Source organism: Adiantum capillus-veneris, chromosome 19 (genome assembly GCF_014529385.1).
Source record: "Adiantum capillus-veneris isolate H3 chromosome 19, ASM1452938v2, whole genome shotgun sequence".
In the NCBI taxonomy this organism is placed as follows: domain Eukaryota; kingdom Viridiplantae; phylum Streptophyta; class Polypodiopsida; order Polypodiales; family Pteridaceae; genus Adiantum; species Adiantum capillus-veneris.
This window is the reverse complement of record NC_140949.1, coordinates 143387708-143531886: the sequence shown is the minus strand read 5'-3', so window position 1 is coordinate 143531886 and position 144179 is coordinate 143387708. Positions and strand designations below refer to the sequence as shown.

The window sequence follows — 144179 nt, the reverse complement described above, 5'->3', positions numbered from 1 at the left end:
AACAAAAAGGTGAAATGTTACAAATGCTTTCAGCTTGTTCATTATGCATATAAGTGTCCAAACAACCTTGTTAAGAGCAATGATAATTCCAATGGCCAACCTACTGGAGTCGCACGCAACCACAACCAAAAACCATTCTATTGCAACCGCCCAAATGGTGCACACATTAACCTCATCGAATATGCTAATTTCGATGACAATGAAGTTAAGGTCAACTATGGTGAGGGCTATGGTCCCGAGTATGATGCCAATGATGATCCTTCTCCAGGTATTCCTATATCTCCATACACTCTTCTCAAAGTGAAAGGCACATTTAAAGGTGAAGATATCACCATTCTTTTAGATGATGGTAGTAGCCATGATTTCATCTCTACATGATTGGCACAAAAACTCTCTCTTTCACAACTCTCTTCACCTCACAAAGTGAAAATTGGTTTTAATAATCAACATTTTAATTGTAAAACTCAAGTCACTATTAGAATTTTCTCATACACGTAGATTTATAGTCGCACCTTTGCATGGTATTGATATGATTTTGGGGATGCCTTTTTTACATGAATCAAAGCACACAATAGAGAGTGTATTACTTAGTGTGCAATGGAAAGATAGATAGCCCTAGAGTAATGGCCGTATATACAATGCACGGGGGAAAAACCTCCTAAAGAGGGAAAAAATGCCCCGACGGTCCTAGTGTGTTCACAGACATCACTACCACATGTATATGGTAACAAATCCCCCCTGGAGTGATGCGGTGAACGAGAGCTGACACATGAGTAAAGGGAAGTGCCATGCCCTGAGGACATGATCAATCCACAAAGGGGAGTAAGCCCAAAGCTTTGCGGAAAGCTTCGAGCTTCTCACAAGATAATGCCTTTGTGAAAAGGTCTGTAAGGTTGTCGTGTGCTGGCACATAAGCCAAGTTGATCTCTCCTGCGGTAATGCACCTTAATGTGATTTGTGTGAGCATGAAAAACCAGGTTCCTCGCAACTGCCAGTTCACTCTGACTATCAGTGTAGATAGTGTTGGCAGTGTCCTGTCCAACACCCAAATCAGCGATAAGGCATCTAAGCCATACACACTCAACCGTAGCTGTGAAGACTGCCCTGTACTCAGCCTCACAACTCAAAGTGGCCACATTAGGTTGCTTCTTGCTCAACCATGATATACATGAACTGACAAGCATGAAACAAAAACCACTTGTGGACACTCGCGTATCAAAACAACCAGCCCAATCTGAGTCCGAAAAAGCATGTAAGTTTGGCGGCAATGATCCCCCCTTGGGATAAAACAAGCCAAGATGTAAAGTGCCACTAAGGTAGCAGAAAATCTTCTTGACAGCCTGCCAATGCTTAGACCCTGGGCTATGCATAAATCTGCTTACCTGTGAGACTACAAACTGAATATCCGGCCTCGTGTTGCATACATAAATGAGGCATTCAACAGCAGCTTGGTAAAGAGTGACATCTGCAGGATCACCAACATCATGAAGACTCAATTTCAAACCTGTTTCCATGGGAGTGGCAATTGGGTTGCAATCCTCAAGTCCAAACTTACATAGCAATGTCTCTATGTAACTTTTCAGACACAAGGCAATACCACCATCACACTGCTTAAACTGTATACCCAAGTAATGATGCAATAGCCCCAAATTTTTCATCTTGAAAGTAGCATTCAAATCAGCCTTAAATTCAGCAATATGTCTCTCATTTGGTCCAATGATCAGCAAAAACCATCTACATAAAGAACCACAATGAGAAGTATATCACCCCTCACGCTTTACATACAATGTGCTTTCTGTTGGACTATTACAAAAGCTTGCTTTGACCAAATGAGTGTCAGCTTTCTCATACCAAGCACGAGGAGATTGCTTCAACCCATACAAAACCTTCTTACATCTGCACACTTTGTCCTCTTGTCCTTTTATGACAAAACCACGAGGCTGCATTACATAAACTTCCTCAAATATGTCACCATTCAAGAAAGCAGTAACAATGTCTGATTGATGTACATCCCAACCAAAATGAGCTCCCAATGCACATATAAAATGCACAGTAGTCATACGACAAGTGGGAGAAAAGGTCTCTTCATAATCTATGTCTTTTTGTTGTGCATAACCCTTTGCAACAAGTCGAGCCTTATGGCGATCGACATACGGCTTGCGGTTCAACTTGTAAACCCACTTCGTACCAGTGGCCTTTTTGCTAGGAGGAAAATCACATAAAGTCCATGTGTCTTTTTGTATAAGTGAATCATATTCTGATTGCATGGCAGCCATCCAATTTTCTGAATTCTGTGCTTCATCAAAAGACAGAGGCTCCTCAACATCATGTAAGCTAGACACAACCAAAGCATAACCATTAGGGCCAAAAACGACTCAAAAAGGGCTGTGTAAGGACTTGGTTAAATTACTAATTAGCAGAGCCGTTTGTGGTCTAAACGGCTCCAAATTTGTCCGTTTTGGTCATTTAAAGCATATCTACGCAATCTAAAGCGTATCTAGGTACATATCTCTAAATATTCAAAAAGATATCGTTTTCTTCACATTCCTTTGTGGCTCACCTCGAAATTTGTTTTCATTTACTTCACTTGGAGGCAAATAGTTGTTTCCACTTTTGAATCTCTCTTTTTTCTCTCACCTTTCGCGAGCTTTATCTCTTCTTCTCTTATGTACCTTGTTTTGCTGCTACGTTATTTCCATTTTACTTTCTGCTCCTTCATTACTTACAATGACTAATACATCTTCCATTAGTGATAACCGCAAGTTTCACTTGAACATTAAGCTAAGCCAGGAATATGCTACTATGCGGAGTGTCTATCAAAGACCAGTTACAACTGCAAATGAAGCACAACAACTTCGCAACGAGGGAAAGAAACACATTGATATATGGACAGATGGGAGCTTGTATCCACTGGATCCTAGCACTGGAAGGTATCCATCTTTTCACACACCTCATGATTTGATGAGATTTGTTGGTGATGGGGTTGATGGCTTACTAGGATATAGTTCTAGGTTATCTCATTTACACATTGATCATACACAATACATTCAATATTTCAAAACTGTTTTGTCTTCAAATGCAACAAGAATTTTAGAACTTGAAAACCAAATAGCATCTCTAAAACAAGAAAATCACCAGCTTTGGACTTTAAAAGAAACTCCAATAGGATTAAGAGAACGAGTAAAATGAATGAGAGATGTAGTAAACTTAACAGAAGGTTCTGGACAAAGAAAAAAAAGATTAAAGATTACTAGAGAACATGTGACTAGTCTTTTAGGATTTGATATGTCCAATGCTTAAGAAAGGGTGAGATTTTTGAATGAGGTAATGAACAAAATTAATATTCTTAAACTTTTGAAACTTCCTGAAAATCAAACTCAGAAAAAATTGGTATTTCAAAGTTTACTGAAAGATATGGGTTTACTGGTCCAACCTTCTCAAATGCAAGAAGTTTGTGACACAGTGGGGGTGAGTAGAAGGGGTTACAGGGCCATCTAAAACCTGGTTTCAGGTTTTAAAGTATTACAAGATTAAAGCTTTTGGGTTGCCTAGGCCTCACAATGTTGGGAAAGTTAGGACTCTATTAAACGAAGAAATACCCGAACATTTTGGAGAGTACTATCATATAGAAGGAACGATGCCATATGAAAAACAAAAAAAAAATCTTCTTTTGAGTATAATGTTTTTAATAACATTTGGATGAGTATAAAAAATTTTCAATCTGCTATGGTTAGATACTATAATATGCAAGAAGTAGATTGTGAAGGAAAACTTATATTGTTTCTGAAATTGCTCAAATTCAAAAATGTCAAAAAATGGAAAGAGTAGCCATATCCCTTATGAATAGAGCATTGGACTATAGCCAGGGTAAGCTTGATTCCCCATACCACAAAACTCAATCAGAAATGGAACTTTGATGGATCGGAGTAGCTCAAATACCAATTGAAAATCACGATACATTGAAATGCCTATTTTGCAGACCGATATCCCTTCTGTTATTCAGGACCAAAATGCAGGTGAAAAACTCTGTGTAGATGGCATGGGTGACTTTTTTGTAGAATGGCACTTGAGTTCCGACCTAAAAGCATTAAAGTGCATGTTTGGTGTATGTGGAGGTGCCAATACCAACTATATTGCATGGCAAGCACTGGAACAAAAGGATGGCTTGCAGAACACGAGGTTGGAAAAGCACCATCGAGGAATAGTGTTAATGTCATCGACAACCCATTGTCTTCTATGATTTGGGATCCAATTCTAACAATAGAATTTAAAAATGTACATATATGCACAATGCATGCAGAGATTAGAATCTTGGACAAATTGCTTCGATTCCATCTTGACTATGCATATTCTATTAAGCCAACTAATCTTGCAGACGAGTGCATAGAAAAATGCGAGGCTTTGCTCTCTCAAATGGGTTTTCATGGTGGTCAAGTGCATCTAAAAAAAGATCCCACTCTTTCAAAAGGAACCGGTGATGTTTTGCAAGATGTTTCAATGGGTGGAGCAAAAGCCAGAAGATTTTTGAGTAACATGACAACAAACAAGTTGATGCTATGTGGAACTGTTGGAAGGATCTTTGTGTTATAACAACCAATGTCAAAAGTAGACCAGATGTAGCCAACAAACGCATGGAAGTGTGGAAGAAGCTCGACAATTTTTTGAAAGTTTTGAGACAACAAGTTAGCTATGCTACTTATGCAGATGACTTTAAAAAGACAATAAAGCTTTTAATAACTGTTATTACAGATGTTTGGGGAGCAAAAGACATCACATATTACTTGGTGAGTATTCAATTACTTTCTAAAGTCTGGATAGTATTTTACTTTGCATCCTATTGAGTTCAACTAACTTTTTTTTTATTTTTAGCATATTCTGTACTTGCATGGACCATATTTTGCAAAACAAGGACCCCTTGCAACATGGAATACTCAGGGAATGGAAAAATCTCACTATCAAGCGAGGACTTCTTTTTTCAAATGTACGAGAAAGGGAGGTGGACAAAGAAGGAGCAATGCAGTGAAGGAATTATTCAATTGGTTCTATAGGAGGCAATTACAACGGATGAGATCAAACAACCATGCTGCTCAACCACAGATGGGGATTAATGCTTCACTTTGAAACTTTGTACTGAATCTTTCTAAACAGATCCAAATTCAAAAAAGATATTTTGGTGCAAAAAATTATCAAATTTACATCAGTTTTTTATTTTTTTTATATCTCTAGGCATGTCACCCCTATATCTCAAAAAATTTCTTCTTTTATAGCCCCCAAGAAGGTTGACATTTGTCTCCTCAGCTGCTGCTGCATAGCTAGAGTAGCAAAGAAAGTATCCTGCTCTTGAGGCATTGAATCCTGCAGCATATCCAAACATTCAAAGTGCTGCTGCTCTCTCAAGTAGCATGATCTTGTTTGCATTGATTTGAAGGGGAGTGTACCCTAAAAACCATGACAATATCTTCATTGCAAACATTGGCAACTTAGGATCTTCAGAATACTGCATGTGGAAAGCATAGAAGGTGGCACTATCCAATGTAGGCATGTAGTGCATGAGAGAGGAGGAATCCCTTCTTGAAGAGCCCTCTATTGCTTTCCCTCTCGAGCCTTTAGCTCTCCCAAGAAAATTGTCTTTGTCAAGGAGTTCAATCTGCAAAACAAGACAATGAGTAATTAAAACAAACTTGAGAAAAAAGAAAGATTTCAGAAGGGAGATCACCTTTTGCAACTCATCTTCGGCAATGACTTTTTCTTGAAGGAGATTGCATGATCCGGTCATCTGTCTCATATCAACTTCCTTTCCAATTTTTTTCAGCTTAAAGTCTCTACCAAAAGATTGGATGCCAAGCTCAACAAGCCTCTTCTCAAAATCCTCATCTTTGAGGGAAGGTTCTTCCTCTTCCACTCTTCTCATGCATAGAGAAAGTGCATCAGCAGAGGCAAAAAATCTTTATTGGATGTCTGAAGATCAAGTGCCAAAAACTCCTCTTTTGACTCTTCTTCTGTGTTAATAAAATCTTTGGACACCTCAGAAGCTTCAGAAATGGTTGCAATACAGTAGTCCTCCCTCATATTAAGCAGACACTGGATATGATGGAGAGGGATATACTCTTTCCCATTGATATAGAAGTAGGGAAGGTTTGGAATAGTAAGGGAAGCTTCAGATACCTCTACCTCATCTGTTGGCTCATCAATGATAGTACTAGCTCTAAATTGAGCCACATCAAAATTTGCACTCTCTTGCTCCTCAGCTGCAACATCAACTTCCTCCTCTTCTAGAATTTCACTTTTCTCAAGCTGCAAAACTGTGGAAACATTTTTATTTGTTGCCTCATCTGTCTCTTTCACTTCATCAGCTTTGCCTTACATGTCAACTTTAAGGAACAAAAAGAAAAGAAAAGCAACTTCTTTTGGAACAAGGTTACAAGGCTTTAAATGTAATTGACAAGAAATGGTAGGTGGACAAACAAAGGAAGTCTTCTTAGAAAATCTTCCAAACCTCCTTGTTACTTTGCTTTTCTCAATTGAGTTTGTAGTATATTCCGTTAGATGACAATAAGTCTTGCCATCTAAAACCAAACACTTGCCTTCAACTGCCTCTTCAAACTCTTTGAATTCTTCTTCCAAGAAGTCCTTCAAATGGTCTAACAAAGCTGCAAGATCAAACACAGGGTTGAATATTTCATATGCTTTGGTGTACACCTCCATGTCACCACCATCCATCATAGCCACCAATAGTTTCTCACTTGGACTCTCCTCCAAAATCTCCTCCCGGCCTTCGTTCATGGTAGAGGAAAAGTCGATAGGCGAAGCTAGGTACAAGGTCTGGAAATACGCCCAAAGCGATATAGAGCGATGAGGGGGAGGGCTAATCTGAGAACAGAGCGCCTGACATTGGGTCACTAGCACGAAGCGATAGCGGTGGGTTCCAAGACTAGCAACTTGCTCATATCGCGTCGTGTCGGTGCCAATGAGTACCAGTGCCAATGAAAAACCCGAACCACGCGATATGCGCTGGACCCAGACTGTGCAACTGCCTACCTGCACGTCGTGCGGGATGAGCCACACCAAAGCAGACAACAAGAACCCCGAACGACGCGATAGAGGACGGACCACCGGTGTGCAAATGCAAATAGGCGCGTCGTGCGGGATGAGAGGGGATTAGTACACAAAAACTAGTTATAACTCGCGTCGTATGGGACAAGTAAACGTGCAACATTAAGAACATTCGAGACCAAGCTTTATATAGGATCCGAAATATGACCGTTATTGACATGTGTCAGCCATGCATACGTGGCACATGGCTTGCGTACAACGGTCGTCGTACGGACGGTCGTATGTATATAAAGCCTTATCACGTGCTCATTTTTTTATTTCTCCCATACTCCACATTCGCGTCGTATTGAACTCAACTACCCGCACTTCGACTCATCCGCACTTTTCGCATTCTTCCACGCTGTGCGTAAACGTCTACTAAGCCAAGCTAAGTTGTGCGTTTGTCCACTAAGCCAAGCTTCTTCTCAAACGACGTGACCCGGATGTGTCCAAGCTTGTGGGTGGTGCTTCTATCGCTTCGTGAAGGTCTTCTTTTTTGATTTATTGAAAAAGTCTAAGCATCCCATACGACGCGATACGGGCATGTTGCAAAGTCTGGGTGAGCCCCTTATCGCGTCGTACAGGTCTTTTTGCTCGGCTTACTAAAAATTTCCAAAGCTCGCATACGACGCGATACGGTGATGTTCTAGGGTGTGGGTGTGCCCTCTTTCGCGTTGTACAGGACATTTTGTTTGTTTTCTTTGGAAGTTCCGGTGCTCACATACGACGCGATAAGGACATACTCCAGAGTGTGGGTCACCCTTCTATCGCTTCGTGTTGGTGTCTCTCCCCAATACCATTCTCCTCACACACGGTGCGATAGGGGCTGTGATTTTTTACCCAAATGGCGAGGACTAAGTAGACTGCAAGGAAGGTCTACCAAGCCCCAACTAAACCAGAAATAGATGATGTTGAGAAAGATGAAGAGAAAGCACCCCCTCCACTACCTCGTCAGAGGCCCAATGCTAGAAAAAGATTGAATTATTAGGTGAAATCCCTAAGAGAAATAAGAAAAGCACCGAAGTCTACTTGTCTACTGATTCCAAAGCTCTCTTTCATGAGAGTTGTCGAAGAGATATCAGATAGACTTGTAAGCATGATGAATATCAAAACTTTTGTCTCAGTAAGGTGGCAATCTCAAGCTGTGATGTGGATTCAGGAAGCTGCTGAGGATTTTCTCATAGACTTTATGAATGATAGCTACATTGCAGCTGCATTTGCTCACAAGGTCACACTTATGAGCAAAGATTTTGTGCTTGTGTCAAGGCTAAGGTACAAGTTTGATAAGGCTCTTGAGCTCATTCCTAGTGAGGATCTTAGAGCCTTCCAAATTTTAAACATCCCTCCTTCCGGGTAGTAGAAAGATTCTAGGGTTGTCATTGAGGATGTTACACATGAGTACGAGACAAGAAAGGCCCAGGATATCAAAGCAGGAAAGGAAGTTGAGAGGGAGCAAGACATGATATCAGAGGATGCTATCCTTAAAGAGCAAGCTGAAATTTTAAGAGCATCCAACTCTCTTCTTTATGAAAAAGTCACATGCCAAATGGTGGTGGATGTCTCCTTGTTTGGAGATACTGAGGCGTATTTGGACATATTCCCTCAAGACACAAGTATGTTTGTAAATCCCAACATTGAGCTTGGTGACACTGTGCTCTATATCTGTCTCAGGTATGTGTTGCTCCTTTGCTAATTATTAGTGCATGTGCAAGGCGTCTAGGCACAAGGGGCTCATTGGGGCTTGTGTTTTCTTTTCCAGGTGTCTTATGAGGGATCTTCCAGAGGCTCTAGCTATGCAAATTTCCATGCTTGACCCTCTAGTGACACAGTGCCTTTTGAACAAGCAAGGAACCCTTTCAAGTTTTTTTGATGATTTTAACATGCTGACCTGCAATTACATATTATACCCCTATGTTGAAGGATAAATCTTAACTCCTTACATGTTATTTTTAACATTTTGTGGTATTCTTAGCTAATTGTTTCTTATTTTGTAGAGGACATTGGAGTCTTATTATCTTCATTCTTTTGGAGAAAGATATTATATTTATGAATTCATTGTCAAGTATCCATGGGAAAAGTAAACTGTAAGTATGAAGCATAATCTATGCTTGATGATGGCCCATTGTTTTCTATTAGTATCTTTTTGATTCAATGTCTTCTTGCAGTGCTGCCAAACTTATTGTTGGTCACCTGAGTACCACAAATAAGGATTACAATATAGAAGCTTTCAAGTACTACAATCAAAAAGTGCCTTTACAGACAGACTCAACATCTTGTGGATGGAGGGTGCTTTCAAATGCATGGAGATATCTTGAGTCAAGGTGCCGGATGACTACACTCACTGTAAGTGTGGCTCATGTATTTATTTTGATATTTTATGTATGTATGTACTCATGTCCTTTAGTTCCTTTTTCTATTTTTTTCAGTTGCATGACTATCCAGAGTCTTGGGTCACGTGGGTGAGAGAGAAGGTTGTTTCTATAGTTTTGGAAAGATCAATAAATCCAAATGATCCAGAATCTCCTTTGCCACCAAAGGTTTGGATGCAAAGAAAATGGATCAGAAGAAGAAAAGTCCTGCAAAGAAGATCCATACAAAGAGAAAGGATCACAAGAAGAGTCCTGCCAAGGGGAAGAGTCCCACGAAGAAGAAGATCCCTGCCAAGGGGAAGAGTCCCACCAAGAAGACTGCCAAGGGGAAGAGTCCCACTAAGAGCCATGCAAAAAAAAGAGAAGATACAAAGGGCCATCCATTCCACTCACCATTGAAATTCAAGGTTCAAACGCGTCGTACAATTAAGAACAGTAAGGGGGAGGCACCTAACTCACCTTTCAAGCTACCATTCATATTGCCAAAGAAGGTTGCCAAATCACCCAAGCCAGTCCTCAGGACAAAGCACCAACCCCTACCAAGTCACCTGTGCCAAGCCTTGAGGGGCCCAAAGCACCAACCCCTGCCAAGTCACCACCACCACCCACTCTTGAACTTTCACCCCCTTCTGAACACAAAAGGAAAAGGGTCTCTGAGGATGCAGAATCCTCTCAGGAAAAAAGAAAAGTGGAATTTCATGATTGATTAGTTCACAAAAGCTATGTACACTTTTGTTCATTTTGTCCATATGAACATATATATATATACCCTTTGGTGATTCATAATTTTGTACTTCAAATACTTAATACCAACTGTCGATTCTTAAATGTGTATCATGATGTCATGTAAGTTTAAAACAACATAAGTAATGTTCAAAATAAGGTAGAGAAAAGATAAATATATTTGCAAATTGATTACACTTGTTTTTTCAAGTCCTTGCAAGTGGCTCAAATACAACTCTTTTTGGGGGAAGGCATGTGATGCAAGAGGTTGAATTCTCCATCCTTGTGCTCACCACAATTTTATCCACTTTGAATCTATACTCGGGAGATGTTTCATCAAGAAACTCAAGAGATTCTCTAACATCATTTAGTCTCCAATTTGTTGTTACTATCAGGCTTCTATACTCGGTGTGTGGATGGACTGTGACCTTTAGTTCAAACTCTGGACAATTTTCCTCAGAGTCGAGAGGAACCCAGCTACCTAATTTGCTTCTCCATCTCCTATAGTCGTAGCCCAGAACTAATGATTGACGACATAGTTGATATGAGATAGACATAGAATTTGGGCTTACTCTACAACTAATATTGTCACCAATATGGAAAGTTTCTTTGGTGCTCCATCCGTCTCCAAGAACAGTTCAGTCATAGAAAGTCTTCTATTAAGCCACATCGTCTTTGTCCTCTGCAAGTCCATTGTTTTGAAACATGCCACAAAGACATGTATAGGCAAGAACCATTGAACTTTAATCCTTCTTGATATCCTGCCCAGAGACATAGCTTTAAGGATGTCTTCTTTGATCTTGGATTTGAAGCTTGATAAAGTACATGCATCAGGAGCTTCCCAGTCAAGTGAACTTATGGTGGGAACGGGTAACTGATGTAGTTCTCCATATGCACCTTCTCGTGATGGAACTTTGTATTCTGCAAAATAGACAAAAAAATCCATTGTTTTGTAAAAGGAAGGTGGCTTGTCAGCATACATAGCATCTGCAATCCCTTTATGCATTGCTTTGAACGTCCCACTTAGACTCTCCATAGGCTGCCATTCCACAGCTGTTGAAGGAAATATATCTGGAATGGAATCAAAAAATGAGAAAAACAATGGGATAATGAAAAAAATTCACTGTATCAAATCGTTCTTTTTGTACTTACAGTAAGAATGCAGTTTGGGATGTTCTTCCAAGTCTAACACCATATCCTTGGCCATGTACACATGTTGAACCTTAGCTAGCCAGCCATTGTCGGTCACTTTGAAAGCAAGAACACGACCTTTCCAATGGTTTTTTACTTTATCGCGTTTAGTTCTCTTCACTCTGTGTACACGTTTGCATGAAGGAAGCATTGTTACCCAGTCATTCACACAAAAAGATATGGGCTTCCAAAGACCATCCTCTCTAACGTTATGAAAGTCACAAGAAGTTATGTTATGTGAAGGGTGACGTGCAAAAGACGCCATGGAAACTCAGAGATTAGAGAAGAAGAAAGAAAGTATAGACGGAAAGACTTAAAACCTCTCACAAACTAGAGAGCGAGAAAGGTATACGTTTGAAAAAAGTAGGTGATTTGTCATTAATGCCCTTGTTTTGAGAACCTTCTGACATAGATTTCGTATCTTTTGACAACGCTTTTGTGAAATATAAAATAGAATAAAAGACGAGACTTCATTACTTTGAGCTGCAAATTTAATGAGCTCTCTCGCCGAAAGCACCCAAATATAGTAGTTTCAGCCTTATGATCAAGACATTTAGCGGTTCGCCATCAAAATAGGACCACCAAAACCCACAATAGAGGAGACAAGAGTGCCATACTTTTGAATACGTGTCAAATAACTATTGGACTATTCCTTAATCCTTAGATTAACAAACAGCCCTTTTTGAGTCGTTTTTGGCCCTGATGAATATGATGCATAAGATGCATGGCAAGAGCCTGAACGAGTACGACTAGACAAAGGTGCATCCAATTTACTGTTACGCAATGTATGCACTAGCCATTTTGGCATACCTCTAGCCTGCTCATTTTCAAACCTTTCCTCATCAAGTACATCATGTACATCTGCATCAGTAATAGGCTGATCTGTAACATTTTTGAAAACCCCCATAGGTTGTACATTTGCCTCATTGTAATTTACATTCAAACTTCCACCACTGAAAAGAGGCAACAAAGTGTCATAAATATCCAGTGAGCTTACATTACTGTCTCTAGTACATGATAGAAAGGGCTGAACATAATCTTCCACAAACACTACATCCCGTGAAACCAAAATATGCTTTGTTTGCGGATGATACAACATGTAACCTTTGCTTTAAGCACTATAATCAACAAAAATTCATTTGCCAGCCTTATCATCCAATTTTTTGCGCTGCACTTGTGGCACTAAGCTATAAGCCAAACAGCCAAAAACACACCAGGGGATCAATAGATGGCTTTCTATCATGCCATGCTTCATATGGAGTCATAGACTGCAACGCTTTTGTAGGACACCTGTTGAGTACATACGTGGCACACACGACAGCCTCGAGCCAAAATGAATGTGCTAAAGCTTGACTCTTGGCCATACATCTTGCCATTTCCGTAAGAGACCTATTCTTTTTCTCAGCAACACCATTTTGCTGAGGCGTATACGGCACTGTACATTGGTATTTTATCCCACAACTAGCCAGAAATGCATTAAATTCATGAGACATATACTCCCCCCCTCGATCGGAACGGAGGGTGCCCATAATAGATTCCGATACATTTTCAGTCATAGCCAGAAATTGTTTAAAGCACATAAAAACTTCGGACTTCGCATTAAGAGGAAATACCCATTAATGCCTGGAGTAATCATCAATGAAAGTCACAAAGTACAGGTAATTGCCCAAGGGCAGAGTTTGCATGGGCCCACAAACATCACTATGCACAAGCTGCAACCTGCATGTGGCCCTAACTAAACCATCCTTTGGAAACTTAGAACGCTACATTTTACCCAAAATACGGCCTTCACAAACATGTTTGACAGGTGCTTCAAGAGGCAGAAAAGAAGCAACCATATCAGATTTCTGCAAACGCAGCAAACTGGAAAAATTCAGATGCCCAAAACGTGCATGCCAAAGTTTTGCATCTAAAATAGCCCTTGAATCTGCAATTGCATTTGCAAAATTTTTTCCACACTTGTCATACAAAGTGAGCTTATACAGCCCACGGCACAAAAGACCAGATGCAACAATTTTATCACCAAAACTGAGATCATGAACTGTACATCTGTCATCCACAAATTTGACTACAAGTCCAAGTCTAGCAAGTGCAGATACATACAAAAGATTCTTCTTGATCCCAAGTACATAAAGTGCATCAACAAGTGTGAAAGAACTGCCATTTGTAGCAGTAAGCACAATCTTTGCAACTCCCTGAACTGGATAAGAGGCATTGTTGGCACAAGTGATTGAATCCCCAAAAGGGACAGACTTGAGAGAAGTGGACAATTCACGATGTGAGGTAATGTTCTTTGTAGCACCACTGTCGAAATACCACACATGTGAATCTTCAACAACTGACAAGCATGCATTATGGACAACAGGATTGTTAGTGCACTTTGCGCTAAAAGCCCATTCTGCATCAACATCAACATATTCACAGTCTCCTTTCACAGAAGACTCAACAATGGCTACATTTGTAGTGGAACCAACATTTGCAGTGGAACCACCCTCTTTCTTCTTAGCCTCTTTGGCCTTCAATTTAGGACACTGCTTGATCAAGTGATCATTTGCTTTACAATAATGGCGCCTCATCTTCTTTTCGCCCTTATCACCAAAATTTCCAGACGAATTGCTGACAGCAGAAGCATTAGGAACAGAATTTTTTCCACTCGCAGCAAAACCATAAGAAGTGGTTGCATTGATGTTACCACCCTTTCTTTGAGAAGCAATAAAAGCCTATTCAATTGCACGCTGCCTAGTCCTGTTTTTTTTGGAAAGTGACTCTTGCAATAGCAATGTGCATAATGCATCAAACTTGACAACTTCAGAATTTCCTTGGGTCATAAGTCTCCAAGTACTAGCAAAAGTCTGGTAAGAATCTAGTAGAGCATTAAGAACAGTCTGCACAAGGGAACTCTCTGAAATGACTTCACCTGCATAAATAAGTTGCTCATTGATATCCTTGACACCAGCAAGGAAAGTGTCCATGTCATCTTCCTCATGCATAATCTTCGATTCCAGCTCTTTATGCAGCAAAGCAATTTTAACCTTATTGCGGCTTGCATAAAGACCTGTTAGAATATCCCAAGCCTGTTTTGCAGATTTTGCTGAACGAATGTGAGGAACAATGGTGCGCTTCATAGACAACACAATCAATGCATGAGCCTGTGCATCCTTTGCATCCCAACGAGCTTGTTCTGCTGTAGGGAAAACAACTCCAATAGCAGCGATCCTTGCAGCAAGACCTGCAACATCCTCAACATCGCCTACATCCTTAGAACCAGGACGTACATCAATGCCCTGCACAATGTTCCAGACGCCCTTTGACACAAGAAAATGTTGCATCATATAAGCCCACATAGGGTAATTGTCCCCATCCAACCTGTCCTCAACAACAAACATCTTGAACACATTTGTGTTGTTGTCAGCCATGTTAAATGAAGCACCTGATGTGAAAACCGCCCAAAAATAGGAGCAACGAAGCGGGAACAACACGTGCTATATAGCACAAACCGTAGAAGACTGTAAGGCACCTACTTTGCAAAAAATGGCACTAACAAAAATTTTGCACAAAATGACGAAATAGCCTGTGCAGTACTGCCTGTAGTGGAAATGGAGGCCGAAACGAGCCCGAATCAGAAATCTGAGTAGACTAGGCTCTATGAGCTCTTTCAAAAAATTTATTGACCTAAAAACGCTCGCGAAAGCTCACTAAAATCAGAGAAAGTGAGTAGGCGTGTGCTGGAGATGCTGGCGAGTAAGCTCGGGAGGACGCAACCTGCTCTGATACCAATGGTTGGAATTAGGGTTGCAGAGAAACGCGCATAGCTTGGAGAAGACAAAGGAAGCTCAAGGCACACAATAGAGAGTGTATTACTTAATGTGCAATGAAAAGATAGATAACCCTAGAGTGATGGGCGTATATACAATGCACGGGGAAAAAACCTCCTAAAGAGGGAAAAAATGCCCCGGTGGTCCTAGTGTGTTCACACACATCACTCCCACATGTATATGGTAACAAAGACTCTTAACATGATGAATTTATCCCACAATTTAGACATTGTTTCATGCATGATTTGCCTCTTGGAATACCATCATCACGTCTTGATATTATCACAGGTAGTGAGCCTCCCTGTAGAGCACCATACGATGTAAACCCAATCGCACACAGGGAAATACAAAACCAAATCACTGACTTACTTGATTGAGGCCTTATTAGACCTAGTAGTTCATCATATGGAGCTCCAATACTTCTTGTCAAAAAGAAAAATGGAACTTTTCATATGTGTATTGACTACAGGGCTCTAAACAATATCACTATTAAGAATAGATTTCGTATTCATAGAGTGGATGATCTACTGGACAAACTCAAAGAGGCAAACATCTTTAGCAAAATAGACTTTAAATCCGGGTAACACCAAGTTAAAATGTTTGAAGAAACGATGAACTGAATTTTCATTGACCATCAAGACTTTGTCATTGTATTTTTTTATGATATTCAGGTAGTTAGTAAATCTGTGCAAGAACATAAGGAGCACTTAACACGTGTCTTTGACCTTCTTTCACAAAACCAACTATACTTGAATCCTAAAAAGAGTTCCTTTTTCCAATCTAAAATAGAGTATTTGGGACATATTGTATTGCGGGAGGGAATACATGTAGACCCCAAGAAAATTGAAGATATACAATCATGTCCTAGACCCAAAAACCTGCGTTCTTTCATTGGTCTATGTAGTTATTATAGGAAGTTTGTTCGTAATTTTGCCAACAAGAAAACCAACTCAAAGCACATTATGTATGAACAAAAGTTATCTTATATATGACGGCTACGCTCTCCTAAACAAGACCTAACGTTATCGAATCATCACAAAACTCAAGGGATGGCCTCTACACACCTAAGGGACACTACCCTAAAGTCTCTAACCCAACTCACTACCTGTAAACTCTTGGTGCAAAAATTGTGTATGAAGACAGGCCAAAAACTACAGGTCACTTGTTCTAGACGTGTTTAGGCCTAATGTGTAGTTCTACTTGTCGTGAACCCATTAACATATAGCAATCTCTAATCTGATGCAAGGTTAGAGAGAAAACTCACCTAAAAGCTCGTGGAAGAGCTCTTTGCAAAGAGACCAAAATTGTGAAAGCTTGGCACTGGCGCGTAGCTCTTTCCATTGCTAACACGATGGTGCAGACGCCTTCGCAATGTAGCATTCGTAGCGCATGTAGAGAGTAGAAGAAGATCACTCCCTCTCTCACACAAGACTCACGACACACTTAGTTGAACTCAAAAGTTGTTTAATTCAAAGTTTGTTCTTATAAAAATTGGCTTTTATACCTTAGCCTTGGAGGTTCTAACTTATCAGGGTCATCTTCTACTTTCTACCATGGGTGTGGCTAATTCGCATATTTAGTATGTTACAATCTGGAAACTCAATCGAGTCCCAAAAAATAACTACATTGAGTTTGACAAAATAAATAATACAAAATTGGGCTTTTCCCGTGTTCAGTGGTTAACACTCCTCCCCTCCGCGATCATGTCATCCCTGGCATTTCGGGTCTTTGTCGCTTTGGATCGTGTGTTCAGTTGTTGTAGCAGTCTTTTGAGGCGTTGGTGTCAATGGAACCCTTGAGGATTTAACAACTTTAAGTATGACTCATACCTTCTGTTGTCCAAGGCGACAGTAGGGCCGACGATCTTGCTGTCATACGTGAAAAAGCCGGTGTAGAAGGCTTCCTAAAAGGCTTGCATATGATAGCTCGGCAAGAACATTAGACTTTGGTAAAACAAGTGTAGAACCTCCGAGGATGGCTGCTTTGACAAATCATATGTCATTTTGGTGAGAGTGTCGCCCGTTGATAGTAGTGTGGAGTCCGTTTCTTTGACGGTGCACACACTTCGAGGCAGGCCATGAGGGTTTTACATATTTTCTTGATCATTACACACGTCAAATTAGGAGAGCCAGTGAGCATCTTAATGGTGCCCTTTAGTGTTTTCACCATATAAAATACACTTATTCTCTCTCCTTCCCTGGGTGGTAGCATTGACGGGTAGTTAAGCCAGGTGGGATGCTTCTTCAGGAGTCTGGAGTGGTTTTCCCATGTGCGCACATGAGGTACTGAACAATACAAAGTGTCATCCCTTATGCCTTTTGGGGCTTCCACCAAGAACTTCAAAAATACGGGGTACTTGACAAGCCACCCTTTTCTCCACTTTGGTTGGGAATCCACAATCCTCTTTGTAGTTTTTGAGTCATTGACATCCCCTTCATATACTGGCTATGTACCTTCTGCCTCAACTCTCTTCTTTATGGTAAGGACTTCATAATTTAGGAGAGGGTAGGGGAGTGATGGTTGCATCCACTCTTCCCTAAGAACATTTGTGGCCAGCCCTTGGACACCAACTGAGTGGATCATCCTCTTTTCCCATTCCAAGGCCGCCTTATGGTCTTTTGGTGTGGGTTGTGCAATGAGAGTTTGGAGGCGTGCCTCCTCTTCTGCCGTGAACGATTTCTCTTCCTCTCCTTGCATATGTAAGTGTTGTTCTAGGTGTTGTAGATCTTCTACACCTTCAAGGACCTCCATGGGCTCATGTTTAGCTCAGGTCACTAAGTTCTGGCTCCATCTCATGTGATTTTGCCTCTTCTTCTTCTTGTTGGAACCTCAACAACTACTGCTGGGCCAAGTTGTCTTTCCTTGTGGCCTCTTCTGCTTCATCTACTAACAACTCTTGCAAATTTTCTAGCTGGAGTTTGAGCTGTTCATTATCTTTTTGTAGTTCTTGCTGGCTGGCTAAAAATCTTTCTTTGGCGGCTAGGGAACCTTCTGTCATATGCATTCTTTGTCTTTGTTCTAGTCGTAATTCCTTCTATAGTGCGATGACTTGAGCCATCAAGGCTTGTATAGCCTGGCTATCCGCTCTTGTACTTGCTCTTGCAGCCCTTGGGGTTCATTGGAGCCTCTATATTGTCGAATCCTAAAGCTCTAACTTGGCTGTTAGCTCCACTACCTCATCTTTAGCTGCCTCCAGCTCATCCTCCATCATTTCCTTCTCCTCATGCAAACTCTTGACTTCGCCTGAGACCTCTGCCATCTGCAGTGTAAGAGTGTCTCGTTCGCTCTTAGCATCCTTTAGTATTTTAGTGAGAGCCTCAATCTCTTGTCCTGCCATGTCAGCTCTTTGACTCATCGTTTGGAGAGTTCTGGTGAGGGTTTCATACTCTTCTTGCATATTTTCCTCCCTGTTGCGTAGCATGCTATTCTCTTCTGCTAGTAAAAGAGATCGCATTCTGATTCTGTCTATTATTTGATGAGCATCTCTTGCATCTTCTTCATTAGTTGCTAGCATGTTTCTTGCAGATGGCCTGGGGAGTGGACCTGAAAATGGAACCTGGTGTCCCATGCTTAGCATTACCTCCATTGGAGGTGGTCTCCAAGGGTTGGTCAAAGGTCTCCATTGTGGTATTGGTGGAACCTGTACCAACCATGGTACTTCAGGTTCCGGTGACTGCATTGCTGGTGGGCTCCTTTGTGTGTCTTGGTCCTTAAGCTTTTCTTCAGCCTTCTTTTTGTCTTTTGCAATCCATGGGAGTATAGAGGTGGCATACACAACCGCAAACGCATCCTCAGATGAGTATCCACAGCTTTGAGGAGGTCCTCATAGGTGCATCGTTGTGCTTCTTCTTTTTCTTTTGGTGTCAATTCAGCCTCTGTTTTCTTCTTGGATAAGTCCTTTTGTTGAGATGTCGGTGGTATAGGGCTGAGTGGTCAAATGTGTGCAGGGGGAGATGCTGGTGGGGTTGCACTCCGTTCTTTGTTCTTGACATCTTTCGTCTCTTTCATCTTTTCTTGAACTTCAAGTTGTTCTTGTAGTTTCTTCTTTATATCTTGCACCTCTTCAACAATGAATGGCTCAAGGTTTTGTTGCTCTATTACTCGCTTTATTTCTTTGTATGCCCTGATATAATGATTGAACTGATCTTACAAGGGTCAAGAGGAGCTACCACCCATCTTTGTAGGGTTTGGTACACAATATTCTTCAAACTCTTCCTTTAGTGTCCTCTCTACCTTGAACTATTCTATAAGGCATTCAATCCGGGTGTCTTTCTGGCTAGCAATCTCTTTCAGTCGCTCGTCTTTGATCACATCTACATTTCCCTTTTTCTTTGGTGGCTCCTCTTATGTATCCTCCTGCACGGTCTCAAGCTTTCACCTTAGCTGCGTAGAGACAGGTGGGGCTACTGCTGTTGGAGTCTCTTCTTCAACATCCTCTTCAATCACAACCACTCATTTGTGTGGGGTTGTTTTGGCCATCATCCTCTTGCTCCTATTGCTTCATAGGAAATCCTTGTGAGAACTTCTACCCCACCAATGTACTTTGGCTTAACTATTCCCATTCCAACCACTTTCTCATGCAGATAATGGACAAATTTTATATCTTTGGACAAACTGCTTCTTAGTGACCATGAGATATTGGTGGCTACTGCATATGGTGGTGTGGTATACTTTTGTGGTTGTTTGCTGCAAACATGAAAGTATTGATTGTAAAGCTTGCAGATCTTTGCAGCTATCAAATCCTCTAGGTCTTTGAAGGTGGGATTTGTCTTCTTGCGAGCATAGACCTTCACATCATCTCTTCATTCTCTAACAGATGTGCCCTTATTGTGGGTTCTAGAGCATCTGCAATGATTTGAGGGGTAAATTACACCACTCTAGAGGAAGTTACATGGGCTTGTAGGCACCCTCGAGGAGTACTTATTCCTGAAATTTGGTAGCATTCTGACAACTTTCTTCCGGGTCCGCTTTTGCAGGCTCCACAAAGTTAGGTTTTTTCTTACTGGTCTAAACCAATATAAGACGACATAGACGTGTTCCTCTAGCCTAGGGTTATCCCCCTATCAAGTTTCATAGCTATTGGGTTCGTGGTTGTTGTGCTGTAGCCCCTTTTCAATCTCTTCCTGCGATGCCACATTGTCGTTTCCGCCAGTTTTTCGCGATGAAGTAAGCATGCAACATGTAGGGCACCTACCTCTCATATCTGATGCCGACTGGTGTCCTGTGTGCGTCGTATGAAGCCCTAGAAAGTCCATGCGCTGTAGTTCTCTCTAGCTCTCGCTAACTTGTGAATAGTAGAAATGAGAGAATAAGTGAGGCAAAATTTCTTATATTTGGTAGCATTCTGACAACTTTCTTCCGGGTCGGCTTTTGTAGGCTCCACAAAGTTAGGTTTTTTCTTAGTGGTCTAAACCAGTATAGGAGTTCATAGACATGTTCCTCTAGCCTAGGGTTATCCCCCTATCAAGTCTCATAGCTATTGGGTTAGTGGTTGTTGTGTTGCGGTCCCTTTTCAATCTCTTCCCCGCGATGCCACATTGCCGTTTCCGTCAGTTTTTCGCAATGAAGTAAGCATGCAACATGTAGGGCACATGGTGAGGAGCCTACCTCTCATATCTGATGCCGATTGGTGTCCTGTGTGCGTCATATGAAGCCATAGAAAGTCCATGCGTTGTAGTTCTCTCTAGCTCTCGCTAACTTGTGAATAGTAGAAATGAGAGAATAAGTGAGACCAAAATATCTTATATTAGGATTCGCAGACCACTTGCCATGAGATTTGACATGTGCTTTTATCTTGTCGTGCAATGCACCTTAGGCTCAAAATTTTTCCCATTTGGACTCCGTTTGACCCATTTCTAGACAATTTGCCCTTTTGTCTAAAAACTGGCTAGATTGAGCTCCTACAACTTTTTTCCATAATTGTGCCTACGCTTCACCATATGGTCTCCTTTGTTTGTTGATCACCCTGTATTTTTCTTTTGTTATTCCGACTCCATCTCACCTGCTTTGTTTATTTTTCTTTATTTTTTAATTGTTTTTTCAAGAAATTAGCAAAAATAAAAGGAAATTAACTAAAGTAACTCGAAAAATACCAATAAATCAAAATACATTAAAAAAACACAATGAATCATTATGTATAGTTATCTGTAATATTTTTCATCGAATTACTCCATTTTTCTCACTTTTATGCACATGAAAACTGCTATTTTTACATATATACACACACCTAGAGACTCATTACTGACATTTGTCATCATATCTATGTTGAGTCACATTACATAAGGGCATACATGCTTGGATTCACCAAATTTTGCCAATCAAATGCAATCAAAATTCAAAATCATAGAAAATAGTGCCCTTTTAGTACTATTCTTGGATTCGCATTGAGAATGCCTCCCCCCCCCTGAGTCAAAGTCCTCCTGAACGATGGTGTATCGTCCTCGGATATGTGTTGTGCATGGGTTACCAAATGGTGCTAATGCAGGCCATGTACTACGGCCCTGTATGCATACTCGGTCAATGCATGAAAAAATTAATGATGTGCAAGAGGAGTGTATAAGCGAAGTGCTTATTGGCATTCGATGGTGAGGTTTCCTGTTATGGAAGTACCGAGAAGATAGTGGTGAAATAAAAACCCTTCTAATTGCGTCGCTCGCTTTTTGATTGATAATCATTTCTTTGATACTTCTGGTATGTATTTCCCGTGTTTTTGACAATCCTGTTTGAATCCGTAATCCGAATGTGGCTTTGGTGTCGGTCTTTGTTTAAGTATACAAGTTTTCATTTGGTTCTTTGGAGCTTTTTTTCGTTGTTTTACGTTTTGATAGAATTTTTGTTGCTCGGCTCTGTAGTAGTAATGACTTGTGCATTGCTCTTGGAAGCCATTTCTTGTCTTTTGTACGTAGGGGTTGGTTGCCCTTAGCTGGTAGGTTCGTCACCAACTATTTGTCGTTTTTTTTTTTTGCTGCAAAGGGAACTACTTGTTTTTCAATTGCGTGTTGAATATTGACTATATCAGAGCTCCAATCAATTTGTACATTGTATTTTCACTGCCATGGCTGGCCCAGTAACAATGGATGCTATGCTCGCTTATCTTCTACCACATAAAATTTATGTGAGTAGATATATTGATTAACCTGTACATGTATCACCACCCATCCAATTGCTTTGATTGAGTGCTTTGAATAACTTTGAATGCCATGATATGTTGGTTGAAGCTGTCCCTCAAGTGTCAGCTGCTTGTATAGGCTGTAGGAAATGAGGTTTCTGTAAGGTCTCCACCTTTCTAGCTATCGGGAATGAACTCAAGCTTTAGGAGAAAGCATTGGTTAGGCAATCAGGTAAAAACATTATCTCAAAAGAAATAAAAAAAGGTATTTTGGGAATCTTAAGCACAACAAACCCGGGCTAGAAATTTTTAGAATTGAATTCCGATAAAAACTAGCATAGTTATGGCCACTGGAAGTTTACACTGTTGATTAAATTAATCAAATAAATTGTAAGGTTTTGAAAATCATTACTGTAAAAGACTTTTATATAAAATCCCTAGATATTTACAAATATTTGCAGATATTTTCAAAATTAATCATGAAAAGGGTCAGATAATAGCAGAATATCGATTTGGTGCATTTAGGGGCTGTGTGGAGCAGTCATGAACCTGCCCAAGCCAATTTTAGCAGGAGGTGGCGTTAGGGTGCAATTGGCATTGTAAGGTCTCCACCTTTCTAGCTGTCGGGAATGAACTCAAGCTTTAGGAGAAAGCATTGGTCAGGCAATCAAGTAAAAACACTATCTCAAAAGCAATTAAAAATGGTATTTTTGGAATCTTAAGCACAACAAACCCCGGGCTAGAAATTTTCAGAACTGAATTCAGATATAAACTGGCATAGTTATGGCCCCTGGAAGTTTACACTGTTGATTAAAGTAATTAATAAATTGTAAGGTTTTGGTAATCATTATTGTAAAAGACTTTTATTATAAAATCCCTAGATATTTACAAATATTTGCAGATATTTTCAAAATTAATCATGAAAAGGGTCAGATAATAGAAGAAAATCGATTTGGTGTATCTAGGGGCTGTGTGGAGCAGCCATGAACCTACCCAAGCCAATTTTAGCAGCAGGTGGCACTAGAGGAAGGATGGGGGTTGCTTGAGCTACAAGCAATTGTCATTTTCAGCTTATGAGAGCTTATGAGTACCCATAAACCTATAAACAAGCGCCCCCCCCCCCCCCCCCCTCTTCACAAAAAAAAAGACAGACTCGGAGTCCTAGCCATTTCTCTCTCACATAGGGAGAAAACTCTACCCAAAAATCATCAAAATCATTAGCTTAGTCCCTTTTTAATTAGCAAAATTATGCTAATTTACCTATATTTTCCTAATTAATCTAATTAATTCAGAAGATTAAACTTATTTACAGTCTAAATCACTCTCTTAATTCTTAGTATTTTGCCGATTACTTAGATTAAGATTAGGGATATTAATCTAATTAATTATCATGCCATATTAGGATTGAAATTAATCTTTTTTTAATCTTAAATTAAAGATAATTATATTAATTAAATTAAGATTAGTATAAGATAATTATCAAAGCTGGATTAGATTGTCAAGAAGCTAGAAAACTTATCTCTTAATTTTTTGATTAGTTTTTGTAACTAATTAGGTAGAAATTAAATGTTTTTAATCATAAAATGAAGGGGAAATTAGTTAACACACTTAGATAATTACACCATATTTATCAAAGCTAGGAAACCTTGTTAGGAAGCCAAAGTAGTTAGGTTATGTATAGAAAACTAGTTTATCTAATTAATTAAGCTAAAATTGTATATTTTTTACCATAAATTTAAGAGGGAAATTAGCTAAACTACTTAGATAATTACACAATAATTATCAAAGTTAGAAACACTGTTAGAAAGATGAGATAATTAGGTCATGCATAGAAAATTAGTTTAGCTAACTAATTAGACTCAAATTGTATGTTTTTAGGCATAAATTGAAAGGGAAAATTAGCTAAATCAGTTAGATAATCACAAAGTAATATTTAAAGCTAGAAAACAATGTTAGAAAGTTGCGATAATTAGGCAATGTCCAAAAAATTAGTTTAATCAATTAATTAGGCTAATATTGTCAGTTTTTTATTGTAAATTGGAAAAGAAAATTGGTAAATTTATTTATATAATTACATAGTAATTACCAGGGATCGAAAATAGTATTTACCAAAGATAATTATACAGTAATTACCAGAGATAGAAATTCAAGAAAATTATCTTAAGCATAGATAATCAGTTAGCTAATTATCTTAGCTAATATTGTCTGATTTTGACTATAAATTGGAAAGGAAAATTAGCAAGTTAACTTATATAATTACATAGTAATTAACAAAGATGAAAAATAGTATTTAAAATTTGGGATAATTATGTTAAGCACATATATTTAGTTTAGCTAATTATCTTAGCTAATATTGTCTAATTTTGACTAAAAATTAAAAGGGAAAATTAGTAAATCATTATATGCTATTTATCAGAGTTAAATTACATGATAGACAAGTTGTGATAATTATCGTAAGGTTATAAAACTAGTATAGATATTTATCTAAGTCAAATTATACTAATTCTAGCTAAAAACTAAAGAGGGAAATTAGTAAATCATGTTAGATGATTACACGCTATTTATAAGAGCTAGATTACATGATTACAAAGCTGTGATAATTATCTTAAAGCTAGAAAAATAGTATAGATATTTATGTAAATCAAATTAGACTAATTGTAGCTAAAAATTAAAGGGGGGAATTAGTAAATCATGTTAGATGATTACATGCTATTTATCAAAGTTAGATTACATCATAAAAAAGGTGTGATAATTATCTTAAGGTTAGAAAATTAGTATAGACATTTATCTAAGTCAATTATACTAATTTTAGTTGAAAATTAGAGATGGAAATTAGATAATTAAGTTCGAAAATTAAAAGATAATTATCAGAGGTCAAAAATATCATTATCTACTTGTGATAATTATATTGTAGTATGAGTCAGTTTAGAAAATTATAATTGACCAAAACTCCTATTTTTAGCAAAAGATTAATTAAAATAAATAGACTTTGCGGTCAAAAGTTTGTAGCAAAATTTGAGTAAGTGTAAACCAGTGATATAAACTTGAGGAAATGAAATATTTAAGAGAGAACAAATAGAATAGATATTAAGCTCAAAATAAATGGATTCCAAGCTTAAAAATTCGATGGGGAAATTAGGAAAAAGATATAGAAAATTATAAGAAAATTAGGAGAGCCTAGAAAACCCTTAGGAAGCTTTGGAAACATTTATCATATCTATATAGGAAAATAAAAAATGACTAGGTCAAGAATTTAACAATTAAGACTACAAACTTAACTTTCGATGGGTTACGATTGAATACAAAGGTTAAGTCTAGCTTTCGGATAATTTACCTAGTGATTAGACGTCCTTTTTTATAAGGATAAGAAGTTATGGCACTTAAAAGGACCCAATCATATCCTGCATCTGATGATGAGGACGTAGCTTCAAAACGAACTAGAGGGTCGCACGACGACGAAGTCGGGCCTAGTAGTAGGCCTACGGAGGAGAGTCTTCATGCGCCAGCGCAGCAGCAGATAGTCGATCAGTCCCAAGTGGGTTTCCCTTTATTCAATTAAGTCTTTACATAGTTTAAGTTCTTTTATAAGTTAACATTGCGCACGTAAGGAGTGAGTAAGAACAGAAAAGAAATAATTGGCCGAAGACAAAAGGTAACTTCCAAGAAACCACCATGCATTGTTTGTAATTAGGAAAGAATTGTTTGGGCTAAGACTAGTTGAATTAGGAAAGGTATGATTGATCATCCTTCAGATAGCTTGTCTAAAGACACCTCTGACTCCTTGGTATATTTTGATGAATAATGATGGCTTTCCAGCCACGGAAAAGTCGGTTACCCCCACGAACGATGAGTTTCTACTCCGTGTCATGTCTTGATATTCCTACATAAGTTAGTATACTGTTTTTATTCTAGGGGAGCCGCCCGGTTGTATGGGCAACTGGTTTGGTGTATGGGCACCCCGAACCTTGGGTGGGGGTTTATCCACCCCAGATTGTGAATAAGGAATGGGTGCCGTTTTTTCACCCTTAGGTGGTCTTGAAACAAGAAGCATACTCGTCATGGTTATTATGGACAATGTTTTGATTGACAGTACCCTGTCTTAAGTTTAAAGATATCTGTTTGCTAAAAGAATGCTTTTCAATGTTGTCTTTAATACTTGATTGAAGGAATTACTGTGACGATAAGTTAAAAGAAACCATTATTTTAAATGTTAAAACAATGTGATAGTAATTAGAAAACAAAAGAATCATGTGTGAGTGCGGGGTGGTAAGTGGGGATTGACTAAGGTTGTTAATCATGGACGGGTGGACCTAATTAGTCGGGTAACTATTCATTCCCGGGCACTAAAAATGTTTAGAAAACTTCTTCACTTGAAAGAGGAGTCCACCAGCGGGCTGTGTCCTCATATCTGATAGGGGGAAAAAAGCGTTGGTTGAGGATACCTTAGCCCAATATGTGGAAGTTATAGGGCCGAAAGACTTTTGGGATTTTCAATATGTTGTCCTGTTTTTGCTACGAGACAGGAATAGGTCTTATTTTAAGGCTATAGACCCAAGACATTGTCAATGGTAAAGGTCTATTCCTTGGATTTTTCTTGTTTAGAGACTTTGATTTTAATTAGGCCTAGAGACCTGTCAAGGACCCCATCCCGATCTTGGTATTGGTGGGTTGGGGATCTATAGTTTCCTTGAGCTCTGGAATCTAGGATTGCCTTGGCCTCCACTTGATTACCTCCAAGCTTGACTTTTATGGTTGGGTCCACTATATGCTCCTCTTTGAAGTCGATCACTTTGATCCATATTGGTGATCCATGCCATTGTTGTCGTCGTAGAAGCTTTTGTTTTGCCATGCGTGCGTTGGCTTCTTTTACAACCCATTGTTTTTCTTAAGAGCGTTTCCTTTCCTCATGGATTTATTGAAGCATGTTCTTGGTTACTGGGAGATGGCATTTTTAAAGCTAGCACCCACTAATCCAATTCATCATTTGCTCGTGCTCCAATGTAGCCAGCTTGACGGGTCCGCTTGGTGATATATATGTGATCACCAAGGGACCCATCCCTCGCTTTTTGAGTTTTTTTGCATGTTGTTTCAATGTGTAAACCAGGACATAGTCTCCTGTTTTAAACTCTTTCAAACATACATGCTTGTTAAAAAACTCCTTTTGTCGCCTTTTTTTAGCGTAGATAGAGGCAATGGCTTGTAGGCAAAGCTCATCTAGTTTTTCAAGGTCATTGACTCTAGAAGACAATTCATGGCCCGTCCATCTGAGTTGTTTAGCTACTCTGAGAGTGGGGATCAAGAACTCCGGTGGCAAGATCACACTAAGGCCAAACACCATGTTTTGTACGATATTGTCCCAATCGAGGTTTTGTATGCTACCCTATAAGCCCACAGTGTAGCGTGTAACTGTTGGTCCCAATCTGCTCTTGAGTCAGATACTATTTTGGTCAAAACTGTGCATAGAATTGTATTGGTAGCTTCAGTTTGTCCATTATCCTGTGGGTGGTATGAAGAAAAATAAATTACTCCAAAAGATTTTCAATAACTTCATTAAGAAAATGTGTGCCACAATCACTGGAAATTTCTATGGGTAAGCCATATCTAGCAAAGATATTTTCGTATAGATATTGTGCACAATGGTCTTTGCATCAGCTCTTTGTGTGGCCTTAGCTTCGGCCCACTTTGTGAGATAGTCCATAGCCACAATGATATATTGGGCATGAGTTCTATAAGCAGAGGGTGAGTCCCACACAATCTATACCCCACTTAGCAAAAGCTCTTGCTCCCATCATTGGCCTTAAAGGCATCTCATCTCTTTGCATCAGTACTTTGGTACACTGACACACCTCGCATCTCTTAACATATTCATCAACGTCCATGTATAATAGACGCCACCATATTCCAACGGTTAAGACAATTTTGGCCGTTTTATCCCCTGAGAAATGGTCTCCACTGAGTCCTTCATGTGCCTGCTCTAGGATTGGTAAATACATGCTTTGAGTGGCACATATCCTGAGCTGATTATCCTTTTCTCTCTTATACAATTGATTTTCAATTAGTACAAAATCGCGAACCTCTATTTCTACGGCCCGTTGTCTTGCCCTAGAGGTATGTTCTGGAAATGTTCTCGTGGTCAGATAGTCAACAATGTACAGGCTCCCTTTTGGTGCAATTATCAACTAAAACAATGTAGCATGTTCTATTGGTGAGTTAGACCTGCAGGTTGCACAGTTAGTAATGCACTCCTGAACATCAGTGCACATATTCGGCCAATAAACTCCTAATTGTTGCAAGCGCTGGTATGTTTTCTATTGCAAGCAATGAAATGCTAAGTCCTGAACATGTGCTTCCAAAAGATAATAGTCGTATTTCTCAGGATTTATGCATAACCGTAAAATGTTTTTCGAGCCCAACTGATACAAACATCCACCAAGTAATTGGAAATACCATGATTGTTGAACCGTCCATCTTCTACTTTCTTGTCACATTCTATTGAACTCTCCTCAATAGGATAGTAACTGACTATCTCCTGAGACCATTTTGGTACCATCTCTGCGTTGAAGAGATATGCATCAGGGATGTCATCGTCTACCCCTTCTGAGAGTTTCTCCGTTTGGTAGTCTGGAAAGGTGATATGCTCGTAGATGTGTCTTTCTTTTTTTGACCACAATAGTAAACTCAAACTCTAGCAATATGATAAACCATCGTACAATTCTTCCAGTATTGCATGGTTTGTTTACGAGATATAAGAGGGCCTGATGATTGGTGAAAAATACGAATTTGTTTGCAAGGAGATAATGTCAAAATTTCTTAAGAGCATATATCATCCCCAGCCCCTCTCTCCCCGTGGTTGAGTAGTTCTTTTCAGCACTATTAAGCTATCGGCTGGCGTAGCAGACTGCGAAATCCATATTCCTTCTCTTGGTTGGGCCAAGATGCATCCAATAGCAAATTCCAAAGCATCAATATGAATATGAAAGATCTTTTCCCAATCCGATGCTTTCAATACTGGAGCAGATATGAGTACTTTCTTCAACTTTTTAAAGGATTCTTCACACTCCTCCGTCCACACAAAGGCTACTATGAGTCTCTACAAGGGTTGGGCTATGACAACATACATGTGTATAAACCTCCTGTAGTACCTACAATGTCCCATAAAGCATTGTACCTGCTTTGCATTGTTTGGCATAGGCAGCTCTACTATTACTCTAATCTTGTCTAAATCAATAGATATGCCATTCTTTGAGACAATATGTCCCAAGATTCTACCTTGTCTAACCATAAATATGCACTTTGTTGGGTTAAGACAGATCCTGTAAGTCCTGCACTTTTTGAACACATTTCTGAGGTGCTATGTATGTTTATCTCTCAAGAGAGAGTGCACGCATAAGTAATCCATGTATGTCTCCAAGAATATCCTCAAATTTTCTTTAAAGGCATAAGTTATCAATCTCTAGAAGGTGGCTGGGGCATTGGTCAGGCCAAAAGGCATCACCTGAAGGTGCCATGGGAAGCGTGTGCAATGCAAGTGCAAGAGCGGAGAGAGAGACCTACTGTTGGGTGGAGCGCACAACAATGTTTTCCTGTTGATAGCTCCTTATTCTTTTCTATTAAAGAATAAATTTATATTGGTTAAGTTAGTAGATGGGTTAGTACTAAGTGGGATGTCCGGCTAGTTGGCCTGAATCCCAACAAACTCCCACTTGAAGGACAATGCAGCCCAAGTGACCTGGTATATACAACCGTGAAGCAATCTAGTGGCTTCAACCTATACCCATCAACTCACTGCAATGTGTAAACCGCTCCAAGGCTAGACTTGTAGCCAAAGGGTTCAAATAGCAGCCTGAAGGGTTTGTTCAGGAGAACGCATCAACTCATTGCAATGTGTAAACCGCTCCAAGGCTAGACTTGTAGCCAAAGGGTTCAAATAGCAGCCTGAAGGGTTTGTTCTCGTGAGGAGCTAGTATATAAGCTCAAAAAGGCACTTTATGGCTTAAAGCAGGGTTCAAGCAGTGGTATCATAAATTTGATGCATGTATAAGGTCTCAAGGGATGTATTTTATTTGCGATTTTTTCATTTCGAGTGTTTTAGAAAATTTTAAGACTTTTTTTGAGTTTTTTGACCAAGTATGTTTCTTATCAAGTAATAAATGCCGATGGCATACATACATAGATAGAGAACATTGAAGGTTGTGAAAGAAACAATATAATGTAGTGAGAGGAGTTATATCTTTGTCAAGTCATTGTAGACCAATCAAGTTTTTTTCTAGTAATACTTAGTCACGACTTACAAACAAAGTTAAAGAACAATGAAAGTGGTGAGAGAAACATTGAAAAGGTAGTGAGAGGAAAGATCGACTAGGAGACCTAGACTAGCAAGCATACATGGTCCCCATTCACCTTGTTGGAGGCATTTTGGACACCCCGTTTTTTTTTTGTAAATTGTACATATGGACATGGCGCTATGTGTCAAAAGGGTGTGTGGGATTTATTTTTGTTGACATTTTAGAGTGCTTTAGCAAGCACATGTACATGTAGTGCAAGTTGCTAGTGGAGCACTAGTGGTCGTCAGGTTACTGTAAGTGCTGGTTAGTGAGTTATTTGAAGTATGACTTGTATATAACTAGAAATCATGTACAAACATAAAACGTCCAGCCAAATATAAAAAATTTGCAGGTTTTGGATTTTTGTGCCTCCTTCATGCTTTTGGACTCAATTTTGTGCCCTTGACTAGCCTTTTCTACTTGTAGTCGTGGGCAAGGTAGCGTGTTGTTCGCACCAATGTTGCACATAGAGGTACATAGATTTTAAATTTGTGGTTTTAAAAAATTATGTTGCAAAAAATGAAAAAAACATTTAGGGCTTGAAAGAATGTCTTTTGGAGTTGTGGTTTGAGAGATACAACATGTTCCCAATAGGGTACAGGATACGGCAGCCCACAACATGCGGTTTGGTGTAAGGTAAGTTTTGAGGCTTATATGTTTTATGGCCTATGCATAATTTGAAACTTTGGTTTTGAATCGCTTGGTGATGTGAGAAGCCCCTTTCCTCAAGTGCATTGGTTGGCATGTGCTTCCTGGCTTCTATGGTGATCTTTTGGGTGGGTGTGTGCATGTAAATTCCCAAAGGATCACTTGCCTATGAGTTGTTTTTTTGTGGGAGTTCATTTTTATTGTTTTTGGTGTTGATCTTATATTCTCAGTGCTACTAGATACATTTCTATATAGAGGTGCCTCATTTTTTGTTTTCTTGATAGTGTTTTAGTGCCCGCCATTGAAGATTTTCTTCAATTTACCTTTACTTGATAGATTTGATGCCTATGATGGTAGAGTTTCCAAAACTTTATCATCATGTAGATGAAGATATTAAGGATTGCATTGAAAATTTTGAGTTTGCTTGTTTGATTGCAATTAAGACAGGTCCAATGCTTATAGGTGCATGTTTGCTAGTGTGTGTGTGTCTCCGTGAATGCATACGTATGTGCATAAGATTATACCACATGTCTGATCCAAAATAAAGTTGTTTATAAGATAGATTATGTTTTGTACTCCTTCTTGTCCTCCCCTTCTTAATTATTCAACAATTCTAGCTCTATTATTCTCTTACATGCACAAAATACAATACAATTCCTTTACATAGAATAAAACCCATACAAGTCTTTAATCAAGTCAAAAAGTTACACCCAAAAAATAATCATCAAGTGTGGTCCTATAAACAACATAGGCCAATAAACGTCATAAAAACCACAAACATAAGGGTCAACCAAAGGCACTGTGATCCACCAATGCTTGATGCAGTCATTACGCTGATCATTTTTGCATCCTCTAGCACATAGATTTTCCCACAATGGAAGGCATTACTATAGACTCAAGGGACCATTTGGTTGGAAAATGTCCCTTCAAGATTAAATGGGGCAGCTTTGCAAATTCATGCTTTAGATGGATTTGGACACATGCAATTTGAATACCCTAAATCTAATTTGCAACCTCCCCCTTCAATTTTTTCCCGTTTGACGTCTCCCATGAAAAGGAGGTGTCTACCTCAAGATTAGTTCCTCTTGTGGCTACTGCCTCACCTGTCGATTTGCCTATGGACAAAGGTAAACCAAAAACTTCCAACCTCTAGCACACTTTTAGCAAAGGGTAGCTTGTGGTTTTGAATGAGTCCAAAAGTAAGGGAAATTATGTGTATTTGGGTGACCCCTCTCCTCGGGTGACCCCTAAAAAGACCATAAAAGTCCGTTCGCAACCTTCCAAGTTATTTTGCAAGATCATAGTCAGCATGAGTTTTTCGGATAGAGCTCTTATTTTTCCAAATATTGGATAGTGTATGCTGGCTTGACTAGTTACTTGAAGTTTTGATGATGGTGATAGTGTATGCTGGCTTGACTAGTTACTTGAAGTTTTGATGATGGTGTGGCATGAACTGTAGGCAGTTCTTGTGCATAAGGATCCAAGCGGCCATCGGATGGTTGTGAAATGTATGATAAATGGCCAAACCTATGCAATTAGTTGTGTATGCGTATACATCCTCTAGAAAATGGGCTACATTGTGGCATGATGTATCTTCCTATGGGATTCCTTTTCATGGACCTCTATGCCTTCCTTTGTGGTGAATTCAACAATGCACCATCTATGTCTCATAACACCATAGGACACTCACACATGTTGACTGCAGAAACCCGAGCTTGGGATCATCTTATTGCATGTATGCAGAACGTGATTTGTAGAGTGTCTTGCATCTAGTTGTGTTGGGATACACTTTTCAGCATAATGCTCAATCCTTGGATAGTGCATGATTAGATAGGTGGTATGTTCTCAACATGAAGCAATATGATGATTTTGTATGTGAGATGCGGATTGATCATACCCTTATGCTATCAGATAATGCCCCTATTCTATTAACCTGCACTATGGGCAATGCTTAAAAGATCAACCTCTCTTGCAAAAGCGTTTTCTACATATCAATAATGCTTATCTCACACATTAGACATTTTGTGATATGATTCATGATGTTATTCCCCTACTGCTTGACCAAATGCATCTTGAGATTGATACTGCATGGTATCATTTTATCATGCGTGTACAATGTATAATTCAGGATTATGGCCAACACTTCATGCAATGTTTACGTGAGGATGTAGAGGATGCAAAATATGTGTGTCAAAAGCTCCAATATATGGATGACACACTACCACTATTTGAATGTGAATTGATAGAGTTATGCAAGGTCCCTGTGTCTTTATAGCATACTGATAGATATTAACTAGTTAAATGGAAAACTTGGGCTCTTCAGAGAGCATTTGTGGACAAAGTGTGTGCTTTGAAATATTTTTTAAGCACTTGCATCATTCTCGGGCCTCCCAAGCCATCAAATGAGTTATGCTAGCTACGAGCTCTTGAATAGCCTCAAAATGTAAGGTCTCCACTTTTCTAGTTGCAGAGGGATGAACTCAAAGTTTTAGGGGAAAGCATTGGACTTACAAACAGGTAAAGCACTATTTCAAAAGCAATTAAAAATGGTATTTTTGGAATCTTAAGCACAGCAAACCCCGGGCTAGAAATTTTCAGATTTAAATTCGGACAAAAACTGACCCCGCTAGTCCTTCCGGAAGATTCAATGTAAATTGAATTATTAAGAAAAATTGAATGGTTGTAGTAATCATTTAAGCATAGACTTTACTAAAGGCCTCCCATATATTTACCAAATTAAGCAAAAATAGGTCAAAATATAGCAGAATTGATATTTTAAAGCTGGCAGGTAATGGGAGGGGTCATCACTGATCTGCCAGGGACACAATTAGTAGTAGGGGGCGCCATCTTGAGCTGTAGGGCTGCTTGAGCTGCAAGTTACTACCATTTCCAGCCTGTGAGTGCCCAGAAACCTATAAATAAGACCCGTTGCTTACATTTCGATAAGACTCGAAGTCCTAGCAAATTCTCTCTCATCTAGAGAAATCTCTACTCGGAAATCACTAGAGAGCAAATCTCTAGTCGGTTAATCAACGATAATTAGCACTAAACCTTTTTAATTCGTAGAATTATGCTAATCTTTTTACATTTTCTTAATTAAGAAGATTAAACTTACTTATACTCACAAATTCTCTCTTAATTCTTAATTCTTTGTTGATTATTGAGATTAAGCTTAGGGATACTAATCTAATTAATTATTATATTATATTAGGATTGAAATTACTCATTTTAATCACAAATTAATGATAATTATACTAATTAAACTTAGATTAAGATGAGATAATTATCAGAGCTGTGTTAGACTGTCAATATGCTAGAAAAATTATCTTTTAATTTTTTGAATAATTTTTGTAATTATTTAAGTAAAATTACACTGTTTTTAAGAGAAAAGTAAAGGAAAAAATGACCAAGTTAATCCAAAAAGCTTTGAGATAATTATCAAAGGTTAAATACATCTTAGAAACCTGTGAAACTAATTATCTTAACTATAGATAATTAGTTTAACTAATTAACTCAATAAAAAAACACTAGTTTTAAGGGAAACTAAAAGGGGTGAAATAGTAAATCAATCCAAAATGCTTTGAGATAATTATCAAAGGTAAAAAACATCTTAAAAAACCCATGATAGTTATCTTAACTACAGATAATTAGTTAAACTAATTATCTTAGTAAAAAACACTATTTTTAAGAGAAAATAAAAGGAAAAAAATAGAAAATTAATCAAAAAAGCTTTTAGATAATTATCAGAGGTAAAAAACATCTTAATAAACCTTTGATAAATATCTTAACTATAGATAATTAGTTTAACTAATTATCTCAGTATAAAGACACTATTTTTAAGGGAAAATAAAAAAAGTAAAATAGCAAATTAATCCAAAAAGATTTGAGATAATTATCATAAATAAAATACATCTTAAAAAATCCGTGATATTTATCTTAACTACAAATAATTAGTTTATCTAATTATCTCAATAGAGAAACCCTATTTTTAAGGGGAAATTAGGAAATACTAAAAAGCTTTGATATAATTTTTAGAGTTAAAAAAACATCTTAAGGAACCCGTGATAATTAGATTTACTACAGACATTTACTTTAGCTAATTATCTTAGTAGAAAAACACTATTTTTAAGGGGAAATAAAAGGGGAAAATTAGTAAACCATTTTATATGATTACATGCTATTTATTAGAGTTATATTACATGATAAACAGCTTGTGAAAATTATGTCAAGGTTAGAAAATTAGTATAGAAATTTATCTAAGTCAAATTATATTAATTTTAGCTAAAAAGTAAAGGGAAAAATTAATAAATCATGTTAGATGATTACATGCTATTTTTTAGAGCTATATTACATTATAAAGGAGATGTAATAATTATGTCAAGGTTAGAAACTGAGTACAGATATTTAGTTTAGTCAAATTATACTAATTCTAGTTGAAAACTAAAGGGGGAAATTAGTAAATAATTTTATATGATTACATGCTATTTATCAAAGTTACATTACATGAAAAAAAGAGGACATAATAATTATGTCAAGGTTAGAAAATTAGTATAGATATTTATCTAAGTCAAATTATACTAATTTTAGCTGAAAATTAAAGATGGAAATTAGATAATTAAGCTAAAAAATTAAAAGATAATTATCAAAGGTCAAAAATATCCTTATCTACTTGTGATAATTATACCATAGTTAATTAGTGAGTTTAGAAAATTATAATTGAACAAAAGTCTTATTTTTAGCAAAAGATTAATTAAAATAAATAGACTTTGCAATCAAAAGTTTTTAGGAAAATTATAGTAAGTGTAAACTTGTGATATAAAGTTGAGGAAATGAAATCTTTAAGAGAAAAATAAATAAAAATAATATTAAGCTCAAAATAAGCAGATTCCAAGCTTAAAATTCGATGGAAAATTTAGGAAAAAGATATACAAAATTATAAGAAGATTAGGATAGCTTAGAAAACTCTTAGGGAAGCTATGGAAAAAGTTATCATGCTTATGTAGGAAAAAAAGAAATTACTAGGTCAAGAATTTACCAATTAAAACCATAAATTTAACATAGATTTGGATAAAATTGGATACAAAGGTTAAGTTTAGCTTTTGGATAATTTACCTAATGAGTCGACATCCTTTTTATAAGGATAAGAAGTTATGGCACCTAAAAGGACTCAAGAAAATCCTACATCTGATGATGAGGACGTAGCTCCAAAACGAACTAGAGCGTCGTACGATGACGAAGCCGGGCCTAGTAGTAGGCCCTTGGAGGAGAGTCTTCAGGCGCCAGCGCAGCAGAGCAGATGGCCGATCAGTCACAGGTGGGTTTCCCATTATTCAATTAAGTCTTTAAATAGTTAAGTTCTTTAATAAGTTAACATTGCATTAATAAGGAATGAGCATGAATGAGAAAATGAATAATTGGCCGAAAACGGAAGGTAATTTCCAAGAAACCAACGTGCATTTTGTTTATAAAGTAGGAAAGAATTGTTTGCGTTAAAACTGATTGAATTAGGAAAGATATGATTGATCATTCTTAAGACAGCTTGTCTCAAGACACCTCCGACTCCTTGGTATATTTTGATGAATAATGATGGCTTTCCAGCCACGGATAAGTCAGTTACCCCCATGAACGATGAGTTTCTACTCCGTGTCATGTCTTGATGTTTCTACATAAGTTAGGATACCATTTTTATCCTAGGGGAGCCGCCCGGTTGTACGGGCAACTAGTTTGGTGTATGGGCACCCGGAACCTTGGGTGGGGGTTTATCCACTCCGGATTGTGAATAAGGAATGGGTGCCGTTTTTTCACCCTTAGGTGGTCTTGAGACAAGAAGAGTAATGGTCATGGTTTTTATGGACAATGTTTTGATTGACGGTACCCTGTCTTAAGTTTAAAGATGTCTGTTTTCTAAAAGAATGCTTTCAATGTTGTCTTTAATAATTGATTGAAGGAATTACTGTGACGGAAAGTTAAAAAGAAACTAGAAAACAAAAGAATCATGTGTGAGTGTGGGGTGGTGAGTGGGGATTGACTAAGGTTGTCAATCATGAACGGGTGGACCTGATTAGTCAGGTAATTATCCATCCCCGCGCACTAAAAACGTTGGAAAACATCTTCACTTGGAAGAGGAGTCCGCAAGCGGCTGTGTCCTCATATATGCTAGGGGAAAAAAAGCGTTGGTTGAGGATACCTTAGCCCAATTTGTGGAAGTTATAGGGCCGAAATAGTTTTTTGGACTTTTAATACGTTGTCGCGTTTTCGTTGCGAGACAGAACTAGGTCTTCTTCTAAGGCTATAGACCCAAGCCATTGTCAATGGTAAAGGTCTATTCCTTGGATTTCTCTTGTTTAGAGACTTTGATTTTTTACCAGACCTAGAGACCTATCAAGGATCCCATCCCGATCTTGGTATAGGTGGGTTAGGGATCTCACACAAAACATGAGCTTGTTGATGCCTGCATGGTTTTGTACTTTAAGTATATATTTGTTGCTTCTCCTCTAGTTTCAACTAAAGCTCATTATGCCTGACAAGATCTCCTCTCTTGGGTGCATCCAATCCTCTCCCCTCATGATGCACAAGAAATCAAGACTAAAATCATTGAAGCTTAATTGCATTCGGCCTTACATGCTCTTGACCATTGAAGGTCTCGGGATGGGCTCTCTATGTAATTTTTTATATCCTTTTGGGAGTCCCTCAAATTGCCATTGTTGTACATGCTGAATGCAACATGATCGAAGAAAAATGTGCGATTTCCATGGAAAGAGGCATTGCTTAAGCTATTTGTGCACAATTCTCTCATTGGTGACCAATCTCTCTGATGCCAGTCATATACAAAACTCTTGCCAACATGATTGCCACTCATACCTTCTTGCATGTATTCATTCGGCACAATATATTTTCATACCTCATTGACAAATCATAGATAATTTGGCGAATGTCATGTTTGGAAATGAATACGCAAAATACACCCAGTAAGATGTACTTGTCATGCAAGTTGACATTGAAAAGGCCTTTGATATTGTGTGCAGTGGGAATTCATTGCGGATACTGTGCAGTGTATTGGCTTTGGTCCAAAGTTAGCCGATATTGCACACTTCTTATATGCTCACAACACTTAGGGATTGTTCATGGTGAGTTGACTAAGTATTGGCCTCTTGGATGCTCCACGAGGCAAGGTTAGTCAATATTGTACACTTCTTATTTGCTAATAGCACTTCCTTAGGGATTCTTGATGGTGAGTTGATTGAGTCTTGGCCTCTTAGATGCTCTGTGAGGCAAAATTAGCCAATATTGTACACTTGTCATATGCTCACTTTGCTTTATCGGAGATTCTTGGCCCCTTGGATGCTCCCTGAATATGAGGCAAGGTTGCTCTCTCAGTGAATTGTTGTTTGCCATTTCCACAAACCCTTTGCTTTTGCATGTAGATCATTTGACTTCCTTTGGTCACCTTCATGGGCTATGGCTATCAGCAGGACCGGACATAATTGCCTCCTAATCACGTGGATGAGACCTATTAAATTCTTGTGTTTGTTGTGACGAGGTTAGCCAAGTCCAAACCGGAAATAATTTCCTCGTAATCACATGCATGAGACCTATTAAATTATTGTGTTTCTTGTGACGGGGTTAGCCAAGTGCAGAAGCTCAGACAAGTAGGAGGCCATGGCAATGTCAGCTCCTTTGAGGCCGAAATCCAAGGCATGGTTAGGGTCAAAGGCGAGGTTTCTGGTGAGGCCATTGTTAGCCATCTCCAGCATGAGCTCAGAGAGCTGAGCAAACACAAATCTACCCATGGTAGCAATAGACACTAGGACGCTATCCATGGAAGTTGTTGGTGATGCTGGTCTCATGCTGCTGCACGTTGATGGTAACACCATGGATGTTACCATACACATGTGGTAGTGATGTGTGTGAACACACTAGGACCACCAGGGCATTTTTTCTCTCTTCAAGAGGTTTTTCCCCCCGTGCATTGTATATACGCCCATCACTCTAGGGCTATCTATCTTTCCATTACACACTAAGTAACACACTCTCTATTGTGTGCCTTGAGCTTCCTTCATCTTCTCCAAGCTGTGTGCGTTTCTCTGCAACCCTAATTCCAACACTTGGTATCAGAGCAGGTTACGTCCTCCCAGGCTTAGTCGCCAGCTGCTCTAGCACACGCCTGCTCACTTTCTCTAATTATAGTGAGGTTTGGCAAGCATTCGCAGGTTGACAAAAATTTTCGTAAGCTCGAAGAGCTAAGTCTTCTCAGATTTTTGATTCGGGCTCATTTCGGCCGTTTCCAATACAAGCATGTCTGCACAGGCAATTTCGTCATTTTGTGTAGAATTATTGTCAGTGCCGTTTTTTGCAAAACAGGTGCCTTACAATCTTCTATAATTTGCGCTATATAGCACGTGTTGTTCCCGCTCCGTTTCTCCTATTTTCGGGTAGTTTTCACATCAGGTGCAGCATTTACCATAGCTGACAACAACACAGATGTCTTCAAGATGTTTGTTGTTGAAGACAGGTTGGACGGGGACAATTACCCTATGTGGGCTTATATGATGCAACACTTTCTTGTGTCAAAGGGCATTTGGAATATTGTGCAGGGCACTGATGTACGTCCTGGTTCTAAGGATGTAGGCGATGTTGAGGATGTCGCAAGTCTTGCTGCAAGGATTGCTGCTTTTAGAGTTGTTTTGCCTACGGTAGAACAAGCTCGTTGGGATGTAAAGGATGCGCAGGCTCATACATTGATTGCGTTGTCTATGAAGTGCACCATTGTTCCTCACATCCGTTCAACAAAATTTGCAAAACAGGCTTGGGATATATCGGTTGGTCTTTATGGAAGTCACAATGAGGCTAAAATTGCTTTGCTCCATAAAGAGCTGGAGTCGAAGATTATGAATGAGGAAGATGATATGGACACTTTCCTTGTTGGCGTCAAGGATATCAATGAGCAACTTATTTCTGCAGGTGAAGTCATTTCAAACAGTTCCCTTGTGCAGACTATCCTTGATGCCTTACCAGATTCCTACCAGACTTTTGCTAGTACTTGGAGACTGATGACCCAAGGAAATCCTGAAGTTGTCAAGTTTTTTCATAATAATCAATATCTAATTCTCCTAAATGATTTTCTCATGTTAAATTGATCATTTAATATGGGGAAGTGCCAGGGGAGAAAATGCTAGAATGTTGGTTAAGCTAGCAGACTGGCCACAGTAGGGATCCAAAGGAGGGAAAAAGGGGGGGCCATCTGCAAAAGAGCTATGTGAACCAATGGGCTCAAAAGACCCTAAGGTTCATCCCATTAAGACTTCCAAAATGCTAAGGTTCCAAAATTCAAAGGTTGTGTCCAAAGGTCAAACATTAGGGGAATTGGATGCTTTGTGTGCATTCCAAAAAGTCTTTGTCAAGCCCTACACAGGAGGGGGCGAGCCCAAGAAGTAGGGGATGAGAGAGAAACACCCACACACTCACAAGCTTCATTTGCACACAAGGGGAAAGAGGGACACATGTCACCTCCCTAGTCCAGATGCCCACAAGGTGTACTCAAATCCTATTGGATGGCCATGGAGGTGGACCAATGAGAATTAGGCTAGATTAAATCTCGTTTAATTAATTTAAAAACACTTAATAAAATAACCAATAAGAATTAAGATCTCTAGAAGACTATTGAACAGTCTCCCAAGGGGACCAATGAGCATTCAGCAGCCCAATGGCTTGCATGATTCCTATTGGCCAGGAGGGAAAGGGGTCCAATGAGAGTTTAGTTGGATTAGATAATTACCTAAAGCTCTCACAAAATGGGAAAGGGAGACACATGTCAGAAGGCTATCACTTATGCTGCTTAATTTCCATTAGCTGAGGATGGGGAGGTCCAATAGGGCTATAGCATGAGTAATTAGCAAGGGGGGTCGACCAAGAGAGAGAGAGGGGGCTGATTTTTGCAAGGAATTATCACACACACACACACTCACACAATCTCATGTGTGAAGCAAAGAATACTCTCTCTCCTTCTCAAGCTTTAATGGAAAGCTTACCACCTACTCCAAGCTTGTGAGAAGGGAGGCCTACACCAACAACTCTTGGCTTTGTGATGCAAATCCAACCAAGAGCCAAGCTTCAATGCATGCTCATCTCCTCTACCATGCTAATTACTAAGCTAAGCTATTCTAATATGAGTGATTATGTGAGGAGATGTACATCTTTCTCGTAAGAATACTCCTTCCTCCCAATCTACTCTCATACCCCGCTAGCTCTCACCATCTTTGAAGGTGTATGAGGTCTTGGGTCTGAGACCGTGAGGGAATTGATTTTGTGTTTGATAAGTGTTTTGCTTAGTGCATGAAGTTTCCATTTTCATTGCACTAGCTAGTATTGAAGAAACACAAGAAATTGTATTGTAAAATGTCTGTCTTGATGGGAGAAACTGTAATACAAAGCCTTTTGGAGAGGGGACCGGCTCCATGAAAATCCGGTCCTCAACTGTTGTCAATTGCTTAATTTCTCTCTCTTTTGAAGTATTTCTCATGCTATCTAACTAGGTGTTATGCTTTTTGTTGCTCTCTCCACCCAAGCACTCTTGTTATTCTCATTAGGAAGCTATTCTAATGAAATACTCACTATGTTCATGCTATTTTCAGCTACACACAAGTTACTAGACCATTAAATGCTACATTGGTATCAGAGCACAAGGTTTCTCTTTTCTTGCTCAAGAAGGGAGGTCCTCAAGCTAGCTATAAATGGTTGGTACTATTAATTGCATGTAAGTGAGTAGAATATGCATTTTTCAGCCTTGCAGTGCACCTGCCTTTGTGCAGTTAACGGGCCATCACCGTCGAGAGCTATGGTCTTAAAAGTGGAGTCCTACGGGGAACCACTATTGAGCTATTAGAAGCTTGACAGGAGCCGGTGCTGTTTTGGTGTTGAATGACCCTCTCTTCTATTCCTTGCAATTAATGGTATTCGAGCCACGGGTACATTAGCTTGAGTGCTTTTTATAAAGGGGTAAAGAGGAGTAGCAACTAGGGCTTGAAGTGCCAAAGTACACCTGAAAAGTTTTCACCTAAAATTTGTTAGAATGGATGACAATAGTAAAGAGAGTGAAATTAATGTTGATAACTTTGATTTTTCTGATGAGCAAGCTACTAATAATGCCCCGATGCTTGTTAACTATCTTGTTTCTAGGCTTCAACAAGCCATGGGCAATCCATCCCTCCAAAGTGAAGTGCAACGGCAGCTTCGTGCTCGTGGGATTCTCCAAGCTCCTAACCATGACAAGAGAGCACCTAGGAAGCCTCCGTGCGAGACTTCCAAAAGAGGTCTCTCTCCGATTCGGGAAGAAGAAGAGGATCCATATGAAGGGCTCAGAAATTTTCTCCTTGATGACGCATCTCCTTCTCAAAGGAGAACTCAAGAGCCTCCACCGAAGGAACGAGAAAGAAGTGAGTCTCTCGCCACCTCGGCGGAGTGTTAAGTATGGAGCCAGATTTACCCCTTGAAATTTTGTGTGGTAAAAACGCACATTTGTAAGGCCCCCATTATGAGGAGAATCCATTGTGCGTGAAGGAAAATCACTCACCAGAAATAAAAATCACTCGCCGAAAACCAAAATTTTCACGGCCAAAATTTAGGGGCAACTTTAGGCTTCCCCGGAATATACCTTTTTGCCGGAATATTATGGCCGGACGACGGCCAGAAAGTGGTCAGAAAACGACCAGTCGGTTGGCCGGTGGTCGGAAGTCATGGCCGGTGGCCGAATTCAAAAGTGGACTTGTCTTCTCAAGGGCATCCACACATGGGTGGATTGGAGGGTCCGATTTGGGCTTATCTACACAAGGGCAGCTACACATGGCTGTCTCTCATGAGAGAGGGCAGCCCTTTTGGCGTATAAAAGGAGGCCATTTCTACACACATTATATAGTGCGAAGTTGATGCAACAAGGTGAGTGTGAGGTGGTGAGAGTGAAGCAAGGTGGGAGCTCTATTAGGGGAATAATCCCTTTGTAAACTACTCCTTGTTTTGAAGTACTAAAGCCATTGAGTGGCTGCTTTCTCGTGGACATAGCCCACATTGGGTGAACCACGTATATTGTGTGTACTCTCTTTCTCTCTCTACTCTATAATCTCTTGTGTGTAAAATCTATCTCTCTCTATTAAGTAATCTACTAAAATATCTATTTAGCTATGTCATATTTCCTGACACGGAGATGGCTCCACGAAGACGGCAGGCTAAACGCTCTCCATCGCCTCCAAATTGGAGAAGAACACCGCATACTTCTCCACACCATACTTCAGAGAGAGATGACAAAAAGCAAGAGAAGAAAAAGGCGAGAAAGAGGACACCCTCTTATGAAAAACATGGTGAAGACAATGAAGATCAAGGCAAGAAAAAGGCGAGAAAGAGGTCACCCTCTTCTCCATCTTCCTCAAATTCTTATCTTCTGAAGAAAGTGATGGTGCAACCTTTGAACCATAAAAAAGAAGAGGCCATAAGAAATCCTATGCCGCATGGAAGAGGTCGTCCAAGCTCAAGAAGTTCAAAGAGGGAGGGAAGAGCATCTCTTTCCTTACCTACGATGGCACTTTTGGTGCTACAGACAAATTCTTGGCCTTTATCCAACAATTTGATGCGGCATTTGGAGATGAGGGCTTCACGGAGTCCTCTAAGCTACGCCATGTAGCTATGTACTTTCAAAAGTCCGCCAGGCAATGGTGGTCTAGCCTACGGGCCAATGGTGAAGCTCCACGAACATGGAAAGCTTTAAGAGCTTCCATTATGAAGCAGTTTTTGGCCACCGATGCCAAAGACAAAGTACTCACCGAATGGCGAAGCTTGAAGCTCTCTCCCTACGAATCCATTCACAAATATGTAGACAAGTTTTGGGATTTACAACCAAAGCCACTATCTTCAAGAAGTTGGATTTTGGAGAGCAAAAGCAACAATTTCATGCGGGCTTAACTGAAGAAATGGCAAGAAGTGGCAGAGTATGTTAACTCCCAAAGGCCACGTACCATATCGGCGGTTATACACCATACTATGGTGGCCTCTTGAATCAATTTCCAAACGGGTGCTAAAAGAAATTCTAAGCCCACGAAAAACAAGGGTTCCAATGAGCCTAAGGGAAAGGACAATGTCCAAAAGTCTCCTAAGGGCAACTCCAACAAAGCTAAAGAGAATGGAGTTTATAAAGGCAAAAATAAACTCTCTCTTGAAGAGCTTGAGCGTTATCGCAAGGATAACCGTTGTTTCAAGTGCGGCGAGCAAGGGCATGCGTAACGCGCTTGTCTCCAAAAGAACACCCGCCATGAACCTCCTAGAGCTACCTTGGTCAAAATCCAAGAGGAGGAAATTCACCACAAAGGATCTCCTCTATGCCATGCTTGGGGAAAGGTAAGAGAACATGATGCTTTTATTCTCTTTGACCCTGATTCTACTCGCAATTTTATATCTATAGAGTTGGCCACCAAGCTAGGCATACAAGCCTACGAGATGGGAGATGTCCTACCCGCAAACGGTGCTTTCAAGGGGCAAGAGGCTTCAGTCATTCCCTTAATCAGGAAATTGAGGCTCCATGTCCAAAGCTATGTGGACAAAGAGGACCTCTTTATCTCTCCTCTCAAGCATGAGGATGTAATCCTAGGGGCACCATGGTCTGATCGCATGGCTTCGAATGTTAAATTCCCTAAAAGGAGAATCTCCTTTAAGTTCAGGAAAAAAGATATGTATATAGATGCTAAGGAAATGGGTAACACTATACCCATTGTACATACACAAGCTTTCAACAAGTCAATAAAGAGCTCTATTTCCATGTACATGATTTTTGTTAAAGATTCTCAAAATGAACCTAATGTTTTAGCAAAAGAAAATATACACGATCAAAAGGAATTAGAGTTATCCAATTTTCTCAAGGGGTTTCAAGGTGTCTTTATTGACGAAATCCCTTGTGAGCTACCTCCTAAACGAGGTAATGATGACTATGCAATTGAACTTCTTCCAGGAAGTTCACCGCCTAACAAACCTCCTTATAGAGTTTCTCAAGCTCAACAACAGGAGATTATGCGGCAAGTGCATGAGTTAGTTGAGAAGGGCATGGTTAGGCCTAGCTCATCTCCATTTTGTTCTCCTGTGCTATTAGTGCAAAAGAAAGACAACACATATCATATGTGTGTCGACTATAGAGCACTAAATAGGATCACTATCAAGAATAATTTTCCCGTTCCACGGGCACAAGACATATTTGATAAGCTACAAGGGTCCACCTACTTCAGTAGGATTGACCTAAAAAGTGGCTATCATCAAATAAGGATAGCTGATCAAGACATTGTAAAGACCGCATTTCGCACTACATTTGGTCTTTACGAATACATTGTCATGCCTTTTGGCTTGACCAATGCACCAGTCACATTCAACCGCTTGATGGAAAAGCTATTCAGGCCTCGCCGAACCTTTACTAGAGTGTTCTTTAATGATATCATCATCTACTCTAAATCATTAGACAAACACAAGCAACACCTCCAAGTAATATTTCAAGTTCTAAAAGAGAATAAACTTTTTGTTAATCGAAAGAAAAGTGAATTTTTCTTACAAGAGATTCAATATTTAGGTCACATTATCTCTCAAGATGGCATCCAAATGGATCCATCAAAGTTAGAGGTAATAAAAGGATGACCTAAACCAAGGAATCTTCATGAATTAAGAAGCTTTATATGTATGTGTGCATACTATAGACGCTTCATAGAAACGTTCTCACGAATAGCACGACCATTACATGACCTAACAAAGAAAAACGTTAGGTACACATGGTCTTCCAAGGAGAACAATGCTTTCGAAAAGCTTAAAGAAAATCTTATCTCTCAACCTGTGCTTACACTACCGGATCTCTCAAAGCCATTTGAGGTCCAATGTGATGCTTGTGGTGATTGCCTTGGAGCTGTTTTGCTTCAAGAAGGGCACGCCATAGGCTATGAAAGTTGAAGGCTCGACCTTGTTGAGCAAGCTCTAGGTATATATGAAAAGGAACTCCTTGCAGTTCTACATGCCTTAGAATCATGGAAGCACTATTTATTGGGGACTCCTTTCATTCTGCGAACGGATCACCAAAGTCTTAAGTACTTCATGACGCAGACCAAGCTCTCCGACAAACAAATGAGGTGGGCAAATTTCCGTTCGCAATTTCATTTTCATATTGCTCACATTGTTGGCAAGCATAATCAAGTAGCCGATGCACTCTCAAGATGACCAAGAGTGAATGCGGTTTCCATAGCAACTCACAATGATCTATCTTCTATGATAGATGAGTATGCTATTGATCCCGATTTTAGAGATGTGATTTCAGCCCGCGGCACTAGGGAAGAAAGAGGAACCATTTACTTTACAAGATAGTTATTTTCTCTACGGCAATAGACTATGCGTTACTAGCTCACTACGTGAGAAAGTAATGTATGAATCTCATGCTCCTCCTTATGCAGGGCATAGAGGGATTCAGTCTACCCTAAAGGGGATTGAAACATATTTCTATTGGCCTACCATGAAAGCAAACATACAAGAGTATGTTTATAAATGTGTGGTATGCCAAAAGACGAAGTTTGATAGAGGGAAGCAACTTGGATTGCTTCAACCTTTACCAATCCCTAATTCACCATGGGAGAGCATATCCATGGATTTTATCTTTGGATTGCCTAAGTCTATCCATGGGAACACGGGAATATGGACGATAGTAGATAGGTTTAGTAAACAAGCTCATTTTATACCTGTCAAAAAGACTATCAAAGCCCATCCAACCCTCTTCATTTCACAAATCTTCAAGTACCATGGGTTGCCGATGTCCATAGTGTCGGATGGAGATCCTAGAATGACCAGTAATTTTTGGAAGGGTCTCTTTGAGAATTTAGGAACAAGGCTAAACTTCTCTTCAGCCTATCACTCGCAAACGGATGTACATACTTCCATGAGAAAAGAACCTTCTTTGAGGTAATTGAGGGAAGATCAAAAAGTCCCTTGCTACTTAAGGTACACACGAAGATTTTCATTGCAGATGAGTATAGCCGAGACCTACAAGAATCTTTCCAAAGGATTAAGGATGCTATCTCTATCTCAAAACAAAGGCAAAAGCCTGCTACTGCTGACAAGCACAGAAGAGCCCAAGCCTTTAAAGAAAATGATTGGGTCTTACTCAAATTTCCCAAGGCTCGATTAAGGCACACGACAGGCAAGAATCCTACAGGACACCAGAAGTACTATGCTAAGTTAGCAAAAAGGTACTATGGTCCCTTCCAGATTCTTAGGCCAATCAATGAAATGGCCTATCAACTCAAGTTTCCCAGCCATTGGCTCATACACAATGCTTTCCATTAAAGCCTTACAAAGGAGAGCCACCTCAAGAACCAACTATTGAAGACCCACCGGAGATCGAGGACTAAGAAGAGGTGCTACAGCCCGAGTCCATTCTCCGACATGAAGACAAGGTACTAAGAGGCGGTAAGACTATCCGACATGAAGACAAGGTACTAAGAGGCGGTAAGACTATCCGACGATATCTTATTAAGTTTAAGAATTATCCTTTTGAAGATGCTAGATGGATGCAAGGCATACCATTAAAGGATAACCTAAACCTTGTCAATGCTTAAAATGCTTCCCTAGAGAAAGCAGATGTACAAATGTTTAAAATGAACAAAGTTTTTGTCTTATAAGACTCTCTTTTTCTTTATTGTGCACAAAAATGAAGTAGATGCATGCATAGATCAAGTTTGTGGAGACAACGTCTCCCGAACACCAAGTAGACCTTGTCACTCTACTATGGATTTGATAGGACTAATGTGCAGACATGCTTGCGGCAGCTTAAGCTCTCAAGCGCCAAATGGACTAGTCGTCTATTCTGGAACGATGTCGTAGGGTAACATAGGGATCCTCTACCCGCTACGAAAAGGACTAACGAATATGCTTTATTTTCTCTACCCCATAGTCGAGGACGACTATGATTTCAAGAGACAGGTAATGTCATAATAATCAATATCTAATTCTCCTAAATGATTTTCTCATGTTGAAATAATCATTTATTATGGGGAAGTGCCAGGGGAGAAAAAGCTAGAATAGTGGTTAAGCTAGCAGACCGGCCACATTAGGGATCCAAAGGGGGGGCCATATGCAAAAGAGCTATGTGCAACAATGGGCTCAAAAGACTCTAAGGTTCAGCCCATTAAGACTTCCAAAATGCTAAGGTTCCAAAATTCAAAGGTTGTGTCCAAAGGTCAAACATTAGGGGAATTGGATGCTTTGTGTGTGTTGCAAAAAGTATTTGTCAATCCCTACATAGGAGGGGGCGAGCCCAAGAAGTAGAGGATGAGAGACAAACACCCACACACACTCACAAGCTTCATTTGTACACAAGGGGAAAGAGGGACACATGTCAGCTCCCTAGGCCAGATGCCCACACGATGTACTCAAATCCTATTGGATGGCCATGGAGGTAGACCAATGAGAATAAGGCTAGAGTAAATCTGGTTTAATTAATTTAAAAACACTTAATAAAAGAACCAGTAAGAACTAACCTCTCTAGAAGACTATTGGATAATCTCCAAGGGGACCAATGAGCATTCAACAACCCAATGGCTTGCCTAATTCCTATTGGCCAGGAGGCAAAGGGGTCCAATGAGACTTTAGTTGGATTAAATAAGTACCTAAAGCTCTCACAAAAGGGGAAAGGGGACACATGTTAGAAGGCTATCACTTATGCTGCTTAATTTCCATTGGCTGAGGCTGGGGAGGTCCAATAGGGCTGTAGCATGAGTAATTAGCAAGGGTGGTCGACCAAGAGAGAGAGAGAGAGGGCCTGATTTTTGCAAGGCATTATCACACACACACTCACACAATCTCATGTGTGAAGCATAGAATACTCTCTCTCCTTCTCAAGCTTTAATGAAAAGCTTACCACCTACTCCAAGCTTGTGAGAAGGGAGGCCTACACCAACAACTCTTGGCTTTATGATGCAAATCCAACCAAGATCCAAGCTTCAATGCATGCTCATCTCTTCTACCATGCTAATTACTAAGCTAAGCTATGCTAATATGAGTGATTATGTGAGGAGATGTACATCTTTCTCGTAAGAATACTCCTTCCTCTCAATGTACTCTCATACCCCGCTAGCTCTCACCATCTTTGAAGGTGTGTGAGGTCTTGGGTCTGAGACCGTACGGGAATTGATGTTGTGTTTGATAAGTGTTTTGCTTAGTTCATGAAGTTTCCATCTTCATTGCACTAGCTAGTATTGAAGAAACACAAGAAATTATATTGTAAAATGTCTCCCTTGATGGGAGAAACCATAATACAAAGCCTTTTGGAGGGGGGACCGGCTCCATGCAAATCTGGTCCTCAACTGCTGTCAATTGCTTAATTTCTCTCTCTTTTGAAGTATTGTTCACGCTATCTAACTAGGTGTTATGCTTTTTGTTGTTCTTTCCACCCAAGCACTCTTGTTATTCTCATTAGGAAGCTATTCTAATGAAATACTCACTATGTTCATGCTATTTTCCGCTACACACAAGTTACTAGACCATTAAACATTACAAGTTTGATGCATTATGCACATTGCTGTTTTGCAAGAGTCACTTTCTAGAAACAACAGGACTAGGCAGCATGGAGTTCAATAGGCTTTTATTGCTTCTCAAAGAAAGGGTGGTAACAACAATGCAACCACTTCTTATGGTTATGCTGCAAGTGGTAAAACTTATGTTCCTAATGCTTCTGCTGGCAGCAATTTGTCTGGAAATTTTGGTGACAAGGGCAAAAAGAAGATGCGTTGCCATTATTGTAAAGCTAATGATCACTTGATCAAGCAGTGTCCTAAGTTGAAGGCCAAAGAGGCTAAGAAGAAAGAAGGTGGTTCCACTGCAAATAATGGTTCCACTACAAATGCGGCCATTGTCGAGTCTTCTGTGAAAGGAGACTGTGATGCTGATGTCGATGCAGAATGGGTTTTTACCGCAGAGTGCACTTACAATCTTGTTGTCCATGGTGCATGCTTATCAGTTGCTACAGATTCACATGTTTGGTATTTCGATAGTGGTGCTACAAAGCACATTACTTCACATCGTGAATTGTTCACCTCTCTTGAGTCTGTCCCTCATGGGAATTCTGTCACTTGTGCCAACAATGCCTCTTATCCAATTCAGGGAGTTGGAAAGATTGTACTTACTGCTGCTAATGGTAGTTCTTTCACACTCGTTGATGAACTTTATGTACCTAGCATCAAGAAGAATCTTTTGTCTGTATCTGCACTTGCTAGACTTGGACTTGTAGTCAAATTTGTGGATGATAGATGTACAGTTCATGATCTCAGTTTTGGTGATGAAATTGTTGCATCTAGGCTTTTGTGCCGTGGGTTGTATAAGCTCACTTTGTATGACAAGTGTGGACAAAATTTTGCAAATGCAGTTGCAGATTCAAGGGCTATTTCAGATGCAAAACTTTGGCATGCACATTTTGGTCATTTGAATTTTGCCAGTTTGCTGCGTTGCAAAAATCTCATATGGTTGCTTCTTTGCCGCCTCTTGAAGCACCTGTCAAACATGTTCGTGAAGGCTGTATTTTGGGTAAGATGTAGCGTTCTAAGTTTCCAAAGGATGGTTCAGTTTGGGCCACATGCAGGTTGCAGCTCGTGCATAGTGATGATGTTTGTGGGCCCATGCAAACTCCGTCCTTGGGAAATTACCTTTACCAATGTACAGTGCCTTATACACCTCAACAAAATGGTGTTGCTCAGAGGAAAAATAGGTCACTTACGGAAATGGCAGGATGTATGGTCAAAAGTCAAGCTTTGCCGCATTCTTTTTGGCTTGAGGCTATCATGTGTGCCACTTATGTACTAAACAGGTGTCCTATGAAAGCTTTGCAATCTATTACTCCATATGAAGCATGGCATGATAGAAAGCCTTCTATTGAGCACATGCGTGTTTTTGGATGTTTGCCATATGCTTTGGTGCCACAAACACAGCATAGAAAATTGGATGATAAGGCTGTCAAATATATTTTTGTTGGTTATAGTGCTGAAAGCAAAGGTTACAGGTTGTATCATCCTCAAACAAAGCGTATTTTGGTTTCACGGGATGTAGGGTTTGTGGAAGATTCTGTTCAGCCATTGCTGTCATGTACTAGAGATAGTAATGTAAGCTCACATGACATTTATGACACTTTGTTGCCTCTTTTCAGTGGTGGAAATACAAATGTAAGTTCCAATGAGGCAAATGTACAGCCTATGGGGGTTTCTGAAAATGTTACAGATCAGCCTATTACTGATGCAGATGTACATGATGTAGTTGATGAGGAAAGGACTGAAAATGAGCAGGCTAGAGGTATGCCAAAATGGTTGGTGCATACATTGCGTGACAGTAAATTGGATGCACCTTTGTCTAGTCGTACTCCTTCAGGCTCTCGCCATGCATCTTATGCATCAGATTGTTATGCTTTGGCTGTGTCTAGCTTACTTGATGTTGAGGAGCCTCTGTCTTTTGATGAAGCACAAAATTCAGAGAATTGGAAGGCAGCCATGCAATCAGAATATGATGCACTTATAGAAAATGACACATGGAATTTATGTGATTTGCCTCCTGACAAAAAGGCCATTGGTACAAAGCGGGTGTACAAGCTGAAACACAAGCCGGATGATGAGATCGATTGCCATAAGGCTCGACTTGTTGCAAAGGGTTATGCATAGAAAAAATCCATAGATTATAAAGAGACTTTTGCTTCCACTTGTTGTATGACTACTGTGCATTTTCTATGTCCATTGGTAGCTCATTTTGGTTGGGATGTACATCAATCAGACATTGTTACTGCTTTCTTGAATGGTGACATATTTGAGGAGGTTTATGTAATGCAGCCTCGTGGTTTTGTCAAGAAAGGATAAGAGGACAAAGTGTGCAAATGTAACAAGGCTTTGTATGGGTTGAAGCAATCTCCTCGTGCTTGGTATGAGAAAGTTGACACTCATTTGGTCAAACAAGGCTTTCATAACTTTCCAACAGAAAGCACATTGTACGTAAAGGGTGAGGGTGATGTACTTCTCATTGTGGTTCTTTATGTAGATGATTTGCTGATCACTCAACCAAATGAGAGACATATTGCTGAATTTAAGGTTGATTTGATACTTTCAAGATGAAAGATTTGGGATTGTTGCATCATTGCTTGGGTATGCAGTTTAAGGAGTGTGATGGTGGTATTGCCTTGTGTCAGAAAAGTTACATAGAGACATTGCTATGTAAGTTTGGACTTGAGGATTGCAAACCTATTGCCACTCCCATGGAAACAGGTTTGAAATTAAGTCTTCATGACATTGGTGATCCTGCTGATGTCACTCTTTACCAAACTATTGTTGGATGTCTCATTTACGTATGCAACACGAGGCCAGATATTCAATTTGCAGTCTCACAAGTCAGTAGATTTATGCATAGCCCAGGGTCTAAGCATTGGCAGGCTGTCAAGAGGATTTTCCGCTACCTTAGTGGCACTTTACATCTTGTCTTGTTTTATCCCAAGGGGGGATCATTGCCGCCAGACTTACATGCTTTTTGGGACTCATATTGGGATGGTTGTTTTGACACGCGAGCGTCCACAAGTGGTTTTTGTTTCATGCTTGGCAGTTCATGTATATCATGGTTGAGCAAGAAGCAACCTACTGTGGCCACTTTGAGTCGTGACGCTGAGTACAGGGCAGTCTTCATAGCCACAATTGAGTGTGTATGACTCAGACGCTTTATGGATGATTTGGGTGTTGGACAAGACACTGCCAACACTACCTACACTGATAGTCAGAGTGCATTGGCAGTTGCGAGGAACCTAGTTTTTCATGCTCGCACAAAGCACATTGAGGTGCATTACCACTATGTCAAGGAGAGGCTCTCAGCAGGAGTGATCAACTTGGCTTATGTGCCAACACAGGACAACCTTGCAGATCTTTTCACAAAGGCATTGTCTCGTGAGAAGCTTGAAGCTTTCCACAAAGCTTTGGGCTTACTCCCCACTGTGGACTGATCATGTACTCAAGGCATGGCACTTTTCTTTACTCATGTGCCAGCTCTCGTTCATCGCATCACTTCAGGGGGGATTTGTTACCATACACATGTGGTAGTGATGTGTGTGAACACACTAGGATCGTCGGGGCATATTTTCCCTCTTTAAGAGGTTTTTTCCCCGTGCATTGTATATACATCCATCAGTCTAGGGCTATCTATCTTTCCATTACACACTAAGTAACACACTCTTTATTGTGTGCCTTGAGCTTCCTTTGTCTTCTCCAAGCTGTGTGCATTTCTTTGCAACCGTAATTCCAACAATGGATGGTCTCCACCTGAGGGCTGAGCCAGTGCGGGATAGGGTGGGGTGCATACAAATCCTTATTCAACTTCTTCAGTGCTCCGCATGCATATATTTCATCACCTCGCTAGATGAGCGAGTGGGCTTCTAAGAACCACTTTAGCATGAGGTTGTTGGACGCATTTCTGGTGTTGCGCAGGGGGCAATAGCGTTCACAAGATTAGCTAAGGCTTGAAGAACTTCCCATTTGATGCCGAACAGGCCAAGCACGTCGAGGCTGTGAGGCGGACAGCCATGGTGGCATGGATGGTGGAGGCTGCATGCCAGAGGCCTCGAGATTGAATAATCAGCCGCCATGAGGTGGTGCAAAAACTGGACTTACTAGTCCTTCACCTTGAGGGTCCGCTAATTAGTAGAGCAATCCCCTAAAGCTGATGTGATGCCATAGATAGCTCCAAGGAACACGTCGAGAGAGCAACGTGCACACTGCTCCTTCACGGTGCTTCTTGCGAGCAACTTGGAGCCCCGGTGTTGTCAAAGTTTTGATAATGATGAGTGGTAGCCTAGTTAACACAAACCCTGGGCGTACACCAACACAAGGAATTTCCAACTAAGAGAGATGTCGAGAACTCGCTAATCGAGCTCATTGTTGCTTTTGAAGTACTTGACCATGTAAGATCTCGATCATCCTGAATAGTACAACATTGTAGCATGACCATGTTGATTGTCTTGTGCATAAGTGTTCAACTATTGAGGTGCCTTCCCCCTCTATTCAAGGTGGATATCAAAGTTTCTAGGATCACATGCATCAAGGAGAGGACTGCAATAGAAAATCCAAATCTCTTTCAACTTATGCTTTGACTCTAGCCCATTGGAGCCCCTTGGAGCTCTAGGGGAGGAGGAGCGCGCATGTTTCTTCTTTAGGGTACTCCTTGGGAGCGCTCGCCTTAAAGCTCCTTGTTGCTCTTAAGGAGCACATCAAGGGAGCAACGCGCGCGCTACTCCTTCATGGTGCTCTTTGCAAGCAGCTTGGTGCTCCCGGGAAGCACGTCGAGGGATCAATATGACCACTAGCACATGAAATCATGTGTCCACCCAATGCAAGCGCATGCAAGAAGGCAAAGATTATCACACGAAGAGTAAGGCCAAGGTGTTTTACAAATGCGTCTTCCTCTCAATCATCTTGCTCAAGTAACTGGCAGGGGCTACAACTATCCAATTGGAACAAGGCTAGCATCTTCTACTACTCAGAGGTTGATAGCTCGTTGGCGGGCTCCACCGAGGTGGCCCACTCCAAGTACCAGGTTGGCCGCTTCCCTTTCCATGCCCGCTTACTCGTGGCCTACTACGTGTGCAACCCTATTGCCCCTAACATGATGGGTAGCTCCCCCTCTAGTTGCGATGGGCGGCTCCCCCTCTAGTTTCGATACAAGATTCTAGATCCATAAATTTAATAGCTAGGGTATTACCTCACATCAACCAAGATACCTGACACTATGAGCTACTTAGGTTTCAATCTCTCAGGTGAACTCTTTTAGTGGTCTTCTAGAAGATCCATTTTCATCCTCGTCTGGCTGATAATCCCAAAAGGCCCTCGCTACCTGTTGAAGTTGATTCATACTAGACGCATTAGATTCCTCATCCAAAGAGATTCTTTTCATCAGTAGAAGATATTGATGTGTCCTTTGCTATTGAGAGAGTAAGAAACTTAGTAGGCGCAATTCTAAAAACTTGAGAAGGGGGGCCCTAGAAAGATACAAATGTTGGTGGTGCAGCAATTGGTGCTAAGATCTTTGCTTAGAGATGAGCTACAGTAACAAGATGTAATGATGATGAAGCTCTTAGTGTAATGAAGATGAAACTCTCATAAGTCCAACAAGCAACACACTCACACACACATGTACACACAAACACACATCTTGGAGCTCCTCCGTACCCTTCTCATGATCCTCGGGTGAACGCCACCCCTTGCATGGCAATCTTGCTTGGTAGTTGACACTTGGATTTATTATCTTTTAAGCCTCATTGTTTTAATCTATAAGAAGTTGTTCATCTAGCCATGCCCCTTAGCCTGAGTGTGGGCATGCATGTCCAATATGCCCATCTATAGGATATATCACATTCCTTTCCCATTAAGAAGAATTTTCCTCCTCAAAAACTTCATCAAAATAAGTAAATTAAAGTTGGGGAACCTTTTTTTGGAAAGTGCTTTCTTGCTCCCCTGTTGAACTCTCTTCAACACAATCATTCCACTTGACTAAACACTCTTTATAAATTGTATTTCTAGTTCTTTTTTCTCTAGTGTCTAGTATTTTCTCTAGCTCATGTGGAAGAGATTGAGTATCTATGATGTCCACTATCTGATCATTTTAAATAAGATTATTAGATTGCCCCAACTTCTTTTTGAGTTTGCTAACGTAGAATAATGGGTGTCTATGATAATTAGAGTTTGAAACCATGAAGATAGCACCATATCCAAAATTATCACCAAGGTATTGTGGACATTTCACAATACTAAAGACAATTGGTATGCCACTTGTCTAATACCACTTGTCTATGATAGAGTTTGAAATCCATATCTCCATATATCCAATTCTCTTTAGTATTGTGAAATGTCCACAATACCTTGGTGATAATTTTGGACATGGTGCTATCTTCATGGTGTGCGCGTATGTCGCACGTGTCAATGCAAGGAACTTGCCGATACACCGCGTGCGAGCCACAAATGGCTCCAAGCACACAACAAGCCTAAACTAGTAAGCTCAAAGATGACGATGGTGTGTCACTCACCGCTCTACGCTTGCTTCGTGGAGGATTCCTCGCCGCAAAGAAGAGGGAGACACCACTACGCCGCGCTCAACCGCCTCGTCGCCGTCGTGCCGCTGCAATGCTCGATCGCACTCTCTCTCTCTCTCTCTCTCTCTCTCTCTCTCTCTCTCTCTCTCTCTCTCTCTCTCTCTCTCTCTCTCTCACGCATACACACACACACAAGGAGATGAAGAAGAAGAAGATGGAGATGGAGCAAGAGCACTCTTCAATTTCACAAATGAGAGAATGAGTGAATTTTAGGTTTAGTTGACTTTTATATGAGCTCACACCATTCACACTTGGGCGCCCATGCTTAGCCAACTAATCCCTTGAATGTTCCAATTAGAGTGCGCCTCTCATCGGCGATCACTCTTACTCTTTTCCTATTGGACCGACAAGCCCGGTACCTGACTCTACCAAGTAAATAATACAACGTCCATCGTAGGTGATAGGAATGTGCGTGAGGGTTAACATGCCCCCCTTCCTGATGTAGATTCCGTTCTCGGAAGCTATTGAGTTAAAGCTCTTTCGTCGAGGTGGAAGAGCTTTTGAGATGAATGTCCTTAGCCTCCTTCAGTCACTGCAAAATTAAACAACATTGGCATAGTAATTGCATTCTCATAAGCAATTAAAAAGCATATGCAGTTGTAGGGAGACAATTTGATTGGTAACAGAATTTTAAACCATTTGTCAGCAATAAACATTAAGTTGCAATATAATCAAACGCATAAACAGATGTAAAGGTAAAAAATTAAACAACTCTAGGGTCGCTAATTTAACGGTCGAAAGGCACTAAAGATCGACTATTGATACCATGGGTAAGCTTCTTAATTTTCTCTGGTCAATTAAGTTGTTTAATCGCGAGAGCCAAGTATTTCATGTTCGAGGACTGACTAGAGGCTATACCCAGAAGACCTTGTAGTTAAGCTACGATAAAAAGGAATTTCTCATGAAATCATCGCCTAACTGATTACTTTTTCTTTGACCCCCCGAAGTCTTTTCACAATGATTCAATTTTGATGTGTGTGCTTATTTTGTATGCCTTGGGTTTTTTGCTTTTTGAGAAAAAGCGTCCACACTGGGAACCTCTAGGGCTCTAGTACCATAGGCGATACATGTGAGCGAAGTACCCAATTAAGCTGAGATTTCTCTTCCAGCTTAAGATTTTACATTGTGGTACTTTTTGTTTTTTTTCGTTTTCAGCATTTTTTGTAACTTTGGGGGGTCATATAACACTGTTACACATCCCCAGGCTCATCACATTAGTAAACTCCCTTCATAATACTTAAGCTAAAGGTCAATAGGGACTAAGCCCACTAGAAAGCCCTTGTACATTTCACACAATGCTGCCTAAATTGCATTAAGAACCTAAGTAACCATTGATTATTAGGAAGGGAAGCTCTCTAAGCCTAGCTTGGTCAAACTAGCTTAGTCGGACTGCTTAATTTTTAAACCTAGACAAGTGATTATGACAAAAAATTACATTGAATTAAATGTTTGATACTAAGCAAATGCGATGAATATTATGCTACCAATCACAATCAAAGCAGACAAACATGGATGCAAAAAGATAAGGGACAATGCTAATGGACAAGAAACACCTGTTTGTGTTGATGGTCGCGCTTGATTTGAAGTGTGAACGAGAGAAAGATCCCATGAAGATCCAAATCCTAACCACAGCAACACGTTCCTGTACACACTAGGAAACAAAAAGAATACCTCTAGGAGGCACATCAGTGGGAAGAAAGAACTTTGCTAATCACTAAACTTTAAAACAGAAACACTCCTATCATACTAATCTTACCTACCCTCCATCACTTGAGTGCTGAGGATCAAAGGTGTTTTATGGCATAGGTTTTTGTTTCAGTGTACCACATGCGAATGTGTAGGTCTGAGTCAATGTTTTGACTTTTATTGTGCATACTCGTTTGCTAATTGCTCTTGCTCTTTATTTTTTTTGTATTTTGTGAGTATAAGGCTTTATATGTACATTCCCTAAGATTGGGAGATTGAGAGGTCAGGGAGGAAGGCTCAGAGGGGAGTGAGTGAATGATGACTGTCAACAAACACTCCCCCCTTCCTTGGGTAGATCATACCATTTGAAATGATGTCATCACCCTTTGAAACCAAATGTTCCAAGTTGTTATAGGTGAAGGCTTTAACCAATAGTTTTTGACCGCCCTATGCGTTTCATCTAGTTGCAAGGGTGGTAAGGTACTCTCCCATGATTTTATTTGCAACATTGTTGTAGGTGGTGAACTTACAAACAAGCAATAGATGACTCACAACCCACTTGATTCATATAAGTGATTCTCGGATGTGGTGGTTACGGTCCTAGCACTGGAGGTGGTAAGGGTGTTGTTTGAACAACATTTTGGGCCCTAGGGACCATGTGTTGTGCTGCTTTCAAGAGGTGGGGCCAGAATCAATGCAGGCACTCGAGGTGTGTCTGTCCATGCTAAGGTTGGTCTATTGGCCATCGCGCGCTTAAATACTATGCAATCCTTAGCTTGATGACCATACCTCCCACAGGCATTGCAGTTCCCATTGAATTTTACTCTTAAAGTAGGGCATTCACTGGTACTATGTGGTCCATAGCATACTGAGCACCATTGTTGCTCCCTTCTTGGATACATATGATTGTTTTGCGGAGCACAATTGTCTCTAAGACTCTCTTGAATAGCCTTGGTGAGATCTGCTAAAGTCATCTCAGATATCTTTGGCTCCTTAGCAATACGCTTTAGGGTCATTGGTTGATGCCCTGATGCTTGCGAGCTAATAGATTTAGACTCAACAGACACTCTTTCTCCTTGAATCATTAAATTATCCTCCAATTGGATCGCATTGGTGGTGACTGCTTCCCAAGTGGTGATACCTCGAATGACTAAGCCATTGTAGATATCCTCATGCCGTAATCCCCTAATGAATCTATCAAGCAATTGGTTATTGTTGAAGCGCTCATTTGGATTACATCGAGAATTCAAATGCTTCAAGCGACTAATAAAGTCTCTCACCGACTCTCCTTCCTCTTGTTGGGCTTTTTGGAGCTGAGAGGCTACACCCCAAAGCACTCCCTCTCGTATGTATTCTTTCAAGAACAGTCTCTTAAGAGTAGGGTAATTTGTTTTTTCTTCCACCCTTAGGGTTCTATACCAATCCCTAGCCTTTCCACTTAAGGTTAGGCTTAAAGCATTGCTCTTATGTAGGTCATTATGTTCTCCTAGAGAATTGCATATTTGTTCAAACACTTCGATATGATTTCTCACATCCCCGTCTCCACTAAATTTTTGTGTGAGCTTGGCTATTTGTACTGCCTTTACTTCTAGGCTCTCTATCAGGCGTGTTACCCATATTCTCAGCAATAGATCGACCAATAGTTTGAGCACACCTAAGTGAGCAGACACCGTGGGTGGAGGTGCTCCAGAGACTACATGTGGAGTAGGTATTGGCATTGGGCTTGGCGCATAAGAAGCCCTTGGGTTCCACGTTGGGTACGATGTTGTGCCATGAGGTGTGGCCCAAAGTTCATATGTGTGGCCCTAGGCATAGCATACGTCGGATGTGACATGCTAATGCTACCCGGTATAGTCCCATGGAAATAAGAACTTGGGTGTTGTGGTTGTGGAGCATAGGTAGTTGAAACAATGGGAGGGGTAGGGACTACATGAGTGCGATGACCCATAAGTGCATACGATTGGTACACACTTGTAGGTAATGTTGCAGGAATTGAGCTACCATGTAGTGGTGCTTTACTAACAAATGAGGTCCATGGCATGTTTGGCGGCATGCCCATCATTGGGGTAGGCATGGTAGCCGTGGTGTCATCAAGGGAAAGATGAGCTAGACTTGGAAAGGTGAAGCTATCACTTGTGGGCTCAGATTGCACTGAGACCCCTGGAGAAACAACATATGGGGGGTCCATCGAACTTACCGAGGGAGTCTCCATTTGCGATAAGGTCAGTTGTTTAGCCTTCCCTGTATCCAAGAATCTCATGAGACCCATTGAAGGCATGTTGATCCCCTTGCTCTGTCTCTCTAACTCGATAACCCTATGGATGACCTCACAAACTCTTTGTTGTTGATCCTCCACACTAGTAGCACCCATTGTGGATTGGAGGACATCTAACCAACCCACGTGATAGGTGTGACATGTGTATAGGTCGGTCAGAGTTTCTGTTAGTAGTTGGTACTCCCAGTTCTCATTTAGGAACACTCCATCTAGGATTGAGGTGCTACGGGTGTCCTTTGAGCTAGATGTAATGTTGCTTTCTAGGCGTTGGCCCTTAGCGGTTGCTAAGTCAGGAGCACTCGATTGCTCTCTTAGCAAAGATATTGACATAGGCCCTTTCGATTTTAACTCTCTTCGTTGCTCCGCCTTGCGTAAGCTCTCAATTTCCTTTTTCCTCGCTGCAAAGATATATCGCTCAACCTCTTGCACTTCGGCAAGGCTTCTACCATCGGGTAATATGACCTCGGAGAGAAATAACTCTAAAGAGTCAGGAGGTGCAGTGAATGAAGTATTCACATGCACATTCTCTAAGGGTATAGGGTCTACGTTGGTCATGAATGGAGAATTTACTTTCCCACCCCCCTCATTTACATCATTAGCTCCATGCTCGGAGCGAGTGGCTCTACTAAAGGTTTCCTTCAGGCGGCTAAGCACGCTCGGCCCACACCGCGGGCCCATGGCATGCATGTCTTGGCTTGAGCTATCAAGATAAGGCATTGGGAAACCCTCCATGACGTCGTAGTTAGAGGAAGAGTCACTAGCCGCTATGTTCAGGTCTTGGTGTACTACCTTGGATCCCCGCCGAGGGCCCGGAACCTAAAGTAGGTGGATATTGAAAACTCGCGTAAGTCGAAATTCTCTCTAGTTGCTCCGTCTCTAGCACACGACCAGAGTGCAGATGCATGTGCCTTTGGCACCCTACAAGCGTCGTCGAATAACCTCGAAGGTTAACCGCTTACCTTTTTTAAGCGTCCGTTTTCACTCTTGTTTTTTACGTTTTTACTATTTTTCTAATGTTTTTTAATGTTTGATTTTTTTTATTAAAGTGTGTGATAGCTCGAAACGAGCGTATCACTTAGAGGGTCGTTGTGTGCTTTACAGCACAATTTTTGGGCATCTAAAGTTCCGTTGGTCCTCAAAAAATCGATTTTTAGCTACGTGTGAAGCTAAAATTCAAAATTTTAAAAGGCGACTGAGCCCTATGCCTGAGCGTGAGCTTGGGTGTGGGTCTGGGAGATATTCCTGATCCCGGTCCTACCTTTAAATTTTTTTTATTTTTTTTTTATTTTTTATTTTTTAAAGGATAAGGTCGCCGCGGCTTGCGCGAGAGCACACTCACACTCTATCTACCTACTTCTAACTAATATACCTACTGTTACACACTAACACAATCTATCTACCTACTTCTAACTAATACACCTACTGTTACACACTAACACACTCTATTAGCTCTCACAGATCTACTTCCTACTTACTGTACACAGAAAACTAACAACCTTAATACACAGAGAATAAACATAGTACCTTTGAAAACTCCATTAACAAAGAAAACTAACAACCTTAATACACAGAGAATAAACACAGTACCTTTGAAAAATCCATTAATAAAAAAATACACAGTATAACACAAAATCCTTCTTCTCAACACACACACCCTCCTTCCTTACCTTTCCTACAATTGAAATTGCACTACGAAAGAAGCACAAAGTGCCATTCAAGCTTAGTGTATGGCATTCCCTGGCAACGGCGCCAAAAATGTGCACGTATGTCGCACGTGTCAATGCAAGGAACTTGCCGATACACCGCGTGCGAGCCACAAATGGCTCCAAGCACACAACAAGCCTAAACTAGTAAGCTCAAAGATGACGATGGTGTGTCACTCACCGCTCTACGCTTGCTTCGTGGAGGATTCCTCGCCAAGAAGAAGAGGGAGATGCCACTACGCCGCGCTCAACCGCCTCGCCGCCGTCGTGCCGCCGCAATGCTCTATCGCACTCTCTCTCTCTCTCTCTCTCTCTCTCTCTCTCTCACACACACACACACACACACACACACACACACATACACACACACACACACAAGGAGATGGAGATGGAACAAGAGCACTCTTCAATTGCACAAATGAGAGAATGAGTGAATTTTAGGTTTAGTTGACTTTTATATGAGCTCACGCGATTCACACTTGGGCGCCCATGCTTAGCCAACTAATCCCTTGAATGTTCTAGTTAGAGTGCGCCTCTCATCGGCGATCACTCTTACCCTTTCCTATTGGACCGACAAGCCCGATACCTGACTCTACCAAGTAAATAATACAACATCCGTCGTAGGTGATAGGAATGTGCGTGAGGGTTAACACATGGTTTCAAACTTTTCAACCACTTTTAAATAGACTTGTTCCCCCTCTTCAAAGGCAAGAGGCCTTCTATGCAAATCACTATATGTCCTTCATTCATATCTTCTAACAAGTCTTTAGCTGCTTGAACCTTTTTCTTTTGCTCCTACGGCATAAGGAGCTCTAGGTGGAAACGCATACCTTAACATAAAAAAATTGACTATCTCAAGAGGAAGAATACTTGGCACTATTATTTGCAAACTCTAGTATAGGTAAATACTCTTCCCAATTAGTTTTCTATTTACTCACATATTCTCTTAGCATATCTTCCAAGATTTGATTAACCCTTTTAGTTTTACCATCTATTTCAGGATGCTTAGATGTACTCATGTTTAGTTTAGTATCCAACCTCTTAAACATAGCTATCCAAAAATGGCCATTAAATTTCGTATCTCTATCTGACACAATGTCTGGTGGTGGACCATATAGCCGATAGAGATTTTCTACAAATAATCTAGCTAATTTAGGAGTTTTAACATCATATTTAGTTGGAATAAACCTAGTCATTTTGGTTAATCAACACATTCGTAACCAGACAGAGTCGTGTCCCCTCTCTGTTTTAGGTAATCCAAATATAAACTCCATGGAGATAATCTCCCATTTCCCTGAAGGAATATCTAATGGATGGAGTAATCCTCCCATCTTAAACCTTTTAGCCTTATTGATGTGACATTTAGGATGTCCTTATACATTCTAGACCAGTAAAACTACCTCTTAACAAAACTACAAGTCTTATTTACATTTGGGTGCCCTATACTTGGACAATCATGACACTCATAGAGTATCTGGCACCTAACCTTTCCAACTTTGGGACACATACCCTACCTTTGTACAGTAAATATCCATTATCTATGGCAAAATTATTCCACTTGAATCTTCTAAAGCACCCTTTGTTGCTTCATTCTCATTAGAGCTGCACCTACAACAAAATCACTAGCATCTGTCTCAACCACAAAATTACTAGCTACTTTAAGTTTTTGCATACTTTTCTTTTGATTTTCCCCGCACTCAAAGTTTTTTCCCTTTCCTATGAGTTCGTCAATTATGGGAGCTATTGTCTAGGCATGATTTTCAATGAATCTATGATAAAATCTAGAAATTCCTAAGAAGATTTGCAATTCTTCTAGGTTCTTGGGATTAGACCATTCTAAAATGGCTTGGACCTTTTTGGGATCCATCTTGATTCCATCTCCATAAATGATATGACCAAGATATTTTACTTCTTAAGAAAAGAATTCACATTTGGAATACGACTATAGACGAGGATATCATCAAGAGACACTTGCCTAGATAGGGTCAAAAAACACTATTTATCAACTTCATAAAACTAGCTCATGGATTGGTAAGCCCAAAGGGCATTATCAAAAACACATATTGCCCATATCTAGTTCTAAAGGCCGTTTTTGCAACATCTTCAGCCTGTATTCTTACTTGATGATAACCAGATTGTAAGTCAATCTCTGTAAAATACTTAGCTCCCTCTAGCTGATCAAAAAGATCCTTCATTCTAGACATAGGGAACCTATTCTTGATTGTGAGATTGTTTAGTGCTCTATAGTCGACACAAAGTCGCATAGAGCTGTCGTTTTTCTTCACAAATAAAATTGGTGAAGCCCATGGAAAATCATTGGGTTTAATAAATCCTTTATTTAAATAGTCTTGCCTTTGATTTTTTATTTCTAAGTGTTGTGCTTGGCCTAATCTATAAGGTGGTTTAAACACAGGTTTTGCATATTTAACTAAATCAATAGCATGATTTAGTTCATCTCTTTCAGAAGGTAGACCCTTTGGCAAATCAAGAGGAAAAAAATCTTTTAATTAATCTAGCAAAACTTTCAAATCACTTTCATAATCACTACAACAAGACAAAGATGAGTAGGAAACCTGATCTTTTATTTCCACATCAAAGTCTTTATTTACAAGAGACTGACATTAAAGAATGTATACATCACAAAACTTTTTATCTACAAGCTTTTTGAACTCAAGAGAGCACATGAAAGGACTATTCTATACACCATGCTCACCATGTAAAACAAACTTTTTACCTTCTTTTACAAATTCTAGTTCGTTTTGCTGGTAACTTCGTTTCAAAGAAGGTCCTAGTCTGAGTGGGATTAGAAGCAGTCAAGAGAGTATTATCTCCAAATTTGTGCAAATTTGATGTCTTCCTCCAATGTTTTAGGTGCACGTTTTTTCACATGTCTCTTGTATCTAATTCATGTATAAACACTCTTGTTTTGTGAAAATCATCTATTCCCTGAAGCCTAAGGATTATTTCTCTATATTTTGCAATGTAAGTAATAAAAAGACTACCTCGTTGCAAAGCTTTGTACCAAACTTCCCAATTTAGCAAGACGAACAAACATTTTCAAGCAAAAACTTGCACGACTATGTCAGGCAAGCTTTATGGTTGAGAAGACATTATTAGGAGATCAAGTTGTAGGAGATGGCCCCTTAGAAGGTGGAAGCAGTTTATGAAGAAAAAAATGGAGGCACAAAATTTCTAAAGAGGCCATGGAGAGATTAGATGCATACAAGGATATGGCTGCCACTTTCTTGGAGAAAGTGGTAAAGTCCCTAGAACATGTAGTTTTCTAGGTATTGATCAAGAACATTTATCAGATTCATATAAGAGGATGCCCAAGGTGCATGTGTCCAGATTTTGATGAGCAAGAGAAGGAAAACAAATGTTTTGTTTCATGTAAACATATGTACTATGTATACATTACAGTGCTTGGACTCTTGCCAATGGACATTACTTTTATATTGAGACAATTATAAAATATTTCTCCCCTCATTCGATTCATTATTTTTCCCATTAGGTGTTTGACCTTTTTGTCCATGAAGCTTTCTTAGTAGTCCACTTTGTATTTTGTCTTAGTGATACATGGGATTTTTAAAACAAATGTAGTACCCATTATCTATAGATCTCTCGTGATTTATGACCTTTTTGTCCTTGCAACTTTTTTGGTAGCCCACGTTGTACTTTGTCTTAGTGTTACAAGGGACTTTTGGAGTTTTGGAACAAGTGTAGTGTCCCTTATCTATAGATCTCTCATGATTTGTAACTTTTTACATGGGGTTTCTCACTTGCAACTTTATTTGTTTTAGAACTATGTTTCTCTCTTCAAACATAAGATTTATTTTGTTCTTTCATGATACACATATAGATGTCTTTGCATAGAGTGACTTTTGAGATGCTATCTTCTAAGCTTTTAGGATAATAAAGTTATTCTCTCTCTTGGTTTTATACTTTTTCTATCTAAAGAGAAGACATGTAGCTACTCTCTGATGGTTTTGTACTCTCACTCTCTCTCTCTCTCTCTCTCTCTCTACAACACTTGTATAGGCCTCTAATGATAGAAGTATACAATGAATAGCATTTGATAGAGACTTCATTGAAAAACTCAAAAACCTTTTCAAATTGCTAAAAAAACTCAAAATGAAAGACTCGCACTACCACTTTTCTTAGGCACTACCACAATGGGAGATACCCAGTCAGTGTGTTCTATATCGTAGTAGATAAACTCAGCCTCCTTTAATTTATCAATCTCCTCCTTGATGCGCTTAGCCAATGTATCATTGTATGTGTAAGGTCTCTGTTGGCTAGGCTTTGCATCGGGCTTTAATGGGATCGTGTATACTGACATATCATAGGATCTACTCCTTTCAAGTCTTTACATGACCAAGCGAACACGTCCTTGTATTCCTTGAGAAGACTTATAAGCTTCCTTTCCTCTTTTGAATTTAGATCTATTGCTATGTAGGCTGGTCGTGGCTCTTCTCCGGGTCCTGCCAAGTCTATCTTCTTTGCATCCTCAGGCCCATCATAGGACTCCTTGTCTTTCGCTCTCGTAAAGGTTGCATCAATACTACTTTTTGATCTTGGATAGTGTGTTTATTGTAGTGGAATGGCATACTCATTTTTTCCTCATTATCGTCTTCTCCCTCCCCACTTTCTATTTCCGTTATCCACACCTCCTTAAGAGTCTTCTTAAGCTCGTGTTACTTGTTCTTTTTCTCCACCTTGGTCCATTTAGTTTCTCCAAACTTGTTAAATGCTAATTCTTTTGTTTGTTTGGGTTTTGTTTCAGATTCCAATTTTTTGGTTTGCTTTCGCAGGGCCTTTATGCTCTCTTTTGTTTTGGGATCTTGAGCTTTAGAGAACCTTACAGATATTTTGTTCTTAACACAATCTTTTGCTTCTACAAGCATCAGAAACTGTGCTTTGCCTCTTAGACTAGGCATAGGGTTCTCTCTTGATTTATTTTGAGCTCTCTTTTTCTTGTAGTGTTCTTGATGTCTAGGTTTTTGATTTGAATAATCATAAAACTTGACATCTATTATCATTTCTTCCTACTCACTTGGGTTGTCAGAGCATTCGCCATCCGTGTCATCCTCTTGTTTAAAAAGTTTTGGGGAGTCATGATACTCTTCTCCCTCTCTTTTGGCATTTTCCAATAGACCATCTTTAGGCTAATGTTTCATCAACCGCATTTACTATACTGACCATATAGTATGGAACCACATCGTAACCGTCTTTGTCACAAAATTTTGTTATGGGGTCATCTGAAATAGCACACACATCTAGGGTTGCTAGGATATGTGTCCATTCTAATGGCTCAAGAGATTCTTCAGGAAAAGGTTCAAAAACATATTCCTTATCTCCAAGCACCCTTTGCAGGATACACTCTTCTCGTTTCAAACTCCCACATTGTGATGCACCGCACATACAAGCTCTTTGGGTTTGCCTACCCAAGCGGGAAGCTCCGATCCTACTATTGTAGCTCAATCAAACTCCTCCACTGGGTTCGATTCACATTTTTATAGCTATGGTCTTTAAGGGTTATGCACGTCGTGGTTTCCATGTGTTTGAGGTAGATATGATCATATCCCTAGTCTTGAACCATCTTAAGTTGTCTCATAAATGGCCGTCCAAGTATGATGTCTTAATTGTTCTTCTTGTAAAAATAAACTATGGAAAAGGTGTGCTCATACTCAATTCCACAAGAAGTAACAATCATTTTCTCTAAAAGTCCCAAGGGTTTTTCCATATACCCATCTACTAGTTGCAATATCAATCTGGTAGCCCTCAAAGCAAGTTTTTCCCATTTTTTCCAAATTTCCTTGGTGGCGATAGCAACACCAGCTCCACTATCAAGAATTTCCATGGTTGCTACACCTTGGAATTCTACTTTAAGTGTAGTATTCCCATCTTCACCCTTGCAATACTCACCAACCTTGTTTGATGGTACAGGTCTTATTTTCAATTGAGGTTTTTCCAGTTCTCGGGTCCCTTCTTGAATCTGTGTTGTTGGATCTTTTACCCCAAATTTCTCCAAGCATTTTCGAACAATCGCCCACATGTTTGGTTTTATCCAAGAGAGAAATGCATCCCTTATTTTACTGGTATGGTTGACTCTCTGACTTAACTCTTTCGCATCGTTTGCTTCTCGTATGTGTCTCCGAATCTCGTCTAGGCCATCATCCTCTCTATAAATTTTTGGTATCATAGAGTGGAGAACCTCATATGCTTGACCTATGGTATTCATCACTACTCTGGGCGTTTCTATTTTAGCTGTGGATTTCTCGCTGGTCCCTTTAGTTTCATGCCTCGGCGAGATCATTGGTGTTGGAGCTAGAACTTCGATCCGACTCTTTGGCTTACTTGCAGGTGGCTCTAGCAAAGCTTGGGCCGTTTGCAATATTTTTTGACACATCGCCAACCTCTGCTTTTTTGATTCTGCATAAGGGTACTTCATCCATTTTTGTTCTTGGTTTTGTTTAGTCTAAAGTCACACTTTGTAGACTTTCATAAGTGCGCCTAGAGGTTCATTCACTTTTTCAACTAGTACTGATCCTCCAGAACTTGCACTCTTTGATCTCTTTTTTTCATTAGGCTCTTTGGTCTCAGGGGGCTCCAAAAAACCGAGGTTTAGTGTTATCTCAACTACAATATTTTAGGTTTACCTTTAAATTCTAAATTGGAAGGCAAAAAAAACCCAAAAAGCCTAAATAAATTTAGTGTAAAAACCTTGAAATTACCTCTAAATTTATCATATTTAAGAGCATGGTTAACAATAAAAGCGATTTAGTATGATCCTATATGCATGGTTTCTAAGTTTGTAGTAAATAGTTTTGTGTGTCCTCTAAATATCCTAGGTTAAGTATAATCCCAACTACAAGATTTTAGGTCCTACCTCTAACTTTTAAATTTGAAGGTGAGAATATCTACAAAGCTTACAAAATTTACGGTAAAAACCTTCAAATTACCTCTAGAATTTCTTATGTCTATGAGCATGGTTAACAAAGAAAAAGATTTAGTGTAATCCCACCTAAAATTTTTAGGTTTACCTTTTTATTCTAAATTTTAAGGCAAGTAAGCCAACAAAGCATCGAGAAATTTAGTGTAAAAATATTTAAGTCACCTTCAAAAAAAATCATATGGTAAAATGTGGTTAATGTGAGAAGTGATTTACAATGGAGGCAAACAAATGTATACTCACCTTGCAAGGCATATGCATGTGCAAATTGTCATGATGTCACAATGTCAGTCTTCCTTTGTCGACTATGGTTGACCACCACAAACCGTCGGTTGTCTTTGAATACGACTTTGAACCTTTCTATCTACTGTGTATGGGAGCAAGATCCTAACAGATTTTGCTTCCTCTCTCTCTCTCTCTCTCTCTCTCTCTCTCTCTTGTGTGAGAGCTCTACTACACCTCAACCTCTCTTGCCTCTCTCTCTCTCTCTCTCTCTCTCTCTCTCTCTCTCTCTCTCTCTCTCTCTCTCTCTCTCTCTCTCTCTTGTGTCTTTCTGCACTTGCAACACAAGTGGTCTTGCCCCCCCCCCCTCCCCTCCCCCCCCCCCCTCTCTCTCTCAACAAAAAACGCAACCGTTTTTTGACCTAGTAGACAACATGAAGTCGAGGAATGTAAACGCTCTCTTGTGGACTTGAATTCTTTGAAGGAGCGCATGACCAAAGTAGAGAATGACCATGTATTGAAAGAGGAAAAATTTGACACCATGAGTTGGGATGTATGCAACATGAAAAATGTAAGCACAAACAAGTCTTGGATTGATGTATGTTGTAGCAATGTGATTCCTAATTCCTCCCTCATGCATATGGCTCAAACAAAGAATGTTGAGAATGTGGATGTGGAGGAGTTGAAGGAATGGGAGGGACATTTTAAGAACATTGTTATTCGTGGAATTCCCAACAAGAAGTTAGATATGCCTCCTTCTCTTTCCATTGTTATCAAAGATTTCTTCAAAACCCACTTTGGCATGTCCGGAGTTATGGTCTATGGAGCACATAGAGTGGGTAAGCAAGGAGCTCCTTGCTCGGGAGAACGGCCAATTGTATGCACCATGCCAGATGAGACCAAAACGAAAGATTATCCTTGATAAATCTAGATCTATTTGAGGAGTACAAAATGTTTTGTATGTGAAGATTGCACTATTAAGCAAAAAAATATGCGTCGCAAGCCATATGAGTAAAAGACTAAGAAAAACAAGGAGATCTCTCATGAAGAAAATGTGCCCAAGGAGGAGGCAAGTTCCTCGAGCAAATAGGGATGCGCAACCTATGAGGCCGAGTTACAATTGAAAATATGCTTTTAGAATTGCAATGGATACCCATGAAATGCGGGGGTTGGCATTGATGAACTAACAAGAAAAGCCGATGTTATACTTCTTGTTAAACTTGGACTTGAATGCTTGGAGGATTGCAATGTGCATTCATCGATGTGGTCAAAGAATCTCAAGCAACGAAGAGGGCAAGGAGGGGTAGCATGTATGGTTAAGAAAGGATTGGAAGATTTTGTATCAATTGTGAAAGATGACAAGTACAAACGTTATGTATGGCTGAAAATTATGACACCAAAAAGAGCACCCATTTTTATAGCCGGTTCCTACATTCCTCATCATGATTCCCCCTTTTATGCTTGCATGGATAGAGATCATCCATTTTTTTATTTAGAAGAGGACATTTCTTTATTCAAATACCAAGGTGATGTTATTGTATGTGGGGATATGAATGCTCGCACAAAAACACTGCAACATGATACTCAACAATTTGATATGCCATACATTTCAAGGGAGTTGGAGGAAGTTCACTTGTATGTTCGTACTTCGATGGATACGAAAGAGTCGGATCACTATGGAAGGTTACTTTTACACATGTGTAATAGCACGGGTATGCTCATTGCCAATGGTGTGTCTTTGTGGAGTGGAACCAATGGATTTACATGTAAAAAATGATAATGGGGATAGTGTGATTGACTATATGCTACTCTTCAAAGTTATCATGTATCGCATAAAGAGTTATATGTTTGGATAATGGACCTCAGAATTAGACCATCGGACCTTATGTATTGACCTTGCATGTGGAGAAGAAATTAAGCATGATAATCTCAGCTAAAGGGAAGAGAAGTTATCACTATGTATGGATTTCAAACGGGCACCAATGTACATTGAAATGGTTGATCAAAAGTTATGGATGACAACGATTCAATATGACGCGCCATTGGAAACTAAATGGAAAGCTTTCAAGAAAGTTATTTGTTCTTGTGCCGAAGAATGCTTTGCTATAAAGAATCTCCATGGTATCAACAAAGATAGATCACACAAAGGGTGGTTTGATAAAGAATGACAAGATGCTCAAAAGTCCTTGATAAAGCTTGAAGCTACTATGGACAAAGACAGCTGTCAAAGTCATTTGCATACATACAAGGCATTGATTCAAAAGAAGAGAAGAAGTTGCGAAGTAAAGCAACAACTTTTCAAGTCCAAGAAAAGCCACGTGCATGTGGAAGATTTTGGAGAAACTTGAGGGACAAGAGGGTTAAGAATTTTGGTAACTTGAGTCTTGTGGATATGTACACACATTGTAGGCAATTATATGAGCAACCAAATGCTGGAAAAATGTCATTTTATGGTTCACTCCCATGTATGGCCTCTTTTTATATTATTGTGGATGTATGTGCTGGGCTTGAAAAGTGGCTACTCGCAAAGCGGGAGACCTTCAAGGTATCAAGCAGGAGATGATCAAATGGACGAGAGATTTTACCCATGAGCGAATGTGTGATATGTTCAACCTTGCACTTCAACATGGTATGCCTTACGATTGGAGTACTAATTGGGTCAAGCCTTTGCATAAAGGAGGGGATGTGAAGAATGCAAACAACTACTGGACTATAATGATTGGATCTCTTATGGAAAAAAAAATTGGGTGCATAATGGAGATGAAATTGAGTGATTGGGGTGAAGAGAATGACAAGCGTGCAAAAGGACAAGTAGGTTTTTGTTGATGCTATAGCACCATTGATCATCTTGTCACTCTTCGTGTTCTCATGGAGGAAAGTTGGTTGAAAGGAAAGCGATTGTATTGTTGTTTTCTGGACTTTAAAAAAGCCTTTGATATGATTCTATGTAACAATTTGTGGAGAAGGATGGAAGAAATCTAAGTGTCAAGTGACTTTATGCTTGCGGTTTCTTGAATCTACGAGAAGGTGATATATCAATTGCTCATGGGAAGAGGAATTTCAAAAAAATTGTAAGAAATATTGGGGTTAAACAAGGATGTCCGTTGTCACCAAATCTCTTTGGTCTATGCATCGATCAATTGGAGCAAATGATACTTGACTTTATGCAAGAAGAAGGCATTGAAGAGGTCACTAGTTGCAATGTAGTAATCATGCTTTTGTTGTATGCGGATGATGTAGTGCTTCTAGCACACACTTCAAAAGATGCACAAAAGCTTATGGTTGTCCTTGAGAACTTTTGCTTGCATAGTGGGATGATTTTGAATGAATCCAAAACAAACGTTATGCTTGTGAAAACCAACCATAAGGAGAAGCCATGCATTGTGTATAGCAATGAGACACTTGAAGTTATTGAGAGCTTTAGGTACCTTGGTCTTGAGGTTCCGTCCAATCACAAGCGGCATGAATGTGCAATGCGTCGTTTGGAAGCGGGAAAGAGAGCGTATTATGCATTTGAGAACATGTGTAATGCGGCAAACATCAAGTGTTGGGTTCTCAAGAAATACCTTTTTCATGCATTGGTGACACCGGTTCTTCTTTATGGAGTTGAAGTGTGGGGCGGGAGCATCTCAAAGTCTATTTGGAAAGAGTTTGAGAATGTCCAAAAGTGTTCTCTTACAAACTTTCTCCAAGTTAAGACACAAACACCATATTTGCTCCTACTTCTTGAGTTGGGATCTCTTCCATTTGAGGTTATGGGCATGGAAAGGGTTTTGGAGTACATGATAAAGATGCATCAAAACCCCTCATATCGACTTCCTACAATTGCATGAGAAGCAAGCAAAAAAGTTTAAAAGACGCATAAAAGCAAGATCTTGATCACGGGATGGATGCAAGACATAAAGAAGTGGTTTGGGAGATGGGATGCATTACACTTGCTACATGATTCTTCAATTGACTCCCAAGTAAATGAAGATTTTCTACAATGCCAATGTATTATGGCTGGGGAGAAATCCGGTGGGTCACGCTTTATACATTACACCACCCATATTGCCCCCAACTACAAAACCATGTTCTTCACTGAAAGAGGAAACGGTACTCACACTTACATACTTGAGCCTATCCCCTTGTCGGCGATACGCACTATCGCAGCCATTTGGCTTAGCTCCCATTGCCTTCGATGCGAGAAAGGGTGTTGGGGAAATGGAGAAGAGTCATATCGATTGTGCACATTAAGCTCACTGCAAGTTTGAGAGTCTGAGTACCACACACTACTAGAGTGCTCAGCTTTTGGTCACGTCCGAACTTGCTTCTCTCACATTTTCAGCCATGACTTAGACCTACACACTTTCCTCTCCCAACCACAATGTGGGCTCTCCATTGTGACTCTGATCACCACAATTTTGGAGCATCAAGAGTTACTCATTAGCCATACACATACTACATCACATGTAACTTTGGTCCCATAGGTGATATTTGACCTCCAAGGACGATAATAAAAATCTATCTATCTATCTATCTCCAGCAATGCTAAAAAAAACCTAGGTTTAGTGCAATCCTACCTACAAATTTTGAGATTTACTGCTAAATTTTAAATTTGAAGGTGACAAAATCTACAAAATTTAGTGTCAAAACCATTCAAAAGAGTCAATTTACCTCCAAAATTTAATGTCAAAATCGTTCAAAAGAGTCAATTTACCTCCAAAAACTCTTATGTAGGTTTTTCAAGTCTTTGGAAAAGTATTTTTCAAGCATTGACTCCCAATCTCTCTCTCTCTCTCTCTCTCTCTCTCTCTCTCTCTCTCTCTCTCTCTCTCTCGTCCAATCACAAGTGGCATGAATGTGCTATGCGTCGTTTGGAAGTGGGAAAGAGAGCATATTATGCATTTGAGAACATGTGTAATGCGGGAAACATCAAGTGTCGGGTTCTCAAGAAGTGTTTTTTTTATGCATTGGTGACAGCGGTTCTTCTTTATGGAGTTGAAGTGTGGGGCGGGAGCATCTCCAAGTCTACTTGGAAAGAGTTTGAGAATGTCCAAAAGCATTTTCTTACAAACTTTCTCCAAGTTAAGACACAAACACCATATACACTCCTACTTCTTGAGTCGGGATCTCTTCCAATTGAGGTTATGGGCATGGAAAGGGTTGTGGAGTACATGATAAAGATGCATCAACGCCCCTCACATCGACTTCCTACAATTGCACGGGAAGCAAGCAAAAAAGTTCAAAAAACGCATAAAAGCAAGATCTTGAGCACGGGATGGATACAAGGCATAAAGAACTGGTTTGGGAGATGGGATGCATTACACTTGCTACATGATGCTTCAATTGACTCCCAAGTGAATGAAGCTTTTCTACAACGCCAATGTATTACGGCTTGGGAGAAATCCGATGGGTCACGCTTCATACATTACACCACCCATATTTTCCCCAACTAAAAAACCATGTTCTTCGCTAAAAGAGGAAACCGTACTCACACTTACATGCTTGAGTCTATCCTCTTGTCGGCGATACGCACTATTGCAGCCATTCGGCTTAAGTCCCATTTCCTTCGATGCGAGACAGGGTGGTGGGGCAATGGATAAGAGTCAAATTGACTGTGCACATTATGCTCACTACAAGTTCGAGAGTCTCAGTACCACACACTACTAGAGTACTCAGCTTTTGGTCACATCCAAACTTGCTTCGATCACATTTTCAGCCATGACTTAGACCTACACACTTTCCTCTCCCAACCACAGTGTGGTCTCTCCATTGTGACTCTCATCACCACAACTTTGGAGCATCAAGAGTCACTCGTCAGCCATACACATACAAAATCACATGTAACTTTGGTCCCATAGGTCATATTTGACCTAAGAGGACGATAATAAAATCTATCTATCTCTCTCTCTCTCACTCTTTATCTTTTATGCACTATTGGCATCCAAACAGATGTGGCAGCACTCTCAATGTGTCACCTCTCTCTCTCTCTCTCTCTCTCTCTCTCTCTCTCTCTCTCTCTCTCTCTCTCTATGTGTGTGTGTGCGTGTGTGTGTGTGTGTTTTTGTGTATGTGTGCGTGTGTAAGTGTGTGTGTGTGTGTGTGTGTGTGTGTGTGTGTGTGTGTGTGTGTGTGTGTGTGTGTGTGTGTGTGTGTGTGTGTGTGTGTGTGTGTTGAACGCTCGTCCCTAGGCAAGCCTTACCTTTGAAGGAGTACGAGAAGAAGTGCGATGCGAGAGAGAGTGCGAGAAGAAGAGCACGACGATATGGTGAACTCGCTCTACTGTCATGTGTAGAGCATAGTGAGTTCTTATTAGGTTTTTACAAAAGAATATGTGTACATACCTGGCGGCCCGCCCACTTACCTGGGCGACCACATTGGGCTTTATACCCCAACAACCTCCCACTCAAAGTCCAATGTGGTACTTTAAGTGTGAGAGAAGCTACTATACAAGATAATATACAAGAGATGTAGAGAAGTGATGTACTACCCTACACCTAACTGCTTGCGAAAATGCGCAAAGCTCTCTGAGGGAAGTCCTTTTGTAAGTAGATCAGCAAGATTTTCTGTGGTGTGAACTTTGACAAGCTGAAGTTGCTTATCCTCAAGCATTTCCCTGATGAAATGATACTTCACATCCACATAATTTGTCTTTGAGTGATAAACTGGATTGCGAGCCAATTGTATAGCACTTTGACTATCACAATATAACACAGGCATCTCTTCTTTGATTCCCAAATCTGTTACTAGTCGATTAATCCAAATTAATTCTTTGCATGCCTCTGATGCTGCAACATATTCAACCTCTGAGGTAGACTGAGTAACACAATCTTGTAATCTAGAACGCCATGATACTGCTCCACCAGCCAATGTAAAGACATACCCTGACGTAGACCTTCGGTTGTCTAAGTCACCTGCATAATCTGAGTCTGTAAAACCCTTTACACTTAGCTCCTGACTCCCATAGCATATACGCATACTCTTTGTAGCTTTCAGGTATCTCAATATTCCTTTCACTGCCTCCCAATGTTTCTTGCCTGGGTTTGACATGTATCGACTTACTACTCCCACTGCAGATGCAATGTCTGGGCGAGTAGCAATCATTGCATACATCAAACTACCCACTGCAGACGCATATGGAATCTTATCCATTTCAGCCTGTTCTTCCTCAGACACAAGACAATCTTGTTTGCTAAGTTTCACATATGGTGGCAATGGAACACTCAGTGCCTTTCCCTTCTCCATATTGAAACGTTGCAAAACCTTGTCAATATACTCTGTTTGAGATAACCAAATCAACTTCTTTGATCTGTCTCTCTCAATGCGCATACCAAGTATATGACTTGCCTCACCCATGTCTTTCATGTCAAACGATTTTGCCATCTTTGACTTCAAACCTGAAATTTCTTCCAAGTGCTTGCCAGCAATCAACATGTCATCCACATACAAAATAAGGATCATCCAACTACCATCCTTAGCCGTCTTTGTATATAGACAGTGATCGAACTCACTACGTTTGTAGCCTTGAGAAATCATAAGCTTGTGGAATTTATGGTACCATGCCCTCGGTGATTGTTTTAAGCCATAAAGACTCTTTAACAACTGGCATACCCAATCTTCCTTGCCTTTCTCAACAAACCCTTCTGGCTGCTGCATGTAAATTTCCACATCTAAATCACCATCCAAGAACGCTGTCTTGACATCCATTTGATGCAACACCAAATCTATTATGGCAACCAATGCAAGAAAGCATCTCAATGTAGTCATCTTGACCACCGGAGAGAAGACTTCATCAAAGTCAATGCCTTGTTCTTGCTTAAAGCCCTTGGCAACAAGCCTTGCTTTGTACTTTGGCTGACTATCATGAGCGGTGATCTTATACCTGTAAACCCATTTACAAGGTAGAGCCTTTTTGCCCTGTGGTAATTTAACTAGCTTCCATGTCTTGTTTTTATGCAGAGCTGTCATCTCTGACCGCATGGCCAATTGCCAATTCCCGGAGTCCTTCATTTGCACTGCTTCCTTGTAACATGAAGGCTCATTGCAATCAGTCAACATGACATAGTTCATAGATGGAACAAACCTATCAGGAGGTCGCGTGACACGTCCAGATCTACGCACAATAGGTGGCTCAGGCTCAGCCACAACCTGTGGTTCCACTCTATCCTGTCCTTGATCCTCTTGAGCCCTGACATTTTGTCTTGCACGTGCAGGTCCATCTTCTTGGAAGACAACTCTTCTAATCTCCTCAACCCTCTCCGGTTTAGAATGATATTTGGATTCATTAAAGTGAACATCATTGCTGCGGACAACCTTTCTGGATTCGGGATCCCAAAGTCTGTACCCCATCTCACCAGAATTACCATAGCCTAGAAGGATGCACTTTCTACTCTTTGGCTCAAGTTTGTTCCTAAATTCTTTTGGAACGTGAGTATATGCCTCACAGCCAAAGACTCTGAGATGCTTGTATGAGGGCATTTTGCCTGACCATACCATCTCTTGCACTGAATCCTTCTGCAAAACCTTGCTAGGAGATCTATTTACAAGATGAAGAGCTGTTGATACAGCTTCAGCCCAAAACCCATTTGGCAGCTGTGCATTAGACAACATACTTCTGACCTTCTCTTGTATGGTCCTATTCATCCTCTCAGCAACACCATTTTGAGGAGGATTGTAAGGAGCAGTAAGTTCACGTTTTTATACCTTTTGACTCACAAAAGTCCTGAAAGGCCTTTGAAACATACTCTCCACCATTGTCAGTGCGTAAGCAAATATTTAAGCTTCTTGCCACTCTGATTCTCCACAAGTGTTACAAACCTTTTGAAAACACTAAACGCTTCATCCTTGTGCTTGAGAAAGTAAACCCATACTTTCCTCGAGTAATCATCTATAAATGTCATAAAGTAAGAAACTCCCCCTAGAGATAGGTTAGGCATAGGTCCACACAAATCACTATGAACAAGTGCCAACTGTGTATCTCTTCTACTGCTTCTATGCTTATGTGGCTACTGTGTTTGCTTACCATACAGACAATGTTCACAGAATTCAAAATCATTAAAGGAAAAGCCAGGCAAATAACCAGAACGAGACAAGATTTCCATTCCCTTCTTGGACATATGTCCTAACCTGCTATGCCACAAAGAAACGTTCGGCTGCTCGGTTACATTGATTACATTTTTAGAGACATTTGATACATAAATCATGTAAAGTCCTCCAGACTTTACTCCATGTGTTACTGTCATAGAACCCTTGGATATCTTCCACATGTTGTGTCCAAAAGTGGTGACGTGACGTAGCCAGCATCATCAAGTAAACCTGTGCTGATCAAGCTCTTTGTAATTGCGGGAACATGTCTCACATTCTTCAGCGTGAAAGAAGAGCCATTCTGAAACTTCAATTGAACATCTCCAACACCTAAGATCTCACATGTCTGCCCATTGCCTAGCCGAACATGATCTTTAGTGGTCACATAAGAGGTAAACCACTCCTTGTTTGGCGACACATGAAGTGATGCCCCTGAGTCTATAATCCAGTCACTCAGTGCATTTTCATCAGATGCTGTAAGAAGAGCTGAGTCCATTGTATTCTTCAAGAAGTATACGTCTCCTGACACTAGACTGTCATCCTCTGCAACAGTGTTTGTCACATTTATTTCTTGAATCTTCACTTAGGAATTGTTCTTCTCACCATGGTCTTCAGCTTTCTCTTTGCCTTTTTCTGCTTTCCATTCTCTGCAGTGTCTTTTCATGTGACCCTTCTTGTCACAATGGTAGCATTCTATGTCACTCTTGCCTTTAGCACTGCGGGACTTGCTACGAGACTGATTCCTCTTTCCACCTTTGTACTTTTCTTCGGTCCTTCCCCTGACAACTAAGGTTGTTCCTTTGCCTTTGTCCATTGTCTTTCTATTGGTTTCTTCAGTAAGCAAACTTCCTTCTACACCTGCTATGTTCAAACCATCTGGAGGTGCAGAATTACTCAAAGCTGTGCAAAAAGTGCCCCAACTTTCCGGCAATGTGATCAACAGGAACATAGCTCTAACAGTTTCATCAAACTTGACACCTTGAGCTGACAACTGACTATAGATTGTGTTGAATTCATTCAGATGATTGAACATAGGTGTCCCTTCTTTCATCTTCAAGTCAACAAACTTCTTAAGCCAGTATACCTGTGAAGCTGCACTCTGCTTCTCATAAAGATCACTCAGCTTTAACCATGCTTGATAAGCCGACATCTCGTCTGCTACATTGAAGTAAACGCTTTCTGCCAAAGTCAGCATAATGGTAGAAAGTGCCAATTCATCCATTTCGCTCCATTCATCTTCGTCCATATCTTCTGGTTTTATCCCCTTGAGCTTTATAGGTTTTATCTGCTTCTTTTGTACCAACACGTGCCAAATCTGCTTCTTCCACAATGGGAAATTGGTTCCATCCAGCTTCTTGATATTGTAAAGAGCAGTGTCCTGTGATCCAGCCATAGCTACGCTTCACAGTAGTTTACTTTCTTGGGAAAAATTCGACAGAGTTTCCCCTGTAAACTGACCTCTGAACCAATATCAACCTGTCAAATGAACCAAGAAAGCTTTAGATTCTGCTGAAATTTTGGCAGAGTCTCCTTTGTAAAATGGCTCTGGTGTACTAAAACCAGACCAAAAAACAGCTCAAAAAGCCACTGTCTCTCTAACAGTGTAAGCTGTGGGTAAACACAATGTATGGTCAAAAGTCAAGCTTTGCCGCATTCTTTTTGTCTACTTGCTAGTGGCAAAGCACTCTCTCTCTCTCTCTCTCTCTCTCTCTCTCTCTCTCTCTCTCTCTCTCTCTCTCTCTCTCTCTCTCTCTCTCTCTCTCTCTCTCTCTCTCTCTCTCTCTCTCTCTCACACACACACACACACATACATGCTGACAATAGGTTATTAGGCGTACAATTTTGACTATTGCATGTCATTGGAAAAAGGGTGGAATCGCATAGAATCTTAACTACACTCAATTTTTAAAGGATCTTTAATGTGTCTATGGTAAGGAGGAAGACCCAACATGGACTCAACAACAAGAATCCATTCCTATGGTAAGGAGGAAGACCATAAACAAAAGAGATGTAACATTTACAAACATGGAATGGATTTGTTTATTCATGAAATGAATTTCAAGTAGCTCTACAACCTTGCATCACTACCTGTGGGATAAATATAGATTACTATATACATTGCAGATTTGTTGTGTTTGGCTATAAGATCTTGAAGCTAAGAGAGAATTCCTTTTGTGAAGCTCCTCTTCACCCTTGGTGAAGCCCATCTTCACAAATGATGGAAACGTTTTGGTCTTTCAATGTTTGATGCTTGAAGTTGTTGATGCTCTTTGAACTTGAAGCCCAAAGTTTCTTTTGAATGCTTTGGTGAAGCCTTGGGAGGCTTTGAATTCTTGCTTGATTGGTGGTGCCTTGATCTTTAAGCTCAAATAAAGAACACCCTTGTGAAAATATTGTCTTTCTACCTAAGTCGGCTACTCTACAGGTGAGAACCCTCCCCAATCTTGAGAGCTTTGGTCCCTTTAGAGTTGCTACCTTGGAAGGACCGAGGGAAAGGGACCCTTGATAAGAGTTTGAGCTCAAGAGGACTCATGGGAATATGCCCTCCACAAGCGCAAACCCCAAAAATTGTACATTTCGTTTCACCACCAAGAGGATGTCCACCGGGCGGCCGAAAATAGAAGAGGGTGCACCATTCACATTCATGGTCACTTATGAAGCCGCCGGATGGGAGTTTTGCAGTTGCAGACGATTGGCCTTGGTCCGATCACGGACCCACAATGAGTATGAACTCCATTTTTCCACTTTGTTTGGGATCCACCAGTGGGGGCGGGAAGATGTGTGTGGCCCCCTCCTCCTTAGGCTTGACCTTTTCCCTTAAATAGGCACGTGGTTCTTTTAACCTGTGCTAAAAGGGTTTAGGAGTATTAAATGCTCTCCCCCACACATACACACTCTAAACCAAGGCTTTTAAATTTTTTTGGTGGAGCAACAGAGTCCAGACAACAAAACCTTCAAAGGACCTTCAATTTGATGGGACAATTAAATGCACACATGTGATCTAATTAGAACCTGGATATTCATCGGATAGCCCTTGCCGACGGCTTGGCACACACACAAATTGCACAAGGCAATGATGCTTGCAAAGAGAGTAATTATGTTGTAAAGAAAGCTAAAAATAAACACAAAAGGATGTATACTAATCAAAAAATTTCACACAAGATCAATGCTAAATGTGAGTTCCCCCTCACCTGATCACCAAAGGGCAGTGGAGCATGCTCTTGCCCAAGTGGTTATTAGGGATTGGGATTATTATGCTAATGCAAATTAGAGATTAGGGATCAAGAAGAATCTTTTGTTTGTATTTGCACTTGCTAGAGTTGGTCTTGTAGTCAAATTTGCGGATAACAAATATACAGTACATGATCTAAGTTTTGGTGATGAAATTGTTGCATCTAGCATTTTATGCCGTGGGTTGTATAAGCTCACTTTGTATGACAAGTGTGGGAAAAATTTTGCAAACATTGTTGTGGATTCAAAAGCTATTTCAGATGCAAAACTTTGGCATGCATGTTTTGGGCATCTGAATTTTGCCAGTTTACTGCGTTTGCATATGGTTGCTTCTTTGCCGGTTCTTGAAGCACATGTCAAACATGTTTGTGAAGGTTGTATTTTGGGTAAGACGCAATGTTTGAAGTTTCCAAAGGATGGTTCAGTTAGGGCCACATGCAGGTTGCAACTTATGCATAGTGATGTTTGTGGGCCCATGCAAACTCCGTCCTTGGGCAATTACCTTTACTTCATGTTCATTGATGATTACTCCAGGCATGCATGGATAATTCCACTTAAAGCAAAGTCGGAAGTATTTATGTGCTTCAAACAATTTTTGGCTATGGTTGAAAATGTCTCGAAATGTACTATGGGCACCCTCCGTTCAGATCGAGGGGTGGAGTATATGTCTCATGAATTTAATGCATTTTTGGCTAGTCATAGGATAAAACACCAACGTACAGTGCCTTATACGTCTCAGCAAAATGCTATTGTTAAGAGGAAAAACAGGTCACTTACAAAAATGGCACAATGTATGGTCAAAAGTCAAGCTTTGCCGAATTCTTTTTGTCTTGAGGCCATCATGTGTACCACTTATGTACTAAGAAGGTGTCCTACAAAATCTTTTATGTATGTTGCTCCAGATGAAGCATGGCATGATATAAAGCCTTCTATTGAGCACATGCGTGTTTTTGGTTGTTTGGCATATGCTTTTGTGCCACAAACACAACGCTAAAAATTGGATGATAAGGCTTTCAAATGTATTTTTGTTGGTTATAGTGTTGAAAGAAAAGGTTACAGGTTGTATCATCCACAAAAAGAAACTGTACTCTAGTTTCATGGGATGTTGTGTTTGTGGAAGATTTTGTTCGACCCTTGTTGTCATGTACTAGCGACGGTAATGTAAGCTCACAAGATATTTATGACACTCTGTTGTCTCTTTTTTGTGGTGGAAGTACGAATGTAAATTCCAATGAGGCAAATGGACAGCCTATGGGGGTTTCTAAAAATGTTACAGATCAGCCTATTACTAATGCAGATGTACATGATGTACTTGATTAGGCAAGGGCTCAGAATGAGCAGGCTAGAGGTATGCCTAAATGGCTGGTCCATACTTTGCATGACAGTAAATTGGATGCACCTCTGTCTAGTCGTACTCGTTCAGGTTATCACCGTGCATCTTATGCATCAGATTTTTATGCTTTGGTTGTGTCTAGCTTACATGATGTTGAGGAACCTCTGTCTTTTGATGAAGCACAGAATTCAAAAAATTGGATGGCTGCCATGCAATCAAAATATGATGCACTTATAGAAAATAGCACATGGACTTTATGTGATTTGCCTCCTGGAAAAAAGGCCATTTGTCCAAAGTCGGTTTACAAGTTGAAACGGAGGCCGGATGGTGAGATTGATCTCTATAAGGCTCAACTTGTTGCAAAGGGTTATGCACAACAAAAAGGCATAGATTATTGAAGACTTTTACTCCCACTTGTCATATGACAAATGTGTGTTTTCTATGTGCATTGACAGCTCATTTTGGTTGGGAATCGGTCAAACATTGTTACTGTTTTCTTGAATGGTGAGATATTTGAGGAAGTTTTTGTAATGCAGCCTCGTGGTTTTGTCAAGAAAGGACAAGAGGATAAGGTGTGAAAATGTAACAAAGCTTTGTATGAGTTGAAGCAATGTCCGCATGCTTGGTATGAGAAGGCTGACACTCATTTGGTCAAACAAGGCTTTTGTGATAGTCCAGCAGAAACCACATTGTATGTAAACTATGTGGGTGATGTACTTCTCATTGTGGTTCTTTATGTAGATGATTTGTTGATCACTGGACCAAATGAGAGACATATTGGTGAATTTAAGGCTGATTTTAATGCTACTTTCAAGCTGAAAGATTTGGGGCTGTTGCATCATGACTTGGGTATACAATTTAAGCAGTGTGATGGTGGTATTGCCTTGTGGCAAAAAAGTTACATAGAGACATTGCTATGTAAGTTTGGACTTGAGGATTGCAAACCTATTGCCACTCAGTTTTGAAATTGAGTCTTCATGATTTTGGTGATTCTGCAGATGTCACTCTTTACCAAACTGTTGTTCGATGCCTCATTTATGTATGCAACACGAGGCCGGATATTCAGTTTGCAGTCTCACAGGTCAGCAAATTTATGCATAGCCCGGGGTCTAAGCATTGGCAGGCTATCAAGTCCGCTACTTGAGTGGAACTTTACATCTTGCCTTGTTTTATCCCTAGGAGGGATTGGGTGTTTTCCTACAACCCTAATTCCAACAGAGGCTTTCGTAATAGTCCAACAGAAATCACATTGTATGTAAAGCATGAGGGTGATGTACTTGTCATTGTGGTTATGTGGATGATTTGTTGATCACTCAATCAAATGAGAGACATATTGCTGAATTTAAGGCTGATTTGAATGCTACTCTTAAGATAAAATATTTGAGGCTGTTTCATCATTACTTGGGTATACAATTTAAGCAGTGTGATGGTGGTATTTCCTTGTGTCAAAAACGTTACATAGAGACATTTCTATGTAAGTTTGGACTTGAGGATTGCAAACCTATTGCCACTCCCATGGAAACAAGTTTGACATTGAGTCTTCATGATACCGGTGATCCTACAGATGTCACTCTTTAACAAACTATTGTTGGATGCCTCATTTATGTATGGAACACGAGGCCGGATATTCAATTTTCAGTCTCACATGTCAGTAGATTTATGCATAGCCCAGGGTCTAAGCATTGGCAGGCTGTCTAGAGGATTTTCTACTACTTGAGTGGAAATTTACATCTTGGCTTGTTTTATCCCAAGAGGCAATCATTGCCGCCAGACTTACGTGCTTTTTCGGACTCAGATTGGGCTGGTTGTTTTGACACGCGAGTGTCCACAAGTGGTTTTTGTTTCATGCTTGGCAATTCATGTATATCATGGTTGAGCAAGAAGCAACCTACCGTGGCCAGTTCTAGTTGTGAGGTTGAGTACAAGGTAGTCTTCACAGCTACAATTGAGTGTGTGTGGCTCAGACTCCTTATGGCTAATTTGGGTGTTGGACAAGACAGTGCCAACACTATCTACACTAACAATCAAAGCACATTGGCAATTGCGAGGAACCCAGTTTTTCATGCTCGCACAAAGCACATTGAGGTGCATTACCACTATGTCAGGGAGAGGCTCTCAGCAAGAGAGATCAACTTGGCTTATGTGCCAACACAGGACAACCTTGCAGATCTTTTCACAAAGGCATTGTCTCGTGAGAAGTTTGATGCTTTCCGAAAAGCTTTGGGCTTACTCCCCTTTGTGGAATGATCATGTCCTCAGGGCATGGCATGTCCCTTTCTCTATGTGTCAGCTCTCGTTCACCGCATCACTCCAAGGGGGATTTGTTACCATATACATGTGGTAGTGATGTGTGTGAACACACTTAGGACTGCCGATGCATTTTTTCCCTCACTAGGAGGTTTTTTCCCCCATGCATTGTATATACACTAGGGCTATTGATCCTTCCATTTGCACACTAAGTAATACACTCTATGTTGTGTGCCTTGAGCTTCCTTCGTCTTCTTCAAGCTGTGTGTGTTTTCTTGCAACCCTAATTCCAATAACCTTCTAGACACAACTACAAAGTTCCCTCTTGAAAGGAGACTACCTTTCCACTTATGTTTCCAAAATGATGGGATCCACTATTGCCCAAGCGAGAGAGAAGGAGATGCTAACCTAGGCCCCTATTGGGTAAGCCGAACTTGTGGTGCATATGGGAAATCCCTCTAGCCACCTAGGAAAGATGAGATGATGACATGGTCCAATAGCAAGAGGATGCAACCTCTCTAGCCAATGATCATAAAGCACTAATCCTACTTAAGAGGCTATTCTCTAATGGATCAATTTCACTTTTGAGTTCTATCATTTGTGTATATTCCCTATCCTAATGCTCTTGCACTTGGCATAACCTAACCCTAATATCCATTCCTCTAACCCTAACCCTAACCCTAACAACATGGTTAAGCTAAGGCTCCATCCAAAATATCTTGATGCTACACCATTGGTGATTAGGGAGCATACTCCCACGACTTATCATCATCCAGTGGTATCAAATCCAATGCTTACACACCTATGCCCATTAATTTATAGTGCATTAGCATCCCCTATTTATAATCACCATGTGGGCATGGGCATGCTCCACTACCCTTTGGTGAGAAGGTGAGGGGAGGATTGTATGTTTCATTTTAGATTACAATTAATGTGTGTGTTTAATTCATTACATTTGCAATTTAGTGTCGTTTTTGCATAATCTCAATCTTCAATTAGCTTTTTTAGAGCTCATAGTAGATCACATCACTTGTGTGTGAAAGAAGATTTGACCAAGAACTTTCCAATGCCTACTTATTTTCTCTAATCAATTTCGACTTGACTATTCATTTGGTCAATTAGATTGGTGCATCATCAATCTTTTTGGTTTCTCTACAACAGCTCAAAAGCATTGTGTGTGTGTGTGTGTGTGTGTGTGTGTGTGTGTGTGTGTGTGCGTGCGTGCGTGCGCGCGCGCGTGCGTGTGCGTGTGCACGTGCGTGTGTCTGAGTGATTAAGAGCATCTAAGTTCTCAAAATATTTTGTGGGGGAATGGAAATTTCTTTTTGCATGTTGTTGTCATGTCGAGTACACGAGAAAAGGCCCTATTTTATGGGCTCTTTTGACTTCTTTCAAAAAAGGGCACTCCTCTGTTAGCACGTATTAGCGCTACTGCTTTCAATCGACACTTTGGATAGAGAGTTGAGATTCAAGTAAAGCTTGAATTCAACCTCAAGCCTTTTTCCATTAAGTAGCCCTTTGCCTCTCCTAGGATACCTTCCCACATTCTTGCTTGACCCAAGGTTTGAGTCTTCGAAGGCGGGGCAGTCCCACAAACTCAAACCCTCTTCCAAAGGGACCATTCCTGCAAAACTTCAATCTTTTGACAAGAGCTATTCTCACATATGAGATATTCACAGAGGCACTTTTTGCACAATATAGCCACCAAAATCTCTTCCTCAAGCCTCTAAAGGCACAACCATTAAGAAAGGGGAAGGATAAGCTCAAGTAAAGCTTCAATAGTCCAAAATTGGTTTTCACCATCCAAGCAAAGTTTAAAGCTCCAAAAAGGCTTGAACACATTTGAAATGTATCTTTTCATAGCTGAGGTATTCATAGAGGCAGTTCTCAATACAGTCACTATAATCTCTTCCTCAAGCCTCTAAAGGCACAACCATTAAGAAAGGGGAAGAATAAGCTCAAGTTGAGCTTCAACAGTCAAAAAGTGTTTTTCACCATTCAAGCAAAGTTTATAGCTCTAAAAAGGCTTGATCACATTTGAAACGTATGTGATATCTAATCTCAAAATTACCAAAACCCCATTAGCCCTGCAGTAATATGCACAAATTTGTTTCTACACACACAAGTTTAGACGCTGCCTACACATTGAGTCTATGGTAAGACCACCCATCGTCATGAGCGCACACACAAGCATCACAAGCATTGCGTCTATGGTAAGACCACCCATCGTCATGAGTGCACACACAAGCATCACAAGCATTGCAAGTGAAATATATGTGTGTTTTGCACCATTAGCCCCATGAAGTTTGCTCCTTCAATAGTATTGAAACCAAGGATCAAAATCTACATACAAATGAAATTGAAGAAAGTTGACATCAACATGAAGACAAACACATGAACATGAAGAAAAAAACATCAACAATGATGCATGACAACGACAAAGACATGAAGAATCTTTTGAATAGGACACACATAACAACCTCTTCCCACATGAATGAATGAATAAATTAACTATTTTGTACTACCTAGGACTACTAGTGAACCTACTAAGTCTCACTTGTGAACCATAGTGATGAATCCCCACTATCTATCATGGGGACATTGAAGTGTGGCGATGAATCAAATTGAACCGCCATGATGTATCAAGTAGATGAATCGTGTTAGCCTATGAGTACACCATGACATGAACACATAAAATCTTTGTAAAAAACTCAAGTTTGGCTTCAGGGGGATAATTGAAGGAGTACGAGCGAAAGTGCGACGCGAGAGAGAGTGCGAGAAGAAGAGCATGACAATATGGTGAACTCGCTCTATTGTAATGTGTAGAGCATAGTGAGTTCTTATTAGGTTTTTACAAAAGAATATGTGTACATACCTGGCGGCCCGCCCACTTACCTGGGCGACCACATTGGGCTTTATACCCCAACAACCTCCCACTTAAAGTCCAATGTGGTACTTTAAGTGTGAGAGAAGCTACTATACAAGCTAATATACAAGAGATGTAGAGAAGTGATGTACTACCCTACACCTAACTGCTTGCGAAAATGAGCAAAGCTCTCTGAGGGAAGTCCTTTTGTAAGTAGATCAGCAGGATTTTCTGTGGTGTGAACTTTGACAAGCTGAAGTTGCTTATCCTCGAGCATTTCCCTGATGAAATGATACTTCACATCCACATGCTTTGTCTTTGAGTGATAAACTGGATTGCGAGCCAATTGTATAGCACTTTGACTATCACAATATAACACAGGCATCTCTTCTTTGATTCCCAAGTCTGTTACTAGTCGATTAAGCCAAATTGATTCTTTGCATGCCTCTGATGCTGCAACATATTCAACCTCTGTAGATGACTGAGTAACACAATCTTGTAATCTAGAACGCCATGATACTGCTCCACCAGCCAATGTAAAGACATACCCTGACGTAGACCTTCGGTTGTCTAAGTCACCTGCATAATCTGAGTCTGTAAAACCCTTTACACTTAGCTCCTGACTCCCATAGCATATACGCATACTCTTTGTAGCTTTCAGGTATCTCAATATTCCTTTCACTGCCTCCCAATGTTTCTTGCATGGGTTTGACATGTATCGACTTACTACTCCCACTGCAAATGCAATGTCTGGGCGAGTAGCAATCATTGCATACATCAAACTACCCACTGCAGACGCATATGGAATCTTATCCATTTCAGCCTGTTCTTCCTCAGACACAAGACAATCTTGTTTGCTAAGTTTCACATATGGTGGCAATGGAACACTCAGTGCCTTTCCCTTCTCCATATTGAAACGTTGCAAAACCTTGTCAATATACTCTGTTTGAGATAACCAAATCAACTTCTTTGATCTGTCTCTCTCAATGCGCATACCAAGTATATGACTTGCCTCACCCATGTCTTTCATGTCAAACGATTTTGCCATCTTTGACTTCAAAGCTGAAATTTCTTCCAAGTGCTTGCCAGCAATCAACATGTCATCCACATACAAAATAAGGATCAGCCAACTACCATCCTTAGCCTTCTTTGTATATAGACAGTGATCGAACTCACTACGTTTGTAGCCTTGAGAAAGCATAAGCTTGTGGAATTTATGGTACCATGCCCTCGGTGATTGTTTTAAGCCATAAAGACTCTTTAACAATTGGCATACCCAATCTTCCTTGCCTTTCTCAACAAACCCTTCTGGCTGCTGCATGTAAATTTGCACATCTAAATCACCATGCAAGAACGCTGTCTTGACATCCATTTGGTGCAACACCAAATCTAATATGGCAACCAATGCAAGAAAGCATCTCAATGTAGTCATCTTGTCCACCGGAGAGAAGACTTCATCAAAGTCAATGCCTTGTTCTTGCTTAAAGCCCTTGGCAACAAGCCTTGCTTTGTACTTTGGCTGACTATCATGAGCGGTGATCTTATACCTATAAACCCATTTACAAGGTAGAGCCTTTTTGCCCTGTGGTAATTTAACTAGCTTCAATGTCTTGTTTTTATGCAGAGCTGTCATCTCTGACCGCATGGCCAATTGCCAATTCCCGGAGTCCTTCATTTGCATTGCTTCCTTGTAACATGAAGGCTCATTGCAATCAGTCAACATGACATAGTTCATAGATGGAACAAACCTATCAGGAGGTCGCGTGACACGTCCAGATCTACGCACAATAGGTGGCTCAGGCTCAGCCACAACCTGTGGTTCCACTCTATCCTGTCCTTGCTCCTCTTGAGCCCTGACATTTTGTCTTGCACGTGCAGGTCCATCTTCTTGGAAGACAACTCTTCTAATCTCCTCAACCCTCTCTGGTTTAGAATGATATTTGGATTCATTAAAGTGAACATCATTGCTGCGGACAACCTTTCTGGATTCGGGATCCCAAAGTCTGTACCCCATCTCACCAGAATTACCATAGCCTAGAAAGATGCACTTTCTACTCTTTGGCTCAAGTTTGTTCCTAAATTCTTTTGGAACGTGAGTATATGCCTCACAGCCAAAGACTCTGAGATGCTTGTATGAGGGCATTTTGCCTGACCATACCATCTCTGGCACTGAATCCTTCTGCAAAACCTTGCTAGGAGATCTATTTACAAGATGAACAGCTGTTGATACAGCTTCAGCCCAAAACCCATTCGGCAGCTGTGCATTAGACAACATACTTCTGACCTTCTCTTGTATGGTCCTATTCATCCTCTCAGCAACACCATTTTGAGGAGGATTGTAAGGAGCAGTAAAGTTCACGTTTTTATACCTTTTGACTCACAAAAGTCCTGAAAGGCCTTTGAAACATACTCTCCACCATTGTCAGTGCGTAAGCAAATATTTAAGCTTCTTGCCACTCTGATTCTCCACAAGTGTTACAAACGTTTTGAAAACACTAAACGCTTCATCCTTGTGCTTGAGAAAGTAAACCCATACTTTCCTCGAGTAATCATCTATAAATGTCATAAAGTAAGAAGCTCCCCCTAGAGATAGGTTAGGCATAGGTCCACACAAATCACTATGAACAAGTGCCAACTGTGTATCTCTTCTACTGCTTCTATGCTTATGTGGCTGCTGTGTTTGCTTACCATACAGACAATGTTCACAGAATTCAAAATCATTAAATGAAAAGCCAGGCAAATAACTAGAACGAGACAAGATTTCCATTCCCTTCTTGGACATATGTCCTAACCGGCTATGCCACAAAGAAACGTTCGGCTGCTCGGTTACATTGATTACATTTTTAGAGACATTTGATACATAAATCATGTAAAGTCCTCCAGACTTTAATCCATGTGCTACTATCATATAACCCTTGGATATCTTCCACATGTTCTGTCCAAAAGTGGTGACATAGCCAGCATCATCAAGTAAACCTGTGCTGATCAAGCTCTTTGTAATTGCGGGAACATGTCTCACATTCTTCAGCGTGAAAGAAGAGCCATTCTGAAACTTCAATTGTACATCTCCAACACCTAAGATCTCACATGTCTGCCCATTGCCTAGCCGAACATGATCTTTAGTGGTCACATAAGAGGTAAACCACTCCTTGTTTGGAGACACATGAAGTGATGCCCCTGAGTCTATAATCCAGTCACTCAGTGCATTTCCATCAGATGTTGTAAGAAGAGCTGAGTCCATTGTATTCTTCAAGAAGTAGATGTCTCCTGACACTAGACTGTCATCCTCTACAACAGTGTTTGTCACATTTATTTCTTGAATCTTCACTGAGGACTTGTTCTTCTTACCATGGTCTTCAGCTTTCTCTTTGCCTTTTTCTGCTTTCCATTCTCTGCAGTCTCTTTTCATGTGACCCTTCTTGCCACAATGGTAGCATTCTATGTCACTCTTGCCTTTAGCACTGCGGGACTTGCTACGAGACTGATTCCTCTTTCCACCTTTGTACTTTTCTTTGGTCCTTCCCCTGACAACTAAGGTTGTTCCTTTGCCTTTGTCCATTGTCTTTCTATTGGTTTCTTCAGTAAGCAAACTTCCTTCTACACCTGCTATGTTCAAACCATCTGGAGGTGCAGAATTACTCAAAGCTGTGCGAAAAGTGTCCCAACTTTTCGGCAATGTGATCAACAGGAACATAGCTCTAACAGGTTCATCAAACTTGACACCTTGAGCTGACAACTAACTATAGATTGTGTTGAATTCATTCAGATGATTGGACATAGGGGTCCCTTCTTTCATCTTCAAGTCAACAAGCTTCTTAAGCCAGTATACCTGTGAAGCTGCACTCTGCTTCTCATAAAGATCACTCAGCTTTATCCATGCTTGATAAGCCGACATCTCATCTGCTACATTGAAGTTAACGCTTTCTGCCAAAGTCAGCATAATGGTAGAAAGTGCCAATTCATCCATTTCGCTCCATTCATCTTCGTCCATATCTTCTGGTTTTATCCCCTTGAGCTTTATAGGTTTTATCTGCTTCTTTTGTACCAACACGTGCCAAATCTGCTTCTTCCACAATGGGAAATTGGTTCCATCCAGCTTCTTGATATTGTAAAGAGCAGTGTCCTGTGATCCAGCCATAGCTACGCTTCACAGTAGTTTACTTTCCTGGGAAAAATTCGGCAGAGTTTCCCCTGTAAACTGACCTCTGAACCAATATCAACCTGTCAAATGAACCAAGGAAGCTTCAGATTCTGCAAAAATTTTGGCAGAGTCTCCTTTGTAAAATGGCTCTGGTGTACTAAAAACAGACCAAAAAACAGCTCAAAAAACCAATGTCTCTCTAACACTGTAAGCTGTGGGTAAACCTGTCCTGCACCTGTACTGTCTCTGACTGTCCTGTCACTGTCCTGTAAGCATAGACTGCGACAATGCCTCAACGGCAGTAAAGCAAAGATGCAATCCCAACTGTCTAACTCACAGTCAATACATCCTAGCTGCCTATCTAAGGGTGCTCGAGGGATCGCTCCAAGACCTGTATCACCGAAAGGATCTCAACATTCGAGAATCCCCCAGCTCAATAAAACCTCACTCGACCCTCAACAAAGGCTGCAGTAAATCTGACAGTACATAGACTTCCCACAAAGTCATGCATCCACAAATTTCCCACTATATGCTGTAACCGCTGCGGCGGTTATTTGCTGCGTGACTCACAGCCAGCAAAGCCTCAACAGACATACATCATCTCTGACAATACATCCCATGTGGAAGTACCTACAATGTCAGGATGAAATCTGGAATATCAAGCAGCAAACACAAACTACCTGATGAACTAGTGGATGTCGCCTACATTCTGTGTGTAGATGCGCCCGTGTCGTATGTGACACGCCTCCAAGAACTGTGAGCCGTCCTTCGATGTGTAGACAGCCACCAATCAACACTCTGGGAGTGTCGATATCCTCAGCACCTGCAGTCGTAGGCCGAAAACCCCAAATTTGCAGAGTCGGATCTGCACTCGCTGAGACCACGTAGTCGAAAATGGCCTGCGTAGAACTTTGTCGAAGCCGAACGGTGACCGAGATGACCTCAGAATAAAATTATGAGCACACCGAGCCCTAAGGGCTCACCCACAAGATTTGGGGCCGTGTCTTTGCCTGTCGAATTTCACTCCAATCTGAGCTGGTGACTCTAGCCTCCTGCAGTGTTGCCCGGAGCCTCGATCTGAGCTCTGATACCAGTTGAAGGAGTACGAGCGGAAGTGCGACACGAGAGAGAGTGTGAGAAGAAGAGCACGACGATATGGTGAACTCACTCTACTGTAATGTGTAGAGCATAGTGAGTTCTTATTAGGTTTTTACAAAAGAATATGTGTACATACCTGGCGGCCCGCCCACTTACCTGGGCGACCACATTGGGCTTTATACCCCAACAATAATGTTGTGGTAAGTCCAACTTGTGGCTCATATGGAAAAGCCCTCTAGCCACCTAGAAAAGATGAGATGATGGCATGGTCCAATAGCAAGAGGGTGCAACCTCTCTAGCCAATTATTGTAAAGCACTAAGCCTACTTAAGAGGCTATTCTCTAATGAATTAATTGCACTTTTTTGTTCTATCATTTGTGTCTATATTCTACCCTAATGCTCTTGCACCTGGCATAACCTAACCCTAATCTCCATTTCTCTAACCCTAACCCTAACACCATGGTTAAGTTAAGGCTCCATCCACCATATCTTGATGTTATACGATTGGTGATTACAGAACATGCTCCCACTCTCACAAACTCCACCACCCCAACCCCCCCCCCCCCCCCCCCCCAGTTGGCCCCTATCGTGTGGGCCTCCTTGCCACTCCCCCCTTATACCCTCGTGACTAGACATAAGCACTCACTCGAGAATGTATGTTCCTTTTGCATGATAGCAAAGGGACATAGATGATAGCAATAGTTGCACAAAAACTTCCATAAAGACTCCATCCAAATCGCCCAAGGTATGCTTTGTTTGAAAATTGAACGTAATATGACTAACCTTTCTTTTGAGTCGTAGCCAACAAACATATGCTTAATAGCCTCACCTGACCAATGCAAGGCTTCTTTTCATGTCGATCCTCATATATATTGATAGAAAACAAATGCAATAGTTAAGCACATACTCAACACAAATGATATCCTCAAGCCCAAACGCAAGTGCCAAGACTTGGCTTTTGGAAACATCGCCATACGCTATTATTTTTTCTCTTGGTAACACAATTTTGATATCTAAATACATTGCTCATAAAGTGTACTCCTTTTTTGTGCAAAATAAGAAATATATCCAAGTGTAATCTCTTTTTTGGGTTTTCCAAAGGAAGGACTAGTGGAAGAGTTATGGAAGAGTTAAAGTAAACCAAGAAGGAAAGTATAAATATCGTCAAGCACGTTTAGTGCCTTGAGGGATCATAATACATACAAGTCCGTTACGTAGATACATTTTGGCATCTGGCAGATCCCAAATTTGAGAGGACTTTTGAGTACTAGATTCCAATCTTCAAAGTTCTTATGTTTTCCAATAGAAATGAACACTTCCTTGCTTTCATGAATAATCTCATTGAAGCTTGTCGTTGAGCGGTCATGCTCAAAAAAATGTTGGTTCCTAGCCTTCTAAGTTTGTCTGAAGTAGCAAAAGTGGACGATTTGTGTGCAAATTAGGGTGTCTTGGTTCTTCAAAATCTTGCCTCGTACGAGTAGGTTATTCTTGTAGAACTGGATATTACAAGTTTTCTATATCCATTTACATAATTTTCCCACTAGGCCCCTCGTAGATGAAAAGTTTTGGAACAAGTGGAGTGGATCTTTTTCTAGCCCTTTGCACCCTGAGCATCTATTTGATCTAGCCTATCCCTTTGGATAATATCTTAACCCGATTGGAATGGCCCCCCATAGAACCTTCCATAGGAAGATACTTATAGTTGGGGGGCATTGAGGGTCCCATATGTTGCTTGCTCTACTGTTGCCCATCTCGATTTTGGCCAATGTGAGATTTTTCTCCTACTACAAAGGAGATTTTTCTTTCGCACCATAGTTTCTTAGAATTCTTGCCATAGTGTTCAAGTTTTGTAGTTATGGCCTCTTCTTCTGAGATTGACATTTACAACATACCAAAGTCCAATGGCACGAACATTTCCATATAGAAAGAGTAGAATAGATTCAAATTTATTACTCCAAAAAGGCCAATTGGAGCCAATCCTTGAGCGTAGAGAGGGTGATGGCTACATTGTTGCACAGTGGAAAATGCTTGATGCCAAAGCTTAAGTCCACTATTAGTCTACACCTACGGTAGAGTCTGTGTACTTCAACATCATGAAGCTATTGTAAAAGCTTTATGAGACAAGGCCAATTGGAGCCATCTTTGAGTGCAGAGAGGTCGATGGCTACAGAGTTTCACAATGGAAAATTCTTGATGCCAAAGCTTAAATCCACTATTAGTCTACACCTTGTAGAGTCTATGTACTTCAATATCATGGGTGAAGCTACTGCAAAAGCTTTATGGGACAAGCTATGCAATATGTATAAGAAAAAAATTTCAAGTAACAAGGTTTACTTGATGAAGAAGCTATTCACAATTTGAATGAAAGAAGGTGACACAGTTTTGGAACACTTCAATGCGCTCAATGTACTTTTCTATCAATTGACGTCACAAAGACTCAACTTTGACAACGAAGTGTGATCTATCTTCTTGTTGTGCACTCTACCCTCCTCATGGGGATTTTTTGCGTAGCCACAAGCAACTATGTGCGTGAGGGAAAATTGGTCTATGATGGCACAATTGTCGGTCTACTCAGTGTGAAAAGTATTTGTAAAAAGTCTATGGAGCTTGCAAAGCAAGATGATGCATATACTGCTTGTGGAAAAGGATGAGAGGTCACACTCATTATCGTGCCAAAAGTAAGGATTAGGGGAACTCCAAAAGTTGTTTGTGCAATGTTGAGTATTATCATTGCCATAAAAAAGGGCATTGAAAGAAAGATTGTTGTGCATGGCAAAGAGATAAGAAAACATCTCAAGATAGCAAGAAATCTGACAATGATGGAAAGGAAAAAGCTAAGATCAAGGAGCTCCATGTGCTAAAGTCTCCAAAGACTACAGATGTGCTTGAGGTCCAACCTTCCTCATATGTTCTTCTTTACGACATATCTTAGCCCATGTGCTCTTGTTGTAGATGATGTCAGCTTTGATCAAAATTGAGTCATAAATTCTACATCCAGTTTCCATGTGATACCTCATAGAGAGTGGTTCTCTACGTATGCACATATACATCCCATAGTGAAGCTCGATGATGATTATGAGCTTGAAGTACATGTTTTTTTAACAACCAATTTTACAAAATGGCATACAGTTCATAATCAAGAATATCAGACATGTGACCAAGTTAGTGAACAGTTTGATATATGTTTGTCATCTTGAAGACTTGGGTTGCACAACCACATTTGGGAATGGTTTGTTGTTTGTCAAGAGGGAAATCTTGTGATAGTTAGAGGTCAGAAGCATGGAATGCTTTCTTCTATGTTTGTATCGTATGTAAAAGAGGATTGTATATCCATAGCCAAGGTATCGTTTACTGAGTTGTGGCAGCTAGGCCACATTAACAAAAATGGAATGAAACCATTATTATGTACTTACCTACATTAAGGTTTTTCAATTTTTTTATGTGAACACTACATCTATGCCAAAAAGACCAGGGATACCCCATCACCAAAAAAATGTTAGGTATTTGCAGCCACTAGAACTTGTTCATAGCGACAATTGTTGTCCTATGTCGCCCAAGTCTCTAGGGGAGCTAGCTATTTTGTGACCTTTATAGACGATTCCACTTGGTATGTATGGGTTGATCCTTTGTGTCATAAGGATCAAGTCTTCTCTACTTTCTAGAGATTATTAGCATTTGTAAAGAATCAATCAAGCAAGAAGCTCAAAAGCTTGCGAATTGATAATGGTAGAGAGTAAGTTTCCAAGGAGTTTGAGAATTTTGTAGAAAGAGAGGTATTAAAGTAGCTTATTGCTCCTTACACACCTAATCAGACTGGAGTTGCAAAAACAATGAATCAAACGATTGAGGAGTGAGTCACAGTTTCGCTCTCAATGGTGAATCTGACTCAAGGTTTTCTGGCAGAGGTAGTACTTATAGTAGTACATGGCTAATCTTGGCAAGTAACATTATTGGTTACAGGGATGCAGACTATGTGGGTTGCAAAGACAGTAGGAGGCCTACATATTGGCTAAATATTCATTTTTACAGGAGGATTCATTTCTTCGAGATCATCTCACCAATGTTATATGTCTTCTTCCACTACAAAGGCTTAGTACATTGTAGTGTCAGATGCTAGCAAGGAAGCTCTATGGTCAACGCATTTTAGTGGGAGAATCAAACATTTAGCAGGTTCCAATTTTGCATTGATAATCAGAGTGTCATTGCTTTGGTAAGAAGTACCGTGTTTTACTCCAAGCCGAAGCACATTGAGGTGAGGTATCATCTCATTCAAGATGCATTGATGGATAAGTTCTTGAAGCTTATCAAGGTCACATTGATGACAACCCAATGAATGCTCTTACAAAGAACCTAGCTACGAAGTGTCGTTGCTTTGGTCAAAATGGCATTGCTTTGGTAAGAAATCCCTTGTTTCACTCCAAGCTGAAGCACATTGAGGTGAGGTACCATCTCATTCAATAGGATGCGTTGACGAATAAGTGCTTGAAGCTTATCAAGGTTCACATTGATAACCCAATGGATGCTCTTACAAAGAACCTAGCTATGGAGTGATTTGACATTGCATTGAGTTAATGGGTGTAGGGTGAACAGCTTCACTCTTGTACATTTGTGTTCATCCTACATCCTGAATTAATGGTCTAGAGTGGCTATGGAGCAATTTGCACACATTGCATTGAGTTAATGGGTGCACGATAAAAAGTTGTACAAGGATGAAAATGTCGCGTTTCGCGGTTGTACATACTAGCTTTAGTCAAAGCCACTTACGACCACACTGACCTTTAAATGGGAGATTGTTAGGGTAAAGGCCACAGTGGCCGCCCCAATTAGTTGACTAACTCCGTAACCTATAATTAATTAATTCATATACATTATAAAATAATATACACACTCCACTCCTTCTAGTGTGTATGGTTCCCCCCATCTTGGTCTCTCTCTTCCTTCCCTTCCCTCACACACGCATGCATCGAGCGCCGCTCAACACTCCCAACTCGCTTTTTTTCTACATGATGTCAACAAACTTAATGGTGGGTAGTTAGCATCCAAATAATTCCATTAAGTGTCTAAGAAAGACGCACTCAATTGTAGCTATTAAAATTGCCATGTTAGAAATGGCCAATGTAGGCAACAACCGGGGAAAAAAAAACCTCCAACAACTGAGGGAAAAAAAAGGGCTCGAATGTGTTCACACACATCATCTCCAAATCATGGTAGCACAGCTATCTATGGCGAAACGGATGTTAAATTGAGCCTGAATGAAAAGTTTGAGAAGACCACCCTCTACAAGACATATGTAAACTATGAATGCTTACCAAAGATTGCTTTGATCTTACATACTAAAGCAAGCGTGCAAGTGACATTGCTTGGGATGCCAAAATCTACTTTAATACCAATTCTTTGATTTTGGATTGCAAAAAGGCGCACACAAGATTGGAGAGGAAAAGCTAAAGGACATACAATCAAAGTAGTATTACTTATGCAGGTATAAAGATAAGTTAGCCCTATGATTATCAGCGTGTATATGATGCACCCGGATAAAACCTCTTAGCAACCAAAAAAAAAACATTGCACCAAAGATTTGGAAATTTTGGGCTTAATCTTTTGACATATGGGTTTTGTGAAATAGCCAAAACGATCCTAAAGAGCCTTAAATGTATCCACATCGCTTTCTATATGAACATTGATCCAAAGATTGGCACATAAATAATAACTAGAGTGCTTCGTTAGCCGCATTTGTATTGAATTGAGTGAGTTTAGCACAGGCGGTTACGCAATGCGATTCGCCAGTGATTAAAAAATCTTGCGACATAGGTGATTGCATTTGAAGAGAGGCCTGCGCTTCGCATCTATTGAAAATAGCCTATAGCTCCTTTTTGTGCTTTCTCAAGCGCATCACATTTGGCATACATATCGACCAAGACAATGCCAAGCACGACATATTTTCTCAACAGCCTCTGACTAACAATATAATCCCGCAATCAGAGCATTTCAAGAGGCGACATGCCAGACATGAAGCTCCTCAAGCACTTTTTATGCTTTCTCAAGCACACCACATTTGGCATACATATCAAGCAAAACAATGCCAATTTCGACAGCATTTTTAAACAATCTTTGACCAATTGTGAAGTTTCGTGTCCATACAAGCATCTTGTGTAGAGGCACACCCCTTAAAGATGCATGCGTAGGTGATTGCATCTAGAGAGAGGCACCCGCTTCGCATCTACTGAAAACGGCCTAGAGCTTTCTAGCCCAGCTTTCATTGTGCACTTGCCACAATCAATGTCGACATTCCAGACAGGAAGCTGCTGAAGCAATTTTTATGCTTTCTCAAGCGCACCATATTTGGCATAGATATCAACCAAGACAATGCCAAGCACAACATATTTTTCAACAATGTATTTTTGTGCCTATATTAGCATCTTGCGTAGAGCCACATGCCTTCAAGATGCCTGTGTCGGTGATTGGAATTGGAGAGTTTTGGCCCTACTCTTGTTGCACAATCCCACACTAGTGCATTCCTTCGAGGTGACTTTCCAGACAGGAAGCTCCTCCAACACTTTTTGTGCTTTCTCAAGCACACCACATTTGGCATACATATCAACCAAGACAATGCCAAGCACAACATCTTTTTTCAACAACCTCTTACTAACAAAATAATATCGCAATCGGTGCATTCCAAGAGGCAGCATTCCGGATAGGAAGCTCTTCAAGCTCTTTTGATGCTTTCTCACGCGCACCACATTTGGCATGCATATCCAGCAAGACAGTGCCAAGCACGACAATTTTTTTCAACAGTCTCTGACTAAATGTTAAGTTTTGTGCCCATATTAGCATCTTGCATAGAGCCACATGCATTCAAGATGCATGCGGAGGTGATTGCATCTGGAGAGGCCCTCGGTTTGCATCTTTTGAAAGCAGCTTAGAGCTTTCTAGCCTTGCATCATTGCACACATCCCGCAATCAGTGCCGATATTCCAGACGGGAAGCTCCTGAGGCAATTGTTGTGCTTTCTCAAGCGCATATCAGCATCTTGTGCCCATATCAGCATCTTGCATAGAGGTTGCATCCAGAGAGAGGCCCTTGCTTCACATTTGCTGAAAACAACCTAGAGCTTTCTAGCCCTGCTCTCGTTGCACAATGAGTGCCGACATTCCAGACAAGAAGCTCCTGAAGCGATTTTTGTGCTTTGTCAAGTGCACCACATTTGACACACTTTTCGTCCAAGACACTGCCAAGCACGACATCGTGGCACGGAAGCTTTGGTCTATTACAAAAGGTTCTTGATAGGCATATTGTGCAGTCAACGCGCTCCAACATTTTGGACAGAATGTCCATCAAGAGCTTTCCATGCTTTCATGATGACTAGCAATCTCATCATGAATTCTCTCACCCATGTCAACGTCTTTCATAAGACCACACACCTGCAATGCTTTCATGATGACTAGCAATCTCATCATGAATTCTCTCACCCATGTCAACGTCTTTCATAAGACCACACACCTGCAATGTGCAAGCGTAAGTGATTGCATTGGGACAACTGGAAAGAGGCCTTCGCTATCCCGTGAGAACAACAAAGTACTTCTGTGAAGTAGCCACGTTGGGCTTATCTGTAATAGTGATGACAGTTCGGACATGAGAACTTCTCATGCTTTTGTGAGTCTGCTTGATGTGATCACGAGTATTGCTTCTTCCTTAGAGTTGTTAGTGGATTTGTTGCCTTTCTGTGGACATTGTAAGGGCACCACATTTGGCATACATATAAAGCAAAGCCTTGCCAAGAACCTGTTTCTGCATAGCTTGTGACTGACTAGCACTCTCATCATAAATTCTCTCACCCATGTCAGCATATTACGAAGGCTTTCAAGATGCTAGCATATAGGTGCTTGCTTCATAGATGATTGCATTGGAGAAAGGACTTCTGCTTGCATATGCTTAGAACAACCTTGACGAGTTTTCTTGCCAACGTCCTGCAATCGACGCGTTCGAAGTGATTACTCATCTTGTGGTTTTTTTGTGAATGCACCAAGAAAGAACAAAGGAAAACGATCTCCTGCTTTCATTGAAAGGCTGCAATTTTGACGATTTCTCAGTTTGCGCTGAGAAAGACGTCAGAGGGTCGAAACTGTAGTTTAGAGCAGGAATACGTCATGACAAGTCGACTAATGAAGGACATCATGATTTCATGATGGTACCACATTTGCCATACATATCAACCAAAGCATTACATGGCATGACATCCTTCACCAAGAGCATTGGGGATAGACGTATTGCTTGCGAGGATGCACTGCACACTGTCACTAATGGACTGATGTTGCTTGCGAAAGTCATGATCAGATTCGCTATATGAATTTGAATGCACGCAAGGCATGCCAAGCACGACATCTTTTCTCAACAGCCCCTAACTAACAGTATCAGCCTGAATGTTTATGCCCATATCAACATAGAGCCACATACCTTCAAGATGGACGTCAGCATCTTGCATAGAGCCACATACCTTCAAGATGGACGTGTATGTGATTGCATCAGGAGAGAGGCCCTAAAGTTTGGCCCTTTTGGAACAGGCAACATCTGTGCTTTTGGTAACTTGGCTAGAATCTAGTATAAGGTTGAGCTATTGGCCCTGGTCCTATTGTGCATATCCCGCAACTTATGCATTCTAAGAGACGTCGTTCCAAGTCGCTGCCGCTGCAACGTCTGAACTCCATCGGTAGACTATATTGACGATATCAATCCATGATTTTGAGCATGGTAGAAATATAGCCTTCTTCTTGATTGAAGTGTGATGTCTCGCATTCGATCTACTAAGGTGTATCCTACGCTTCCGGTGATGGTCTATTCAAGCCTTAAGCTGGACTCAATCTGAATGATTCAATGCGCTGAAAACCTTGTGATATCTAGTTACTAGTCACGTCTAAGCAACGAACATTGCAAGCGTTTGAAACAAACATGTACTTGGTACTGGATTGTGTTGATGTGGGCTTTCGAGCTTGGAAGAGGCAAGCGATAGCTGATTTTCCAAATGTCCCTTGCAAAGAATAAGTACGAAGCATTAGAAAAGTAATAGCACAATGTTCAAGGTTCTGAGAGTAATCTCATTATTTGTATGTGTTCTTTCATTCTTATGTTATAGAAAAAAAAAAAAACGTGCTAGTGTCCTTGCACGGGGGAGTTTTCACAATCCTCCCCAATTTTTATAATACGAGGGAACGTGCCATTCCCACGGCAGCATGCAATTTTCAGTGTGTTCTTTCTACTGTGTTCTCAGTGTTCAAGTCTAGAATGTAGCACTTCTTACTCACCACACGCTGGAATATGTCGCCGTTGCAAATGTAGAGGAGATGTGTCCAAGGTTCTCTTGATCTGTTTGCAATGTAACACCGTAGCATTAGACCATAACTAGTTGCACCTGCAGAAACGAGCTAAGTTATAAGGTAGTTGAATCTGGACATACTGTTCAACTAGCCACTGGGTCTTGTTACACACAAAGCTGCTATGATTGCTACGCGGGGAAGGCGCAAAGGCTTTACTGCAAAAGAAGGTCGATTCCAATATGCCGATGAGGCAAACAGTGACATTGTCGACCTTCTACTGTAGGAATGAATAGGGAGGAGCTTGGCCTACAGAATCTATGATATTGAAGAATACTCTCGCCATGTCGACGAGACAGGATTTTCTAATTCATGGCTCTTTGCTTTCATGTGAAGAGGCATAAGGTGTCAGTACAACAGCTAGCTGGGCGTTGCCACTTCCAACACCATAGATGGGTGTTGCCATTCCTAGCACCATAGATCAAAGAATGAGTGAAAGGCAGAAGGGTCCGATGGTTCCATTAAAGCTCTGCGCGAACAAGTACTTCTAACTTTTGTCTCTATTGCTTTCTCTTATATGACTTCATATGTGAGTAGAAGCTGCTAATTAACTCCTAATAAGTTGCTTAAGCATATGATAAATGTGAGCTATTTTGGAGCACATAAGGAAAGCATGGAAAGAGAAGGATAATCTGTAGACCCACGTGCAACAATGCTTGTTTGCTTCCTGTAGTACTAGCTACAAATAAGTCACAGTCTCGTGTAGCAATTACTATTGTGAGTATGTGTGTGCGAAAATTTTAACGTGCTACGATGATGGCTTTGGTTAAAAGGAGGAGTGTCAAAAGATGCTACTAGCTTCATAGCCTTCTCTCTCTCTCTATCTCTCTCTCTCTCTCTCTCTCTCTCTCTCTCTCTCTCATTGAGGTCTTGGGCATGCAAAGGGTTGTGGAGTACATGCGTAAGACACAACGTAGCCCTTTGCATCGACTTCCTAGAATCGCATATAAAGCAAGTCAAATGGTTCAAAAGACATGCAAGAGCAAAATACTAAGTTCGGGGTGGATGCTTGATATCAAGAAATGGTTTGGAAGATGGGATGCATGTCACTTGGTCAAGGATGCGTCGATCGACTCCCAAGTTAATGAGGCCTTCTTACAACGCCAATGTATCACGGCTTGGGAGAAATCCGGAGGTTCTCGCTTCAGCCATTACACCACACACGTTGCCCCAAACTACAAATCTCTCTTCTTCTCGGAACGAGGTAACCGAACCCATTCCTACATCCTTGAGCCCATCCCGTTGAGTGCGATCCGCACCATTGTCTCCATTCGTCTTAGCTCCCATTCTCTACGCTGCGAGACAGGACGTTGGGGCACTGGCAAGGAGTGTCATCGATTTTGCACCTTATGCCCTCGTCAAGTGCGAGAGAGTGAGTACCACACACTACTTGAGTGCTCAGCTTTTGACCACATTAGGTCCTCTTTTCCCCATATATTCAGTCATGATCTCTCCCTACATACCTTCCTCTCCCAACCACGATGTGGACTCTCTATTGCGACGCTCATTTCAACCATTTTTGAGCATCGAGAGTCACTTATGAACTCCACTCACACCACGTGACATGTTCATTTGGTCCCATAGGTCATATTTGACCTCCCAGGACGATAAAAGAACTATCTATCTATCTCTCTCATATAGTGGCTAGAGACAAACCTGTAGACAAATTTCGAAGCTGATTACTCCTGCAACCTGCGAATTGCTGTGGAACTTTGAACGTGCTCCGATGATGGCTTTGGTTGAAAGGAGGAGTGTCAAAAGACGCTACTAGCTTCATAGCTCTCTCTCTCTCTCTCTCTCTCTCTCTCTCTCTCTCTCTCTCTCTCTCTCTCTCATACAGTGGCTAGAGACAAACCTGTAGACAAATTTCGAAGCTGATTACTCCTGGAACCTGCGAACTGCTTGTGGAGAAGATCGAATTGCTCCTGCGAACTGCGTACTTTTGGAACCTGCGAACTGCTTATGGAGAAGATCGAATTGCTCTTGGGAGCAACAAAGTAAAGATTGCTTACTTGCATAGAGCCACATACCTTCAAGATGGACGTGTATGTGATTGCATCAGGAGAGAGGCCCTAAAGTTTGGCCCTTTTGGAACAGGCAACATCTGTGCCTTTGGTAACTTGGCTGGAATCTAGTATAAGGTTGAGCTATTGGCTCTGGTCCTGTTGTGCGTATCCCGCAACCTATGCATTCCAAGAGACATCGTTCCAAGTCGTTGTCGCAGCAACATCTGAACTCCATCGGTAGACTATATTGACGGTATCAATCCATGATTTTGAGCATGGTAGAAATATAGCCTTCTTCTTGATTGAAGTGCGATGTCTCGCATTCGATCTACTGAGGTGTATCCTACGCTTTCGGTGATGGTCCATTCAAGCCTTAAGCTGGACTCAATCTGAATGATTCAATGCGATGAAAACCTTGTGATATCTAGTTACTAGTCACGTCTAAGCAACGAACAATGCAAGCGTTTGAAACAAACATGTACTTGGTGCTGGATTGTGCTGTTGTGCGCTTTCGAGCTTGGAAGCAAGTGATAGCTGATTTTCCGAATGTCCCTTGCAAAGAATAAGTACGAAGCGTTAGAAAAGTAATAGCACAATGTTCAAGGTTCTGAGAGTAATCTCATTATTTGTATGTGTTCTTTCATTCTTATGTTATAGAAAGAAAAGAAAACGTGCCGGTGTTCTTGCACGGGGGAGTTTGCACAGTCCTCCCCAATTTTTATAAAACGAGGGAACGTGCCATTCCCACGGCTGCATGCAATTTTCAGTGTGTTCTTTTACTGTGTTCTCAGTGTTCAAGTTTAGAATATGGCACTTCTTACTCACCACACGCTGGAATATGTCGCCGTTGCAAATGTAGAGGAGATGTGTCCAAGGTTCTCTTGATCTGTTTGCAATGTAACACGGTAGAGTTAGACCATAACTAGTTGCGCCTTTAGAAACGAGCTAAGTTATAAGGTAGTTGAATCTGGACATACTGTTCAACTAGCCACTGGGTCTTGTTACACACAAAGCTGCTATGATTGCTACGCGGGGAAGGCGCAAAGGCTTTACTGCAAAAGAAGGTCGATTCCAATATGCCGATGAGGCAAACAGTGACATTGTCGACCTTCTACTGTAGGAATGAATAGGGAGGAGCTTGGCCTACAGAATCTATGATATTGAAGAATACTCTCGCCATGTCGACGAGACAGGATTTTCTAATTCATGGCTCTTTGCTTTCATGTGAAGAGGCATAAGGTGTCAGTACAACAGCTAGCTGGGCGTTGCCACTTCCAACACCATAGATGGGTGTTGCCACTCCTAGCACCATAGATCAAAGAATGAGTGGAGGGCAGAAGGATCCGATGGTTCCATTAAAGCTTTGCGCGAACAACTACTTCTGACTTTTGTCTCTATTGCTTTCTCGTATATGACCAAATATGTGAGTAGAAGCTGCTAATTAACCTCCTAATAAGTTGCTTAAGCGTATGATAAATGCGAGCTATTTTGGAGCACATAAGAAAAGCATGAAAAGAGAAGGGCAATCTGTAGAATCACATGCATCAATGCTTGTTTGCTTCGTATAGTACTAGTTACAAATAAGTCACAGTCTCGTGTAGCAATTACTACTGTGAGTATGTGTGTGCGAAAATTTTAACGTGTTGCGATGATGGCTTTGGTTGAAAGGAGGAGTGTCAAAAGATGCTACTAGCTTCATAGTCTTCTCTCTCTCTCTCTCTCTCTCTCTCTCTCTCATACAGTGGATAGAGACAAACCTGTAGACAAATTTCGAAGCTGACTACTCTTGGAACCTGCGAACTGTTGCGAAAATTTTAACGTGCTGCGATGATGGCTTTGGTTGAAAGGAGGAGTGTCAAAAGATGCTACTAGCTTCATAGCCTTCTCTCTCTCTCTCTCTCTCTCTCTCTCTCTCTCCCTCTCTCTCTCATATTGTGGCTAGAGGCAAACCTGTAGACAAATTTCGAAGCTGATTACTCCTGGAACCTGCGAATTGCTTGTGGAGACGATTAATTGCGTACTTCTGGAACCCGCGAACTGCTTATGGAGAAGATCGAATTGCTCTTGGGAGCAACGAAGTAAAAATTGCTTACTTCTGGGAGGGTGCGAACTGCTTGTGGAGAAGATCGAATTGCTCGTGAGAGCAACGCACAATGCTGTTTTTATTTTATTCACTTGGTAGCTTCTGGCGGCGTAGTTTTTTGTAGAGCTTTTCTGCCCCGTTTTCTTAAGAGTATCTGAGCGCTGCTGGTGTGTGTGTGTGTGTGTGAGAGAGAGAGAGAGAGAGAGAGAGAGAGAGAGAGTAAAACGCATGTGGGAATGAATATGATGCAGGCCGAGCGAGTGTGGAGCTGCAGTGCATGGAAACCAATGTGCAGGTAATGGAGACGAAGGAGCAGAGCGGGCTAGAGCTTTTGCACTGTTTTTTTTTTGGCTGTTGACGGCGCAAGAGCCACGTGGGCTGCGTAGTTTTTTTAAGAGCGTTTTTAACCTGCTTCTTTTTGGGCTGTCGACGGCTGGCCACGTGGGTGAATGACAGGGGAGGGATCCGAAAATCGCCACTATGCTAACGAAGTAAAGAGTTTGCATATATTAGTGAGAGCGAGCTTTTACCACATTGGAGTGTAGCTAAACTTGCTTGTAAGTTAAGAGAGAGAGAGAGAGAGAGAGAGAGGTCCACCTTCATACAAGGAATGGTAGGGAGCAATACCCATCTGTCGTAAAAGACCCTTCGAAAACTCGATGTTGCCGTAATGGAACAAGTGATGGCCAAGCCTGCTCCCAAATCACCACACAGACGTTGTGCGAGGAATAATGCAATCACATAATTATGATTAAGTGATTTAAACTCATCTTGCAAGCCAACAATCCGTTGTAGTCTAGTCGGTTAGGATACTCGGCTCTCACCCGAGTGACCCGGGTTCAAGTCCCGGCAACGGAAATTTTGAAGATAAATCAATTTTTGCTTGGCAGTTGTCGCCTTGGAAATGCGTGCTTTCAATTAACTAATTGAGTCTCCACCATCTCAGAAGAAAAATTCCTTTCGAAACATCTAAAACACAAAAGGTGAATCCTCACTCAATCCATAGTTGGTAGACCAGCTAGGCATGGATCTCAAACAGAAGGATTGACAATAGAGGTGCATAGTAATGCTCACTCAATTATTTGCAATGCCTCTATATAGCGTAATAAGGCTTTTGTTGCATCTTGAGTGCAAAAACCAACAAGCCCAATCTCATTAAGGGTTCTATATCATCTTGGCTTTGGTCCTTCCCTATCTTCCTTGTTGAATTGGCTTTATGTTGATAGTTAAACTTTTGTATGATGGACTATGGCCTCACATAACTTCAGTTGATTGGTCACTTAGACATCAGGAATGATATCTCTACATGCTTCCTTTTATGTATCCTTTTCTTTTCGATCCGGATCACTCGTTAGATGTCACCATACTATGCATACATACACCCAATGTAACACTCTGTAAAAACTGTAGCACCAACCGAGCTTTGAGCCACACCAAAATGGGAGATTTGCAAAACCAGGAACCTTTGCGCTCGTCCATGCGAAAGCACTCCAACTCCAGACTGGATGCCGAAAACAATGGGCAGCTTCATCGTCATGCTCTTTCCTTCTGGTCAACAATTTGTTCCTCAAGAAGATGCAAATGATCTTACAGTGAGAAGAAAGTGTACTTTTGGGGGCATCGATAGTTTCTCCTAGGCTTCATGAAAAACTTTTCTACATCCAAGTTGTTCTCTTTTGCACCTTAAAGCTTGGTATTCACTACTTTGCTCTTTGCAAGCACAATATTAACACAATTTTCGTATTATGTAGAGATGGCAATGTGATACACAACACTTGGTGACTCATGCTTAGTGAGCCCTTATTGTTGTTCAACCAGATAATGTTATTCTGCCAAATATGCAGAATTGGAAGCTCTCTACCTGGCTGTTGCATACAAATGTACATGAACTTTAACGGCATATGTACGCTTCTTGTTGCCCCCATTTGCATTTATGGAGGACTTAAATGTCTTCATTTTCACAGAAATACCATGGAAGACATCCTCGCATCAAAAGGGAGAAAAGAGAAAAGCACGCCTCAGAAATTCTTTTCACAAGAGGTAAATTACTTATCCAATTGTGTTATTTACAAATTTCTTCTTGAATTAGTACTACACCCCTTTCGGGAATACTCACATTCTCAAAATCTCTGTTGCATGGCACTCTGTTTGGCTCTAGTACCAATTTCATCACATTAAATGGCGACCCACAAGTCCATAATGCTTCAAGGTTTTTGCCATAAACACATTAGCAGCGACTCAGCTTCCCTTGTCATAGTCCCTACAGTCTTCAACTCCCTCTTCATATTCCAGAGCCACCTGTTTCGAACAGTGTGCATCTTATCAGTGTGGGGGGGAGCGACAAATACTTACATTGAGCATTCTGTGGTTTCCTACTTTCTTATTTCTTTGTGCCAAGAGGATCCTTATGTTAGAATCATTCTAAAACAAACAGCAGAAAAAACAATCAACGAGAAAATTCTTATATGAGTAGTTCACAGTGTAGGGAAATGTCCCTTAGTAACCTTTCCCAATAATACTCCAACCACATGGGGAGCGGACGGGGAGGCCGCAAAGCCATTGACGGAGCACTATTACTGGAAAAGGTCACTCATGGCCCTTTCCAACCACTTTGATTGGAGGGCATGAGCAGAATTCCAGAGGTGCTGACCTGTTGAGCATCAGATAATTGTAGGCAAATCATCAGGCTCGATGTGTCTTAGCACCACTCACTTTTTATTAACAAGTAACTCTAAAAGTAATAATGTACCAAAACACCAGAAAACTGAGGCCATCACATGATTGCTGAGGCAAACAATTTGGCAAAAGAATGCATCAAGAGATCAACAGCATTGGTCTTCTTCATATCAAGTATGTTGTATAGTTGATGCTCTGTAGCTGCCGCCAAATAGAGGCACAGAAATGTAAGAGTCAACACTGATGCAAGTGAAGCTGAGCAGGCTAGAAGCAGCAAGAAGCGAAATGAGATTTAAGGCACAAACAAAATGAAGCACATCTTGTACCCAATCCAGCTTCAAACTCCAGGTTACTGCCCACCATAATGCCATTTGAAACAATCACTTCTATCAATGTCTGGCTGCAAGTTTCGACACCATAAAAAGCCATTTCCCTAATACATTCCACAAACGCAGAATGGAGGCCATGAGGGGGCAAAGTCAGGATAGAGAGAGCAATGCCCAAGCTGCGAATCATCTCTTAACACCGTGAATATCAAGCCTCAGCTAAGGGAAAGGACAAAGAGCCCCTGACTTGTGGGAAGCTTAGACAAGACTTCCAAAAGGTATCAGATACCCTCAAAACTATTGATATAACGGCACATGTTCCAGCCCTCTTAAAGAATCAACTATATTGCATATGTCCAAACAATTATAGACCACCTCATTCAAAAGTTACACTGGATCGTGCCTATGCTAGGGTGGGGCATCATACAAATGAGTTGGTCTTAATATACAAAAGATCCGAGGATCTCAAAAGGAGGTTTGCTTCATGATGCCAGAATGGTGAGCCACAGTGAGTTGCTTCCATATATAGAACAGCAGCAGTCATGTGCACTTCTAGCTTACAACAAAAATGTAAGCATGCCCGCTAGAAGGCTCATCTTCCACGCAACAGCAGCCCTCACACCTGTCATGTAGACATTGAAGTCACGGTTACTAAACGTGTCCACATCCCACCGACAAATACAAAGTTTTACAATACCTGCAAGCCCAGATGTATCCGTCACTGGGAGAGCAGGAAGAGAATCAGCTGCAAAAGGAGAAACTTTGAATTAGACAACCAAGGCTCTGCATCACTCATTCATATGGACTATGAGCTAGACTCACAGGAGGCACAGAGAGAAAAAGAAGATTGAGATGAAGATGACGGCCATGGAGCAGCTATATTGTCGTTCAGGTCGCAGGTGAAGCTAATGCCTGTGGTTTTGTCATCCACGACATCGGATGGTATTGCACGCAGCAAGCAACCTGGGAAGCACAATTTTTAGGTCACCTTCAAGTATGTATAAATGGTTGACCTTCAAGCATTGCCTCCAGCCCTACACATGTATGACCTAACTTGACAAAACAGAGAGCAACCATCACAGTAACTGCATAGCATGAGACAACTTTGCAAATATAACAAGGAAAAAACCCTTCATTAGTCCCAATACACCTAGAAGAGGAAGCATCAGCACAAACGTCTCTTTACTCAACCCCTGCAAAAGCTTCCCTACTTTTACGAATATACTTTTTGGCACGGTAAGAATGAAATCCCTTGATTCTCAAGGATTGAAAAGATGCTCATCAGTTTCATCTAAAGATGAACCGATTATGTCAAATCAAAATGACCACTAGAATAATTAAGGGATAGGGAAAGGAAACTGCGGCTTCCTTTCCCTATAAAATTTGTAGACAGGAGAGTCCGGAGCCATGGGGGAGCCTGTTTTGTGAGGGAAAAGGACGTAGTGGGGGAAGGGAGGCCCAAAAACTCGACATGAGGTGACGGTGGGGGAGTGAGTCCCCACCAGGTGACACAGGTGCTGATGTGTCGAAGAGCCCCAAACTTGTGGGAGAGTGCTGCAGAGTTTCTGTGTGCTGAGGTGGCAGAAAACAGGCAGTTGCAAGGGGGGGTTTGTCATGGAACGCATTGGACAGTCAAGATCAACTGCCGCACAAACCCCAACTTTGATGTAAACTCTATTTTCCTGAAGAAATTTATTTAGCCTGTGACTTGCCGTAAGTTGGAAGTGCATTCAAAAGCATAGGCAGCCCTTGGAGTTTCCAAACAAAGCATGGCACCTTACAATTTCTATTGTTGGACAAATGGCACTATCTTCACCCATCCCCACTCTACCTAGCTATCATAGTCCTATCCTGTGCATGTAAATCAGGTTTCTTACAAAAACACAGCAAGAACTGCTGGGTTGATTGTGACACTTCATGAAAGTATCCCTTTAGCCATGTGACAACACAACTTAAACCACAGAAATACTCTAAAAAGGTAATCTTGCAAAGTAAGTTAATTACCTTGCTCGCCATGGACTGACATAAATAAGGGTCACATGCAAAAAAAAAAAGGATCATCAATACAACTGAATACTTAAACAAATCAAAGAACTCATAAACTCTATCAAAAAATGTGCTGGAGCATCTAATAAGCATACCTTGTAGACTGAAGTCTTTTAAATCGACTTGGCAAAGACTATATAAATCTATCTCCACTCCTTTCTTTATCAACATTGATCCAAACAATGTGACACAATTAAGAGCTTGCACATTAGTGATAAGCATTTGCTTCTGCAACTCTGTGATGTAGCTATATAAAGACATGCAGCAAGTGATGTTTGAGGGAGAAGAACCACCACATGAGCTTACAACAGATGAGGGGTCTTTGAAGATTAGTGGACATCCTGCAAAGAAAAAGAAATCCATGGCTTGAATTTATCCTTAACTTGGCTACCGCTTTTGAGCTTCGTTACAAAACACATTCCAATCATGAACCCAAGGACTGTCATAAACATTCCACCCTCCCCCTTTACAAAACATTGACTAGATTACACAAACCAGACATTAAAGTTCTACCCTCACAGCTTAATAGAGGACTATCAAAACACGTTAATTAGCAAAGCTCGTCTGCAAAGAATCAAATGTTACATCTTGGATAGCCACATTTCAGGGCCTAATGTGTGAGACTTGCAATTATCATTGAAGCTTTACATCAAAACAAAACTCCCATCCTAACATGGGTGAGTTCAGCCTGAGTAGGGGTTATAAAATATTACACAGTTACGAGGCAATGAAGTTGCACATAGGTCAAAAAAATTGAAATACAAAACCTCTTCATAAAGAGATCAGTTTTTCGTCTACACGTTAGGTATCTCTAGAGAAAAAAGGGTCAAGTTTTATCCTGCACAAGGCTAGTGCACGTCTTGTTTATGGCCTAAAGATGAACATCCTGTAACAAAAAAAAAAGCGTCTTAACTTCATGTGACATGCCCAGTGTGGTAATCAACTAATCGTTTTAACTTCATATCAAGGCTCAAGAAAATCATTGCAGTAAACCTCAGGAGTCGTGCATTGAACAAGGTAAGGAAGCAGTTCAAAAATATCTCATTGCCCTCACCACACCTTGGGTACTGTAGTAGTAAGCGCACAACAGAGTTTCCTAATATTATTCTTACATTTCCATGTGTGCATAAAGGTTTATAAGCCTCTATGAAAGGAGTCCAAAATCCACAATTTCCAAGGACTAGTTTAGCAAAATTGGAAAATAGGTAACAATGCTATAGTCCATGTATAATGATAACACATACTGAAGAAAGAAAATCAAGGCTTCAAAGTCCTCGCACCTTTTGTGGATGTGTTGATCACCTTGAGGAAGATTGTATCGCCACACATGAAATGTCGAAGAAGCTTCATGTGGAGGTTAAAGGCAAAGCCAAAGGGCACACCACCACCAAAGGCAAAAAGAAGGCCAAAGATGAAAATATGACCATAAATGCTTATCAAGCACTCTCCCTCTCAATCTCCTTGCTTATTCGTCGTGGTGGCTATTCCAACTCCACAAGAACTCGAATTCGTCGCCAAGGAGTGGGTTGGAGATAAGGGGGCATCTTCTCACAAGTCTCAAACCTCGCACATTATGGAGCATTGTTTGTTAAGTTGTTCCTAACAATGATTCTTGCTTGCCTCAATGTATTGGATTTCGTGATCTCTCCTTGGGTGATGTCGGCTTGAGTGATGAGCATCTCTTGCAGACACTCTAGATGAGCTTAGTACTAAAATGGATTCCATTGTGCAAGATGGATCCAGGCTGTGGAAGTGTGTTCTTTGAACATGTACCCCAGTTACCCCACTGCCTTCTCCAATCTCCCCCCCACCGATGGCACCTAGTCCTATGGATTCCATGATGCGGATGATGATGGACATGATGATGTAGCAAGACGAGCATGTTCCAAGCTTGGACACTCCAAGCAAGAAATCAATAGCAACACACGAACAGAAACTGCAAACAACTGAACTGAACTTAAAAAGAAAATCCATATCTTGAGTACCATGATCTACTTGCCTCCTGTGCGGATAGGGAAGGATTTGGAGACAGGATCCCTAACCCTCTTCTGCATTCGCATTCGCATGTAGCGTGCATCCACTTCTGTCGACATGGAACCCTGGGAAATACCTCCGAGCATCCTTACCTTTCATCTTCACCCGCAATGTTTTCATGACAAGACTATTCGAGTGGTCGTACTTGCTCGCAAGGCAGAGTAAGCATCAAGGCTAGTACTTTGTGACAGTATTATGATAAACACTTTGCATTCAAGGGGTTCACAATGTTTCACGATTCATTGTTTTGTTAGTAAGTTTTGCATGTTCACTCCTTGGCATGACACAGTCACAGAAAAAGCACGAGCACGATTGTCTATCAAGCATTGGCATTTCCACTGTAGTGTGCCACAGTTGATAGGTCTAGGACGACAAGTCAAGTTTTGATCTCACTTTTGGCATGTATTTGGTGAACGGTTTGGCACTCCGTCACTTTGTTCACATGCATTGCATGCACATTCATTTAGGAAGATTAGTCCTTTTTCAGTCTTTCGACATGGAACGTATATGTTTATGGTTTTGTTCTGAAGTGTTTTCAGAGATATTCCCCAACGAAGATTCTTGAAGAAGGTGGACCCGAGATCATAGACGAAGTTAGAGCATTGGAGCCGCAACAGATCATTCTGTCACTTTCGACGCGGCCCATAGAAGCAAGCATTGTAGACTTTCATTAAGTTCAAGTATGGCTCAACCCACGCAACAGAGTGGGCCGGCGAAAAGTACTTCGCAACATCCCAGGAGTTGTTGGCGGACTCTACGAACGCCATACAGCTCAGTACCAGTACCTCACCTTGAAAAGGGGAGATGTCACGTGCACAACTACTCCTATGTGCATGTGGACAAGCTGTTCCTACCTCTAGGGTTTAGGTAGCCTAGGAAGTGTTATGGCAACCTTGTGAGCCTATACGCAAGCCATGCATGTCTAGGCACTTAGAGTAGCTGCATACCCTCTGATTGCACAACCGGGGATCATTAGCATCAAAACCAAGTACCCAGCATGAGCACTTTGCACCACATGAATCCAGTTTCCAACCACACATGGGAACCACCTCTTATTGGCACTTATTTAATTAATAAGTGACTTATTAATCGTGAAGCCTCTTCTTGCACTGCTCGACCCATCACTTGGCATCTATATAAGCAGGCAAGGGGCGCCAGTAGAAGCAGAAGAAGGCAAAGACGCAAGGAGGCAGGCACCTAGCAAACAGGCAGCACCTCAGGCATTCTCTAGTGTTATCTCCAAAATCGGCCCAACATTTTTGCAGCAAGAAGACCAACGTTTTCAGCATTGAGGACCAGCGTTCTCAGTTTTCAAATTTTCAGCCCTTAGCCTCACTGTACCGCACCACTCGGTAGAAAACCTCGCCTCGGACTTTCCCGTCGCAACAGATCATCTAGAGTTTCCAGTTTCAGCCCAAATCAGCCAGCATTTTCTGTTTTCAGCCTCTAGACAGTCAGCGGTTTGCATTCTCAGCCCTTACAGGAATGGACAGCAACAGATCAGCCCTTGACTCGCAGCGGTTGCAGATCCACAGCAACAGATCTTAGCATTTTCAGATTTCAGCCGTTATCGTTGTCAACATCATCGTCGTCAAGTACCACAATACCTAGAAGCATTGTACCAGACTTTGTGCAATCTAAAGCAAATACCTCTTTAGCAATAGAGAGGGGGGCCCTTGGAGGGGGTTTTGGGACCCCACGTGGGACCAGACCTAGCTACATGGACGCTCATTAATCTCAAGGGATACGATATGCTATTGGTCAAATGCGCAGATCGTCACATCAGCTTGAGATGAGACTGGTAGATTCAGAGGAGTACCAACAAAGGCTAGAACATATCAGTTATGCCTTTTGGAGCAAAAGTCAATTATATATGCCATTGTCCAATGTACTACAAGATACGGCGCCGTTTTCACTATCTTTGAAGAAAAAGAAGAAGAAGAAGAGGGTTTTGGACCATTGTCTAGAGTTATGAGATAACAGGATCACAGATGCCTTGCTTTGTATCATTTCAAGCTGCACACACATAGAGAGGGTCTATTGAGCGGATCAGGCGAAGAGAAAGAGATCACAGGCTTCTTTGGACTAGCTACCATGCAACCAATCAGAGTTTACCCGTACCAGAGGTACATTGATTGATCGAGCCCTTGAGCTCAAGAGATCCAGACGCCCACGATTACAAGGAGCATCCGAACGGAGACTACAGCAGAAGATCGGGACTACTCTACTACAGCACAAGAAACGCCGAGTCAGAGTACTTACCATGGAGGACATTGACGAGATTCGACAGCCACCGATGCTGGACATCTTGGGATATCGACGACGATGATGTTATATACCCTCCTCATCCTCATGAGATTGTATTTTTGTTTTTTGCTAGAAAGCTCTTAGTCACCCCCCTAATAGCTGCCCTACAGTTTTATTTAAATTGTTTTAGTTTGGGTTCTTTCCAAACATTTTATTAAATTCTCTGGAGATATAACTATTTGGGGTCTCATAGGTCATTTTGGCCTTTTAAAGACGTTTGATATAACATTTCATCTCTCTCTCTCTCTCTCTCTCTCTCTCTCTCTCTCTCTCTCTCTCTCTCTCTCAATGGAGACCAAGAGCAACTCACCCGTGTGCAAGTCTCCCTCGACGGTAACAAAAGCAAAATTCATGGTCACGGACAAGAGAATAACACAAGCGGAAAAAGAGATGAAAGAATGGAAAACGGAGATGGAAGGATGGTGGAAAGAAAAGGCCAACCTCATCCAAATGGTCTTCAATGAGGGCAAGCAATGGAAAAGGAGAAAGAAGACTTTCAAGGAGAAGTCCAAGCGCTTCGGGAAGAAGTCTCACCCCTCAAGCAAGAGCTTGCGGAAACTTGAGCGGGGAGTGGACTTGAAGAAGGAGAAATCCAGCCCTCGATGATAGAGGAACTCAAAGTCATCAAAGAACAAGTGCGGAAGATAAAAGAAGAAGAGAAGCAACATGAGGCGAAGACGTCATCGTGGGTAGATGTAACCACGAAAACACAGAAGAAGGTAGATGAGGCCGAGAAATGGATAGAAGTCACCAAGAAAGCGAAAGGGAAAGAACCAACAACCATCCCCACTCCCACAATCATCAACATGACCCTAGAGGAGGAACAAAGGAGGAAGGCTAGAGCTTTACATGTACGAGTGACCGGTCTAAGAGACCGTGATGATGTGGAGGGGGAAGTCAAAGAACTTCTAATTACGATGGGTAGTGAGGCCACTCACACAAAGGCATGGAGACCATTGGAGAGTAGGGAAGAAGAGAGAAGGAAATGGGGAGACTTCCAAAGAGAGAGCATTGATCTTTCACTGCCATGGAGATGGATTTCTTGAAGAAGCGTCCTCCACTAAAGAAGACAAGGATATTCCTTGGGGACGACCTCACACTCTCACAGCTTGCTCATATGTAAGAAGTTATGCCTGAGATAAGGACAGCCTAAGAGAAACGGAAATTGGCCTTCTATAGAGACAGACGAGTGGTTATTATGGAGAGGCGCTCCGCATGACGGCGCGAGACCTATGGGACCACACTCAAAGTTGCTACTTGGAATTGTAATGGATCTTTACGCCTTGATGTGGGTGCTTTTGAGGATAGTTTCACTGGGAAGGGCATCATCTTCTATTGTGACACATTACGCCCCTGGGCAGTCTATGCCACATGTCAGCGGATACAAATGGGAGACAGCTTGCAGACAAGAAACTAGATCAGAGCACAGATGACGAGGCTCAGGGAGAGTAGCAGTCTTATTCAAGGAGGAGTTGCAGGCTGCAGGCATTGATACATATAGCCGGCAGGGATGAGCAAGCTAGGTACATATGGGTGAGACTGAGGGCAGAGACAGGCAGATACCTCTACATTGCTATTTGCTACTTTCCTCCGAGTACGTAAGTATATGCACCACCTAGAGGACAGTCCCCCTTTTCTATTTTGGATGACATATGGGAGTTCTCTAGGGATGGTGACATTATCATCCTGGGGGACTTCAATGCTAGGACTACCCATCACCAGACAGTATTTTATGATACTTCAGAGGAGATGTTGAGGAAGCTGGATGTTGTAGAGATGGGCCTATCTAGAATATTACAAGATGTGGAGCATACTAAGTATGGACGGCACTTGATAGACATGGGGATTGCACATGGATTGGCCATTTTGAATGGCCTTCAGGGATTTCCTGTTGCGGGAGGTTTTACATGCTTTCCACACAGACATGGAGCTAGCACAGTGGATTATGTCATGACATGCCGAGCTTTATCTCTAGTATCCAGGACCTCACCGTTGGACCTAGACATGTTGGTGTGGACACCTTTACACGGGAGACGGACTCTGTCTACATAGATGGGATCTACAGACGCCTATGCGTTGAGGAGCCAGGGCGACGTATGGAGGAGCTTACTACTACACTGACACAAACATTGCAAGATGCAGCAGCAGAGGCAATACCCATACACCCAGCCTAAGCAGAGACGACGTTCTGGGAGCATGCCCCAAAACAGCTAGTATGAAGAGGAGTGCCGCGAGACGAGAGCCAAGCTTCAGAGGGAGGTGCTTTTGGGGGACATCACTCATAGAGAGTCACCAAATTGCCATCCGACGCCTACTGCGGCAGAAGAAGAGAGCATTTTTGGCTCGACTAGAGCAAGATCTATATCAACTATTCTTGAGTCAGGACTCGGGTGAGGCATGGCGACTCTTTCATGAGCACTCCTCCCCTCCTGCCATTACTTCTACAGAGGCCTGGGCCAGTATGCGTCATCTCTGTACACAATTCTTGGACAGCCACCTCTTCCCGACCCCCCCGAGCTATGCCCACACACGTGCTTTTTTCACCGCTAAGATGGTGAAGAAGGCCATTAATAGGATGAGGACTAGGAGAGCATATGATCATGATGGCTTAGTGGCTGAGCATTTTATACATGCCAAGGATTTGCTCGCAAAGCTTTTAGCAATCATGTTCAATCGTGCCATGAGTGAGGGTTTGCCTGATACTTATAGAGTTTATCTAATATTGTACCTATCTTCAAGTCAGGAGACCCTATGGAGCTTGGGAATTATCGCACTATCATGATTGGACACATTTGCACGGTTGTGCGCATCCATTCTTGAGCAACAACCGAGTAGATGGGCAGAGAGGGAAGGTATACGCACACCCGGGCAGACAAGGTTCAAGAAGGTATTTCTACTCTTGACCACATTCTAACACTCAGAGCCATTATTGAGGAGGGCAGATCACATGGGAGACGGATCTATTGTAGCTTTGTGCCATGTGGACTTCCGCAAAGAATTTGACACGATGCCTACAGCTAGATTGATGCGCAAACTATAGAAGCTGGGAGTACCCACAGAGCTGATTTGGGGGATTATGGCATTATGCAGGACAGTAGCGGGGCATGTACGCACTCCAGAGGGATTATCTACATTAGTTAACTCCACTATCGAGGTGAAGCAGGGTTGCCTGCTCTCTCCTACTCTATTTGGTATGTATGTGGAAGAGGTTTCTGACTATATTGAGAGAGAGGGTAATAGAGGTGCACAATTGGCAAGACATGGATTCCAAGTTTGCTCACGACAATGGTCTGTCTGTCAACCTTGGTAAAACCAAGGTTATGGTGTTTAACACCACCCCACAGTTGGCCAGAAGATCAGCACCCACATTTACATACGGCCATGAGACAGTGGAGTATACAAATGCTTACACGTACCTTGGGGTGGTCTATAGTGGACTAGCGTTTTCATTGAGGAGAGCAGCAGCCACTAGACTGACTAGAGCACATGCAGCATTTGGGTGGATTGGAGAGGATGTGTTCACAGATTCAGTTTCAGGAGCCTCGGACGAAGCTCTGGCTTTTTGACACTCTGGTGGCTTCCGCATTGCTCTATGGAGTTAAAATATGGGGGCCTTCATTGGACCATCACGGAAGGTCGGGTCGCGCTGATGGATGGGGAGACATGGAGAAGCCTCTAGTCTCTATGATCTCGCGGCTTATTAGAGCCAAGGCTTCAGTACCACATGACATTATTCGAGCAAAGTTGGCTGCCCCCCCCCACTAGTGGTTGAGACGCTTGACAGATCAATCTCCTTTTTACACCACTTGTGGGACCTCCCCAGAGACAAATATGCCCGCCTAGCACTTGAGTCCTCTCAACAGTTATCTTTGCAAGGAGACACAACATGCTGATATGGAATTCTCCTCACGCCAGAGGCACGTTGATCGATCGAGCGACCGACCTAAGGAGATCTAGATTCCCACGACTACGAAGGACTACACAACATCGACGGAGGCTGCATCAGAGGATACGGATCACTTTGGCTCGAAATGAACGGCGCCAGCGACCATGGAGGAGATTGATGAGATCACCCACCGATCGATGATGGATCTCCTATGATTTAGTTCTATTGAGGATTATACACCCTACACATCTTGTATCAGCCTTCATATCAATTCTCACCCATTATATTCCCACACGCACACCCACGCAATGTTGTATTAGCCCCCAATCACTACTTTCACCCCCATCATCTCTCTCTCTCTCTCTCTCTCTCTCTCTCTCTCTCTCTCTCTCTCACATAAATTCATCGAAGGCGTACATGAAAAGTATTTCAAAATATTGACCCCTTGAACTATGGCAATGCTACACCCTCATATCCAAGTAAAATGAGAGAGCCCTACCACGATCCGCTTATTATGGCCTTAATACCCAAGCTCTCAAACATAACCTTTGAGAGTGCTACCATGCAAGCATTTTTTTTTTTTCCCGAGAAAAAGATCCTTCTATTAGTTACTGAAACTGCCCATAGGGCTACAACCACCTCTTCAAGAGAGGGCTACAACAACCATGGTGGGGAGACTCTCCCAATGAAAAAACCAGCATACATACAATGGGGCTAAATCAAGAAATGAGGGGAGGGAAAAGCCACACAGGTGGTCGGTAGTGCCATCGGAGTACACCCTGGACCATGGTGTAGAAAGGCCCAGGACGCCAAAGTCGAAGGAAAGCCTCTCTGCGCTCCCGCATGCGTTCGGAGCTGCCCTGTAGTTTCTCAAGCTGTCCTTTGAGAGTGTGGATCAGCTCTAGCCAAAAATCGCGAACAGTCTTTGCAGGTGGCAGAGGGCAAGCCTCAAAGATGTGGAAGCAACGGGCCCGCCAGATGAACCAGAGTGTCAAGCCACTGATGAGCGCCCAACACTCCTCTCTCACTGCACCACTCCTGAGGAGTAAGCTCTGTGGCAGGCTAGAGTGTAGGTCGCCCCTCCTGCATCACTATCATCCTGCTGGTGGAAGATAGCTCAAACTGAAGTACCGGGCCCGTGAGGGTGGACCAAGCCGCTGCTCCCCAAGTGTACTGTCAAGCCGTGGAAAGAGCAGGCATCAGCCGAAGAACTGCCGCAGGATTAGTGACGATGATTCTCCACAAGATGGTCACAAGCTGCACATGCGGCCGAGAGACCACTCTGCACTAGCCAGCTCCCAACTGTTGTAGCTCTGTGTGCGACCAGCCACTGAAACAAGGTGACTCGTCTCGACTGTCTGGAGTCCCACAACCTCTCCCAGAAGACTACCAAGAACTCAACTGTGAGACCCTCCTCCTGCCAATGAGGTGTTGCAACGGGGCGGGCCTCTCTCCACGCTGCTAGTATATGACATCCCAATCGAACAGTGTACTGAAAGAACGGGACACCTGGGTGGTCTGCAGAAGAGAAAGGGTCCCTCCAAAGCCACTCACCAGGATCCCATTGTAGTCATGCCCATGCAAGCATTTAATTGAGAAGATTTAGGAACCTATTTAGCCTCGCATCCAATGCAAGTAGCTTATGTACCTCACAATTAAACACGTATGGCAAGCTAGGTTTGCATTCTTCTCTAATGTATCCAAGGTTGTCATTGTACGGTCGTACGGTAAAGTATGGTACAGTATCATACGGGAAAATACGGTATATTTCAAATATATCATATAATTTGGATGAATACAGTGTGTTTTCAAAAAAACTCTTTAAAACAATTAAACAATTACCTCATGACTTAGGACTATACCTATGTCTAAGGTTGAACAGCCTAACAAACTTATGAAAGATGACCTAAGGAGTGGGCACAAAGACCAAAGAATCAAGTTACAGGCTACAAAAAAGTTTTGAAAAGGTTGAACCGTATTTGTATAAGTATGGTCGTACAGATGTATATCGTACGACTATACAACATGGGCATTCGTATGGCGTACGAAAACTTCCATAGATGTATCACACCCTTCTTGCTAATCCCATGTGATGGAGATAATTAGTAGAATCACACCACTTAACAATCATGATGCTTAAAGGCCAGCCATGATGCTTGGGAGACATGGAGAGTTTACAATGCTTTTAAACTTAACAAAACCTAGTAGAATCAATGCATGTTTTTCTTAAGAACTCGTATAATCAAGCTCCAAAGCGTGTAAATTAAGCAACTGAAATAAACTTGCTTTGAAGACTGCACACACAATGCTGCAACAAGAAAGAGTGTAGGTGTGCATATCAGCATACCACTACGGATGTGTGAGTGCTTTGAACACAAGGGGTTACTAAGCTGAAACAAAACAAGAACCTGCAAGATAGCCTATTCACTTACACGCACACACATAATGAATGGAAAAATTGCTTGCAAGATTGGCTGACCTTTGTTAACTTTACAACTGTACAGATTGCGAAATACAGAATTGGCACTTTCTGGTCCCAGTTGACTTGACAACCACGAAAGAACAACAGCCTCACAGTCATCCAGCACTTGATGATTTTTTTCATCAGCCAAGCTTCCATTCAATGCCAGAGAGCTAAGTGTTCTGGATGCAAGCTGTGCAGCAGCGGTATTTATGGCTCGACTACAAACAGGCTTGCAACACTCCTTCAGCGGGTCTATGGATGTGCATGCTGCCAACAAATTGCTCTTGCTAACTACTTTCTCAAATTCTGTCACCGATAACACTGGGCATAAACCCTTTGTAAGATTCTCTGGCTTCACAGAGCACAAAGTGGAAAGAGTGTCATTCGCTCCCAGCTCTGTCAGAAACATCATTGCTTCTCCAAAGCACATTTGTGCGGCCGTGTCGTTCAGTGCAAGTGAGCCTGTTGTGCTACTCAACTCCCCTTGCACAATTCTCATCATACTCCCAAACTGAGGGCAGCATATGACATCCCCTACAAACTTAGCCAAAGGACCCATGCAGTCAACTGCTGTCTTTTGAACTACTCCATCTAATGCTTCAGGTTCCAAACCACATAGTCCTGCTAGTCACAAATACCTGATCATAAATTGTACCGGACATGATCCTTTCATTTACACAGATAAAAAAGGATGTGGAATTGATTAAGTTCAATGTTAATACCAAATGTGGGTTGTGAGACAGGCCCACTTGGTTCAAAGGGATACAAAGGAGAGGAGGGCAACAGAGGAACCAATGAATCAGGGGCAGCGCTAGGTTCCAAGCCAGAGGGTGATGCAGCTGGGCTCATGTATGGTGATCCTACGTACATGATCGCCGGTTCAGGGGATGAAGCTGTTGAAGCCCACACAAATGGGCAGCTCATAAGTGAAATAACGAGTAACAAATACGACCTCCCTGCATAAACAACTAACAGTTAGACATTGCAAGAAATAAATTTGATAATCTACTTGTCTCTCAATTGCTGTAACACAAAAACAACCTGAAAATCAGCAATAATATAAGCTAAAGCAAGCTGCCTTATCCACAACGGCTTCTTGCTTGATTCACACACAAATCTAGTTCTTGATTAAGTGAGAACACAACTCAGGATATTATCTACCATTTGGTTCAATGTCCTTAGAACAGGCATCACACCTATAGTTTCTCTTCAAATCCCTGCCATATTGAAAAGGCTTGATCTCCGCAGCCTAAGGATGGTGCAAGACTTGGAATAGTACACCAGATAGGGGACTTCGAACTTAACAGTTTTTTGTTCACAGATAAGGATAGTGATTTGTTACATTGGTATCATAATTCCAATAATAGTTCTGTAAAGCACTGACACATTTGCTGACCAAAGAGCAACAATCACACAGCCCCGGACACCAAATAAAGTGTTAAATGCTTCCAAAGATAAAGCATAAAGCGGGAAACCATTGAACTTACCTTCAAACTCTTACAGCATAATAGGACCCTTTAAAGCTCAACATAAACTAGCTGCTACATGCTTATAATCCTAGGCTTATAAAGTAACTGGTACTACTACTAATGTAGTACTCACAGAACTCACGTGCAAGGTGCAAAGAATAGGCAGCTCACCAAAAGTTCGAATGGACTGGAAGTGCATGCTTGCAGCAGCAGCACACTCAAGGCCAAGCTCACAATCCCAGCCACCCCAGAATAAACTTATAAACCAAGCAAAACAGAAAAGCTCATAGACAAGATTACTTATAATGGGGTAATTCTATAAGGATGGTAACCTTAACACTATGGCAGTACTTGATGCACGCTTGCAAAGCCACTACATCTAAGGAAGAGCTCACAATACCAAATAGCCAGCCATGTAAAGTCCCGAAGACTGGACCAATGAACCAAAGCTACAAAATTGCTAGAGTAGAGAAGAGAACCATGCAGGAGGAAGAAAATGAAGCCCTTCTTGTATTTGCAAATGACTGGCGTCTAAGTGAGAGGAATGCCTGATCGTTCAAAGTCATGCTACTCAGTAGATGAGTGCCCAAATGTGCGTCAGTAACATAATACTGGCAAAGAAAGGCACACACTTCTCTCTCTCAACACAGCAAAAGTAGAAAAAAAGTTACGAAAATTTCTCTTGCTGCAGGTGTATGCCCAAAGCTGAAAATTTGAACATTGAAAAGGGCATACTCATGCTGGTTTTTTGGTTGTTGGACACCATCTGCAGTATGTCAGCGAGCACCCACAATCATTCCCGGGTCACTCCCAGAGAAAGGACTTTCAAACATGATGAGGTTTGGAAATGTATGGAGAGGAGTAGACCGCTTGCTTAAGATGCACATCGAAGGAGCCCACCCTTTGATCAAGGCTGATTTAGGATGAAGCGCAGTTTCTGCAAAAAAGCCCACAATGCGGGTCAAGGTGACTGCATGCACTGTGGAAAAGCAGTACATAAGGGCTCCTGAGTTATTGTGTGTGTGTGTGTGTGTGTGTGTGTGTGTGTGTATGTGTGTGTACGTGCATGTGTCTCTTGTTTGTTGACGAAGGGAAGGGAGAAGAGGGTGTTTGAGAGAAGACAATAGGAACTAGAGTACACTGTAGTACCTGTCGCTTGAAGAGATGCGGTGACAGAAATATGATCGCAGGGAGTAAAAGCCGATCTGCTCGTGGGCCGTCTCTCTCTGCCGCATTTGCATTTGCTCTTGAAACCAGCATTAAAGCGTCCAAAATCTGCACAACTACCGTCTTCGCTACCCCAAAATTGAGGCTCACGACTCACGAGTCACACCCAAGGCGAGCGAGCCAAGTCGAAGCTCAGTAAAGTGTCGATGAGCAGTAGCTGAGAGCTCGAGCTAAAGAACACTCACAAACAGATTACAAGCACACCCATATGCAAATTTTCCGAGCTACATTTTGCAATTTACGCAGCGCTCTCTCTGTGTGGTGGGTTGTTTCCATACTGCTGACAAGCGCAGAGCCTGCTCCTTTCTAGGTAGGCCGGTGTAGGGTCCAGAGCAGCAGCAGCAACAGGTTGCGGCTGATTATTAAAGCCTCCAGCTCAGCCTTCATAAGTGAGCTTCTTCCAAGAAAAACTCTCAAGGTTTTCAATGTGCCACTTTCGAGATAGTGCTGAGTGGTCAGTGGGGACTGTGATGTGAGAAAGCTCACTTTGTTAGTGCGTATCTAAGGCTTAAGCACTAGGAATGAGATGGCCAAGACTAAAGAGACGTTTCTCTAGTGAGATCAGGATTAAGCGTATGAAACAGGTGGGCGTAATGTAGGGTGCAAAAAAATATTTGTCCCTTGACAACAAAAGTTCCTCCAAGTGAAGATGCAATCCGAAAGAGCTTAATTTTCAGAATTTTTGAACTATTATCTTGTATGTATTAACATAGTTTCTTTTGTCTTAGTGTCATTCAAGCACATTAGTCACATTCTCAACCGGCTCTAGGCTAAGGTCAAGTTCAAATGTCCTGGCAACAATAATTTGCTTTTCATTCTTTCCCCATTCTCGTTGGAGGCACATGCAACACTTAAGCTTTTACTTTTGGGAGGCCCACCCACCAATCAGCGCTAGTCAAGTGATAAGGTGCCAGTTCTTGCAGAGAATCGTAAGTTTAAATCCCAATCTCTGCTTTTTACGCTAAAAAGCACATTGCAATTGCAGATTTTCGTGAAGCCACGCACGATTTGGTGTGGGTCTGGAAATAGAGCTTCATCTTTTGGCATGATGGGAGATCGCCACAATGGACATACACTCCTTTATACTTATGTCGCTGCCCCGTCTGAACCCAGACTAATCTAAGACAAACCTTTCTTGCATAGTGGTGTTATGTGTGTCACTAAATGGTGACTCCGATTCAACAGTGCCTTTTCTCACCTTTTCTGGAATAAAGTGAAAATAGAGGAGAGACTCTCCAAAATGTCAAAAAAGTGGAAGATACACTCTTCCACTACACAATCATGAAAATGATCAATCGAATCAAAATCAAAATCGATGCTCATATATGCATTAAAAGACTCCACAATCTGTAGGCATAAACAGTGTCACTAAACCAAGTAAGCCCAATCTAGGACAAACAGCTCAATCGAGCGTAAAGCACATAACCATATACGGAAGTAGTGAGCAAACAATGCTCAAAACGCATCCCATAAGAAAACTGCCTGCAAAGATCTGCCAATGGTCCAAAAACCTGTAGAACTTGTAAAGCTTGTATGACTGCTTGTAACTTGAAACTCGATCACTCTCAAAGTGGGAGTCACGTTTGACCATTAAACCATCATATAGTAAATTGTAGATATGCACAACCATTAAACCGTCAGTGTCTCAGTAGCAAAAAACCACATACGTTATACACCTGGCAATCATCCTCACTTCTGAACGAGTGGCTCATGACCGTCAAAGCCAAATCACCAAGGAGACACTGCAGATCCAAACCACTCCAATCCTGACTAGAGGGGAGCCGATGTTGATGTCTCTTGGTCGTCTCCTGCTAAATTGAGGCCTAGATGCTGGGGGGAAACCATCACAGCATACTATTCCAGATGGGCATGGGAGGGGAGCCGGAGGCAAGGCTACGCCAAAGGAGAGCCAAATTGCTCTCTCTCACTCTTGCTATGTCAAAGCCAAGAAGTAAATGTCGATGCGGCCTTCCGCTATTGGATGGAAGTCGCTAGCCGAGGCCGTAGCGACTGATGGTCGAAGCCAAGAAGAACGCTGAAAGCCAAAAAAATTTAGAGATACGGTAGAAAGTGTGCTCATCAATGCCAAGACCGAGGCGAGGGTCGATACTCTCTCTCTCTCTCTCTCTCTCTCTCTCTCTCTCTCTCTCTCTCTCTCTCTCTCTCTCTCTCTCTCTCTCTCTCTCTCTCTGCCGATGCCGCCGAAGCCCTAGCCGTTGAGGCTCGACGAGGAAGGAGTAGTCGATGACATGAAGCCAAAATTTGTGTTGTCACAATCCAAAGCCTAAATGTGAGATCCAAAGCTTGCCGAAGCTTCTCTGCTACCAAAGCTTCTATCTCTATGGGTTGCTGAATCAGTCCTCCCGCTTCTCTCTCTCTCTCTCTCTCCTGTTGATGTCGCTCTCAATGATGAGTGTGTGTGTGTGTGTGTGTGTGTGTGTGTGTGTGTGTGTGTGTGTGTGTGTGTGTGGACACTCTAAGATAAGAGAAAATTAATGTGCTTATTTTTTTGTTCTCTGCCGAATTATGTGTGTGTGTGCGTGCATGTGTGTTGTTGTTTTTAAACTTATACTTATGCACAAAAGAACATAACAATTCAAAAAACATCTGGCTTTAGACAAAGGACAATGATTAGCACAAAAACAATTCAGTCTTTAATTCATTTTTGTTCATCATAGTGAAAATGAGGTATCATTCTAGTATTTTGTATATAAGATAGTCAAGAACAACTAATTTTGAAGTGAAAGAGGCCAGGTTTGACAGTGATGGACAACAGTTAAGCCAAAAAGATCCTAAGTAAAGATAGAGTCCTCACCTGAATCCATATAAACAAAACAACAGATTCTTTAACCTTGAATATGTATTATAGGTGTCATTGAACCTATCAGTTATTATCTATGTCCTACTTAAAGCCTTTTTTAATTTATACCTACCATCCATGTAGTGTTAAATATCAGCAAGTATCCATTCTCAGAATAGTAAGTTACATATGAAAGTGACATGTGTGTGTGTGTGTGACACACTCACACACACACACACACACTCACACCCCATTTGAAAGGGTGCTCGTTTTGACCGTTGCTACTTGACTTCTGCGCCCAAGCTCCCAAGCTTTGCTCAATTTTCAGTAGATGCCCAATTTTGCACGCTCTCGCTTCAACCTTTTAGTTAAGCACTACTACTTGCTTGCACTTTGACTGCAAAGCTCTTCAAGCTTGCTCGATGCTCTGTTGCACCCGCTTCAGCTGCCCACAAAGCTGCAAGTTGTGGGGATGTCTTTTGAGTGTTTCACCTTTGCGCAATTTTGCCCAGTTTATAGTGCCTAGCTCTACTGCATTCTCTGCTCGTTAAATATAGATATGTCCAACGTGCTCTTCCTCTGCTCTATCGAGATTCACTTAATCAATCCTACCCACTTTTGCTTGATCCTTTCATACTTGCCCATAAGCTTCAAGATGCTCACCTGCTTAATTCTCTGCAGCTTTCAAAACTATCCAATGCTTAGCTTTGCTTTCGACTCCTACTTGGTTGATTCTCCATAGGGAGTACATGGTTAAGATGCAACAAAACCTTTCACATCAACTTCCAATGACTACATGGATGTCCATAAAAAAAAGTCCAAAAGATGTGCAAATGCAAAATTATAAGTTTGGATTGGATGCAAGATAGCAAGTGGTTTGGAAGATGGTATGCATTACAATTGCTTCATGATGCATCAATAGAATCCAAAGTGAATGAGGTTTTTTTACAACACCAGTGTATCACGGCTTGGGAGAAATTGGTTGCTCATGCCTCAAACATCACACCACATTTGTTTCCCTTAACTACCAAACCATCTTCTTTGTCAAATGAGGAAACAACGCCCACCCTTACAAGATCAAATTGATCCCCATGAGTGTAATCCACACTATTGTCTCAATTTGGCTCAGCTCTCATTCTCTATAATGCAAGACATGGTGTTGGGGCATGGGCAAGTAGTGCCATTGAAATGTACTTAAAGCCGCCATAAAGTTTGTGAGTCTATCACACCCTACTTGAGCTCTCAGCTTTTGATCACATTAGAGCTTACCTTCCCCACATTTTTAACCATGAGATCTCCCATGCACGATGTGAAGTCTCTAGTGGAACGCTCATTTCCACAATTCTTGAGCATCAAGAACACTAAAACCAAATACATTTTCAGCCATAAGCAAAAAATGCTTGAAGCACATAAATACTTCAAAATTTTCCTTAAGCTTAGCCACCCATGTGAGTAGTCATCAATGACAGTAACAAAGAACAAATGATTCCCAAAAGAAAAGGTGTGCATTGGACCACAAACATCATTGTGTATAAGCTGAAATGTGTGAGTGGGCCGCACATAATTATCCTTTAGAAACTTAGAACTCTATCTTTTGCCCAAAATACAACCTTCAGAGACATGTTTCAATGGTGCCTCGAGAGGAGGCAACTAAGCAACCATATCATATTTTTCCTAATGAAACGAGTTGATAAAATTTGAATGACCAAAACAAGCATGCTAAAGTTTTGCATATAAAATAGCCTTCAAACAAAAAACTGCACATGTTTAATCTTCCACACATTGCTTGTAGACATTGAGCTTATACATCCCACAAAACATAGTACCAAATGCCTCAATAGTATCATCAAAACTGAGATCATGCATGGTATACTTATCACCCACAACCTTGAGTACAAGACCAAGTTTTGCAATTGCAGACAAGTATGTACAAAGCATTCAAAATTGTGAAAGAGTTGCCACTTGTTGCAATAGTAAGCACAATCTTTCCAATCCCCTAAATTGGATATGAGGCATTGTTGGCATGCGCGATTGTATTCGACTGTATTCTCATTAGGGACAATCTCACAGGAAGTGAACAAATCACAATGAGACGTAATGTGCTTAGTTGCACTAGTTTCAAAGTACCACACATGATCCATAGATTCTGCTCAATATATGCATGGTATACTTATCACCCACAACCTTGACTACAAGACCAAGTTTTACAATTGCAGACAAGTATGTACAAAGCATTCAAAATTGTGAAAGAGTTGCCACTTGTTGCAATAGTAAGCACAATCTTTCCAATCCCCCTAAATTGTATATGAGGCATTGTTGGCATGCGTGACTTTATTCTCATTAGGGACAGTCTCATAGGAAGTGAACAAATCACAATGAGACTAATGTGCTTAGTTGCACTAGTTTCAAAGTACCACACATGATCCATAGATTCTGTTCAATATATGCATCATGAACAAATGAGTCATATTGACGTTGAGCGCTAAAAGCCCATTCTACATCTTGCACAATGTTTATCAAATCTGCATTGGCATAAGTAACTGCAATGCCTGCATTTGCCTCTTTCTTTTGAGTCTCTTTCGCCCATAATCTTACGGCATTTCTTGACGAGATGATCCACAGTAATGAAATTTCAACTTCTTCTTGCCTTTATCGCCAAGCTTCTCAAGCCTATTGATATTTGAAGAAGTAACAACCGTGGGGGTAATCCTGCTACTTACAGAAGCATTGAAGGTGGCAACAATAGCATTCTTCTTTTTCTCTGCAACCACAAATATCTATTCACTTGCACATTGCTTAGCCCTATTTGTTCTGGATTGGGCCTCTCACAATTATATAGAGACAAGATGTTAAAAGGGTTTCCACCATCCACTCTAATCTTATGCAAAATTAGCAAGAAATTCACATTAATGTCGATACGAGGGACATAGTATCCCTAACTAGGGCATGGAGGTGACAAGAACTTGTCAGGTCCTTAGAACACAATATCAATGTAGGTTGCAATCATATACCCACCCTCAAATGGCCTCAAAATCATCAAGGGATATATTATGAATGTGAGTCAATCTCTATTGTTTTGTCAACCAAACAACACCCACAAACTTGTAGGGATGATAATCATGATTAGGATGGCCAATCATGTGGTCTCAGAATCACCAAAAACATGTGGTTACAAAAATGATACTGTCCTTATGCCTACTTTTTTGCAAGGAAAAATCAGGGTGTAAGGTATCATATAACTTAGAAATATTAATCTCTACCTAATGCAAGTGATGGTTTGTCAAATGATGCCTAAATCACAAGTTACGATGACAGACAGGTGGTACGGAGTCACAAACAAATGTAAGATATAGTGCGAGAGACTTACATCAACTTGAAGAGCCTTCACTTGGCAACATGTAGCAATGCTCGAAATAAAATTGTGACACATAAGAAGGAGAAATGAGTACATAAAGCTTGTGGGTACACACCTCTCATTGTCGTATGTTCAATAGAGTTTCATCTCATTTAATAACTTATCAAAGAAGGTTATAGAAGTTACCTTTATACTTTGGCCAAAGTTTGGGATTTGGTCCTTGGACCAAAATGGCTCAAGAATTGACAAAATGAGTGTCAACAAAAATGACAAATGCAATTTGGAAGCTTGTAGGACTATCTCAATGAAATTGATTCATACTTGCATCCAGAATAATCAATCTTGACAAGTCGAGATGACAAATCAAGTGGCTGACATTGTATATCAATAAAAACATTTCAAAATATGGCTACACAATCTTTACTGAGCAGCTCCTCTTAGCTCATCAGCTAACATTCCCCCCTCTTAGGCCATGTCATTCCTTGACACAATGGTCAGGGTGCTAGGTAGTTTGTTGGGGTTCGGGCCTTCTCTCCCTTTTGCAATTGCTCCAAAACTTCTTGGTACTCTAGTTGCAACACTCTGAACTATAGTCTAAATGTGAATCTAAACCATATTCTGAGTTGCTTTCATTCAATGTCTCATAATCTGAACTGTCTACCTCATTTCATTCCAATCGTTTATCAGAAGTCAAGTCATTTGAAGTATGAGTCTCTGAAGTCGGAGTCTCTCATCTACCATTGGGTCATCTAAATTCATTGAATTATTTTGAACCTTACTCTAGAATAGCTGTCATGTTGGGGCGACAACACAAGAATCTCTCTCACACACATGCTCTCAAACAGAGAATAGATACTCACTCCATGATCAGATTCATCAGAAAACACAATTAGACAACTTCAGAGTCAGCATACAGAATATAGAGAAAAGATCAGACAGAGCAAAGAACACCATGGCTAAAGCTTCTCTTGCATTTCCCTACTCAGAACTCGTCCAAATACAAGTACCAACTAATGGTTATAACTGTCCAACCCAAAAATGTTCTTGGCATAAAATATCAGACTTATCAAAATCCGACCTAACAGAAATTTTACCTAGCAATATTTCGACCAAGCAAATATTCAGACCCAGCAATATTCAGACTCAACAAATATTCGGCTGACCAAATATCAGACTCAGCAATAATCAGTTTCAGTAAATATCTAACTGACCAAATATCAGAGTCAGCAATAATCAGACTTAGCAATATATACGACTCGGCAATATCTCTGTCAACATGTCAAGCGATCTATCTCATTCCATTGTAGCGATTAAAATGGTGAGCTAAAGCTCTTGATAGAAACCACTCACAACTTACGATTCAAAGCTAGTTAGTTATTCACCATGTAGATGCTAAGAATGAGGAAGAAGAGCCACCAGAATGGTTGAAGAGCAAGGTTATATCGGTACACTTGACAAAGCATTAGAGTAGAATTTTGATGGCCTTTATCCACATTCACAAGGAGAGGAGACAGAAGCAAACCCAAGCATCAAAGAGACTTATTGTGCGTCGAGTATCTAAACATTTAGAACAGTTAGGTCTAAGACATTCAGAGAGGATTGAATGATGCTCTCAGTCACACAATTCTTGCCATGCTACTGTGACAAGGGCAAAGCCAAAGTCAATAGTGATGCTAGTGAGTCATGCACACATAAGCACAAGCATTTGGAGTTAATGGCCAAATTGCATAGAGAAAAAGAGCCTAAAATAGTTACAGAAATTGATGATGACTATCATGTTAAACTAAGGAGATGGGAGGCAAAAACGAATGACCAGGACAAGCCGAAACATTGGGAGAAAGAAACAAGCCACCATGACAAATGATATGAAGATAGACTTTCCCACATTGAAAGATAACAAAAGGGATGATCCAGATGTTTGTATCCAAGATTTTGAGCAGTATGTAGACCTCAAAGATGTTAATGAAGATGATTGGGTAGAATATTTCTCTCAAATTATGAAGGATGTAGCCTGAAAATGGTCCTACCATTATCCAACATGTAGGGTGAGAACGTATAGCAAGTTAAAGAAAACTTTTTATTGGAATATGGTGAGAACGGAGGGGATGAAGATATCCTTGGTGGACATTGTGCTTGGTAATATGCTTTGGTTAAATCTCAATAGATTATTGGCAAGTGTCCTATATAAGTGTTGTCTTTTGGGAATGCATGAGTATGGGATATGCCCAATAGGGGTGGGCAAGAAGTTTTAGGTAGCGTCACAAGCTTGAAACACTCACACCCAATGATAATCAACTTATTGGAGCCATATCTGTGTCAATTGTCCTCCTCCAAAACCTCTCCTTCCTAAACATTTCTTACACTCTTCTATCAGCCTCAATCAAACTAAGCTCTCTACAAGGATTGGGAGAATACTATTGCAAGGGTCAATTTTGAGCTCATGTTTCTTCAATGAGCTCCATGCATAAAATCCTTGGCGTCAGTCTTCTTGATGGTGAAACCAAATCTGATTCTAAAGCCACTAATTAAATTATGTATCAATCATTGCTTTATTCTATGTTGGAATTTAGAGTTGCAGGAAAACACACACAGCTTGGAGAAGACGAAGGAAGCTCAAGGCACACAACAGAGAGTGTATTACTTAGTGTGCAATGGAAAGATAGATAGCCCTAGAATGAATGGGCGTATATACAATGCACGGGGGCAAAAACCTCCTAGAGAGGGAAAAAATTCCCCAGCGGTCCTAAGTGTGTTCACACACATCACTACCACATGTATATGGTAACAAATCCCCCCGGGAGTGATGAGGTGAACGAGAGCTGGCACATGAGTAAAGGGAAGTGGCATGCCCTGAGGACATGATTAATCCACAAAGGGGAGTAAGCCCAAAGCTTTGCGGAAGGCTTCGAACTTCTCACGAGACAATGCCTTTGTGAAAAGATCTGCAAGGCTGTCTTGTGTTGGCACGTAAGCCAAGCTGATCCCTCTTGCTGAAAGCCTCTCCTTGACATAGTGGTAATGCACCTCAATGTGCTTTGTGCGAGCATGAAAAACTGGGTTTCTCGCAACTGCTAATGCGCTCTGACTATCAGTGTAGATAGTGTTGGTAGTGTCCAACACCCAAATCAGCCATATGTAGTCTGAGCCATACACACTCAACCGTAGCTGTGAAGACTGCCCTGTTTTTAGCCTCACAACTCGAAGTGGCCACAGTAGGTTGCTTCTTGCTCAACCATGATATACATGAATTGCCAAGCATGAAACAAAAACCACTTGTGGACACTCACGTGTCAAAACAACCAGCCCAATCTGAGTCTGAAAAAACATGTAAGTCTGGTAGTAATGATCCCCCCATAGGATAAAACAAGCCAAGATGTAAAGTGCCACTCAAGTAGCAAAAAATCCTCTTGACAATTTGCCAATGCTTAGACCCTGGGCTATGCATAAATCTGTTGACCCGTGAGACTACAAACTGAATATCCGTCCTCGTGTTGCATACATACATGAGGTAGCCAACAGTAGTTTGGTAAAGATTGACATCAACAGGATCACTAGCATCATGTAGACTCAACTTCAAACCTGTTTCCATGGGAGTGGCAATAGGTTTGCAATCCACAAGTCCAAACTTACATAGCAATGTCTCTATGTAACTTTTCTGACACAAGGCAATACCACCATCACACTGCTTAAACTGTATACCCAAGTAATGATGCAACAGCCCCAAATCCTTCATCTTGAAAGTAGCATTCAAATCAGCCTTAAATTCAGCAATACATGCCTCATTGAAACCAGTGATCAACAAATCATCCACATAAAGAACAACAATGAGAAGTACATCACCCTCATGATTGACATACAATGTGCTTTCTGTTGGACCGTTACGAAAGCCTCATTTGACCAAATGAGTGTTAGCTTTCTCATACCAAGCACGAGGAGATTGCTTCAACCCATACAAAGCCTTCTTACATCTGCACACTTTGTCCTTTTGTCCTTTCTTGACAAAATCGCGAGGCTACGTTACATAAACTTCCTCAAATATGTCACCATTCAAGAAAGCAGTAACAATGTCTGATTGATATACATCCCAACCAAAATGAGATGCCAATGCACATAGAAAACGAACAAGTAGTCATAAAACAGTGGGAACAATAGTTTCTTTATAATCTATGCCTATTTGCCACGCATAGCCTTTTGCAACAAGTCGAGCCTTATGGCGATCAACCTCACCATTCGGCTTGCGTTTCAACTTTTAAACTCACTTTGTACCAATGGCCTATTTTCCAGGAGGCAAATCACATAAAGTCCATGTGTCATTTTCTATAAGTGCATCATATTCTGAATGCATGGCATCCATCCAATTTTCTGAATTCTGTGCTTCATCAAAAGACAAAGGTTCCTCAACATCATGTAAGCTAGACACAACCAATGCATAACAATCTTATGCATAAGAGGCATGGCGAGAACCTGTACGAGTACGACTAGACAAAGGTGCATCCAATTTACTGTCATGCTAAGTGTGCACCAACCATTTTGGCATACCTCTAGCATGCTCATTTTTAGCCCTTTCCTCGTCAAGTACATCATGTACATCTGCATCAATAATAGGCTGATCTGTAACATTTTTAGAAACCCCCATAGGTTGTACATTTGCCTCATTATTGGAAGTTACATTCATACTTCCACCACTGAAAAGAGGCAGTAAAGTGTCATAAATATCCTTTGAGCTTACATTACTGTCTCTAGTACATGACAACAAAGGCTAAACAGAATCTTCCACAAACACAACATCATGTGAGACCAAAAAAAGCTTTGTTTGTGGATGGTACAATCTGTAACCTTTGCTTTCAGCACTATAACCAACAAAAATACATTTGACAGTCTTATCATCCAATTTTCTGTGTTGCGCTTGTGGCACTACACCATAAGCCAAACAACCAAAAACACCGTGTGCTCAATAGATGGCTTTCTATCATGCCATGCTTCATATGGAGTCATAGACTGCAACGCTTTTGTAGGACACCTGTTCAGTACATAAGTGGCACACATGACAGCCTCGAGCCAAAATGAATGTGGTAAAGCTTGACTCTTGACCATACATCTTGCCATTTCCGTAAGAGACTTGTTTTTCCTCTCAGCAACACCATTTTGCTGAGGCATATATGGCACTGTACATTGGTGTTTTAAGCCACGACTAGCCAAAAATGCATTAAATTCATGAGACATATACTCCCTCCCTCAATCGGAATGGAGGGTGCCCATAGTACATATCGAGACATTTTCAGACATAGCAAGAAATTGCTTGAAGCATGTGAACACTTCGGACTTAGCTTTCAACGGATATACCCATGCATGCTTGGAGTAGTCATCAATGAAAGTCACGAAGTACAAGTAATTTCCCAAGGACGGAGTTTGCATAGGCTCACAAACATCACTATGCACAAGTTGAAATTTGCATGTAGCACGGACTGACACATCCTTTAAAAACTTAGCACGCTGCATTTTACCCAAAATATAGCCTTCACAAACATGTTTGACAAGTGCTTCAAGAGGTGGCAAAGAAGCAACCATATCAGATTTCTGCAAACACAGCAAACTAGTAAAATTCAAATGCCCAAAACGTGCATGCCACACTTTTGCATCTGAAACAACCCTTGAATCTGCAACTGCATTTGTAAAATTTTATCCACACTTTTCATACAAAGTGAGCTTGTACAACCCACAACACAAAAAAGCCAGATGCAACAATTTCATCACCAAAACTGAGATCATGGACTGTACATCTGTCATCCACAAATTTGACTACAAGTCCAAGTCTAGCAAGTGCAGATACAGACAAAAGATTCTCCTTGATCCTAGGTACATAAAGTGCACTAAATGCCCATTCTGCATCAACATCAGCATCACAATCTCCTTGGACAGAAGACTCTACAATTGCTGCACCTTTATTAGACCCTGTAGTGGATCCAACCTCTTTCTTCTTTGCCTCTTTTGCCTTCAATTTCGGACACTGCTTGAACAAGTGATCATTAGCTTTACAATAATGGCAACGCATCTTCTTTTTGCCCTTATCACCATAATTTCCAGACGAAGTGCTGCCAACAGAAGCATTAGGAACATGCGATTTTCCACTCGCAAAATAACCGTAAGAAGTGGCTGCATTGGTGTTACAACCCTTTCTTTGAGAAGCAATAAAATCCTGTTCAATTGCACGCTATTTAGTCCTATTTTTTCTGGAAAGTGACTCTTGCAATAGCAATGTGCACAATGCATCAAACTTGTCAACTTCAGGAATTCCTTGGATCATAAGTCTCCAAGTACTAGCAAAAGTCTGGTAAGAGTCTGGCAAGGCATCAAGAACAGTCTGCAAAAGGGAACTGTCTGAAATAACTTCACCTATAGAAATAAGTTGCTCATTGATATTCTTGACACCAGCAAGAAAAGTGTCCATATCATCTTCCTCATGCATAATCTTTGACTCCAGCTCTTTACGCAGCAATGCAATTTTTGCCTCATCGCGGCTTGCATAAAGACTAGCCAGAATATCCCAAGCCTCTTTGCAGATTTCATTGAACGAATGTGAGGAGTAATGGTGCGCTTCACAGACAACGCAATCAACACACGAGTCTGCATATCCTTTACATCCCAACGAGTTTGCAACTCTAACAGCAATAATCCTTGCCGCAAGACGTGCAACATCCTCAACATCGCCTACATCCTCACAACCAGGACGTACATCAATGCCCTGCACAATATTCTAGACACCCTTTGATAAAAGAACATGTTGCATCATGTAAGCCCACATAGGATAATTGTCCCCATCCAATCTGTCCTCAGTAGCAAACATCTTGAATACATTTGTGTTGTTGTTAACCATGGTAAATGCTGCACTTGATGTGAAAACTGCTCGAAAAAAGGATAAACAAAGCGGGAACAACACGTGCTATATAGCACAAACCATAGAAGACTGTAAGGACCTGTTATGCAGAAAACGACACTGACAAAAAATTTGTACAAAATGACAAAATAGCATGTGTACTACTGCATGTAGTGGAAACGGAGGCCAAAATGAGCCCATAACTTTTTTTCAACCTGAGAACGCTCTCCAAAGCTCACTGAAATCCAAGAAAGTGAGCAGGCGCGTGCTGGGGCTGCTGGCGACAGCCCGGGAGGCCACAACTTGCTCTGATACCAATTGCTAGAATTAGGGTTGTAGGGAAACACACACAGCTTGGAGAAGACGAAGGAAGGTCAAGGCACACAACAGAGAGTGTATTACTTATTGTGCAATGGAAAGATAGATAGTCCTAAAATGAATGGGCGTATATACAATGCACAGGGGAAAAAACCTCCTAGAGAGGGAAAAAATCCCTCGACGGTCCTAAGTGTGTTCACACACATCACTACCACATGTATATGGTAAAATTCTAGAGGATAAATCATTGCCATTGTGAGTGCATTAAAATAAGAGTTTGCTTGATGTTTCATTTCCAAAATCATGTGTACATATGGTATACATGGAAAGCACATCGGATAATTAAAAAAGCTAGCATCTAACTTGTAAACTTATTTTTTGATTCATGTAAATTTATTTGTTGCCATTATCTAAAGATACCTATGATTTCTCAGCAATCTCCACAATTGCAAAGCAAAGACATAGAGGTTTCACATATGGAATTAATATCTAATTCTGATAAAAAAATTACCTGATGCAACCTAAAAACATTACTAAAAAAGAAAGCTCTTTGCGTGCTACACTAAATTGGATGGACATCACAATAAATGAAAGAAACATGCACGATCCAATTGCCAATAATTTCAAGTTTGTATTAGAAACTACATGGCGCAACTCTACTTCCGTTCTTTATAAATTTCAAAGAGACATTGTATCAAGTCTTCATGATGCTTTTGTATGACACTCACTTAGTATGTGCACAATACTTCTGTGATATTTTGAAAAACTTTCATAGTATGAAAAGTTTGCTTTGCTTTTATTTGTTGTTCCTCAAAATTCTTGCTCCTCATATGCAAGCTTTTTGAGTTGCAAATATGTTCAAATGGGCAAGTTGCCGATCATGTTAGCGCTTCCCTTGGAGTATACATTAGGTAAGTGGTTTACACAAAAAATGTTCATGATTTTATTCTAAAAATTTAGGGAGAGTATTAAGCATCACAAATGTGTTTCGTGAAATTCTTTGATTGATATGTATATATGTTTGTTTCTTAAAAATTTGTCAGAAATATAATATTGTGCGCTCCTTGCCTCACTGTCAAAGCAAGGGACTTGCCAATACACCGTGTGCGAGCCACAAATGGCTCCAAGCACACAACAAGCCTAAACTAGCAAGCTCAAGAGAGCAAAGGGTGTGTCACTCACCGCTCTACGCTCGCCTCCGTGGTGGATTCCTCGCCGCGATGAAGAAGAAGCTGCAGTTGTGCCGCGCTCAACCGCTTCGCCGCCGTCGTGCCTTCGTAATGCTCGATCGCACACACACTCTCCCTCTCTCTCTCTCTCTCTCTCTCTCTCTCTCTCTCACATACACACACACACAAGGAGGTGAAGAAGAAGAAGATGGAGATGGAGATGGAGATGGAGCAAGAGCACTCTTCTATTGCACAAATGAGAGAATGAGTGAATTTTAGGTTTAGTTGGCTTTTATATGAGCTCACCCCATTCACACATGGGCGCCCATGCTTAGCCAACTAATCCCTTGAATGTCCCAGTTAGAGTGAACCTCTCATCGGCGATCACTCTTACCCTTTTCCTATTGGTCCGACAAGCCCGGTACCTGACTCTACCAAATACATAATACACGTCCGTCGTAGGTGATGGGGTGTCCGTGAGCCGTGAGGGTTAACATGTCCCCCTTCCTGATGTAGATTCCGTCCTCGGAAGCTATTGAGTTGAAGCTCGTTCGTCGAGGTGGAAGAGCATTTGAGATGAATGTCCTTAGCCTTCTTCAGTCACTGCAAAATCAAACAACATTGGCACAGTAATTGCATTCTCATAAGTGATTAAAAAGCATATGCAATTTTAGGTAGACAAATTGATTGGTAAAAGAATTTCAAACAATTTGTCAGCAATGAACATTAAATTGCAATGTAATCAAATGCATAAACAGATGTAAGGGAAAAAATTAAACAAGTCTGGGGTCGCTAATTTGACGATCGAAAGGCACTAGAGATCGAATATTAATACCATGGATAAGCTTCTTAATTTTATGTGGTCAATTAAGTTGTTTAATCGCGAGAGCCAAGTATTCATGTTCAAGGGCTGACTAGAGGCTATATCTAGAAGACCTTGTAGTTAAGCTACCATAAAAGGAATTTCTCATGAAATCATCGCTTGACTGATTACTTTTTCTTTGACCCCCCAAAGTCTTTTCATAGTGATTCAATTTGATGTGTGTGCTTATTTTGTATGCGTTGGGTTTTTTGCTTTTCAAGGAAAAGCGCCCACACTGGGAACCTCTAGGGCTCTAGTACTATAGGCAATACATGTGAGTGAAGTACCAAATCAAGCTGAGATTTCTCTTCCAACTTAAGATTTTACAGTGTGGCACTTTGATTTTTTGTTTGTTCATTTTCAGCATTTTAATTTTGTAACTTTGGGGGGTCATATAACACTGATACACCTCCCCAGGCTCATCACACTAGTAAACTCCCTTTATAATACTTAAGCTAAAGGTCAATAGGGTCAAGCCCACTAGAAAGCCCTAGTACATTTCACACAATGCTGCCTAAATCGGATTAAGAACCTAAGTAACCATTGATTATTAGGAAGGCATTCCCCATGGTATTAAGAGAAGATCTCTAACACCTAACTTGGTCAAACTAGCTTAGTTGGACTTCTTGATTTTTAAACCTAGACAAGTGATTATGACAAAAAATTACATTGAATTAAATGTTTGTTACTAAGCAAATGTGCTGGATATTATCCTACCAATCACAATTAAAGCAGACAATCATAGATGCAAAAAAGATAAGGGGCAATGCTAATGGACAAGAAACACATGTTTGTGTCGATGGTCGCGCTTGATTTGAAGAGTGAGTCGAGATAAAGATTCCATGAAGGTTCAAATCCTATCAATAGCAACACGCTCCTGTACACACGAGGAAACAAAAGGAATACCTCCAGGAGGCACATTAGTGGGAAAAGGTACCAACACTTATTGAACACAACAAAAAACATAAGGAACCCTAACCTAATAATTTGCACTCCCCTAGAGAGTCAAGGGAATAGGATATTGTAGAGGTTGGGGGGAAACCCTAAGGCTAAACCCCTATCCTCGTCGTCGAGATAAACAAAGTCATTATCCATGAGACCATATGTGCCATCCGTGTAGTCCTGTAAATTTTCTTCTTCATCATAGGTGCCCATGTTTACTAAGAAGGTCACTAGACGCCTATAGTCATCTTGGTCAAAAGGGTAGGCTTGTGCAATGGGAGAAACGCTCTCTACTAACTATGGATCAAACGTGGTCAAGAGACGTATCAGCCATTCTAACTCCTCAAAATTCCTCTCACATGCTAGCGTACCTATCAAATCCCATTCACATGCAAGCACTGGAAAGACCATGTGAAATATTTGTGAAAAGTAACGAGGGTACCTCTCACCCAAGGTAGGAGTGGATGACTCTAGTGTACTAGCCATATCTGTACACGCAAATAGATGATGGTTAGAGTGCAAATATTACAAGGGTCGTGTTCTTGTGCATAATTTGTTTTTATGATTTGTGTTATGGCTCTTGCTCTTTTACTTTTTTATCTTGTTTTTGTGAGTATAAGGCTTTATATATACATTCCCTAAGATTGGAGATTAAGAGGTCAGGGAGAAAGGTTGAGAGGGAAGCAAGTGAATGATGGATGTCCACAAACACTCCCCCCTTCCTTGGGTAGATCATACTGTTTGAAATGATGTCGTCACCCTTTGAAACCAATTCTTCCAGTTGGTAATAGGTGAGGATTTTTGCCATTAGTTTTCTATTACCCTAGGTGCCTCGTCAAGTTGCAAGGGTGGTAAGGTACTCTCCCAAGATCGAACTTGAAGTGGTTCATCAGGTGATTCTTGAACACTGGGAGGTGTGGATTCTTTTGTAGCTTCATGGAGGTCCACTACTATAGATGGAGGCTGTGTAGAAGCTTTTACCTCTATGGATGTATTACATGAGGAGCTAGAAGCTTCATGGAACTCCCCCCTTCCTGAGCTAGGTGGAATAAATTGGTTTTGCCTTGGAGCCCAAACTAGCTCTGGACTAGGTGTGTAGCATTCTGTGATCTTTCCCTTCCCACGGTCTGCCATTGGCTTTAGCGTTACACTGTTTGACTCATATGGGTTTGTTGTCGATAGGGAAGGACACATTTTACGTTTAGGTACCCAAATTTGCTCATTTCCATCATAGTAGCCTTGGGCTTCTAATAGTTGTTTTGGAATCCATCGTGATTTGGTCTTGACTCTCCTAAGGCGCGCTCTTGGTTTTCCAGGGAAATTTTTTCTTGGAATGGATGGGAGGGTTGAGGTAGTTGGAAGTAAGGCCTTGGGGACCCATTGATATGTACTCTTAGGTCGTGCAGGTTGAGTACTTGCAATATTACTGCTTGCTGCAACTACAAGTGTTGAAGTGCTAGGTTCATGGGTAGCTGGCAAAGACGAGTTAACCACCTTGGCTTGTGAATGTTGGCTATCCTTCAACTTTTCTAGAGTTTGCAACGTAGGTGACTTTGCTTGAATGATAGGGGTAAGAGTCGGTGATCGCGTCGTGACACTACCAGTATCCCAATCAATAGTGCATTTGGTTGCCAACATCCACGTGCGTCCCAGGTTTACGTTGCCTTCCATAGCTCCCACGGGCATGACTAGAAACCTCTGCACTATGCTTCCATTGTCATAGACAACAGGGGTCTGAAGGACTCCAAGAATAGCAGTTTTCTTTTTATTAATGCCCTTGACTTGCATCGTACTCGGGGATAGGGTCGGTTTCCCTAATTGACACCAAACTCCATAGGACAACAAATTGTGTTTAGCTCCCGTATCTAATAAGGCATTGTATAGTACTTTCCCATAGGGGCTACTTAGCTCAATTGGGTATCGTAGGGGTGGCTCAGATTCTAATGAGTCGTCATCTGTGTCCTCGAAAAATGCTTGCGTGATTCCCAGATTAGCCTCTCGTTGGCGTCTAAGACGTTGTTGTCGTTCTCGAGCCTCAACTCTTGCTTGGATTTTTTTAAGCTCTGCTTGTTCCTTGGCAGCCTTCTTTTGATGGATGGCTTGCAACTCCTCTTGGCTTAGAGGATCATAATATCTTTTGAATTTACTCCCATTAAGGAATCCAATGGTTTCAACTCCATCTAGAGTCTCCACACGAATGGTACCTTGCGGGGTAATTTCACACACTCGATATGGTCCCTTACCAGCGTATTTCAATTTCTTCTTTTCATTACGTACCCCGTACATAAGAACTTTATCACCAACCTTGATGTCTTTATGCTTTAAATGGCTATCAAACCACTTCTTTCTCCTATCCTTCTCCACTAGAGCATTTCGCACAGCTAATTGCCTTTCTTCATCTAGCCTTTCCAGGATATATAATCGCTCCACTAAGGGGTTACCATCCCAACCTTCTTGAGAAGCTACTCGAAGACTAGGAATGACAAACTCCCATGGCATAACTGCTTCTTGGCCATACACCATCTTAAACGGTGTGCAATTAATAGCAACTTTATACACAGTACGATAAGCCCATAAAGCTGATGTAACCTTTAGGTCCCAATCAGTGCGATGAGCCTCAACTGTCTTTGTCAAAATGGAGATGAGAGTTTTGTTGGTACTCTCAGCTTGGCCATTTGCCTGGGGATAATAGGGTGTAGACTTGTGGTGAGATATCATGAAGTTTGA

The 144179-nt window shown here is 41.0% G+C and overlaps 1 protein-coding gene, 1 long non-coding RNA gene and 1 other non-coding gene across 4 annotated transcripts; 1 reads left to right on the top strand and 2 right to left on the bottom strand.

Moving 5' to 3' along the window:
- Positions 1 to 104460: 104460 nt before the first annotated feature.
- Positions 104461 to 106964, bottom strand: LOC147435004 (uncharacterized). The gene is made up of 6 exons (XR_015185258.1): positions 106565 to 106964; positions 106372 to 106448; positions 105440 to 105500; positions 105097 to 105166; positions 104639 to 105003; positions 104461 to 104564 (listed from the first exon to the last, which is right to left on the bottom strand). It is a non-coding gene; the product is annotated as an uncharacterized LOC147435004 (long non-coding RNA).
- A 518-nt stretch (positions 106965 to 107482) lies between these two features.
- Positions 107483 to 107555, top strand: TRNAE-CUC (transfer RNA glutamic acid (anticodon CUC)). Its single transcript has one exon. It is a non-coding gene; the product is annotated as a tRNA-Glu (tRNA).
- A 2467-nt stretch (positions 107556 to 110022) lies between these two features.
- On the bottom strand, positions 110023 to 125592 carry LOC147435002 (putative GPI-anchored protein At1g61900). 2 transcript variants are annotated; one of them, XM_086491364.1, is made up of 9 exons: positions 125055 to 125592; positions 124641 to 124842; positions 123159 to 123392; positions 122452 to 123060; positions 111841 to 112086; positions 111704 to 111718; positions 110522 to 110662; positions 110397 to 110444; positions 110023 to 110321 (listed from the first exon to the last, which is right to left on the bottom strand). In XM_086491364.1, exons 2-9 carry the CDS (start codon positions 124669 to 124671, stop codon positions 110257 to 110259), a joined length of 1389 nt encoding a protein of 462 aa, XP_086347490.1. In that variant the 5' UTR covers positions 124672 to 124842; positions 125055 to 125592; the 3' UTR covers positions 110023 to 110256. The 2 variants fall into 2 exon arrangements, with proteins under 2 accessions (XP_086347490.1, XP_086347491.1); XM_086491365.1 differs by having other exon boundaries at positions 122452 to 123057; positions 125055 to 125588.
- Between the last annotated feature and the right edge of the window lie 18587 nt (positions 125593 to 144179).

What these genes read in the sequence shown, in the direction of transcription:
- LOC147435002 (XM_086491364.1), bottom strand. Translation starts at nt 124,671, where the DNA reads ATGGTGTCCAACAACCAAAAAACCAGCATGA. An exon ending in TGTCTCACAACCCACATTTG is followed by an intron (nt 123,061 to 123,158) that starts GTATTAACATTG and finishes ATTTGTGACTAG; the next exon opens with CAGGACTATGTGGTTTGGAA. An exon ending in CAGTTGTAAAGTTAACAAAG is followed by an intron (nt 112,087 to 122,451) that starts GTCAGCCAATCT and finishes TTTTCTTTGCAG; the next exon opens with GATGTCCACTAATCTTCAAA.